Source organism: Adiantum capillus-veneris, chromosome 6 (assembly GCF_014529385.1).
Source record: "Adiantum capillus-veneris isolate H3 chromosome 6, ASM1452938v2, whole genome shotgun sequence".
Taxonomy (NCBI): Eukaryota; Viridiplantae; Streptophyta; class Polypodiopsida; order Polypodiales; family Pteridaceae; genus Adiantum; species Adiantum capillus-veneris.
Window position 1 is genome coordinate 70,679,832 of NC_140936.1, and position 144,179 is coordinate 70,824,010.

Consider the following 144,179-nt stretch of genomic DNA (forward strand, 5'->3'; position numbering starts at 1 on the left):
TATTGGTAATTAGGACATACAATAGGGATGTCTTAGTTGTTTTTGAGCTACTACACTTACTTCTAAGTGAGCATAGATGGTATCTTACTTAGAATTCACTAATTTTGTTTGAGCCAACGACTCTTACTTCTTAGAAATAAGAGCATTGATCAATTTAAGTGTAGCTTACAGGTTGTGTTTGAGCTTTGGTTCTAGAATATGGTGCAAATTTTTCTCTTAAAAGTGCAAACAAATATCCAAAATGGCTTGCACACTTGCCATTTTTGCTCGCCCTTGTCCTTATTGATGGTTTGAGTAAGCCATATGGAAAGGAAAAAACAAACGACAAGAGGAAAATCCATTTCTAAAGTTCATTTGTGTTTCCATTAAAAAAAACAAATAGTCTTTAAAAATAGCTTTCTCTCTTAATATTTTTGGTTATAGATTTGTATATGGCTACCGTTCTTTCCATTTATTGATTTTAGCAAGTCTTCAATGTTTTTGTTTAGCACAAATAGCAAGAGAGCAAGGTATTTTTGGGGTTTGCCTATGTTTTGTCTCCTAAAAATGCAAACAGACTTCACAAATGGCTTGCACACTTGCGATTCCTACTTCTTGCTTTGCACACATATTACTCTTGTCCCTATTAATAGTTTAGGAAAACTTTATGCAAATTGAAAAACACAAATCGCTAGAGGAAAAGATATTTTTGAGCTTTGATGGTGTCTTCATGCAAAAAAAATACAATCGAACCTTCATAAATGTCTTGTCCTTTTTCCATTTCCGCTTCACACATAGCTTTCCCACTTTCCTATTTATAGTTTGGGCATGCCATATGAGAAGAAACAAGCATAAATGACAAGAGGAAAAGCTATTTGTAGCCTTTTTTTATTTCCATGAGAAAAACGGTAAGAGGGTATTCCGTCAATGTTCTTGTTAGATTTGTGGAAGGATACCTACCTGATGGTCCAGACTCTCTAGTAGGGAATTCAAAACCCTTGTAGGATTATGCAATACAAGCTGTACCCAAAGATGTTTGACTAGAAGATAATAGAGGGAGGGATAAATCTATCAAATAGGGATGATACAGGCAAGACCATGCTTCCTCAAGGGTTACTAATGGTCTTGCAGCTAACATATGCTTTCAACAACAATATCCAAGTGGTTCAAGGGATAAATGACCACATAAGATATTGAGATAAATGGGTGGGCATTAAGGTTTCTAGGTCAAGTTATGAGAAATGTATCAATATCATGATTGAGTATTGAAAGAAAGTGTTCATTGAATCACAAAACCCTCTCTACCAAATGCACAAATGTATGAACTTATATTTTGGCATCTATGGGAAGAAACTCATTACATGGTGCTTCTGGAAATGGAAGAGGATTATAAGTTTGAGGTCTGTGAGGAGTACAATGACTAATACTGTGGTCCATAGCCAAGGGGACTTCATATTGGTGCGTCCTTTGGATGTAGTATAACCAATATGACTAGGTGGCATTGCCTAATCAAACATTGATGCCGATCCTAACTCTACTAACTTTAGGAAGGTCCTCACTCAATATTGGGTAAGAGTGTGCAAGAAGAAGGGTGTGAGTGATGCTAAGGTTTATTAATTTTTGTGGGATAAGAAATGGGGACATAATGCAAGAGATCCACAAGTATGTGAGGATTTTGATGCAATTGTCTTTTCATGGGTGAGAAGGGGGCAACCAAAGAATCCAAATAGGGTGAAGATCCCCAAACATGTTTCTTAAAAGGCTCAACAAATCATGAACATCCTCAAAGAAGCATAAGATGTTAAGTATGGTTGAGGAGTATTGACCCTTTAAATGCTCCATTACATTTGATTTAAGTTTATGTAAAGCTCTAATTTTGGATCTAACACTTTCCAATTTTCTTTCTTAAAGGTTATGTCTAGCATATGAGATTAAGACTCTTTATATGATGTTTGTGCTATTTAAGATATTTATCAACACCAAATACACTATCAAATGTGGGCTCCTTTTAACCAAAAAAATAATTTTACAAGTGATAGAAACACATATTAACCATGATAACCTTGTGCTTGAACAATATGTATGGTGTGTAATAGTCCCCAAATTTTAGCATAGCTAAGTTCTCCCAAAATAAGTGTGATTTCTCCCATTTTAAGTGGAATGGATCAAAGCTTAAGATTCCCATTTTAGTTGAGAAAATTCCCAATTGTATCTAACATGATGTAAGAAATTGAGTTATTTGCTTTCTATTTTACCTTGTGTCAAGTCTCTCTCTGTAGATGGCAGGAACAACTTCTTAGCTGTGGTGGTTGTACATTGTAATTTCGAGAGACAGTTAAGATAGTGCCTGGTACATGGCACAATTGGCCAAAGTCTAGTCTAGAGGCTATAAATAGGGGCCACTAGCTCATTTTGAGGGACACTTGAGTACCCTTGATCCCTTGTAGCCTAGCTAAAGATTTTTGTTTCACATTTCGGAGCTCTATACGCTCTTATAGGTCTAACCAAGCTTAATGCATATTTGACTCATTGAATATACTTTTTAACATTGATCTAATCTAAATAGATATTTCAAGCTCATTACTCATTTCCACTTTCAAGGTTTAGTGTCATTTCTCTTGCGTGCTGATCTGAAATAACTCTAATTACCAACCTGGAATAGTTTTTTGAGAGTGTACATCTCATTCCATTTTGGCAATCAAGGTGGCTTGAGCTAAGTTTCTCTTGATAGGCAAAACACCTCCCATTTGGTGTTAGAATCCTCACACATGAGTCATGCTGCCCAAAGGAATCACACGGGACATAACGTCAGCTACCACGTTCATGGATAATTTGGACCGTGTCAATCGAGCTCCAAAAGAGTCTGAGCGAGGCTCTGATACAGAAAGAGAACCTCGGAATGAGACAGATGCTTCTCTTGAGCCAAATGATGCTTTTTGTGTCCGAAGCCTAACTCGATGTTTTGGTCCACTTTTGGATGATATCCGAGAGGAGGTTACATGGGCTTGTAGACATACTTGAGACATAACTTCTCATGAAGTTTTGTGTCGTTTCAGCGATCCCTTCCCGATCAACTTCTATAGTGCCCGAAGAGGTTAGGTTTTTTCCGGTTGACCTAAACCCACATTAGAGGTCATAGACGTGTTTTACTAGGTTAGGTTTAAACCTGTGTCAAGTCTTGTAGCTATCGGGTCAGTGGTTGAAGCATTACGCCCCCGTTTCAGTTTCTTTCCAGTGATGCCACATTGTCGTTTTTGCAGTTTTTCACGACAAAGAGAGTATATAACAAGAAGCGCACGTGGTAGCAAGTCTACCTCTCAAGTCCGGTGCCAAATTGGTGTGTCGTATGCATCGTACAAAGCCATAGAATGTTCGTGCACTCTAGGTCTCTCAAGCTCTCTCTCTCATTGGTGAATAGTGGGCCCAAATTAACTTGTATCATGGTTTCTTGAACCACTTGTTACCAAAATTGACATGTGCTCCTATCTTGTCGTGAAATGCATTTTAGGCTCAGAAATTTCTTCATTTAAACTCCGTTTTCTCTGTTTTCAAAAAAATTGTCGTTTCGTCCAAAAATTGGCCAAAACGGGCTTTTTGTAACTTTTCTTATACTTGCACCTCGTCTTAACAATAAGTTTTCCTTCACTTATTGATCACTCCCATATTTTTCTTTTGTCACTATGTTGCTATTTCATCTACTTTTTCTATTTTTCTTTATTTTTCTCTAGAAAATTAACAAAAAATAAAGGAAAATAGCTAACTTGACTCAAAAATATCGATAAATCAAGATAATTAGATAATAACATAATAATCACTATATATATATATCTATCAGTACTATTTTTGTCCAGACTGTTATGAGCGCGTATAGAGCTAGAAGAGAACAAGAGGAGGTGCTCACAATGTACAAGAACTTGGATTTGATGATAAGCTTAATATTGATTACAAGGCTTAATACTTTATTAAGAGAGCTAGATACAAGACTTGGATTACATGAATTGAGTACAAGACAAGGCTTGATTGCAAGGACAAGACTTGAACATAAGAACTAGAAGAGGGATTTCCTCATAGGAGGCTCACAACTGGTGTTGGCAAGACTGAGGGGCTTGTGGCCCAAGACCCCTATTTATACTAGTGCTTGAGGAGGTTACTTGAGGAGGTTAGGAATTTCTAGGTTCTTCTTGAGGAGGTTAGAAACTTCTTGATCCTTCTAGTTCTTCTAGAACCTTCTGGATCCTTCTTCAACTTTCTAGAGCTTTTCAGAAACTTCTAGATTCTTTTGAAATCTTCTCCATTCTTCTAGAATCTTCTAGATCCTTCTAGATTATTCTAGAGCCTTCTAGTGATGATGTAGGTGATGACATAGGTGATGATGCAGGCAGCGATTGACTCTCAAGCATCCATGACATTACCCCCTCGTCTAGCGACGAGTTCCACAAGGAGCAATGGTGTTCCTTGAGTTGGGCTTCAATGGATGTTTTTGATGGAACTCTTGAACTTTGAGAGATGAATGATGTAGTGGTGTGCTGGTTCCCACGTTCGTTCACTAACATCATAGCCTTTCCAATGCACCAAGTACTGTAACCTGCCACGCGAAACTCGAGAATCTAGGACTTTCTCGACCTCATATTCGTCACGTCCTTGAATCTCAACCGGAGGAGGTGGTTGTAGGGCTCTTCCTGGGATCTTAGATGTGTGACAAGGTTCGAGGACTGAGACATGAAAGACCGGATGGATTTTCATGGATGAGGGCAATCAGAGTCGATAGGTGACTGGATTGACTTGACAAATAATTTTAAACGGGCCAAGCCTTCGATAATCAAGCTTTTGACAGGGACGAGATGAACACAGATCACGTTGGAGGGGCCACACTTTATCCCCTTCTTTGTATTTTGGATGCTGCATGCGATGGAGATCTGCACTTTCCTTATATTTGGATTGAGCTTCTTTGATATGAATTGTAAGTTCTTTGTGAATTGCAGATAATTGTTGTGTAAGATGAATAGCAGCTGGATTCTTGACTTGATAGTGTCTGTGGATATCATGTTTGGGATGTTGACCATAATTAGCAAAGAATGGAGTGTCACGGGTGGAGGCATGAAAACTGTTGTTATAGGAGAATTCTGCTAGCGGTAGGAGCTCGACCCAATTATCCTGGTGATAATTGATAGTACAACGGAGATACTGTTCCAAAACTTGATTTACTCTCTCTGTTTGTCCATCAATTTGTGGGTGATTGGCTCAGGAGAGGTTGATTTGTACTCCGAGTAGCTTGAATAAGCTTTTCCAAAAGCTAGAGATGAATTGTGGGCCTCGATCAGAAACTATGTCATCCGTTAATCTGTGATAAACGATAGATATGTTGTAGAAAGAGTTTGGCCGTACCTTCGCTGGTGATGGTTTTAGTGGTTGGAATGAAGTGTGCCATTTTTGTAAACCGATCCACAACTACTAAAATCGAGTCAAATCCTTGTGACAAGGGTAGCTCTACAATGAAATCCATGGATATGGATGCCCATGGTTTGGTTGGAATGGGCAAGGGATGGAGTAACCCATGAGGACAATGACGAGGGGCCTTTGATCGATTGCAAGTGTCACAAGTGCCTACATACTCCTTGACAAGATTCCACATTTGAGGCCACCAAAAGTCACGGGAGAGAAGCTCAATTGTCTTATTAACCCCAAAATGCCCTGCTGCCTGATGGAAGATCATGCCGTTGCTGAAGTATCTCCAAGCGTGTTGGTCCTGGCGGAATATAGAGCAGACCCTTATAGTAAATTAGTCCATCAATTTCTTGAAAGTTTTCATTAACCTCTTGTCCTTGTAGTTGTTGTCTAATATTCTGAGCAAGTTGGTCTTTGGCAATTTGCATCTTCACCTTAGAAAGAAAAGTAGAATCTTTAGGAGCTTGGCTCATGGTGGCATTTAGCTTAAGGGTGTAAGCATGTTAACTTGTTATGCTTTTTGTGCTAGTTATAATCATGTGGCAACAAGCATATCTTGTAAGCATAATGAGAGTGTTTCAAACGTGTGGGAATCCATCAAATATTTCAAAATAGGGGGACCACCCTGAATCCACTTTCCTGACCATTTATGCAGTGTTACTCTGAGGGGAGTGGGGCAGTCAAAATGCATGGAGGGAAGCGGAGAGGGGCAGTCAACATGCATGGAGAGAAGTGGGGCGCAGAGGCTAGAGGTAAGAGAGAACCAAAAACAAAGTCGAGGGTTGAACTTTCTGCTGCTTCTTCTCCGCCCCGAAAAAGGGTGAAGCTCTCTGATTCCCCAGCATCCCCAATGGCAAAGACCTTGCATACAAAGGGGAAGGATGACTCAGGTACTCTCTCTCTCTCTCTACCTCATTATGATTTGCTAGGATAGTTTCTGGTGCTGTCTTGGCTCGAGAGTTGTCCCTTGATGTTTAGCAGGACATCTTGTGAATAGTCACTTGAAATACGATCGCTCAAGTCGAAGTCTGGCTCAAGAAGCACAAACCAGTGTTTGATTTGAACCTTGAAATTGGAAGGAAGTGCTCAATACTGCACTTTCATACTGTTAACACACTCCTGGCTACATTATTTTTTACCTACCAACAAATAGAAAAATCTACTAATCTTGTGACATTGGGGGTGTGCAGGCCAATGGAAAGCTCCAAAGTTTACAGTCCCAGTACAGAGAAAGTTCTGTATTACAGCAGAAGAGTTCCATGATATCCATGGCCTCTCCCTGGCTAGTGCCAACCCCAAACTAGTGAGGTGGGATCAGATCAGTGATGTGGAGTGGTATCCTTGTTCTGGAAACACACTCCGGGGTACAATGCCCAAAACACACTTATAATCGATAATAGCTTCTACAAAGTGTTTCAGAACCCACCACAAACTTGGCTTATTACTCCAAGTCTAGAGCACCAGAGTGCTGAGCAGAGGGAAAAGTTCCTTATAGAAACTTTGAAGTCCTCGCTTTTTCTTTGGCTACAAACGGATGATCGGGAAGCATATGTTGTTGATAATGGGTTTGAGACAGGCTCAAATGAGTTTTCTGATGCAGTTGTCAAACGTTTGCTTGACATTCAAAAGATGGATATAGAGGCTAAAAGACTGGAAGAAATTCATCGCAAACAGCGGGAAGCTGACCTAGAAGCAGAAAGAGAGAAAGAAAATCTGGAGAGGGAAAGAAGAGAAAGTGAGCAGCATAGTGCCAACCTAGAAGTAGAGGAGGAAGCAGAGAGAAAGGAGGAATCAAAGAGAAAGGAGGAAGAAGACAAACAGCGAGAAGGACAGCCCGGTCACTACAAGCGCCCTCCGAGGAGGCCTTAAGGGTTTCGAGGGCAGTGAATGTCATTGTAAAATTGAACCCTATGTAAATAATTTGATGCTGGCAATTAATGTAAACATTTTGATAGTTAGCATGCTGAGCATGCTGACACAAAACCAACTTTATAATAAAACTGCATACCCTTACAACAAAGTGGTATATAGAAAATCCAGTGGATAAAACTTAAAAGCTGAAGGGCATGCTATTACAGATTGCTTCATAGCTTTTTGGAGTGATTGTGTACACATGCCTTCTCCTTGGGACGTGCTCCATGGGTATTTTGATACATCGCACCAGATGTGAAAGTAGGTGGACGATAGGCTGCTTGTGGTCTAGCTTGAAGGTCTATGCATCCAATTGCTTGTAATACAGTCCTTGCACAACATATGAGCCTCTGTCAATTACATTTCTCCATTCATCAATGTACCCCTTCTCCACCTTCTCCTTTTCTGCAACACAATTGACCAGATAGAAATACGCATCTTCGGTGTTGGTTAAAGCATTTGGATTTACAGCAAATGTGTCTCCAGAACATAGAGCACTACTCAACACATCATGATGACCTTCCATCATAGCCAACGACTTCCTCTGTCGAAACTTAATCTGTTTGCTCAAGTAATGGCTACAGAATCTGATAATCCCAAGCCTCCGCATGAGCTTTATTGATGCAGCAATTCCACCTTCCGTTCATGCATGCATCACAGAAGCATGCCAAATTCCGTTCATGCATGCATCACAGAAGCATGCCAACTTTCTTGTTGTAAGGGAAGTTGGATCCTGTTGGTTGTGACCACGAATAGCATGCAAAGAGCGAGTTTTTTCCATAGTGGCACAATTCCACTTAACTTCCTTGTTAACATCTCCCTCTTTAACCTCCCAGAACACACGAGCACATTCCCTTTCTTTTGAAGTATATGATGCAGGTGCTCCCTGCGATAGGTTGGCCTGGCAATAAGCAACCACATCTGCTACACACTGCAATATAGCTCCATTAGGTTTTAGTTGTTCACGGGTCAAGGTTCTTCTCACAACTGCTCCTGCACCATCATGCTCGCCCTTGCCATGCCCTAATCCAAAGAAGAACCACCTCATCCCAATCCCTGTGAGTCCACCATATCTTGCAACAAAATAGAAATGCGTGGCTCCCTTGAATTGTGAGGCCGCACCATCTGACCACACCCAATGTTGTTTACAAGTGACACCCTCTTGTTGTAACCAGTCACGGTGTAGCATGAAGCAATGTTGCACAAACAGTGTGTCATGCACCCTATCATTTGATATGAAGAAGTGGATTGTTTTGACTACCTCCCCTGCCTTGTGGTAGTACGTTATGTGTACAAAAATACTTACTTGACTAGAGTACCAATGCATTGACTGAATCTCATTTTTCTCCTTGAAGGCGTAATTTTCAGCAAAGTCAACAACTGAGACAATGACATCATCCAGAAAGAGAAGTATACAATCCTTAAATTGTTGTCCTTGCCATCGTGCCACATAGTTATGAGTGAAGAAGAGCTTCAACTTGGTCTGCAAAACAGTCAAAGAAACTCCTAGCACTGCATTTCTTTATGCAAAAGATATTTTCTTTTCTTACTGTTTCCATGCCTGTCTTTTGCTTCTACATACGCAAATACTTTCACATTAATACTCTTACTTGGCTTTGTTGTTTCTAAGCAACATAATTCTAACTTCTTTACTCCATATATCTTACAGTCTCCCATCAGGCATTCCCTTCTATGGAAAAATGCATCTGCTGGCTTTGGACAGAGAACGGACTCCCACATCTATGTGACACCTTTGAACGTGTGATGTGAAGCCAGGCAGCTGCTGCTAATGTTCTTGCCTGTAGCATAGATATTGCATACACAGTTGCAACATGTATCATGCAGCCCAAAAGCACGAGAGCGAATGTGGTTCAGTGCGTCTTTCAAAAAGGTCATCTACACATGGTATTCGCAACAGCATGTGTACCTATCCTTCAGTCTCCTGCAAACGAATGGCTTTAACATCTCAAACATCCTCATGCCAATCTTGCAATCTGGATGTTTTTGTTTGAATATTTGAAAGAGATCAACCTGCAATATCCATATTTGATTAGTATGTTTACTAGGAGAAATAATCCAAACAGGACTATACGCATTTCTACTTAATACATCCACCATAGAAACAAATTGGTGTGTTAAACAACACATTGTATGGTCCTAACATGCATGTAACTGGGTATAACATTGTATACTAAGCATGCTAGTTAGCATGCTTAGTATGCTAGCTAGAATACTAGCTGTGCTAACAAGCACAATTAGTGTGTAGTGTAGCATACGAGACATACTCATCAGCATGCTAGTTAGCATGTTGAGTATGCTAACTAGCATGCTGAGTTAGCATACTAGCTGTGCTAACTAGCATACTCATCAGCATACTAGTTAGCATACTCATCAACATGCTAGTTAGCATGCTGAGTATGCTAACTAGCATACTAGCTAGGCTAACAAGCACAATCAGTGTGTAGTTTAGCATATGAGGCATACTCATCAGCATGCTAGTTAGTATGCTGAGTATACTCATCAACATGCTAGTTAGCATACTCAACATGATAACTAGCATGCTGAGTTAGCATACTAGCTGTGCTAACCAGCATACTCATCAGCATACTAGTTAGCATACTAGCTGTGCTAACTAGCATACTCATCAGCATGCGGAGTATACTAACTAGAATACTTGCTATGCTAACAAGCACAATCAGTGTGTAGTTTAGCATATGAGGCATACTCATCAACATGCTAGTTAGCATGCCGAGTATGCTAACTAGCATGCTGAGTTAGTATACTACCTTTGCTAACTAGTATATTCCGATCACTCGTAGATTCCTACCCCTCCTTGGTTGATCATTACCTTAGTCACCTTCTTGTCAAACACCATAGTGGCGTTAGGAAGATCTATCCAAGGAGGTATTTTTGTTATTTCAGAAACCATCTTCGCTTTTGCAACATTGTCCTTGTATTTGTTATAGTTATCTAGGTCCTTAACAATGAGGTAATGTATTCCCTCATTATCACAGAATCTATCCCCATCATCATACACCAGAAGAGCTTCCACTCCTTTGGCTGGTTTTTCCTCAATACATATGCTTTTTATGTCTCCTTTTATCAGCGTATACCAGAGTCCCATGGGCATTTGGTCCTTCTAAGTAAAGCATTGTACACCTCATTATCCAAGTGGGGTTCTTAGAGGAGCTACCTCCTCCCACTTGGTTCGGTCAGTGAGCAGTGGTGTTTTGGTTAGCTGTGAGGTAAATAGATTGCTCTGAAGAGGTGTTGATCCCACTACCATCTTCTATAATTGGTGCTAGTGGATCTATTCTTGCTTGGGTCACACTCTCCTCAATGGACAGTAAGCTAGCATGGTCTCCTTGTGATCTCTGATCTCTTTGGAGATTTCTACCTGATCTTAAATACATCAATTCTATTAACACACAATTGTCAATCCAAACCTTTTACCTCAAAAGTTTGCTTTGTCATTCATTAAGGCTAGTCTTTCAGCTCTCCAATTTGTTGACTTATTGTACTTTAGATTGGTCTCGACTTGTTGGACCTTGGTGATGGCTATCTGTACAAAACTTTAGACTCTGTAAATCTTTGTCAAAAAGAGTGATTCTCACTTCAGTACTATTCAGTGTTGATTAGTATGATCTTGTGGGTAATTTCCATCCAAAATTTGTTTTATGGAGGGTTGGCTCCATGTATATGTTCTCTACACTGATTTGACTTGTAAAAGGGGTTGCTAGAATTCATTCAAAAACTCTGGTAGGCTCAATCCAACCAAATAAGCTCTAAATCTGTCCCTTAGACATTATATGTGTATAATGTCTACTCTACCAGATTCAGCTCATTTTCTACTCTTAGGTTCTCCCTGATATATTAAACCTTAATCCAACCTCCTTCTATGGTCCTAACACTTGGAATTTGGTTAAATACTCCTAAAACTGCTAGAAGATTCTCAACTCCTCAATAGGTTTTCTAGACCACCATATGACTCAACTTAGGTGAAACTAGGTTGTTAAGATTTCCTTGATGTGCTTGACCCCTAGGTTAATCCTAAAGTCATCTTTGGTCTCTAAATATGTCCTTGAGACATCATACGCATATGATGTCTATCTGGCCAAAATGAGAAGATTTATCCTCTAGATATTCTCTACCATGCAAGCAACTCTTAGAAGCTTTTCAAACTTAGTTCCAATACTTTTTGTGCTAGATATGAGCAATGTAGTCATACACTTGCTTCAAATCATATTTTGGCACTTTTTAGCTCCAATAGTGCTTTCTACTTGATGAGATTGGTTCTATGTGATCATTATTTGTGAGGCAAGCTTTTCCATGCATGGGAACCCCCCCATATATCTTTTCCCTTTTACCAAAATATTTCCTATTATATAAATTACTTTCGATTTTTCTTCCCTTTTTCACAAAAGCTTTAGCCTTTATTAAATAAATAATAATTATGCTAATCAATCACGATGTAGCATAAATAAGTAAGCTTTCGTTGTTGATATCTCTTTTGACCTTAAATATTAAATATATAAATTACATTATATAGTTTAGTATTTTCTAATATATTTTTCATGTATATATATTATTCCACCCTACCAAATATTTTATTCACTAGTTTTCATTTTCAAATCTCAACCCCACTTTCAAATTTCAATAATACCTCCATCTAGATGGTTGCCAATCTTTTCAAAACTCTAGGTCATGTTTTCATACACATGAAGGAGCTTACACTTGAAGGCAAGAGAGAAGTCCACTCAAAGGGGACCACCAAAAGACCTTTGCACCCACAAATAATACATTATTTGGCTGAATTTTTTAAGTAAAGGAGAACCTCGAATCTGAAGGAGCGTTCAACATGAAAGATGTAGCTCGTGATCTCAACTTTTAGCTCAATTTTTTTCATAATTTTTGGAGTTATGAACATGGAGATATGATTTTTGTAGTGGACCCCAGTTTTCTCATGTAATGGTGACACGGGCCATCCCCAATTTTCTTCCCTCTAGAATGGCTATGGTTATACAAGTCTTCAAGCATGATTACAAGGGACAAGGCTCTTTTAATGAGGTCTTGGCAAGTCTAGAGTGATTCTATCACCATTTTTGGAGGATCCATCCTCATCAACAACTATCCACCTTTGACAATCTCTCTTGTAAATTTCTTACCTCTCTCTTCTCTCCCTAATAATCTTATGTCTAGCCAAAGCTAGACTATTGTAAATATCTCCTATCCTCTACACCCTACCCACATTCTCTCATCTTCTCTCTCTATTAACTCTGGTATTTTAAATAATGAGGAGACAAGATGGGAGCCATAGTCACATGCACCCCATTTTCCTAGTCACCAAAGTGGGACACTCACCTCAAATAGAAATATTGCTAAAGTCTACCCTCTTTCCCTATATGAAGGCCATGAGATCTCACTAAGAGGGAGAGAACACACACACAAAAACACACACACACAAACACACACACACCTATCCATACACACTCTTGTCCTACATGCTTGTAGCATGAACCCTAATCACATAATCACAACACCATCATCATCACCATCACCATGCACAAAAGATGAGCACCACACCTCCACACCACTTGTAATTAAGGGTTGAAGGCACAATTTCAAGAAGAAGAAGGGTGGACACACTCATGATATTCACCATCACCATGCACAAAAGATGAGCACCACACCATCATCATCACCATCACCATCACCATGCACAAAAGATGAGCACCACACCTCCACACCACTTGTAATTAAGGGTTGAAGGCACAATTTCAAGAAGAAGAAGGGTGGACACACTCATGATATTCCTCGCCATCAACTCCCATCTCTCCATTATGCCTCCTACGATCTTGTCCCCTTCTCATTTTCCTGCCATACGCTACCTATTGTATTCATCTTTTGCAAGCAATCAACACACTCCATCTTGGTGCCATACTTTGTGTCGCTTTGGATACATCTCATTGCGAGTATGGTATATGCTTGTTCCTTGCCTTTTTTTTCTGCTTATGTAAAGGTGTGCGGATTCGCCACCATACACACACACACAGACTCTCTCTCCCTCTCATATTCCTATCATCTTGCTACTTCCATCTTGAGGTGTGCGGATTCGCCACCTCTTGTATGATAAGTGAGCATACTCGCAAGTTTCCCCTATCTCATTATCTTCCTTACTAACATGCACGAGTAGCAAGCCCATTCTCACTCATTCACCACTCCTCTCACCTTATTCTCCGACCACCCCATTCCACATTTGGGCGTGGATCTTGAAATTGTTTTCCATGGCCTGCTTCATTGTGTATATGTTTGCGTCCTAGCCGCATATCTTGCTAGGTGGTGCCCCTATTGTGTATCCCCCATGATGAGGCCATTGTGCATAGTCTTGGTGTAGAGGACACCGGGTCTATTTTTCACTTCCGCCTCTCATTTGGTGTCCCCACGGAGGATTGAACTCCAGACCTTCAATTTACAAGGCTGACATGTTTACTTCTCTTCATGGACGAGTGGCTTCTTGAATTCTCTAATTGGACCACTGAAGAGGAGGAGCTTCAAGCAGGTTTGACACAAGTCATGAAGACACTCTTGCCAGGGTGTTGTACTGTTAGCATAGAAGAAGTGGTAAGACCCTCTTTCCCTACTCAAATTGTTTACATTTCTCATCATCCCCGCAAGAGTAAAAGCAAGGCACAAGCTGCATCATGCTCACATTGTAGCCAAAAACTGCACCTTCAACATGAGTGCAACCCAAAGTGAAGAAAATGCCATCATTTTCTCCCTCGATATCCGCACAGGCGTTCTTACAAAGGTAGGCTTTCAAGTAGCACCAGGCTTCTCTACATCTACGTCCCCATCTTTGCCACATATTCCACCTACATCCACAACAAGCCTTCACAACTTGAGGAAGCTACTACGAACACATGGTCCCTCCCTATCCCTTGCACCAAAAGATTCAAGGGTTTTCCAGCGCCGACAATCACCCCGTCTCCAAAACAAAAGGGTAAATCCTCCAAAGTCTTTCTATACCTCACTCTCATCTCATGAGCCAGGAACTAGAAACAGTAGCCTGGATTCTACGTCGTCTACCGAGTGAAGTGGCGGAGCTTGTCATCGACAAGGTCTTTGACACTGGTTTTGCTTGGCGGAAAGACAAGACCCTCCACCTTCAAGGGGTGTTGCTTGTGAATCAAGGCTATGATGACGACTTTACAGCTTGCTATGTATCCATACAACTTGGATTAATACAAGTGGTAAGACTCACCACCTACCTCATCACACCTGTGCATACACTAGATGGCACTCTATCTTGCAGGAAAGTGAAGTAGCTCAAAGAGAGAGAGTTCAAGCTTTTCCAAGAGCTTGCTAGAGGGGCAGTCCTAGAGCTAGAAGACGAAGAGAACCTTGTCCTGTGGTACTATAAATTTGACCTCGACTACCAAGATCTCTACACCTCCGACTATAACCTTTCACCACAAAGGAGAGAGCCTTTCCGAATTATCATGTGATGGACCCAGCACATCAACCTTTTGCAAGGAACCAAACTTATGCACCACAACAAATTCAATCAATCAAAGTAATCTTGGACCGCAAGATGTTTTATCAGCAGATCATTACAACCATGTTTGGTAGAGAACGACTGCAAGAGATAAACACCTCTTCTCTACCCTTTATCCTCCCTATGATTAATCATGAAGTGTCTTTTGATGTAGTTATTTTCATCCTTGTATAGTATGTTTTCCATCCACCGAGCACCCATGTATTGAATCTCTATTAAAAAATATATATATATATAAGTCGAGTTAATTTTCTCACTCTCACAATGGCAAGTGTAGCATTTCCAAGATTTACTGGTAAGGTGGGTGAGGATGCTGCAGACTTTCTAGACAACTTGGAAATAGCATGTGTCATCTCTGTGAGCGATGATGATGCTTCACGGTTGCGCATCTTCCCACTTCTAATGAAGGTGGAGGCAAAATCATGGTACAATGCTTGGCACAAGGAACCAAGGAACGGTGGGACTTATTAAGAGAAGCCTTTGTCAAGCGTTTTGGAGAGGGCACAACATCAGAGAAGCTATGGCAATTGTTGACAGAGTTGAAGCAGGGGAGTATGTTGGAATACGCATCATATGAGTCAAAGTTTGTAGATTTATGGGGGCGATGGGTTGCATCGCTAAGAGAGGATGAGGGGGCACCTGATTTCCTAAAGAAGGATCGGTTTGTGGCTGGGTTATGTCCAACTCTTAAAGAGAAGGTGAAGGGAAGGTTTCCTGCTACGTATGAGCTAGCAGTTGAAGTGGCCCGCCTTAAAGACAAGAAGTTGTGCCTACAAGCCAGGAATATCGATGAAGAGGAAGCCGTTAGGACCCGACCACCTCTAGCACCACCTACAACAGCCGCCCAGAGGATTCAACCACAAGAACCAATTGAAGATCAGCAAGACCTGCTCAATCCAATCACCAATCAACTTGAGAATCTCTCAGTCCATTCGATACAACAAGGGCATGCACACAATCTCAACCAAGAGCAAGGGAGAGGACAACGAAGGCAAAACCAAGAATACCACTTCTACAATTGTGGGGAGGATGGTCATGGCATGTACTACTGTCCACACCCAAGGAGGCAGAATTTCAACAGAGGATCCAGGCAAAACCAGGTTTCACCACCGAGAGCAAGACCACCACCACCGAGGGCACCACAACAAACACCACCCATGCAAATCCTACAACCACCCATTCAACCACAACCACCACCACCACCACAACCTCTCATTCCACCCTTACCCCCACCACTAGTTGGCAATCAAACAGTAAGCGTCATCAGTCTTGAAGGTAAAGGAAATGAGAAAGTGGAGGAGGATATCAAGGGAGTAGAAAAAGGTAAGACCAAGTTGAAAGGAGTAGATTCCATAGGGGTAAAACGCGCTAGGCAAGGTGAATCTTCCCAAAAGGAAGAAAAGATGAAGACTAAAGGGGAATCTAGCAAAAAGCCGTCCAAGTCACGACGTAAAATTGACATTGTAGATTTCTCTTTGGGTGAATGTTCTAAACCATATGATTTGGTTCAAGATGTTTCTGTGTAGGGCCCAAAAATCACCTGGCCCCAATTACTCCACCTAGCACCTAGGGTGAGGAGACAATGGACAAAGATGGTTAGCACGAGACGACCAAAGCCAAAGATAGCTGGGGCTATCTCTGGGAGGAATCTAGATGGCATACTACCATTGATGGATGCTTACATCAAAGGGCAACACATCTCCAATATCTACATCGATGGTGGCGCACAAATATGCGTCATGAGTGAAAAAATGATGCACCGTTTGGGTTTAGAGGTGAGTCGGCCGGCACCATGCCGAGCCAAAATGAAAAATAATTTAAAATATCATAAATGCAGTTAGGATAAATGCATTCAACACCGAGGTAGATGTGGACATATTTGTCATGCACACAAAGGGGAGGGCTATCCTATCATTCTAGGGAGGCCTTGGCTTATGGCTATGAGAGCTAAGCAGGACTGGGACACCGGCATAATCCACATGAAGGATGCAAAAGGGAGGCCAATACTTTACGACATGAAGAAAGGTCGGCAATGCGACATGGATCTAGAAACCTCTATGGATGAGTTTTCTAGTGGTGACTCTTCAACCACTTCAGAGGAGGAGTCAATAGTGAGTGAAGAAAGTGACAGTAGCATTGAGGTGATGGGGATCATTCTCAAGGACCCTAAGAAGATGGAGCAACCTGATTTCTCATCATCAAACCAAGGGGAGACACCAGGTATACAACCTCTGGTAGAAGCACGTAAGCTACATCAAATGCTCTCTAGTGAGTTGTGTGGGAAGGAGCGTGAAGATTATATTTTGATGCTAAGTAATTTTACCACATTGTTCATTGATGAATATGATAAAATCACTGGCATCACAGTAGTTCAACATCACATTAAGCTCAAGGAGGGAAGTAAACCTGTAGTGCAGAAGCTAAGGCGGATAGGAGTAATTCAACAAGACTCCCTGCTCAAAGAGGTGAGGAAATTGCTAGAAGCCGGTTTTATCTATCCTGTTGAAGACTCAGAGTGGGTTTCTCCAGTGGTAGTCACACCAAAGAAGAATGGTAAGTGGAGGGTTTGTGTTGATTACAAGCCTCTTAATGCAGCCACAAAGAGAGACCATTTTCCTCTTCCTTTTCAAGAAGAAATACTCAATGAGGTAGCAGGACATGAGCGCTACACGGTATGTGATGGCTACTCAGGCTACTTCCAAATTAGCATCGCTGAAGAAGATCAAAAGAAGACAACCTTCATCACACCATGGGGATGTTTTGCTTACAGAGTTATGCCATTTGGTCTCACTAATGCTCCAGCCACTTTTCAACGATATGTAACATTTGTTTTTTAGCCATTCTTTGGAAAATCAATCCATGTTTTTATTGATGACTTTTGTATCTATAGCTCTCGCTCTCTTCATTTGGAGAAAGTTTATGAAGGTCTAGGTAGGCTACAAGCTTTGGGGGGCCAACTCAATGTGGAGAAATGCCACATTGGTGAAAGCAAGGTTACTCTTCTTGGCCATGTGATCTCGACCAATGGCATTGAAGCTGACCCAAGCAAGGTTCAAGCCTTGCTGGCTTTGACCTCTCCCACCACAACAAAGCAGTTGGTCTCTTTTCTTCAAAAGGTGAGGTATTTGAGTAGGTTCATTCACTTGCTCTCCCAAATGGTTCTTCCTTTACAACAAGTTACCCATCAAGAGATCTTCACTTGGAGTGAAGAAAATGAACAACAATTCAATGAGGTAAAACAAATTCTAGCTTCACTTCCCACCATAGCACCTCCAAAGTGGGACGAGCCATTTAATGTAAACCCTAGTGTGGGCAATGACACACTTGGGGCTGTATTGATGCAAAAGGATCCTCAAACTTCTTTCATGCGTCCTATCTACTTCTCTAGTCGAATGATGACTCCATCAGAAAAGGGATACACGGAAATGGAGCACATGGTGGTTGCATTAATGTTTGCTACCACCAAATTTCGCTCTTATTTATTGTCTAGACCATTCATAATCTTAACAATGGAAGAAGTATTTCCTTATGTAATGCAGCACATGGATGTTTCTTCTAGGATTTCCAAATGGCTCACAAGGCTGCAAGAGTTTGACTACACAATGCAAGTGGAGAACTCCACAAGGGCCAGTCTAGGAGGTATTCTCACTCATCGCCACTATGAAAAGAAGCTAAAGATAAAGCCAAATGATCAAGATATTACACCCGTACTGGAAGTCCCTAAGGTAGAGGAGGCTCACTCTCTTTTCTTTGATGGAGCCTACAAGAGGAAAGTGGACAAAGCTGCAGCAGGCATTGTCATCTTCAACGAGCAAGGGGATAAGGTTTTCTCCATTGGGAATTTCTTGGATTCTCACTCTAACAATGAGGCAGAATATGCAGCCTTAACTCTTGGGTTAGAGTGGTGTGTGACACAGGGCATTCAACGGTTAAATGTATTTGGTGATGCCATGCTTTTAATAAAACAAATACAAGGAACTTGGGCTTGTAAAAATCATAGCTTGCTGGGCCATTTGCGCAAAGTCAAGGAACTTTTAGGAAAATTTCAAGTTGTACAATTACATCATGTCCCTCGAGCAGAAAATCAAGAAGCAGATGCTCTAGCTAGAGAGAAGCTGCAAGATGTTTCAGTGGTGGGTGCTATCAAATTGAAGCTGCCTCTCTTCCAAGGTAGCGATGCTATGCCTGACATCATGAGTTTCTTGGACACAGGAGAGTGTCCTATGGATCTTACTAAGGGCCAAAAGCAGTGGCTTGTGCGCAAGGCAACAAAATACTGCCTTATCAATGACGACCTCTACTGCAAGGGTAAGGATCAAATTCTTATTCGGGTACCTCTCTCTAGAGAGATCACTGAAATCATTTCAAGTTTCCATGATGGTGTTTGCAGAGGACACTTTGCACTTGACATCACTAGTAGAAAGATTCTACAAGCCGGGTTTGTATGGCCTACTCTACATAGGGATGTGCATCATTGGTGTAAAACATGCAAGGAATGTCAAAAGGCAGGGGATAGGAGGCTCACATATGAGCCACAGACTCCTATAATCTCATATGGACCATTTGAGAAATGGGGAATTGATGCTATTGGGCCTTTGCCAAGGAGCCAATCAGGTAAATTTTATATCATCATGGGTGTGGACTACATGACCAGGTGGACTGAAGCAGTTTCCACCACCCGGATTACAACTAAGGAAGTGGCTAAGTTCGTATTTGAAAAAAATTGTTTCCATTTTGGCACTCCTCTTGAAATAATTTTTGACAGGGGACCAGGTTTTAGAGGAGACCTTGTAGGAGAGCTAATGGAGAAGTTAGGTATCTCACGATGACACTCAACTCCCTACTACCCACAATGCAATGGTTTGGTGGAAAAGGTAAATGGTATGATCTGCAAGATCATCACTAAACATGTAAACAATCACAAAAGTGATTGGGACAAGCATCTTATGGCTACACTTTGGGCTTATCGCACTTCATTTCGCACATCCCTTGGGTTCACACCATATCACTTGTTGTTTGGTAAGGAAGCCATTTTACCCATTGAAGTACAATTGGCTAGTCTCAGGGTGCTAGCTGGGCAGGTGGAACGTCCTAATGCTCATCTCCACAACCACATTCTTGATCTAGAGAGGCTTTGATGTGGGCTTTTCACAATCCAAGCTCCCATACCCCTCTTCTCTCGTCCCCACCCCATGAAAACCCCCTCTTAGGGAGGGAGTGATAAAAGACATTGGAAAAAGTAAGAAAAAAAATAAAGTATGATTATGTAAATATATGAGAAAGGTAAAATAGGCCACCTCATGCCTGCGGGGCAGCCCATCCCCACCTTGCCTCTTTTTTCTTCACTGTTGCCCCGCCGTGTGTCCCTTTTCCTCTCCTCCACTCAAAAGGTCAACCCCCTCTCTCTTCCCCTTGTCCTTTCTCCTTTCTCTCTCCCCTCAAGCTACCCCACCTCTCACCAATAATGCATTCTAACTCACCAATAATGCACCCTAACTCACATGCAACTTACCCTATCTTCCAAAATAGTATACCCCACCCCCCCTTTCTCTCTCCTATCATATCCCATGACCCAAATACCCCCCCTCTCTCTAAATGGCGCCATGTCTCTTGTCTTGTAGCTAAATAACCTCCTCCACACTCACACACACTCAGTTTCAAAAAAGGTGCCCACAGACCCATCCCCACCCGGTGGTTACCTGATTTTTCTTATGTTCACACACATCTGCACACAGATTCACCTCTGGACACACTCCTCTCTCTCCCCTCTTGTAATTACTTTATTCTCCATGTCACCTCTCACTTTTTTTCATCAACCCATCTCTCTCTCTCTTAGTCTCTCTCTCATGAGACTGCTGTTCTGGCACATATACACACAGCCAGACAAGTGGGGCCCACAGTCACATGGCCTATGTAGATAATGATTTCTTCATTTCTAAATTCTACAATTTCTCCCCCCCCTCCTCCCCTATATAAAGAGGGGTCACCATCACACAAAAACACACACCATCACCAAAGAGTACACTATGCACTGTGTGTGCCTAGTGCACACACACACACCCACACCATCACCATCACCGCAATCACCATGCTCGTCTTAAGCATGACCTCTACACCCTTGGGCTATGGAAGATGAAGGGAAACTAAATGAAGGATGATGGCCGTAACCCTCGTGCGAGTCTTTTCCATCAATTCCCACCTATCCTCCATGTGATCTACCCCGCTCTCCCTTCTCATTCCCCTACCCATGCTCCCCATTTCATCGCTTTATTCTCTAAATAAAGCTTGAGGTTTTGTGAGTATGTTTTCTTGCAATGTTTTGCCCATGTGAGGTGTGCGGAATCGCCACCTAGTCATGTGTTTGGAGTGAGCTTGTGTATGTGTGAAGGGTGTGCGGATTCGCCATCCTTTTGTGGTGCCTAAGTACTAAGCCGCTATACCCCCTCCCTCTCTCTCTCTCTCTCTCTCTCTCTCTCTCACTTGATCTCATTCCCTTTCCTCTTCATCATTGCTCCCAAGCATCCATCTCTCTTGGATGAAAACTTTGTTATGGTGGTGTGTTGTTTGCGTCCTAGCCGCTGAAGCTAGGTGGTGCCCCCTGTTTGCTTTACCATGACAAGCTCGAGGCGCGCCATTCGGTCCCTGGTGTTTTAGAGGCCGTCGGGGTTCGGGGTTCGCTTTGCTCCCATCATTTGGTGCCCCCACGGAGGATCTTTTCATGAAACCCTTCGGTAAACTATTGTGAATGGATGAATGGCTAGCAGGATTTGCTAATTGGACGACAGAAGAAGAAGAGCTCCAAGCACAACTAGACGAACTCCGCATCTCCATCGAAGCTCGAGTGCCAGGCGTAACGGTAATCGATTTGCAGTGGGAGAGTCAACCAACACGCCAAACCCAGTGGATATACATAGGCCAAGTGCCAAGAAGAAGAAGGAGAAGGTTGAAACCATGTCCGCAACCTACAACCAACCCACAACAACAAAATGGAAGGAGCTCTACACAATAGAGAATCAACACTATTCTACTTTGAGAATCGGGTAACTCAAGTCACCGAGGTAATTATCACAGTCAGTTTTCAAGTCGCACCTGATGCTGCAGCACAGATAACGGAAGCATTGGCTCACACTCTCACTAGAGAAACTAGGGATCTACTGAGTTTGTTTCAGGAAAGAACACCACCCTCTCCCACAAGCTTGGACAGTGACTAAGCACCTCTAAGCTTCACATGAATCAGTACAACCTACCTCAAGACAGATCACAAATACCAACACGTGTACGCTCAATCAAGGTAATATTGGATTTGAAGGCTCACTACCAGCACGTCATTGACACCATGCCGAGTGGGGAGCGGTTTTTGGAGGTTCTGGCATCAGATCAACCATTTGTCTTACCTTTGGTACAAGGCAATGTACCGTTTGAAGTTTTAATCTATGTCCTAGTATAAGAGGGTATACACGCCTCCTTGTAAAGAAGAAAAAACTTTTGCAAGTTAAGCAGTGTGTCTTTCTAGTTCTCTCTCAGTAATCATGGCAAGTGTAGCATTTCCAACATTTAAAGGAAAGAAGGGGGAGGATTTGGTAACAGACTTCCTAGATGACTTTGAAGTAGCATGTGTAGTGAGCAACAAAGATACGGATGAATCCCGGGTTAGAATCTTTAAGCATCTCATGAAGCTAGAATCTAGATCATGGTACAATGCACTTCCACAAGCAACCAAGGATGACTGGGAACCCTTAAAAACCGCTTTTAAGAGGCGCTTTGGGGGAGGTACCACTTCAGAAAAGTTGTGGGACAAGTTGAGAGACTTGAAGCAGGAGGGTCTTTTAGAATATGCCACCTATGAGTCCAAATTTGTGGATTTGTGGGAACGGTGGGTTGAGTCACTGGCTAGGGGGGAAGCTGCACCCGATTTCCTAAAAAAAGATCGGTTCACGCATGGCTTATGGCCGCTTCTCAAGGAGAAGGTGAAAGGTAGATTCCCGGCTACGTACGAGTTAGCCGTTGAGATTTCTCGCCTTAAAGACAAGAAGCTGCGAATGAAAGCCAAAGAAACTGAGTCAACAGAATCAGGAACATCGCATCGACCAGCAACTATGACAACCACCATTCCACCACCACCACCGGCTCTTGGGGTAAGAGATGACCAACAAGATATGTTGGCCCATATTACTGACCAACTGCAGAATTTCTATGTCCACTTAATACAACAAGGGAGGAGTCAAGAAAGAGATCAAGACCCTGGAAGAGCACGACAACAAAACAGGGAGTATCATTGCTACAACTGCGGAGAAGACAGTCACGGTATGTACTACTGTCCCAAACCACGACAAAACTATAATAGAGGAGGTAGGAGGAACCAATTGTCACCCCCTAGAGAAATAACACCCCCACCCCGAGCACCACCCCCACCAACACAAATTCTACATCCACCCCAGACACCACTACAAGCATCCATCCCACCTCTTCCACCAGCCCCACCACCTGATCGCCCTGTAAACATCATAAGGCTAGAAGAGAAAGGAAAATCCATAGTAGTAGATCCACCCAGACCAAAGGAGAGGGACAAGGGTAAGGAGAATGTAACCTTTTTAGAACCACTTGAAGCCATGACTGTGAAAAGAGCTAGGAGGGAGAAAGCTACACAATCAAATGATGAGAGAAGCATGAGAGGAGAAACTAGCAAGACGCCATCCAGGCCACGACGGAAATTGGGCATCACCGACTTCCAGCTAGGGGAAAGTTCTAAGCCCTATGACCTAACATTGGATGTGGCAGAGCAAGGACCGAAGATTACATGGCCACAGCTGCTACATCTTGCACCAAAAGTAAGGCGACAATGGTCTAAAATGGTAAGTACAAGACGCTCCAAAACAAAGGTAGCCGGAGCAATTTCGGGATGCAACATGGATGACATCCTTCCAATTGTCGACGTAAACATAAAAGGAAAGACGGTTGGAAACACCTACATTGATGGAGGTGCACAAATCTATGTAATGAGCGAAGCTATGATGCTTCGATTAGGGCTCGAGGTTGACAAGCCTTCTCCATGCAAGGCAAAGATGGCAAACAACGCAAAAGTAAAGTGTGTGGGTGTGGTAAGTGCCGTGAAAATCAACGCTTTCAACACTGAGGTAGAGGTAGATGTTTTTGTAATGCCTACTAAGGGGGAGGGCTATCCAGTAATTTTGGGAAGGCCACGGTTGATGGCCATGAAGGCAAAACAGGACTGGGGTATTGGCCTTCTACGCATTACCGGTAAGAAAGGGGAGACAATCTACTACCACATGAGGATTGGCAAGCAGAAGCAAATGAATCTGGAAACATCGGCAGATGAAACCACTAGAGAATCTTTCAGTTCTGAGGAGGAGACCACATCCACCGACAAAAGTGACAGTTCCATTGATGTGATGGGTATCATTATGAAGGATCCACAAAGGGTAAGCACAACTGGTGATCCATCACCAAAAGGGAAATCCAATGAAGAGGAGAGAAAATCACCTGGCCTAGGAGGAAGTAGGTTGAAGGGTATGTTGTCTACGGAATTAACACTTGAGGAGAAAGATAGTTTTTTGCAAATGTTGATGGGATTTCCTAACCTGTTCATTGACAACTATGAAAGAATCACAGGCATTACAGTGGTGGAACATCATATTAAGCTGAAGGAAGGGGTAAAACCAGTTGTGCAAAAGCTACAACGATTGGGGGTCATACAAGAAAAGGCACTCTTGGCCGAGGTAAGGAAGCTGCTGGAGGCGGGATTCATCTATCCTGTAGAAAACTCAGAATGGGTGTCACCCGTAGTGGTGACGCCTAAAAAGAATGGTAAGTGGAGGGTCTGTGTTGACTACAAACCACTAAATGCAGCTACAAAGAGAGACCACTTTCCTCTCCCTTTCTTGGATGAAATTCTGAATGAAGTAGCGGGTTTTGAATGCTATACCGTCTGTGATGGTTATTCTGGATACTTTCAAATACGCATAGCCTTGGAAGATCAGCTAAAAACCACTTTTATCACGCCATGGGGTTGTTTTGCATACAGGGTTATGCCATTTGGTCTCACAAATGCACCTGTCACATTCCAAAGATATGTCACATATGTTTTTCAACCGTTCTTTGGAATATCCATAAGAGTGTTCATTGATGATTTTTGTATATATAGCTCCCGTATTTCACATTTAGAAAAGGTAACTGAAGGTTTGGCCAGGTTGCAGAGCCTAGGTGGGCAATTAAATGTGTATAAATGCCACATTGGGGAGAGTAAAGTCATTCTACTAGGCCATGAAATTTCAGCAAAAGGTATCAACGCCGACCCAAGTAAGGTGTCCGCACTCATAGTCCTACCTTCACCAACGACCGCACGTCAACTGGTCTCTTTTCTACAGAAGGGAGGTACTTAAGTAGATTCATACATCTACTATCACAACTTGTTCTACCACTGCAACAACTCACTCAAAGATCAACTTTCACTTGGGACGAGGAAAGCGAACATCACTACAACAAGGTAAAGGGGGTCTTAGCCACTCTGCCAACTATCTCACCGCCTAAGTGGGATGGAAAATTCTATGTCACCTCAAGTGTTGGTGATGACTCATTGGGGGCTGTGCTACTCCAAAAGGATACGACGACATCTTTCATGAGGCCAATCTACTTCTCTAGTCGAATGATGACAGCAGGAGAGAAAGGTTTCACCCATGTGGAACACTTAGTCCTAGCTCTTAGATTTGCAACTACAAAGTTTAGGTCATATTTGCTGCCTAAGCAATTTGTGATTCTAACCACGGATGAAATATTTCCCTATGTTGTACAACACATGGATGTGTCTGCTAGAATTACTAAATGGCTAGTTCGTCTGCAAGAGTTTGACTACACGGTACAGGTAGAAAGCACGACAAGGGCAAGTTTGGGGGGACTCATGACCTACCAAGTCTTTGAAAGGAAGGAGAAGCAATCTAAGGAAGGAGAAGTCCGATTACCTCCAGTACCAGCGATGATAGAAGGAGCATACTCTCTCTACTTTGATGGAGCCTACAAGCGAGCGTCCGACAAAGCAGCTGCAGGCATAGTGGTCTTTGATGACAAAGGGACAAAGGTATTTTCGTTGGGCCAATTTTTAGATTCACATTCTAACAATGAAGCTGAGTATGCAGCACTAACCAAGGGTCTACAATGGTGCGTCTTGCAAGGTGTACAACGCCTTAATGTATCTGGGGATGCTCTACTTCTGGTAAGGCAAGTAAATGGAGCATGGACATGCAAGAATCCTAGTTTAAGGACTCACTTAAGTGGTGTAAAAACCTTGTTGGGTAAGTTTGAAGAAGTTCAAATACACCATATCCCAAGGGCTCAAAACCAAGAAGCAGATGCCCTAGCAAGTGAAAGGCTACAGGAAGTGGTGGTTGGAGCTCCCTCTATTTCAAGGAAGTGATGCCTTGCCTGACATCATGCATTTTTTGGAAACAGGGGAATGCCCATCAGATTTAAAAAAGGGACAGAAGCAATGGCTGACGCGGAAGGCCACAAGGTATCGACTCATCAATGACGGTTTGTACTATAAGAGTAAGGACCAAATACTCAGGAAGGTCCCTCTCTCTCACGAAATCACGGGAGTAATTGCTAGGTGTCACGACGGGGTTTGTGGTGGTCACTTTGCCCTAGACATAACAAGTAGGAAAATCTTGCAGGAAGGCTTCATATGGCCTAGCCTCAACTGTGATGTACACCACTGGTGCAAAACATGTAAGTTGTGCTAAAAGGCCGGCACTAGGTCACTTATGCCTGAACCACAAACACCTATTCTCTCATATGGCCCATTTGAAAAATGGGGTATCGATGCCATTGGGCCATTACCTAGGGCCAACTCAGGAAAATTCTACATTATCATGGGGGTCGACTACATGACTAGATGGGCAGAGGCTACAGCCACCACTAGAATCACAGCGGTAGAGGTAGCTAAATTTATCTATGAGCACATATGGTGTAGGTTTGGCACACCTTTAGAGATCATCTCTGATAGAGGGCCGGGTTTCAGAGCAGACTTGGTAGGAGAATTAATGCAAAAACTAGGCATTACAAAGAGGCACTTTTCACCATATTACCCTCAATGTAATGGCCTAGTTGAAAAGGTCAATGGAATGGTTTCTAAAATTATTACCAAGCAGGTAAACAATCATCCTGGAGACTGGGATAAGTATCTACTACTAGCTTTATGGGCCTACAGAACTTCATTTCGTACATCCTTGGGATTCACACCGTATCATCTAGTATTTGGTAAGGAATCAATCTTGCCCATTGAAGTACAACTACAAAGTCTCAAAGTAATGGCAAGCCAGCTTCAATAGCCCAACATGCATTTGAGAGATCACATCATCAAGATTGCAGTTGGACAGAGAAGAAACAATTTTATTATGCAGCACAAGCAGAGCATAGACGGCTTAGCTTTAACGAGCATCTCCGGAAAAAAGAATTGAAGAAAGGAATGTTGGTGCTCCGCTACGACAATCGCTTTGACACGCGCAAGGATAAGAAACTCCTACTCCAATGGGAAGGTCCTTTCATTGTCAGGAAAAAGTATGCCAATGGAAGCTACCAGCTTATGGAGGCTGATGGAAAACTTCATAAAACCAGGGTAAATGGTTGGCGACTTAAACCTTATTTTCTTCAATTTGACCAGGCTCCACCTATTGACATTCCAGATGAGGACACACCATCAGCCGCCACCTCCGACGATAATGATCAAACAGATCAGCTAGAGACATGAATGTCTCTAGCCAATAGGGGAGGGCTAATGATGGGGGCTTTTCACAAGCCAAGCTCCCATACCCCTCTTCTCTCGTCCCCACCCCATGAAAACCCCCTCTTAGGGAGGGAGTGATAAAAGACATTGGAAAAAGTAAGAAAAAAAATAAAGTATGATTATGTAAATATATGAGAAAGGTAAAATAGGCCACCTCATGCCTACGGGGCAGCCCATCCCCACCTTGCCTCCTTTTTCTTCAATGTTGTCCCGTCGTGTGTCCCTTTTCCTCTCCTCCACTCAAAAGGTCAACCCCCTCTCTCTTCCCCTTGTCCTTTCTCCTTTCTCTCTCCCCTCAAGCTACCCCACCTCTCACCAATAATGCATTCTAACTCACCAATAATGCACCCTAACTCACATGCAACTTACCCTATCTTCCAAAATAGTATACCCCACCCCCCCTTTCTCTCTCCTATCATAACCCATGACCCAAATACCCCCCCCTCTCTCTAAAGGGCGCCATGTCTCTTGTCTTGTAGCTAAATAACCTCCCCCACACTCACACACACACACACACACTCAGTTTCACTAAAAAAGGTGCCCACAGACCCATCCCCACCCGGTGGTTACCTGATTTTTCTTGTGTTCACACACATCTGCACACAGATTCACCTCTGGACACACTCCTCTCTCTCCCCTCTTGTAATTAATTTATTCTCCATGTCACCTCTCACTTTTTTTCATCAACCCATCTCTCTCTCTCTTAGTCTCTCTCTCATGAGACTGTTGTTCTGGCACATATACACACAACCAGACAAGTGGGGCCCACAGTCACATGGCCTATGTAGATAATGATTTCTTCATTTCTAAATTCTACAATTTCTCCCTCCCCTCCTCCCCTATATAAAGAGGGGTCACCATCACACAAAAACACACACCATCACCAAAGAGTACACTATGCACTGTGTGTGCCTATTGCACACACACACACCCACACCATCACCATTACCGCAATCACCATGCTCGTCTTAAGCATGACCTCTACACCCTTGGGCTATGGAAGATGAAGGGAAACTAAATGAAGGATGATGGCTGTAACCCTTGTGCGAGTCTTCGCCATCAACTCCCACCTATCCGCCATGTGCTCTACCCCGCTCTCCCTTCTCATTCCCCTACCCATGCTCCCCATTTCATCGCCTTATTCTCTAAATAAAGCTTGAGGTTTTGTGAGTATGTTTTCTTGCAATGTTTTGCCCATGTGAGGTGTGCGGAATCGCCACCTAGTCATGTGTTTGGAGTGAGCTTGTGTATGTGTGAAGGGTGTGAGGATTCGCCATCCTTTTGTGGTGCCTAAGTACTAAGCCGCTATACCCCTTCCCTCACTCTCTCTCTCTCTCTCTCTCTCTCTCTCTCTCTCACTTGATCTCATTCCCTTTCCTCTTCATCATTGCTCCCAAGCATCCATCTCTCTTGGATGAAAACTTTGTTATGGTGGTGTGTTGTTTGCGTCCTAGCCGTTGAAGCTAGGTGGTGCCCCCTGTTTGCTTTACCATGACAGGCTCGAGGCGTGCCATTCGGTCCCCAGTGTTTTAGAGGCCGTCGGGGTTCAGGGTTCTCTTTGCTCCCGTCAGCTTCAACTAGACAGAGAAGATGCTATCAACTATTATGCAGCACAGGCAGAGCAACGTCGACTTACCTTCAACAAGAGACTTAGGGAGAAAGGTCTCAAGTAAGGTATGTTGGTCCTACGGTATGGTAACAGATTTGACACTAGGAAGGATAAAAAGTTTTCACCCAGATGGGAGGGACCATTTGTCATTAGAAAGCGCTACGCCAATGACAGTTACCGATTGATGGATACAGATGGTAGGCTCCACAAAACATGTGTCAACGGATGGAGGTTGAAGCAATACTTCTTGAGATTTGATCATACACCTATGATGGAAATCCCCGAGGAGGGAGACTCCTCCACCTCAATTGAAGAAGAATCAAGTACAACGCTAGAGACATGAATACCTCTAGCCTTCGGGGGATGGCTAATGAGGCAAGCTTTTTCATGCATGGGAACCCCCCCATATATCTTTGCCCTTTTACCAAAATATTTCCTATTATATAAGTTACTTTTGATTTTTCTTTCTTTTTTCACAAAAGTTTTAGCCTTTATTAAATAAATAAGACTTATGCTAATCAATCACGATGTAGCATAAATAAGTAAGCTTTCTTTGTTGATATCTCTTTTGACCTTAAATATTAAATATATAAATTACATTATATAGTTCAGTATTTTCTAATATATTTTTCATGTATATATATTATTCCATCCTACCAAATATTTTATTCACTAGTTTTCATTTTCAAACCTCAACCCCACTTTCAAATTTCAATAATACCTCCATCTAGATGATTGTCAATCTTTTCAAAACTCTAGGTCATGTTTTCATACACATGAAGGAGCTTACACTTGAAGGCAAGAGAGAAGTCCACTCAAAGGGGACCACCAAAAGACCTTTGCAGCCACAAATAATACATTATTTGGCTGAATTTTTTAAGTAAAGAAGAACCTCGAATCTGAAGGAGCGTTCAACATGAAAGATGTAGCTCGTGATCTCAACTTTTAGCTAAATGTTTTTCATAATTTTTGGAGTTATGAACACGGAGATATGATTTTTGTAGTGGACCCCAGTTTTCTCGTGTAATGGTGACACAGGCCATCCCCAATTTTCTTCCCTCTAGAATGGCTATGGTTCTACAAGTCTTCAAGCATGATTACAAGAGACAAGGCTCTTTTAATGAGGTCTTGGCAAGTCTAGAGTGATTCTATCACCATTTTTGGAGGATCCATCCTCATCAACAACTATCCACCTTTGACAATCTCTCTTGTAAATTTCTTACCTCTCTCTTCTCTCCCTAATAAGCTTATGTCTAGCCAAAGCTAGACTATTGTAAATATCTCCTATCCTCTACACCCTACCCACATTCTCTCATCTTCTCTCTCTATTAACTCTGGTATTTTAAATAATGAGGAGACAAGATGGGAGCCACAGTCACATGCACCCAATTTTCCTAGTCACCAAAGTGGAACACTCACCTCAAATAGAAATATTGCTAAAGTCTACCCTCTTTCCCTATATAAGGAGGCCATGAGATCTCACTAAGAGGGAGAGAACACACACACAAAAACAAACACACACAAACACACAAACACACACACACCTATCCATTCACACTCTTGTCCTACATGCTTGTAGCATGAACCCTAATCACATAATCACAACACCATCATCATCACCATCACCATGCACAAAAGATGAGCACCACACCTCCACACCACTTGTAATTAAGGGTTGAAGGCACAATTTCAAGAAGAAGAAGGGTGGACACACTCATGATATTCCTCGCCATCAACTCCCATCTCTCCATTATGTCTCCTACGATCTTGTCCCCTTCTCATTTTCCTGCCATACGCTACCTATTGTATTCATCTTTTGCAAGCAATCAACACACTCCATCTTGGTGCCATACTTTGTGTCGCTTTGGATACATCTCATTGTGAGTATGGTATATGCTTGTTCCTTGCCTTTTTTTTCTGCTTATGTAAAGGTGTGCGGATTCGCCACCATACACACACACACAAACTCTCTCTCCCTCTCATATTCCTATCATCTTGAGGTGTGCGGATTCGCCACCTCTTGTATGATAAGTGAGCATACTCGCAAGTTTCCCCTATCTCATTATCTTCCTTACTAACATGCACGAGTAGCAAGCCCATTCTCACTCATTCACCACTCCTCTCACCTTATTCTCCGACCACCCCATTCCACATTTGGGCGTGGATCTTGAAATTGTTTTCCATGGCCTGCTTCATTGTGTATATGTATGCGTCCTAGCCGCATATCTTGCTAGGTGGTGCCCCTATTGTGTATCCCCCATGATGAGGCCATTGTGCATAGTCTTGGTGTAGAGGACACCGGGTCTATTTTTCACTTCCGCCTCTCATCTGCTATAGATCACAAGGGTACACTCATATGCACAATTTGACTCAATTCTGACCAAAGAGACATTATATGCGAATGATGTCTTTTTGGTCTGAATGGAATTCTGTTTCTACCACAGCTACCCTTTGATATGTGCAACATGTATATGTGCTCACAACTAATTTTGGATATCAAAGTTGTACAATTTCACTACTTTTTACCCAAAAACTTTTTGAAAAGAGTAATATGCACTCAATTCTTAACTTAGTTGCCCAATTGAGATGAGACTTGGTACTTGTGCCACACACAATATGCAGAATGTGAGTATGATGTCAAAGGTTCACTTTGACTACTAGATCACCCCTTGAGACATCAGGCTATTAGCCTTGCACGAGTCACACCGTCGGAAGGAAGAACTATTGCACCGCCAAAATCACCTGTGATAAGCATCTATAAAGATTTATGAAGAAATAGCATGAAGCACATTTGGACTTAGGAGAAACCAAGGATATCATGACGTAGCTCATCTTGAGTAGATGTCCATAGAGTATCCATAGACTAAAAACAGAGGAAAAATGAGAGAGATATGTCCATCCGAGACTTGGGGGTACTCTCTCTTGCTCAAAAATGAGCTCTCTCAAAAGTGTGTAGGTGTTCTAGCTATTAAAATGGGTATCCTTTTATCCTCTTTAATCAAATATTTCTTCTCTCTCTCCTAAATTGACATGGCCTTTTGGGGTTTTCATTTCATTGGTTCATAATGAGCCTTTTTTTGTAAAGCCTGGAGCCAAGTCCTTCTCTTTGTGCTCAAGGGAAGGGGTGGGCACTTGTCCAGAGGACCAAAAAGGGGAGGAAGCGCTTGGGCAGGTAGTGTGAACAACTGGAAAAAGGTGCCCCATCTCCTTTGAGTCCGGGAGCTCTCTCCCTTAAGCTCCTCACCAAATTATTCAAACAAAGGGAGCTCCTCACTTGACCTATATAAACCCCATCCTCTCCTTACCCCTTTTTATGTGGGATAATTTCCATGCCACATGGACTCTTACTTCACAATCCTCCCAACTCCCTCATTCCCAAGTTAATTTCTAGTTCTTCCTCCAAGTGAGAGAACTTCTCGGACAACTTTCTAGAAGCATAACTTGCTGCTCCAATCACCAATTGACACACTGTAAACTACAGCTTGGAGCCCATCACCTCGGCTACCTCTAGAAATTTGAAATCTCAAAATTTCTAATTCAAATCATCAAGTTGTCACAGCTACCTTTGTTGCATGCATCTGCACTCACTATCTATGTCGAGACCGCCAACTTCGGACGCACATAAATCATGATGTACAAGTCCGATTCACGAGCTATAAAGCATGGCTAAAAATATGTATTGGAAACCATGTCTTTGGGACTCAAACAAACCAGAACAATTGTACACAAGCCCAGAAAAACCAAACTTTTGTACATGAATTTTTACATGGTCACTCCCAAGACTTGTAGCACTATGTACACATATATACATGAGGCTAGTTAGCAAGATTTTTGGCACAATTTACTGGCTTTATGCTCATCCAAAAAATGCCTGACAACATGTATGATGTCTAATGATGTGTTTTTTCCCAGATTTTACTCACAGACTTTCACAAGTTCTTCGCAATGATTTTCAACACTCTTACGAATTTCTATGCAAACAAATGTGCTCAGAATCACCAATTTCCTATTTTTGCATTTTGAATTGTCTCTTAGCTTTTGAGTATCAAAGGTTGGTCGAAGCCTACGTCTCAATTTGCATTTAGGGTAAAATACCCCTCTACAACACTCTGGTGTAGTCTGTTTGCCAAATTTTGTCTCTTGTCATGTCCTAAGACATTATACGCGTATAATGTCTGTTGTTGAAAATTTGGAGTGTTCTCACACAAATCTCTTGCATATGTATTCTTTTATGGCCAACAACTTCCAACCATGTTCAATCAGCCACTAATTCTTGTGTATTGAAATTCTCCCCCTAAATTCACTTCTTAAGATTGCAAATGCAAACAAGGAACCAAGCAAATCTATTCTATGATAGTCAGCTCTAGATCTCAATCACAAGTTCTACTTACCCTACTCCTATACATCCTATGGAATTTTTATATTAATGAGTAGAAAAATGATTTACTGCCACACATGGACTAGTTTACACTTTTAACACCTCAAAAATCACTCACTCACTAACTACAACAAAACTGTCAAACGTCAATGACCTGGGAAATCCATATGCCCACTCACACCTCTCTACAATCTCGAAAGCCCCACCATTGGATTATACCTAAAGTGAAGTAATAAAATTTTGGCAAACCAAAGAACTTTTACCTCGTAGGATTGGTCTAAGCTCACCTACCTAGGGCTCTCGTCCCTGACAGCGGCACCAATGTTGGCGAATACTCCACAAGCGGATGCTAGCATAGCGAGAACAAAACCAACAACTCTATGTCCAAGGATGAAACTTATCCCGCAGGTGCATGGAAACAAGGAGATGGATATCAATCACCTTCTCGACCATCTAAGTCAATCTCTACTCAAGGAAACCAAATCTAGACGTTCTATGTACTAATGAATACAACTCAAACTACAATGCTCATGCTATTTGAAACTAGACCAAACACATCTGAAAAGTCACAAAACTCATAGAAAACACTCTCCTCATCAAGAGGTCATTACCCTAGGGAGTCTGACTTGATATCCTACCTAGATCCACCCCATGCGACAATCGCGTATAAAGACAGGCAAGAAAATGCAAGTCACCACTTTTCAATTTGTATAATCCTAATATGTAGCTCTACTCACCATGAACACACATGTATAAAGAAATCACCAAACAGACACACGGTTTGCAAGAAAACTCACCCAAAATCTTATAGAAGCTCGCTTCACAACGACGACGACAACAATATTGTGCAAGCTTGACATTGGATTGAAGCCCTAGCTCTTGCTAGCAGATTGGTGGTGTCTCTTTTGCAATGGAGGCTCCGTAGAGCACGTAGGAAAGAGAAAAATTCTCTCTCTCTCTCTCTCTCTCTCTCTCTCTCTCTCTCTCTCTCTCTCAGACACAATGCAGAGTAAACATGAGATTACATTAATTCAAAAGTTGTCTTAGGATTACAAAAATTGGCTTATATGCAATTCCTTCTTAGAGGATCGTTCCCACAAAGAATATAGGCCGCTTAAACCATTACAAAATGTCATTCCATTTCTTTAAAAAACTGATACAAAAAGTTGAGAAAATCTTCTTCTGTGTTCAGCCATTGCCAGGCATGTTTTGGATGAGCATAAAGCCAATAGATTGTGCCACAAATCTTGCTAACTAGCCTCATGTATATATGTGTACATAGTCCTCCAAGTCTTGGGAGAAACCATGTAAAAATTCATGTACAAAGGTTTGGTTTTTTTGGGCTTGTGTACTAATGTTTTGGGTTGTTTGAGTCCCCAAGACATGGTTTCCAATATATATTTTCTGCCGTGCTTTATAGCTCGTGAATCGGACTTGTACATCATGAGTTATGTGCATCCGAAGTGGGTGGTCTTGACTTAGAAAGTGATTAGAGATGCATGCGACAAAGGCAACTGGGCCAACTTGATGATTTGAATTAGAAATGCTGAGATTTGAAATTTTTAGAAGTAGCCGATGTGATGGGCTCTAAGCCGTACTTTACGGTGTGTCAATGGTGACCAGAGTAGCAAGTTATGCTTTTGGAAAGTTGTCCGGGAAGTTATCTCACTTGGAGGAGGAGTTGGAAATTAGCTTGGGCATGAGTCAGTTGGGAGGATTGCAGAGAAATTTGCCATGTGGCATGGGAATTATTCCACATGGGAAGGGGTAAGGAGAGGATGGGGGTGGGTATATAGGGAAAGTAAGTAGCTCTCTTTGTTTGAATCATTTGGTGAGGTGTTAGAGCAACGGCAAGGTCGGACTAGACAAGGGCAAGTCCGGGCTAGGAAGTGTGGAAAAGGAGTCCAACTAGGGCAAAGGGCTAGGAGCCATGCTATGTAGTGGGTGGTTGGACTCCTAGGTTCTAGTTTTCCTTGTCTAACATTGGTATCAAGAGCAGGGCTCCTTTTTTGGGAAAGGCACAGCCGTGGAGGAGGGGAGCCAGACAATGTTGCATGGTTTTTTTCATGTCAGGGTCAAGGGGGCATGGAGCTCACCCCCTGTGAGGAGGACGACAAGCTCGAAGGCGTGGGCATCATCCCTTGCAAGGAGAAGCCGCCTGTCGCCGACCTACATCAAACTACACCCTTGCGAGCTCTACGGCATCGCGCCGGCGTGGGGACCAACTCCTGTGCTTGTAGCAGGTGGGGACGAGCATCAGACGAGGCGGGGGGAGTTTTCCTCAACCCCTCGTGCTATCTACAGGCGGCCATAGCCGGTGACCAACTCCAAGTACACACCCGACAGGCGCCCAACCCCTTGGGGGTTAGTGGCCAAATTGTTTTTCAACAAACTAGGGATGGTCCCCACAGTGGGGTACCCCCGCCCTAACTCTTGTGAAGCTTCGGCGAGGCTCCGCATATCGACACGGCCGGCAAGTAATTCAACACACACATTCTCTACGTATTATCGGCAGAAAATAAAAAATTTAATAAAAGCATCTCAAGGGAAGTTCAAAGTGATGTTATTTTTCAAAATTGATTACGGTCGAATGCATAATCAATTCGGCTACAAGGGATTAAGGAATTCCCTACACGGCTGACATTTCGGATCAATTTTGACTTGGCTATTATCGACTTCGACGAGATTAGCAAGGCTAATTAAACTTTTATGGGATTAGCAAGGCTCATGAAACTTTGCAGTACTCTCAATATCAGGTATTTTTCTTTACATCCGCCGGCGGAGTTAGCATGACTAATCACCGACCTCTACTACGAGTTTCTGTGTTTGATACTGCTATGAGCCTTTCTACAATCCAAGGTATAGTTTTCTCTTTTGTTCGCACAACACGTCTTTGCCATGAAAGCAGAAATTGATGATCAACACATGTTTGACTTTGAATACTTGGAGTCTGCTTCACTTGTTGATGCCTCGGGGTCGGATACTCTCACGGAGGGTACCCACGTGGCAACCAGGATGGATGATGCATACCCAGGCAGTCTATCTTTCTCTCCACGAGTATGTACACCTCCTGCTCAGAGCGTGTTTGATATTCTGGAGGATGATAGTGACTTGCCAAATGCCAGGGAGTTTGTCACTCGACAAGAATGGAAAACTTTTGATGACCGATTTCGCAAGTTAGCTGTACGGGTCCAAATATTTGCTACGCAAGTGGAAAGTCTCACACGATTAATTTACAATATGCTACTAGGATCAACTTCTCACTTGCTGAAAACCCAAGAGGTTGTCGACCCATCAGTTATGACCAAAGAGGTCCAGCATGCACAAGATAATTCGGTGGTAGGAACAGATCTGGTTGTGACCAACGTGGTCAGGAAGCGTGGTCAGGAAGCGACTATCACAATCTAACTTTCAACGTGCAAAAAGTAAAAAATTATGCTTTATTTGCTTAGGAACTCATTAAAAAAAGCAGCCTCCACATGTCTGACAATATAAGCATGATGCATTAGTTTGTGATTCGACATAAACTCCAGTTAAGGTGCAGGGCATAGTAGTTATATGTCTTCATACGTGAATGTGGCTTTTTAGAGTATTGTTCGTTTTTTGAATTGGATAGCGTTATGCCCCGATTTCTTTTCTGATATCATAATTTTTGGTACGACCATTCCACACTCTCGGCTTATACACTCAGTCCAAAATATTATGAGGTGCATACAGGATCAATGACTTAGGGTGTATATGATACACGTGTCACACAATTTTTTCATTTCGCAACGTCAAATGCTTGGTCAATTTCACATAACAAGACTTCTAATTTTTTTCTACAATTGCTTTGACATCAAGAGCAGTGGCAACCAAGTTTAGGGCATCTACATTAATGAGGACATCATCTCACCGAACCCCTACCAGTCTAGTCGATGAAAGGCATTTTTGGTGTTAACTTTTACGTTTATAACTGTCACGGTAGCCACAGGCTTTCACTTTTGTATGCAAGGCATGCTACCCAGGTGGTATATAGTACGCTACCGTCCTTACACAATCATCACAAACCACCACTACAAGGAACCTAAATCTAAGACTTAATTCATCGGCAAAGTGCCATATTTAAGTCATTTTCGTATAGTTACGACCCCCTACACGGTAGGTGACGAGGCCAGATGTGGCTTGTGTTTTCTGTTACCTCTCTCGATGAGAGAGTTATACAGTCAGATTTTTGCTTGCTTAAAGGATAATATGCACACTACACATAAGATGCACACAAGCATGGGCGCGGTATATACAAGGTAGTAACTTAAGGAAAGTTCCTCAGCCCAGCATTCTCTCTCTCTCTCTTTCCTATCTCTCAAAAATAATAATGAAAACTTTTGAAGAATCTTTTGTGTTTGGGGGTTAGCATGAGCCAAGGTGCTCTAGCACTCAACTAGAAATTGGGCAACACGCCCTCTACATTAGTCTTCATCATTTTCACCATGATGAACACTAATTGCCATATACCGGCTACGAGCCACACACGCTGACTAAGAGTCATTGTCAGATCTCAGGTATGACCCACCTATTGGCATTCCTGGAGTGATTGTTCTTAAGCTCAAACAGATCTATCTAGTGGAGTACACATCGATGTCAATTGACAAGCCAGAGTCTTCTCATTATGGCTGTTTAGGGTGTCATTTTTGCACAACATGTTTTCAGTCCGACACTCAAGTTGAGTTTTTATAAACTCACATCAGCTGATCTTTACCATGGATTTTAGATACAACAAACCATTACGACAGCATGGCTGTCCATAAGAGCTAAGCATTTCACTTTTGCTGATTTCCTGCTTCTTCTATTGTACTACGGAGTGTCTATAGATATACTGTTTTGGGGTAATATCCCATAGGCATTGAGGATCATAGTTTTATTTATCCCAGTTCTACTTTCACAGAAAGAATCCCTCATCTACCATGGGGTAGCAGACATATTCAACTTTAAGTTACTTCCAATTATTATGTACACGGTGGTCTATGTTGGTTATCATTACCTGCTTGTTGAGCAGTTTCTACAAAGGGTCTTACCAAGGGGTTTGATTACGTAGATTCTAACCTACGGGGTTGAATTGCGAAGGCAACACCCAGGGTTTCCAGTGCAATGCTACTTGGTTTTTTCAAAGGTGGGCGACGTGCTCCTCTGCGTTTGAATACGGGTAAGTGACCATTAAGTTCAAATCTCCAGGTACGCATCTATTGATTTGGTGTTATTCCATTTTTTGGTATGATTTGCTTGGTTTCTTCAAGTCATATGAATCTGCTTAAATATTTCCGAGCCATGCCAAGGGCATGTTGGAACAAAGTATCTTTGGGCCGTAGTGTCCAATATACATTATGATGTTATGAACCCACTTGTCGGGTTCGATTTGGCACATGTTGTCACATGGGATACAACATGGTCTAGGAACTCAAGGAGTTCAGTTAGGCAACATGGAGCAATGACAATGAGGGTCCCTCTCACTCTTGTTGCAAAGTGTTTTGCAGTTACCTCCACACACAAGTACATCTTGTACTTGATGGATGTCGCTTTTTCGTCCATCCTTATTTGAGACATATTCCACATGTGGAGAATATGAGTCTCTGGGACTGACACTGGAGCCTAATTCCTAATGATGTGGCGTGACGACGTCCCTACGTACTGGTCACATTCGTTTATTAGACCATCTGCAGCGACATCCATCAAGTACATCTTGTACTTGATGGATGTCGCTTTTTCGTCCATCCTTATTTGAGACATATTCCACATGTGGAGAATATGAGTCTCTGGGACTGACACTGGAGCCTAATTCCTAATGATGTGTCGCGACGACGTCCCTACGTACTGGTCACATTCGTTTATTAGACCATCTGCAGCACACCATATCAGGAACAATTTCAGTGGCCAGAGATTGTTAGGTAGTGAGTACCGACTTGTTCGATTACAAGTGTTGTGAAACCACCTTAATGGAGGGTCGTTTCTACATATAGCCAAGTATGCTACGTTCATGAGAATGTCTCATGGTTGGTATCTAGGTGTGAGTGGGTTGTCACATTCCATTATGGTCCAACTTTTGTTGCCAAGATTTTTCGTATGCACCATGGAAAGTCTCGTCATGGAATTGCGGTTTGGATAAGTTTGTGTTAAATGCATGCACATTAGGTGTTATGGGCCCTAGTGTTTAACACTGATTTATTTGGAGCGGCATGCAAATTCATGGACTTTATTATTTTTTCACCTTTTTGCATTGCAAGTACAATCTCTACTGCAGATTTATTATGATTTTACACCCTGCCATACAAGGTGCTGGCTCAGGATGGGTGTCTGTGGTTGGATGGTCTAAACTCTATGAGCTTACCCTAATCCAACCCCCTTTCAACCTCCTTTCAACCTAGTTGGTTTTCTCCACTCCATATCAAAAATATGACTGGATATTCAATGGTTGAATCCTAGTTTCTCGACAGTCGTGGAAGATTGTTTGTAAGTGGTTGGGGAAAATTACCTCACTCTTACTGCTTCTATTCATTCCGTGTTGGATAGGAAGCTCACACGTATTTTTTGCTAAGAGCATACGTTAGCACAACGCATTTCTGAATGGGTGATTCTCTCCCTATTCTAGAATTTTCTTAAGTAAGGTTTTCAACTTTGAACACCTGTTGTGGTGGGGTTGGATACCGTTTCAATAGTTTCATACGTCAAGGACTTAGTAGGTGTCCTGACAAAGTATGTTGGCATGCAGCCTACATTAGGGGTGAACATGTAGTTCTCTGTGTTCCAAAATGGTCAGAAGTATGACACGAGGACTCTCCCTATTCCCTTCCATAGGAGCTATGAGCTTTTTAAGATACTCACGCGAGTTGGAAATCTGGCTCACAACTTCATGGACAGTTGCACCTAGGTTTTCTTGCACTATTCTAGTACCTTCAAAAGATCTGAAACTTGGTTATTCCTTTGAACAACTCTTAGTTGTAGTAACTCCTTTATAGTACTCAAGTGAGTCATACATGGAGTTACCAATTAAGACCCAAGTGCTTGCAAAAGGACAACAATGTTGAAAATCAAGAGGTTGCTCTTGGTTTCATTGAACCTCCTCACTACATTAAGAAAACATTAGTGTTCTTACAAAGGTACTACCACTTTTGTTTTCGAGGACGAAAAATCTTCTTTAAGGGGGGGGTAATGTCAGGACAAGGGCAAGGCCGAACTAGACAAGGGCAAGGCCATGCTAGGCAGTGTGGAAAGCGAGTCCAACTAGGGAAAATGGCTAGGAGCCATGGTATATAGTGGGTGGTTGGGAGGTGGACTCCTAAGTTCTAGTTCCCCTTGTTTAACATGCGGAGCTTGGGGGTCAGAGCTTGTGGAATCAAAGGAGATGGAGGCACCTTTTTCTAGCTGTTCACACTGCCTGCCCAAGGGCTTCCTCCCCTTTTTGGTCCTCTAGACAAGTACCCACCCCTTCTCTTGAGCACAAAGGCACCAACTTGGCTCTAGGCTTTACCAAAAAAGGCTCAAAATGAACCAATGAAATGAAAACCGCAAAAGGCCATGTTGGTTGAGGAGAGAGAGAAGAAATATTTGATTAAAGAGGATAAGAGGAGCCCCATTTTAATGGCTGCAACACCTACACACTTTCCACAGAGCTCATTTTTAGCAAGAGAGCATACCCCCAGCTTCGGATGGCCACATCTCTCTCATTTTTCCTTTGTTTTTAGTCTATGCATACTCTATGGACATCTACTCAAAATGAGCTACGTCATGATATCCTTGGTTTCTCCTAATTCCAACTATGTGTCATGTTAGAAGGATTCTTCATAAATAGTTACAGGTGCTTATCTCACGAGTGGTTTTGGCGGTGCAATAGTTCTTCCTTCCGATGGTGTGACTCGTGCAAGGCTTTAGAGGAACTTGTTTTCCTTGTTACTTGCATGCTCACATTGTTTCGGTACCCCCACTAAGGAGCAAGTGCTCATGTGCTGAAATATGTTGATCCGAGCCTATCACAAATTTTTGTTTATCATATTTTGTTGGTTTTCCTTGCTTCTAGAGGTTTACAATAAAAGAAAGAGTGAGAACAACCTCTTGGAAAAAATTAAAAAAAATGATTTTTTTCTTGACTAGTTCACCGGAGGTGAAAGGTAGAGGGAGAACCTAGTGGTAAAGGGAAGGGAAAATATGTAAATGTGAAAAGAAAAGATATGATGTGGTTGTGGAGCCATGCACCCATGATTCAAGGGTCATGAGTGGCTCATATCATCATGGCTTTTGAGCCATATGATGATTCAAACAAATGGGACCCAAGTGGAAGACTTGGTAAAGGAAGAAACCAGGCACATGATTTTGTTGAATTTTTAAAAAATACTTCCACTCCGATCCAAGAAAAGTTGTCTTCATCAAAGTTGTAACTGACAAGCTGAAGATTCTTGCCATATTTTTTTTGTAATTTTTGCATCTACAGTCTAGGAGATATGGCCAAAATGGTGGACGGCAGTTTTTTCAACTGTGGTGGAGACCACCCCCCTACCTTTACACACACACACCCTTCCTTTTCCACATTGAGACCTTCTTTTAAATCAGCCATTAGTCTTCTCACCCTCCTCTCCTTCCTCCTCTCTCTCAAGCTCAAAAACCCATCAAAGTTCCTCTTCTAATCACCTCTCAAGTCATGCTTAATCTTGTTGTAATTCATAAGTTCTCACTCAACCCCTTTCTATTATTACTAGATATGTATTGATTTTATGTAGATTCTTTACATTTTAAAATAAGGAAGCTCTTGGACTCAAGCTATGGAGGAAGGAGTGAAGACAACACAAGTGATGATGGAGCTAATTGGTCAACAAATCACTTGGAAGGAGCTTCTTCATTGGTTGAATATCCCTAATCAAGCTTCATTTGTACAAATTACACTTGTATCTTAACCTCACTCCTAATCACTCTCTTTCCTATATAAAGAGGCCTTCCCCTTTGTAATTTCAAGCCTCCCTCAGCCCATTGAGCCTTTGTATCACTCACCATGAGCCCATAAGCTCATTCATTCACTCTATTCTTGCACATCCTAGAGTGCAAATTGTTTCATGCTAGTAACCTCTCCTCCTCTTACTTATGTTAATTAAGAGAAATGTTTTATATGCGTGTGAGAGTGCTTGATGTGATCTTGGCTAATCCTTGAGTGATTGTTTGGTAATCTATATGCTATTTGTGTTGGGAGTGTTTGAAGTCATCCATTCCTTGTACACACACCACGGTTAATGCTTCATTCATAGTGATCTCTCTCTCTCTCTCTCTCTCTCTCTCTCTCTCTCTCTCTCTCTCTCTCTCTCTCTTTGTGTAGCGGTCCTAGTCCACGCTTCCAAGACTAAGTGGTGCCCTCATCTCATTTCCCTTGTGGCGCAATGGAGTTTGTTTTGGTGTAGAGGCCGCCATTCCAAATTTCCTTCGTCAATGTCTATTATGCAGGTAGAGAATGTAAAGGGGATGTGGGTCCTTATGGAAAACTACCTATGTATGTGTAAATTGTGTACAACACTTGAGGTGGTTCTGTAATTGGATTGCAGTCTTTGGAGGGTCATGAGGTTTTGTGAAGTCAAGAAATGGGGGCGGGGTTAACCAGTGTGAGGTGGATTAGGTACTGGAGCGATCCAACATCCCTTGAACTTTTGACGTCACATGGAAGTGTTTTTGTGGCAATCAAACATGGTGGATGAGTTTCCACAGTTTCACGGATTGCCTAATAAGAATGTACGTACTTTCATTGAGAAATTCAAAGTTAATTGCTTATTGCAAAATATACTAGATCAAGCTATATTGTTGCGGTTGCTACAAGACAATTTACAAGATGAGGCAAAAGTTTGGCTACAGAATTATGAAGAGCTAGTGCAGGCACAAACTTCAAGGGTGGTTTTGGCCTACAATTGTGTGAAGTAGGCTTTTTTGGCACAATACTGGAGTATCAATATACTTGATGAAGTTTGGCATGAAATTTTGGGGTACACCCAAAAGGTTAATCAAAGTGTTGATGATTTTTTCATGCAACTTACCCGTTTATGGGATAAATGGGCCCGAGCTTTGGGAAATGAAATCCCTCCAGCCATGCTAAAGAAGGACCTTTTTGTGGAAAACTTAAAGGAAAGTCTGAATTCAAAGTTCAACTACAAAGGTCTGTTACCTTTGAGAAAGCATTCACTATCGCTAGAGAGAAAGAATGGAAGGCTCAAAGACTTAATGACTAGAGCGGTCCATGTGCAAGGTAATGGTGGCCAAAATAAGGGAAATTAGGCAGAGGCTAGAGATCAGGCTGGAGATCAACCTACTCAAAGGGTTGCAAACACTGAACAATTATAGAGAAATATGCAGGACATGATGACCATGATGCAAACATTGCAGCTCAGTGTTCCGGAGTGACCATGTAAAAATTAATGTACAAAGGTTTGGTTTTTTCGGGCTTGTGTACTAGTGTTTTAGTCCCCAAGAAATGATTTCCAATAAATATTTTCAGCCGTGCTTTATAGCTTGTGAATTGGACTTGTACATTATGAGTTATGTGCGTCCGAAGTGGGTGGTCTCGACTTAAAAAGTAATTGTAGATGCATGCAACACAGGCAACTGGGACTGATGATTTGAATTAGAAATGCTAATATTTGAAATTTGTAGAGGTATCTGAGGTGATGGGCTCCAAGCTGCACTTTATGGTGTGTCGATTGGTGACCAGAACATCAAGTTATGCTTCTGAAAAGTTGTCCAGGAAGTTCTCTCACTTAGAAGAGGAGCTGGAAATTAACTTGGGCATGAGGGAGTTGGGAGAATTGTGGATGAAGTTGCCTGTGAGCATGCAAGTAAGGATAGGCTGGGGGGGTATAGGGCAAGTGAGGAGCTCCCTTTGTTTGAATCATTTAGTGAGGAGCTTGGGGGAGAGAGCTCGTCGACTCAAAGGAGATGGAGGCGCCTTTTTTGACCTATTCACACTGCTTGCCCAAGCGCTTCCTCTTCTTTTTGGTTCTCTAGACAAGTGGCCACCCCTTCCCTTGAGCACAAAGGAACTGACTTAGCTCCAGGCTTTACCAAAAAAGGCTCAAAATGAACCAATGAAATAAAAACCGCAAAAGGCCGTGTTAGTTGAGGAGAGAGAGACAAAAGATTTGATTAAAGAGGATAAGAGGAGCCCAGTTTTATTGGCTACAACACCTGTAAACTCTCCAAAGAGATCATTTTTTAGCAAGAGAGAGTACCCCCCAACTTCGGATGGCCATATCTCTCTCATTTTTCCTATGTTGTAGTATATGGATACTCTACGGACATCTACTCAAGACGAGCTATGTCATGATGTCCTTGGTTTCTCCTGATTCCTAGTGTGCTTCATGCTAGAAGGGTTCTTCATAAATATTTACAGGTGCTTATCTCACAAGTGGTTTTGGCGGTGCAATAGTTTTTCCTTCCAACGGTGTGACTCGTGCAGGGAAAAACCTGTCACCGAAGGGCTTTTGAATTACCAGTCAAAATCTCAAAAAAATTCCATTCAATCTCTGCTTCAAACCTTCCAGTTTTTTCTTTACTTTATCCAATTGCATATCCGCCACAAAAAACTTTCTCCAAAAGGTTGTTTCCAAGGCCACCCAATCTATTGTACCACTTCTTTGGTTTACCATGAACCAAGAGTGAAAAAACGTGAATTGTACCTTCTTCTCTCGCCAGTCCACTATCTAGCAAAATTACTCCATGATCCTATAGTCATGTTTCTGCATCTTCGACTCCAATGAAAAATGGAAACCCTAATTGTATCTCTTCAACAACATCAGATCTTCAAAAATTTCACATCTATCATTGCCAAAATCCTTCTTTCACCCTCAACCACGAGCAACTAGAATTCTTAAGTGGAGGCACAAGAAGATGGAAGGGGGAAAATGGAAAACACACCCAATATTCCATACACGCCTCTATATAGCTCAAGTGGAATCACAACACCCTGATCCTCTCCAAAAAACACACCAACAACAAAATGTTACTACAAACACTCGTTTGCACACACTCAAGCCCACAATCACACACAAAATCCCACAAACACACACAGAAGCACATCTTATTGCATTCCAATTGTTGTAGTCGCTTCTCGATTCTCAACCAGACACACAACACCTCTCTTCCTCTCTCTTTGCAAACACACCAATTGGCTCGGGGGGGCTCCCACACAACGCCTCTCTTTCTTTTTTGGTGCACAAACACCAATTGGCTTGGGGACCTCACATAAAGCCTACAAATGTCGACACCTTTGCACAAGAGAAGAGAAGAGAAGAAGGGATGAGAGTGACAACACCAGAGACAATGGAATTAAAGATTTCCTTTTTCCCAATTAATTGGATATGGTGGATCATACACAAGAAGGCTCTCTTAGAGCTTTATCTCCTTCTATGTCTTACCCACAACCTCCAAAAAAGGCAGGTTACAAAAACTAAAATATCTTCCAAACGGTGCAAAATTAGAGCTATTTTTACAAAGAGCGAGTTTAGCAAAAAAATTATAGAATATGAGTTTTTGGCCCTCCTCATGCAGTCAAGTTAAACCATTCACCCACTTTCCTTTTCCACCACTCACCACATGGCCTTCACTTCTCAATCAGTGCCTTGCGTGGCCTAAGAGGCTTTTCACATGAAGAACCTTTTTTAAAGTATCAAATCTCTACCTTGTTCCACATAGCCTCATAATTTATACACATCGTGAATTATTTTGGATAAATTTGATGCACCCACTCACTACAAAAAATACACAATTTAGGATTGAAAGATCATAGTTCAATAGCCGGTGAGGGAGCTCAAGTAACCAGGAATATCCTATGATGGACTTGAAAAAGGCAAGCGCATTGACTTAGCTAAACTAGAAGAAGAACCAAAGCCAACATATATTTCCATCAACCTCATTGAGGAGAAAAAGCAACCAATTATAGCTATTGTTAAACAATATATAGCTGTGTTTGCATGGTCATACAAGGACCGTAAGGGAGCGGATCTGAGCATTTTCTAGCATATAGTACCCCTTAAGAGTGATGCAAAATCTTGTTGACAACGTCCCTATATCTACAATGAAACATTTTTTAGAAAGATCAAAGAGATGGTAGACAAGCATAAGGAAGTGGAGTTTATCTACAATATTGAACATAGAGATTGGGTGTCACCAATTGTGGTAGTGCCCAAGAAGAATGAAATATTGCAAGTTTTTGCAAATCTCAAATAGGTAAATGCTACTACCATTTGAGACAACCACTCTCTCCTGATTATTGATCATGTGATTGAGAGAGTTGTAGGCAAGGAAGCTTATGGATTTCTTGATGGATCTTTAGGCTACAACTAGCTTGCTATAAAGCTAGAGGATCAACATAAGACAACCTTTGCAACAGAATGGGACATATTTGTATACAAAATGATGCTATTTGGCTTGACCAATGCACCTGTCACATTCTAGAGGGTGATGAGTCATGCTTTTAATACCTGAGACAATTCTTAGAAATATACATGGAAGACTTATGCATGACTTTTTTTGAGAAACAAGCACTTAGAGCATCTGAAGAAGATCCTTGAGAAATGCAGGACTTATGATATTTTCTTGAATCCTGAGAAATGTATCTTCGTGGCAAGATACATTTCGAGAAATGTATCTCCATGGAAAAATAAGGAAAAATTCTAGGACACTTGTATCCAAGAATGGCATTTCCACTAATCTTGAGAGGATACAAGTGATTTTTTCTCTACCAAGACCAACATAGGTTAGAGAGGTACACCCTTCATGGGCCATTGTGGTTACTACAGAAGATTCATCTATCTGTACGCAATCATTGCAAAACCTCTCTATGCTATCATCACAAAGTTTCAATGGACTGACAAATGTGAAGAGGGATTCCAAGAATTGAAGAAGATATACTGATTTCTACTCCAATTTTGAAATCTTTTGATTGGACTACGACATTTCATGTCCTTGTTGATGCATCAACATATGCTACCAAATGCATCCTAGCATAGTCTAGAGAGAACAAAATGGATTTTTGCATTTGTTACTCCAACAGACAGCTTAATAATGCAGAAAAGAATTACACAACCATGGAAAGAGAAGGGCTAGGAAATACAATGAAAAAGTTTAGACACTACCTTCTTGTGAACAAACAAATGTGTGTTCTTTGTGCATCATCAAACAGTATTATACATGGTGAGAAAACCCTACAATACAAGACATATTGTTTGATATTCTATCATATTGCTAGAGTTTGATTTCATTGTGGTGGTAAAAAATGAGACTACACATCAAAGGGTTGACCGTTTGTTTAGATTGACTCATGGAGAAGCTCCAAATGGAGTTGATGATGACTTGCAAGACTCTTATCTATTGAGTTTTGAGATCGTATTGAGTTGAAGCGAACATGTCATACCTTTGCTCACCATTGATTCACTCCAAATTGAAAGGTAGCCATCAATCATTGAGAAGACATACAACTAGTGCGTATAGCTGGAAGGCTATACAAGCAAGGGAATGACAGACTATTGAGGCTATGTATAAAGCACACAAAAATGAATGTCATGCACAGAATATGGGAATTCACAATGGGAAAGCACAAAGATTTCATATATTGATGAGACTTGGTGTATTTACTGGCCGAGAAGGCAACAAATTGTTCATGACTATATCAATTCATGTGACATTTGTGTAAATTAGGCACTTGTAAAACATTCAACACTGTTCAAAATGGTGGTTTCACCCAAGTGGAGTTTGTACATTGTGGATTACCAGACCAAAGGTGTCTTACCAAAGGGGCTGAGTAGTTTGAGAATAAAATATATTCAAGCCAAAGATGAAAGCTATGTGTTGATCAAAAACCACCTCTACAAGAGAGGAAATGATAATCAATTGAAAATGTGTGCCACAGAAGATGAATACATTCCAATTCTCAAGCAAGCTTATGTTGGACAGGCCAACAGACATTATTCTAAAGATAAATCTATAGAAGAAATACTGTTGGAGGATTTTGATGGCCAACCTTGTTCATGGATGAAAAATCATATGTGAAGAGATGTGATGAATGTCAGCATACCAAAGAACCTATACGGTGGGACAAAATGTTGTTATGACTTATAAATATGTGGGCAAGGGCTTTTACCTAATGGGGCATTGACTTTGTTGGACCAATTATACCTTTTGTAGATAGAATGCATTCTCAATATATCATTGTGGCTATGAACTATCTAACCAAGTGGATTGAATCCACAGAGACACAAATAAATGATGCAAAAACAACATTGCAATTCTTACATGAGAATGATTTTTCAAGATATAAGCTATCGATTTTTCAAGATATAGGCTATGGATCAAAATAGTGAGAAATATTGGGACTCACTTCATAAATGAAATGCTTGAATTCTTGTTGGAAGAGTTCATGATAATTCATCACAAACTAGCACCATACCACTCTCAAGCTAATGGACAAGCAAAGAGCACAAACAAGATCCTATGCATCATGCTTACAAACGTAGTGAGTGAGTTAAGAGAACATTGGGAACAAAAGTTACATTCAACTCTATGCGCATACCGAGTTGCTTACATAACAACAAAATTTATAACACCACCTTTCAAAATGGTGTTTGGACTTAACACTATACTTCCCATGGAATTCTTGATTTCGACACTTTGAATAGACACAAACCTAGAATGGATAGGTCATGAGCTATCAGAGAGAGTAATCAAGGTAGAAAAGCTAGATGAAGTATGCTTATGAGAAGTTGTTGGCATCTAGTATGTGAAAAAATGACACATGAAGGAATTATATGATCAACATGTGATAAAAAAGGAGTTTAAAAGGGTGACTATGTCTTAGTCTAAACCTTAAAACAAAACTCCAAAACAATAAAAAAGCAAGGTAATGGCCTATTTTTTATTACTGACACATCATCAAGTGGCACCATAAAATTTGCAACATTAGAGGGAGAAGAGATGTCCAACTAGATTAGTGGTTGCACGTTGAAGAAATATCATCTACACATAGCCACAAAAATGCTAAAAAAGATTCACCACATAGCAGAATGGAAGCGCAAAACCTAAGCTAAGCAAGCATAGGCTCACATTAGGAAGGGCATGGGGTCTAAGGGGGCCTCTTTATTTGCCATGGGATTAAAAAGGAGATTATGAAAGGGGAAAATGGGTGGATGCCATGTGGGCTGAAATGGTGTGTATGGCACGGCCTAAAAGTAAGTGGTCAAACATGTACTATTTTATAAAATATAAAGAGAAAATCTCTCATAAATTAAAAAAACTAAACTTTTCTCTAAATAGTTGAGTAAAAACCAATCCTTTCTCTCTCTAGTGGCTGCCAGTTTCTCCCCCCTCTCTTTTAAAAGGGGGTCCCTCCAAAAACATGCTCATCATTTCCTCTCTCTCTCTCTACTTTACCATCTCTCACTTCTCTTCACTTCACCTTGCAAGTTGGTTCTCTTTCCTTCTGTTGACCCTGCACCAGATAGTACTTGTACTTATGTTTAATCAATCAACTCTTAGTCAGTCGGATCTTAGTAAGTCGGAGTCTTGATAGTCGGATTTTTGTTAATCGGATGTAACTGTTATAATTGCAAGAAGTTACTATTTAAAGGTCATGCTGGTTCATGCAAGTATGTAATTTTGGTTGAAATGGAAGTTATCTTTGGACCAAGATGAAATGTAGTCTCTTGCTCTATGATTCATATTTGTTCTTCAATCTACTGTGTCAGACTTTGGTGAATGGTGAAATGCTGATGAGTTGGATATGTTTGCCTTTGTCTAACTCTGTCTGTAGTATGTGTGACATGTTGTCAACACCTAAGTTCTGTGTGTGTTGAAGAACCCCAACACTTTGGCGATCCTGCTATTATGAATCTGTGGAGAATCATGTATGTCACAACAAGAGAGGAGAGTAGGAAGATTTTATTATATGAGGGCACGGGCGCGAGCAGGAAACCTTGATATTGATCCTTTTCATTATGATGATGCCTCTAATGGAGAGGAGGAGTTCCGTGACAGTGAACAGGAGTTATTGAACCAAGGGGCTGAGGGTTCTGTGAGAGCATATGGGAGGCACGTGAGCCAATTTTTTGGAGCACTTGCCTTGACAAGAAGACCTGCAGGGACAAGAAGAAGGCTTCAGTTACCAGGCAAAGACCTAGGAGACCACCCAGAAATCCTCCCATGGCCCATCCAAACCCTACAGTGAAAGCAACCAAATTTAGAGGAAAGTTGAAAGAAGATGCAGACTGTCATGCTGCCTAGTTTGAAACAAAGTGGCAAGCTAGTGGTTATCATGCCTTGCATAATGACCAAACAAAGATGGAGCAATTTGCAGCTACATTAGAAGGCAAAGCCATGAGTTGGTTTAGCCAATATGGTATAGCCCATTTTGCTACCTATAATGCATAAAGCAACTCAGGAAGGGGAATTGGTGAGTAAATTAAAGAGAATTGGTTATTCAGTGTTGGCACCCAAAGCTAAGTTGTATTGTGAAATATGTGACAAAGAAGGACATGCCACCTCTAGGTGTTGGTTTAACCCCAGGAATAGGGAGCAACCAAATGCAGGAAGAGGTAGAGGTGAACCTGCAGCAAATCAGGTAGCTCCATTTAGAGAAAGACAACCATTTAATAGACCACCAAGACCTCCATGGAGAGAGAAAAACAACAATCAGAGGAGAGGAGACAAAGTGATTCCTTGTGTCTATTGTGGATCACCAGACCATTGGGTTGGTCTCAATTGTGAATTATGGGTTAGACACAGGGGAGAAAGAGGGATGCCCATTGTGAGGCCTGGTCAGGTAGACCAACAGGGAGTGCAGCAGCAACCACAGCATAATCAACAAACTCAGGCTAATGTTATTTTGGTGGAAATTCAGGAGCAGCAGCAACCAGAGCCAATCATAGTACATCAGGCTGAGTATAAGAAACATGAAGAAGGATGGTATTGTGATTGTTACCAATGTCCTCAGGTGGAAGAAGCTGAAGCATTGGAAGTCACAAGAGTAAAAGCTAAGGGACCAATTAATTGGAGAGAGCAGAAAGATGTGAGGGATAAGGTTCATGAAAAAGTGCAGAAGGAGCAGGTTCAGTATGCAGAGGAGAAGGATGGTATTGTGATTGTTACCAATGTCCTCAGGTGGAAGAAGCTGAAGCATTGGCAGTCACAAGAGTAAAAGCTAAGGGACCAATTAATTGGAGAGAGCAGAAAGATGTGAGGGATAAGGTTCATGAAAAAGTGCAGAAGGAGCAGGTTCAGTATGCAGAGGAGAAGAATGAAGAGTTGGAGGTATCTAAGAAGCGGCATAAGCTTGACAAGACAAGTTTGATGCCAACAAAAGAAGACAAATATTGGTTTGAGGTACTTGTGAACTCTCCCTTGCAATTGTCATTGGATCAATTATTATGTATAGTTCTAGCCTTTAAGGAGAAATTGTTGAAGAAGCTTCAGGGTCAGCAAGACCAAGTGTTGGCAAACCAGTATCCTGAAGTAATGCTGCAGCAAATTGATCCAGCAGATGTGGATTTTGTAGTACCTATTGTCGCATGCTATTTAAAGAGGTGCTGTTGGATGGAGGATCAGGGGTGAATATACTTCCTGAGGAGGTTTATAGAAGATTGAAGTTAGGAGGAACATTAGCTCCATCACCATTTCAAGTGAAGATGGCAGACCATAGGAGAGTCCAGCCTTTAGGCATTCTCAAGAAGCAAGCAATTGAAATTTCATGTATGGTTTTCTTTGTGAGCTTTGTGGTACTTAGAATGAAGGATTCAGATTCTTCCTACAAGATGCTGTTGGGAAGACCTTGGTTTAGACAAGCTAGAGTTAAGCAGGATTGGGGAGAAAATGTTGTCATGATGAGAAAGGGGAAGCAGTCAATAACCATATCAATGCAGGGAAGAAACAAAATCCCTCCAAAGACTAAACCATTATGTGCTCAGACCATAAACTTGGCAGCTACAGTAGAAGATGATGAAGAGGAGGAATTTTTGAGAGCTAATCCCACTATTGTGCCTCTCTTTGAGGTTCATGTAGAAGGGATAATACAGAAGGATGAAGATCAGGGTGAGGATGAAGCAGAAATAGTTCCAGGCCAAGAGATTGCTGGATCTAAAGTGTTGCAGATGCTGGATCGGAATTTAGAGGTGCCTCAGAAAGAGCAAATTGATCAAGAGGAGAAGGAAGCAAAAGCGATGGCAGAAAAGATCTATGATAAAAGGTTTGGCACCTCCACTAGGGTAAAAGAGGATGAAGTCAAAGATCTATGATAAAAGGTTTGGCACCTCCAGTAGGGTAAAAGAGGATGAAGTCAAAGAGTATAATTTGAGAACTGAAGAGGATCCCAGGATGGTCAGAATGAGCATCCATGCTAAAGGAGAATTTTTGAAAGGTTTGATTCAGCTGTTGCAGGAGTATAAAGATGTATTTGCTTGGGATTATTCACAGGTAAAGGGCATTGATCCTGGATTACATCAACATCACATTAATCTCAGAGAGGATGCTAAACCAATCATACAACAGAGATACAAAATGAACTCCAATTTTGCAAAGCAGGTAAAGCAGGAATAGATAAGTTATTGGCAGTAGGATTCATCAAGCTAGTTAATGAAGTGTCATGGTTGTCACCAATAATTGTTGTGCCAAAGAAGAATGGGAAGTTGAGGGTGTGGGTGGATTATAGGAAGTTAAATGCTGCAACTATTACTGATCCTTCCCTATGCCATTTTGTGATGCTGTGTTGGATGCAGTATCTGGACATGAGATGTATAGCTTTCTTGATGGTTTTTCAGGTTACAATCAGATCAAGGTAGCTCTAGAAGACCAACACAAAACAGCTTTCATCACTGAGTGGGGAGCATTTGTGTATACAGTGATGAGTTTTGGTTTGAAGAATGGTCCACCTTCCTTCAACTTTGTGGATCATAAGACATTTGAACCTTATCTTCAGGATTTTATGAGGGTTTTTGTAGATGACTTTTTAGTATTTGGAAAGAAGGATCAACATTTGGTTCACTTGAAGTTATGTTTAGAAAGATGCAGACTGTTTCAGATGGCCTTGAATCCATATAAAAGTGTACTTACAATTAGAAGTGGTATTTTATTGGGACATGTGGTATCTGCTGATGGGATGGCCATTGATGCCAAAAAGATTGAAGCAATTCAGACAGCCAAATCACCTCTGAATGTGAAGGAGCTTAGCAGGTTTGTGGGTCAAATGAAGTGGCACTCAAGGTATATTAGATATTTGGCTAATATATGTGCACCTTTGACTCATCTTACAAAGAAAGATGTTGCCTTTAAATGGGATGAACAACAAGAGACAGCCTTTCAGATGTTAAAGAAAATGCTATCAGTAGCACCAATATTACAGCCTCCTAATTGGACATTGCCTTTTCATGTTTTTGTTGATGCATCAGATATTGCAATTGGAGCTGTGTTGATGCAAGAAAAGGTTAGAGGATGGTATAGACCATTGTATTATGCAAGTAGGATGTTGACCCTAGCAGAAAAGAATCATACTGTGATTGAGAGAGAGGCTTTGGGCATGGTATATTCATTGAATAAGTTCAGGCATTGCTTACTCAATAACATGGTTATGTTTCATGTTGATCACCAAGCTTTGTTGTACTTGGTTAAGAAGCCCATGCTTATAGGGAGATTAGCAAGGTGGATGGTTCTTTTGCAGGAATTTGAGTTTGTGATTATTCATACTTCTGGGAAAGAGCATGCTATGGTAGATTATTTGAGCAGACTGGAAACAGGGGAATCTCCAACAAGTGTGGATGATCAGTTACCTGATGCAGATTTATTTTCAGTTCAGCAGGAAGTTCCAGATTCTCGGGATGATCAGATGTTGGTGTACCTAACTGATGGGGTTATGCCAGGAGGGTTTTCACCTAATCAAAGGAAGAAATTTTCATTGAAAAGAATACCATTTCTGGTGACTGCAGGAGCATTATACAAGAAGGGTATTGATCAAGTGATAAGAAGGTGTGTTCCAGAATTTGAACAGTCAGCAGTTCTACAGGAAGCCCATTATGGACAAGCTGGTGGACATTTTTCAGGAGACATTACAGGTAAGAAAATTTTGTAGGCAGGTTTGTGGTGGCCTACTTTGTTAAAAGATGCACATGAGTATGCCAAAAGATGTGTGGTGTGTCAGAAGCTTGGTCAGCCAGACAATAGGGATAGGATGTCAGATCATCCTATTCTACCCCTGGAACCTTTTCAAAAATGGGGTATGGACTTTGTAGGACCAGTGAAGTCCACTAGCTCTAGGGGGAACATGTACATTTTGGTTGCTACAGATTATTGTACTAAGTGGGTGGAAGATGTGGCACTAAAGGATAACAAAGCAGCCAGTGTTGCAAAGTTTTTGTATCAGAACATTATGACAAGATTTGGGTGTCCATTTGAGTTGGTGAGTGATAGGGGGACACATTTTTTGAATGAGGTCATACAGGAGCTGACTAAAACTCACATGATATTACACAAGAAGTCTACCCCATATCATCCCCATGACAATGGACAGGCAAAAAGTAGCAACAAAATTCTGAAAAATATTGTGCAGGATGATCATTAGGATTGGGACTTGAATTAGGATTCAGCTCTGTGGTCATTCAGGACTGCTTTCAAAGTCACCACAGGGATGACACCTTTCAGGTTGGTCTATGGGTTGGAGGTTGTAGTACCTATGGAATTTGTGGTACCTAGCTTGAGAGTATCTGCTGAGAAAATGTCTCTTGCATTGTCAGTAAAGCACAGATGTAAGTATTTGATGCAGCTAGAAGAGGATAGGCTGATGAGTTCTTACATCACTGAGATCATCCAGAGGAGAAGACAAGCCTGGGTAGCTATGAATGTCAAGTTCAAACTGTTCAAAGTGGGAGATTGGGTGATGCTGTATAATTCTAGGCTAGGTCCATTCCCCAGGGAAATTGACTTTGAGGTACAAGGGTCCTTACCAGATTGTTGAAGATTTAGGCCAAGGCACATTTATAGTTGCTGATGTATTTGGAACCAGAGTGGACAAACCAGTTAATGGATTTCCTCAGAGAAGTGGATTTATCATAGAGGGAGCTTACTAGAAACTCATAGGATAAAGAACACACTGAATATGGGAGACATCTCATGGAGATGGAAACTATACATGGTTTGTCCATACTTAATGGTCTAGAGAATTTCCCTTTATCTGGGGGATTCACATGCTTCCCGCACAGGCATGGGGCCAGTACAGTGGATTATGTCATGACTTCACCAAGCCTTATTTCTAGTATCAAGGACTTTAAGGTGGGACCCAGACCGGTTGGGATTGCAGTGAATCATGCTCTCTTGACCTTATCAATCTCCTTCCAATACAATGCCTCTCAAGTACAAAGGAAGAAGACACACACAAGATATACTTTCACGCCAGAGACTAATTCAGTCTATGTGGAAAAGATCTATACAAACCACCTCACCTTGACTGGTTAACACCAAAAGTGGTAGGTGCTGCTTTGTGTGAGGCAGTTGAATTACCAGTTTTTCAGAGTCAGCAAGCAATGCTATCAAGTGAGCATGGTATTAGAAGCAATGTTGATAAGGGTTTCAACAGAGAACAGGTGATGAAGGAAGGCAGGAGGAGTGCTTGGCAAGGTTCTGATGGGTGGAAATTCACTTCAGATAAACATGATCCAATATGCAGTCATCTAGTTTGGTGCATCGGATGTTGGTTGATCGGAATTTGGTGCATCGGAATTAACTGGATCGATTGCCATGGAAAGAATGGAAAGGAAATTTTTATGCCAAATCACAAGTAGAGTTACTGAGGAAGACCAGAGGAGCAATATCTGACAAGGTCATGTTGTGCCCACAGGTTATTGCTGCAGTGTTCAAGCTACCATTTACAATAGTTACTGTTCCACCAATGTGTTCAAATGATTGTTTGAAGAAGGAGTTTGGGTCCAGAGAAGGGACAAGATTGTATTACATGCTTAAAAATGTGGAGTATGGCCGCAGGGAACAGTTAAAGTGGTATCTTGAGAGGGTTTGCTTTATGGCTAAATTTGACTATATGTCAAAAGAAAACTATGCTCCATTGGTGTTTGCAAAGCAGGGAGGTTGTTTCAGTTGGGCCCATTGGGTCCATGACAAAATTCATGCAGAAGTTTTTACCCCAGATAAGAGGAAGCGTCAGTGAAGCAGTAGATTGGCTCCATTCCTAGCTGTATTATTCAAGTATGATGGGATGGTGAAATATGGAGAAACTGTGGTGCCAAATATCTCTACTACTGCTACTGAGTCGGAAGTTCAAAAGAACGACAGTAAAGAGCAGGTTGATGAACTAGAAAAGCTGTTTGATGGAGAACCAGAAAAGAGAAAGCAGTTTCAAGATCTGATGGAGGCAGGTTACATAGAGGAGGAGGCTAGAGAAGCTCTGGATAGCTCAGATTTCTTTCAAGACTTTGGTGAGTTATCTGTTTTCTCACAAAAAGTCTCTGCAGATGTTCAAACACCAGTAAGGTTGGGCAAAACATTTACTTTTTCCAAGAAGAGAAAGGTAAGTGCTGGTGAGCAGGGTGTTGCTAAAGCTTTAGATTTTGCATTTCCTACTCCAAGTACATATTTTAAAGCTGAAGGGAGATGTAAAGATGATGAAAGTACTATAAGGATGCTTAAGTTGGTGCAAGAATTTGTGCTTGGTCAGCAAGTACAAATGGAGGAGCAACTTAAACAGGTTGCAGATTCAACAGTAGGTAAAGTGCAAGTAAAGCAGAAGGACATGGAGTTGGAAGCTATGACTTTGCAACTGGGTCAGATTCAAGAAGTACATCAGAAAGAGTTGGAGGATATGATGAAAAAGCATCATGCAGAAGTTTCAAGAATAAAAATGTCTTTGGGACTGTTCAGAGATTGGACAATGAAGCTAGATGCCAGATTGAATGAGGAAATGGAGCATTTGTCAAAGACTAATGCTTATTTGCAGGTTCAGGTTCAAATGTTACATCAGAGGTTGATTCCTTTGCAAGAGTTGGAGAAGCAAGTAAAAGGTGAGGATGTGGACGTCAATGCAATGCTTATGTCAGAGGGAGAAATTTCTGTCTTGAAAGATCAGCTGTTGCAAGCAGTTCATGAAGTTTGGAAGTCTATGAAGAACCGACTTGCTGTAGCAATAAAGCATCCATATGAGATGATGAAGCAGGGATTTCTAAGTGAGCATGAGGGAGAATTACTACAGGAGTTAGAGGATGTGAAAAAGGACAGAGACATGTGGTTCAAAATAGCTCAGGATTTAAAGTTAAACGAATTGCAAGGGGATATGGCTAATGTTCAACTGGAGGAACATATTGAGGAAGGTCAAGATTTGAAGGATGATGCAGAGATGAAATAGCAGCTTGATCAACAGGTTGAAGTGCTTGAAGAAGTGGAAATTGTAGTACCTATTGGGATAGAGGCACCTGAGTCAGTAGTTGGAGCAGGGTATGGCTGAGCCAGATGTGGAGGCTCAGAATGAAGGTGAACCAATGTAGAGAGTGATGTTGATGGTGCAGAATATGCAGATCAAGGGATTGTGGATCCAAGTCGAATTTCAAGGAAATCCACCACCGGGTTGTGCCAGGTGTTGACCCTGCACCAGATCAGTGCTTGTACTTATGTTTAATCAATAAACTCTTATTCAATCGCATCTTAGTAAGTCGGAGTCTTGATAAGTCGGATTTTGGTCAGTCGGATGTAACTGTTATAACTACCAGAAGTTACTATTTAAAGGTCATGTTGGTTTACGCGAGTATGTAATTTTGTCTGAAATGGAAGTTATCTTTGGACCAAGATGAATCAAACTGTGTAGTCTCTTGCTCTATGATTCATATTTTTTCTTCAGTGTGCTGTGTTGGACTTTGGTGAATGGTGAAATGCTGACGAGCTGGATATGTTTGCCTTTGTCTAACTCTGTCTGTAGTATGTGTGACATGTTGTCAACACCTAAGTTCTGTGTGTGTTGAAGAACCCCAACACCTTCCTTTCAGTTCTCCCCCCCAAAAGCTATGCAACAAAAGTTTGAACCTCCTTTCTCTCCTCAAGCTTACTGCATTCTTGAGGACTGTATTATCCTCAAGCTGAACTTCTCCATTTCTCCATGGGCCTCATTGAACACCTCTACCTAAAGTTGAAAATCTGCAGCATATCCTTCTGATAGATCATCCCTCCTTTTTTCCTTAGTAGGTTCCCTACTCCTTATCCACTAATCTCTCTAGAGAGGGTCTACTTCCCTCTCAACCTTTGCAACATTATCTTCCCCATTAATCCAACAAGCACGTGGAGCAATATAGCAATAAGTGGCATCTTTGACCTTTGTGTACCATCAATAATCTTGCTCTTTATACAACTGAGAATGTAGATGTGCAATGTCTAATCATAAGTGTTTTTCTGTAGGTTGTGCCACTATTCCCCATGGCATCATCAGGTACTTGATGACCTAGGAGTGTCATTGACTCCATTTCATGTAGCAATGTACAAGACAACAGTAGATGTAGGGTGACGATGGAGCTCAAACGAATGATGTGGATGACAATGTACCCCAGCTCAAGAGGTGCCCACAAGGTCAAGAAGGAGACACATGGCTTCTCGAGCACCACTGGAAGGGAATAATCATGGTGCTCAAGAAAACACAAGATGGTAAGAGGCTTGCAAAGGTGACACATGTATATGTTGCTTCACAACTGAAGCTAGAGATAGTAGTGGCTCCATCGAGGTTTCCTGCAAACTATAATTTTACTCATTTTTCAAGTTTTTAGGTTGTCTATTTAGTATTTTTTCCTTGTATGTTGCTTTTGATGATTGTAAGATTTTCATTGCTTGTTCATGTTTGCAGATGTTTTTCCATCCAATTTTGTAGAGTGGGAGCCGATAGAGTCCTTCACTAGAACTTTTGAGGCCATCCACACTGAGCTTGGCAAGTTGCTCTATGCTACTTGTCCATCCTTTGAGCTTGCCTCACATGACATTTTTTTAAAAAATTCATACTTATGTCATACCTAGGAGAAATGGGTATGGTAATCTTGATTCTGTGACAACTCCTTCAAGGTTTTTTGATGGAGGTTTGCTTGTGTTGTTGATTAATTTGTTGCAAATTTTGTGACAACAAGCAATAGTGTAGAGATCTCTTTCATCCTCTGAGAAGCTTCTATGCAGCTTGTAAAAAAATTGCTTCATAGCTTCCCAATCTTCTCTCCCCAGTTCAGTGTATGAAGAATGACCCTGTTCTTCTTCAAATTTCAATACATTTAAGAGCAGACGTTTGTCTGAGTGACCCAGCCGACAATGCAGGGAAGGTTTAGTGAATGAGAAATATGACAAGTCTTTAGAGGATGGTATAATTAAATCAATATGCCATGAGGGAGAAGATGATGTAAGAATGCTTTGAAGTTATGTATGCAATTGAGTAAGGTTCTGGCTTCACTCAGAAAGAAGCCTATGTAAGTCCTGTAATTGTTTTTCAAGCATATGAAACTTCACAATCTAATAATTACTTTGAAGCACTTCAGAACGGGGTTTTGTGTGATCAGTCATTATAACATAAGGGGTAATGAAGACTATATCATTATCTGAGATAATAACATCTTTACCTTTGATCATACAAAACTATATTGAGAATGTAGAGGATGACGAGGCAATTAGTCTTAAGTAGTGTCTACAAAAGGATTTGTCTTCATCTTTGAAATTTTTGGAATGACAATCCTTTATTCTCATTGCTCTAGACTTGGTAGGGGCTTCATGCACAACAAGAGAAGATATAGGTTTTTGAGAGCTAATAACATCATTAGATGAGTCTATATTATCAATGTTCAATAATCTATTAACTATTTCCAACTTTAAGGAAGGTTGAATGTCTACCACCCAATTCTTAGGTAATTTTACTTCTATCCCTGCAATTTGATCACATCACAACATCTGAGAATAATCATCACAACGCATAATTATGTTATGTCCTTTATGATTTTTTTCTCTTTAACTGTCAATTTCCCTTCATAAATTTCAGGAAGTCCTGAGTTTACTGTTATTCCTAAAATAGAAAAATCAATTTCTACATTGGGGGTCATATTCTCTAGATCACAACCAACTATTTTAATTACAAGAGTTAAAGCTTCACCAAAATAGGGGTGATCAAGTGACACATTATAATTTGGGAAAACTTGCCAGATAAATTGGTCCATCTACTAAGTTGCTTTCAATTCCTCCGAGGAATTGGTCTTGCAAATTTTTATGTCGGGTATCTAGAATCATTACTAAACAAGATACTGCTAAACCTAGTCTAAACAAAGGGTTTACTCCCATAACTACACAACCAAGATGAACAAAGTGATGGCTCTTTTTAATGGCTTCACCTTTATCATGCTGTAGGATCTCAGTGAGCTTTATGAAATGCATTTGATTATCTGTAGGGATAGATGCAACTGATCTATTTTGTAAGTTAATTGTTGAGGCTTTAAGTTTAAATAAATTTTAATGTTTATATTAGGTTTCAAGTCTGGTATCTGCCATTAGACAGAAGGTTCTATTGTTTCTACAGCTATGGAGAGATGCGCAAGAGACTGGGTCACTTTTGACAATGATCTTTTCAAGAATGCCATTGAAATTTTACATGATATTGGATTAAGAGGTAGGAGTTTCTACGGGAATTTATTGAGGATTGTTGCCTATGGCTATATCCCAAAATACGGAGGGCGATCTTCAGACCACCCGACCACGTGACCTTGCCTTTCGACACAATACAGAAAAATGGCGATAGCTTCTTAGAGAAGACAATATTAAAAGAGAACAGTTTCTTCTAATCACTCTTATAGCAAGAGATGAAGATCTTATATACTTTCATAACTAAAATGAAACTCACAAGAGATACCTTCACATGTGATACATACAAGTGATACACACAGGATTTGATACCATAAGATGCACACACAATAATTACAAGCAAAAGGTGTGTATTATAAGGTAGAAGGATTACAAAGAAAATAAACTAAGTGTGCAAGGGATCAATATGGAGATTGTATACAAGGCTAGGCCCGACTTGAGATGATTTACAATAAAGGAATGCTCCCTTTATATACAAAGGTGAAGTGCCTTTCAAACACAGGTATCTTGTCTTGCGCACTAAGTTACTAGTGGAGAGGGAATCACTTCTCTAAAGTGGCTTTAGTCTTTAGATAGAATCTTCAGGGGCATGCCACTATAGATTTGATGCTCACACCTTTTTCTAGTCACTATGTGCTGGCACAGCCGTGGCATCTTTCATGACCTAAGTGTTGAAAGATGCCACGGCCGGATGGAATGACATAATCAGTTAGGTCATGAAAGATGCCATGGCTGTGCGAGCACATAGTGATCGGAAAAAGGCATGAGCATCAAATCTATAATGGCATGCCTCTGAAGATTCTACCTAAAATTTAAAGCCATTCCCTCTCCACTTGTAAATTCACTTTACAAAAGCGATTCCCTCTCCAATAGTAACTTAGTGCACACAAAAACATACTTGCCTTTGAAAGGGACTTCACCTCTGTATATAGAGGAATCACTCCTTCATTGTAAATCATCTCAAGTCAAGCCTAACCTTGATACAATCTCCATATTGATCCCATGCACACTTAGTGTATTTTCTTTGTAATCCTTCTACCTTATAATACACACTTTCCGCTCATAATTATTGTGTGTGTGTGTCTAATGGTATCAGAGCCTGTGTGTATCACTTGTGTGTATCACCTAAGAAAGTATGTCTTGTGAGTTTCATGTTAATTCTCAAAGTGTATAAGCTCTTCACCTCCTGCTATAAGATTGATTAGTAGAAATTGTTCTCTTTTAACATTGTCTACTTTAGAAGCTATTGCCATTTTTCTGTATTGTGTCTGAAGGAAAGGTTGCGTGTTCGTGTGGTCCGAAGGTCTTTGTCGGCATTTTGGGATATACCCATAGGCAACAAATCCTTGATAAATTCGTGCAAAAATTCATACCTCTCGATCCAATATTTTTAGGTAAACTTTTAATGGCATTCTTGAACAGATTATTGTCAAAAATGAGTCAGTCTCTTACACATCTCTCCATAACTGTAGAAGAAGCAGAACCTTCTGCCCAATGGTAGATACCGGACTTGAAACTTGATCATGTATATAAACATTAAAATTGATTTAAACTTAAAGATTCAACAATTTACTTAGACAATAGATCAATTGCATCTATCACTACAGATAATCAAATGCATTTCATAAAGCTCACTGAGATCCTACAACATGATAAAAGTAAAGCCATTTAAAAGGGCTATCATTTTGTTAATCTTGGTTGTGTACAGATAGGAGGAAACCCTCTTTTTAGAGTAGGTTTAGTAGTATCTTGTTTAGTAATGATTCTACATACTCGACATAAAAATTTGCAAGACCAATTCCTCTGAGGAATTGAAAGCAACTTAGCAGGACCAATTTATCTGCAAGTTCACCCAAATTATAATGTGTCACTTGATGACCCCTATTTTGTTAAAGCTTTGCTTAAGACTAATGAGTCAAACTGCCTCGTCATCCTCTACATTCTCTATATAGTTTTGTATGATAGAAGGTGAAGATTTTATTATCTCAAATATTGACAAAGTCTTTATTACCCCTATGTTATAATGACTGATCACACAAAACCCGTCTTGAAGTGATTCAAAGTAATTATTAGACTATGATGTTGCATATTCTTGAAAAACAATTACAAGACTTACATAGGCTTGTTTTTGAGTCCAAGCCAGAGCCTTACTCAATTGCATACACAACGCGTGCTTACATCATCTTCTCCCTCATGGAACACTGATTTAATCATATCATCCCATAACGACTTGCCATACATCTCATTCACTAAACCTTCCCTCCATCGTCATCCGAGTCACTTAGACAAGCGCGTCCTCTTAAATGTCTTGAAATTTGAAGAATAACAGGGTCATTCTTCTGACACTGAACCGGGGAGAGAAGATTGGGAAGCCACAAAGAGGCTTTATTACGAGCTACATTGCAACTTGTCGGAGGATGAAAGATATCCCTACACTGTTGCTTGTTGTCACAAAAATCGCAACAAAATAATCGACCACACATGCAGACCTCCATCAAAAAACTGTGAAGGAGTTGTCACTGAATCAATCATCTACAATTGGGAAGAAGCCGAGAAAAAACCAATTTGGGATATGTTAAATGCAGAACACAGGTCAGGAAGCAAAGATTATAGCAATGTATTCTTCCAAGGTAATTGGGACCAATTTGATTACTTTTATGAGGAAACTATCTACAATGGTCTTCAAGCAAAAACTATTCAAGATAGCCTCCCATCCCCTCACACTGCATATGAAAGTCCTTTCAACCTTGAATATGAACAAGAAATAGATGATTCTCAAATTGAAATTCCATTGGTTCCATTGCAAATGGAAAAAGATGAGCCAATGAAAGAAGCATCCACAAGTGCCACCTAGACTCAAAAAACTCCACAATTTGTGCAAGGTGTAAAAAAGGTAGGAGATACTACCTTCTACAACATTCATAATCTAGAGAATGATGATATCATCCTAGTTCTAGAATACATGTATAATTATTCTATCAACAAATGCTATTTGGGTACATGAGACAACAGACCGCAGTACACACATCTACGGAAGCGGAAGCTCTCTTGCAACGACGCACCGGAGGGAGCCTCTCTCCCTTAACCTCTCACCTTCAAGCCATCTCCATCTCCAATCTTCGATGTGCCGTCTCCCAGTTTGTGAACACACTCTCTCTCTCTCTCTCTCTCTCTCTCTCTCTCTCTCTCTCTCTCTCTCTCTCTCTCCAACAACACGCTTTTCTTTTCTCTATTCCGAAGCTATGGCTCCGAAGAGCGTAACACGAAGTTCTAAGGACTCCCATGCCGTTGCACCACGAAGGAAGGTGGGAAGAAAGGTTTTTACTCCAAACGTATCTCATGCGGAAGCATCAACCGAAGAAAAGTCGAAGCCGTCCAACCTCTAGCACAGGAGTTAGCCGCACGCGCTCCAAATCCGGTAAGACAAATTTATGATTCTGAATTGCTATTCATGTTTGACCTGGGAATCTAAGCATAGGGAACCCCTGAAACTGTCCGAGAAACATGATTCTATCACAAGAAACAAGCATATGTTTTCATAGATTAGTGAAAGAACTGTTTGATAAATTGTCACTGTTTGTTGAATTGTTATTGCTTAATAAATTGTTATTGTTTGATAAGTGGTTACTAATTGATATAAAGAATTGGTTGATCATGTTTGAAGAATCATTTAAAGAGAAGGATTGTTGAAAGAATATCTTTTGTTTCTCGCGGATAGCGAGGTGATTCCGGGGTTAGTGGCTGAGGTTATCGGCTCTCTTTTGTTCCTCGTGGGTAGTGGGATGCCTGGCGGTTAGCGGGATGCCTGGCGGTTATCAAGATGCCTTGCGATTAGCGGGATGCCTGGCGGTTAGCAAGATGCCTCGCGGGTAGAGGAATGCCTCACGGTTAGCGAGATGGGAAGGTTGCGCAATTCGCGATTAGCGAATAAATCATTTGCAAAGGCTTTGTTGGTTAGACAGAGAAAGTTCGCGTGTAGCGGCAACTCATGAGAAATTGGAAAAGTTTTTTTTGTTGAATAATAGGGCCGTCTTCATTAGGCCTTGTTTGAATTGTTTTGGTATTGTTTGAAGGGTTGTATAAAAGAACTTGTGTTTGGAATTAATTAAGGAACACTATTTGTATATGTGAAACAGTGTGGTAAAAAGTGTGCGTGTGGGGGCTGGCTCAAGTTGCCAATCAAGGATGGGTGGTCTCGATTAGTCGAGAAACTCTCCACTCCCTCTTATTAATAGAAGTGAAATTAGGGACTCATTGTGCCATGAGACGAGATGGCCCAAATTTACGTGACACAAAAATTACTATTTAGTTTAGATTAAGTCTCATATCATATTTATGGTTTATGGATGGCGGCCGTGCCTCTTAAACGTGGGGAAAAAGGCATTGTTTATGGATTCTAAATATGTCAATGAGATTTAATCTTTATGTGGTAAATGATGGATAGTGGACTTCATCTCTTCTATTGCTCGTATCTCTACTTTGTGAAAACGGAGTAGGGTGTCGTCAACATAAAAAGGAGAATAAAGGAAGGCCATCTATCAAATCGCCCCAATCTTCATGGGGTTGGGGACCTCACACAACTTCTCTACAAGCTTGTGGAAGGAGATGGAGCTATCACCTCAAGAACCTTAGTCAACAAGCACGACAATCACCTCAAGCACCTTAGTCAGCAAGCATGACAAGCACCTCAAGCATCTTAGTGAGCAAGCACAACAAGCACCTCAAGATTGGGCCGGGTTCCCACCTCAAGCACAGCCCTAGCTTGCCTAATGTCCAAGGAATTTTAACATAACCATTGGAGGTCTTTGATGAATCTAACCCTAAGGTATTTAAGCTCCATTATCTAGCCTTTCTCTTCGACAAATCATATCTCATTTGGACCCCTTTACCATTGGCTTTGTGTTGAGATAGACCAGTAAGCACATGTCTATATTCTAAATTTTGTTCTCGTCTATTCTCCCATATTAAATGATCAGTTTAATATGAGAAAATCATTTTGATTTGCTAGATATTAGATTTTATGACAAACACTTCAAGTCCATTTGGATCAAAAGTCCATAGAACACAAAATCAAAACTCCATTGAAACGAAGTTGTGAGTAGATCTAGGGTCAAACAAGATGAAGGCATCATGCTTTTTGGAAGCTTTAGGAGTCTCACTACGGGCATTTCTCTTGGGGCAAGAATGATAGCCATGTCCTTGCTCCCCACACTGTAAACATTTTTGGTCCTTGCAAAAAGCTTCAAGCTCTTCAGGAGAGATTTTATTTTTACCTTTGTAAACTCCCTTCTTTGGACCGATTGTTGTTGTTTTTGTTATTGGATTTGCCTTGGGAAGAATTTTGGGCATTGGTTTTCCCCTTCGCATCACTTTTTTCTTTGCTTTCCATGGGCTTGACATTCCTTCTAGCCCCTTGTTGGAAATTGATGCGCGAAGCAACCATGGTATGGTGGATTACTTTGGTGATAGAACCATTGGGAGTTGACATACTCGGACATCTCTTCAGGTAATCCCGCACAGAGTTGTTGCTTTTTATCATCGACAGTCTATCTTTTGAAAGGCAATAGCATTGAGAGTTAATCCAAAAACATGTCCACATATTTGTGGATAGACTCATGGGAGAGAAGCTTTAAGCTTTGCCATTTGGTAAGCACTTTTTCATTTGCATTGTTTGCAAGGAATTGCTTCATGATAGAGACTCGTAGAGTTTTCCATGTCTTTGGGGCTTTTCTGTTGCCGACGAAGCCTAGCCCACCATTGAAGAGCATATTTTTGGAAGTGCATAGCTACATGGCGTACCTTGGAGGACTCCATGAAGCCCTCGTCTCCAAAGGCTGCATAAAATTGTTGGATGAAGGCCAATACTTTGTCGGTAGCACCAAAGGTGACATCATAGGTGAGAAAAGAGATACTCTTTTCTCTCTCTTTGAACTTCTTGAGCATTTGTGACCTTTGCCATGCAGAGTAAGATTTGTGATGTCCTCCCCTCTTGTATTCTCTGGGAGAATAGTTGTAGCTCTTGTCGAAAGAGGAGGAAGGTGAAGAAGAAGGAGAATAAGAAGACCTCTTTCTTTCCCTTTTCTTCCTTTGTTTCCTCTCTTTCCTTTTGGAGTGATGAAGAGAATGATTGTGGGTTAACCGTTTCCTCTTGGGAGGAGTTGGCGATCATCTAGACTGCCATCTTCGTGGAGCCACATCTTTAGAGGAACTTAGGGACTTGCTTCTTTCTCGTTCTTTGGATTCCTCCTCTCTTATGGGAGAGAGTCTTATTTTGGGGGTCTCATCAAGAGACCTCCTAAGCTCTCTCTCTCCTCTTGGAGAGGAAGGAAAATACCATAATCTTGCAAAGCATGGTTGCCAATAGCCTGCTGCAACCTAGTAACAAGGTAATTAACAAACATGGAGGCATCATCATTAGCACCTTCATGTGCAAAATCAAAGTTATCAATGTTCATTCTACTCTCTTGGTTATTGTCATCCATGCTAATTATAATTATGTATCAACTTACTTGGAGCTTTGGTATCCTCAAAAACCTTAGTTTCTACTCTTCTTTACCTTTGAAAATAATTTCTCAAGCAGCCACACCTGTGGTTTAGACACTGTTGATTGCAAAGACTAGTGGAGAGGTTCTACGGTTGATTATGGTTCCTATTGAGCTTGCTCCTAGCTCAATAATGGTTAAGCCAAAGGCAAGCCCCGAGAGGCTCCATTATTTAGACTATAGTTCCCAATGGTGTACCTCAAACTAAGTCCTTCTCAACCAAGATAATAGATCTCTGTCCCACTTACCCTACTGCAATTAATAGGCCCAACATTTCATGGACAACTTAAGGACCTCTCTTCTTAAGAAAGAGAAGAGAAACCAATAGCTCTGATACCAATGTAATGGAAACGGTCTATGAACTTTGAGAATAGCGGAATTAAGAGAATTAGAGTGATCACTTTTGTCAGACTACCTTGATAACATAGAGAGTGAAATTAATTAGCAATAGCAACTTAACCATAGTACTTAATTAACCTGGCATGAACAATACTTTTGCAAGAGAGAGATTTCAGAGAACATGACAACAGTTTGGACCGGATTTTGGTCCCCCCTCCAATAGGCTTTTGTATTATAGATTCTCCTATCTGGAGAGACTTAGTACAATAAAATATTTGTGTTCATTTGGAAAGCTTCGTGCATCACAAGCATAACATAGACTTTGTAAAAAGCATTAACCATCGTCGGCCTCAGTCCCAAGGCCTCAAACGCCTTCAAAACTGTAGAGAGCTAGTGGGGAATGAGGATAGGGAAGATGAAGAAGAAACATACATAGGAGAAAGAAATAGTTCCTCACTTATCATAACTCTTCCCCATAGCATAGTAATGAAGATGGATAAGATGGAAAGCTTAAGCCTTGGACCATGGCTCTTGGTTGGATATGCATTCCATAGCCAAGAGTGTTGGTGTAGGCTCTCAACTTCTCAACAATCTTGGAGAAGGAGATGGAGCTCTTGCACTTTGCAACTCACACAATGAGTGTGTGTGTGTGTGTGTGTGTGTGGTGGGGGGTGGGGGGGGTGAGAGTATACCCCCCAAGCTAGCCCCCTCCTTGCTTTGGTCTACCCCCTCTTCTAGCACTATATTGCACATGATTGGACCTCCTCAAGCTTGACCAATCAAATGCTTAGTGCATATTGAGGCGGTCCGGGGCGGGCAACAAGAAGAGCAACCTCTAGACACCCTTCAAGGCTCCCGTGTTGCTCAATGGGGCTGGGACACAACACAACACAAACCAAAACAACAAACCCATAGCCAAATCCCAACTACACAAGGGGCACCACCTAGTTTAAGAGCGAACTAGGACGCAAAAGAGGAGAATCGTTAGAGCAACCCACAAACAAGCAAGGAATTTACACTAACCCTAACACCAATGGAACACTCTCATACACTAAACCACGAGAGAGAGAGAGAGAGAGAGAGAGAGAGAGATGGTGTACAAATTAGCTTCAACTTTATATTTTGTACAAAAAGGAACTTAGAGCTTGCGGAATCAAGTGACAAGATTTGGTTATAGCATCACTAGCACATTGTCTTAGGGTTATGGGAGCCCTCTCACCATCCACCCTCTTACAATGGTAGCCAAACAATAGCCAATGAATCACAAGCAACAAAACAACAACCTTCAATGAAACAAGTCACCTTATGAAGTTGAATGAGTTTGCTAAGCCAAATTGGAGGAGAAGCGTGAGCCTTTGGACATGAATTTCACCCAAAACTACCAATTCATTGATGTTGGGGTAGATACAACAATGGTAGGAAGAATATCTTCTACTCGCACTCACTCAAACTAGCTCAAGCTTTTCTATGCACCAAGGTGATGGTGTATAGAAAGCTTACTCTCTCTTTACAACCAAGATAGAGCTGGCGTGTGGTACGCTCAATCTAGTGTGCAATGGTATATTGATGTCTTTTACAAGGAGGAATGGGTTCTATTTATAGGTTTTAGAAGCCTTGATTAGGATTAAGCCTAATCAATTTTATTAGGAAAGATCAAGGATTATGAATTTTTATGAATTTCAAATGATAATGGGGTCTCTCTTTTCTCTTGAGTCACATGGATGTGGGCTCAAGTAAGAGAATTATTGATGTGGTGAAAGGAGAGAAACTTCCATGGGAGTGAGTGAATTTGGTTTACTTGTGCGGTTGCCTACTCCATATGTTGATAGTATGGGTGCATTTTTACAAGAGAAGTTAGTTGTTAGTGGTAATAATCACTAGAATTGTTAGTGATACATTTTCAATGGGTAGGATGAGTTGATTTGATGAAGTAAGAGGGGTGAATTAAAAGAGAATCATTGAGATGGTGAAGCTTTGAAGAAGCTTGAACTCACCCTTGTGTAGATTGTGGAAAAAATGATCGCTGGTCTTCTTCTTCTTCTTCGCTTCTTTACGCCGCCGCCACGGTTGACCACCACGATGAAAAGAGGATTTGTTGATGAAAAATCCTCAATTTAAAGAAGTTATCATGATTAAGATTCTGAATTTTATATATTTTTAGGAGAGGTAAATGAAATTGTAACATAGAAGCAATAGAGAGAGACATGGAGAGGGTGTATGTATGTAGAGGTTCATAACAGAACTATAGGGATGAGAGAGAAGGGTAATGGTGAAGAGGGTGGGAGAAGCCATGGAAATTGCAGGTTTGAGTGAGGGAAGGAGAGGGAGGGATGTGTAAGAGTGAGTAGGTGTGTGGAAGGGTGAGAGAAGACTAAGGGCTACTTGTGAGAAAAGTGGGCAGACTGGGGTCCACTCAAAAAATTATAGCTCACCGCTGGTAGCTCCAAAAATCATGAAACAATTTGACGTGATTATTAAGAGCGTGGGCTACATTTTCTCTTTTGACCACTGCTCCAAATTCGGAGTGGAGATAGGTGCCAAAATTCTCACCAAAAAGCCTGTTTTTTATGCCTGCAAAAGTCTTTTAGTGGCCCCCTCCTTTGTTGAATTTGTACAATGCATCCAAGAGTGAGCCCCTCCTTTGTCATATTATAATACAAAGCATCCAAGTTTCCCTTGACCCATGCATGGAGGAGGATTATTGGTGAATAAAGAAATATATACATGGTGGGACTAGTGTATGGAATATTCATGGACTTTAGCTCAATGAGTACATGGTGTTAGAATAATGAGTAAAAATAATAATAAAAATATGGAGGAGTTATGGATGTGGAAAGATATTGGAATCATATGATATTGTCCCTCCTTGAATTATTTTGGGTGAAAGAGGAAAAGGTATGCAAGTAAATAATATAATAAAAGTAACCAATGAGTAGAAATCAATTTTTTGTTTTCACGAGGGTGAGGGTGAAAATGTGGGAGTGATTTGTATAAAAGAAAAATATGAAGTTAGAGTATGTACATATTGGCAAAAAATATAATTATGGTGTAAGAGAATGAAAGAAGGTGTACATAGGTTTAATAAAACACACACCTAAGTAGAAATATTTACATAAAATACCAAAATAATTATAAAAAATTCCTATATTTAGGCCATATATACAATGAAATATTTACACACAAAGAGGCCATAATATACTTTTATTTTTTTTGGCTCAACTAGCCGAGTGACTAGCTAGCTAAGGGTTTTTAAGAAGATATGGGAAAAGCCCCCTAACTCACACACGCCTATGTACAGTGAAATGGTAGGGATAGCCATAGCGTTTGGGTGAATTTGGTAGGGTGGAGTAACTTACTATGGCAATTATGGAGAGCCGAAAAATGGCTATCAATATCAAGCAACAAGGGTAGACTTGGGACAAGTGTCCCCTTTTCCTCTTTGAGAGAGAGGACTTGATAAATGAAACAATAATTAATTAAATTATCATTGGACCCTTTGGGAGGCCAACCAATAGGCTTTAGGCACACTATGAGAGCAACATGAAGAGGAGCTTGTCAAGTGTCCTATTTGCTTTCTTTTCACTAAGATTTCCTTGTGTGAGGACATGTGTGTTCTCTTTCTAGCTCCTACAAAGAGGGCTTGTCCCTCATGAGTAGGGATATGATTTGACTTTTTGAACACCTTAACTCCGTAAGCACCTTAGTCATGGAGCACCTTAGCACCTTAGTCATTAAGCAACTCAAGCAGCTTAGTTAGGAAGCACGGCAAGAACCTTAAGCGTCTTAGTCAGCCAACACGAGAAGCACCTCAAGCACTTTAGTTAGCAAGCACGACAAGCACCTCAAGCTTGGACCGAGTTCCCACCTCAAGCACAACCCTAGCTTGCCTAAGGTCAAAGTACTTTTAACACTAACCATTGGAGGTCTTTGATGAAGCTAACCCTAAGGTCTATAAGCTCCAATGATTAGCCTTGCTCTTTGACAGATCATCTCTCGTTTGGACCCCTTCACCACTGGCCCTGTGTTGAGATAGACCCGTAAGCACATGTCTATATTCTAAACCTTGTTTTGATCTATTCTCCCACATTAAATGATCAGTTTAATATGAGAAATTCATTTGGGTTGGTTAGATATTAGATTTTATAAACTCTTCATGTCCATTTGGATCAAAAGTCCATACAACACAAAATCAAAACTTCCAAAGATGATATCAACCATAACCAAGCTCTCAATATGAAATCATGAACGATAGGTTTCATATACCCTTTTTTCAAGCATAATCTGTTATCCACATATGTTAGTGCAACCAAAAAGTGTCAATGTAAGAAAGCATGAAAAGCAATGTGAAGGGTGCTTACAGATGTGTGCCATAATGTCAAAGCATGTGTGAAGACCAAGTGCGGCCGTTCTCCATTCCTCTTCACTCTTCATTTTTGTTGTCCAACCCTCTTCCAAGGTTTTCTTCAGTTTGTGGTATTCACGTTTTTGCTCAATTTTTGTCATCCTTGACGATGTCTCCACCTTGTCCTTCGCTTTTCATTCTCCTTGTTTCTTTGGATTAGTCTTTTTTTAGGTTGGTTTTGCACGTTTATGTGTAATTTTGTCCTTAACACAGTCATTCACTCCTATGAGCATGAAATATTGTGTTTTACTCTTCAAAAGAGTCATAGGTTTTCCTTGCCTATGTTCCTATCTCCTCACTTTTTTTTCTTGATACCTCTCTTGTATTCTAGACTTTTAGTTTGAGAAATCATAGAAGATCGCCATCTCTGGTGTGGTCTAGTTTCATTTTTTGGTTCAAGATACTCAATCGCTCATCCTCGGCATCAATCTCTAGTGCATTGACACATGTGAACCTTGGAATTCTTTGTTACTCTTGTTTCTCATATCTCTAATGGAAGCCTCATCAATTACGCAGTTGCAGTCAACCATTTCCTAAGTTTTGAGGTCCTCAAGTTTTAGCCTTGATTCCAAGATAATACTTACCATTTGGAAGGGTGCTATGTCAAAAGCCCTCTTTGTCATAGAATGTTGTCAGGGTTGTTTTTTACACACCATACATCTAGAGTAGCCAATATCTAGTCCAAGCCAAAAGGTTCAAATGATTCCTGTGGAAATGGTTTTCAAAAATCCTCTTTATTCTTAAATGACCTCTCTAGGATGCAATCTTCCTTTATCTTTCTTTATTTGAATTCTCCACACATCCAAACATACACTTTGTTGTGCAACCATGAAGGTGTTTCCTTTTCATTGATCGTAGTTGAGTCAAATTCCTCTATCAAAGTTTGACTAACATATCTATAAATATGGTCCTTGACACAAACTCTACTTGTGTCATTCTTATGCCACAAGTAGATATGGTCATAGCCCCATTCTTGCACCATCTTAAGTTCATGCATTAATGGTCACTCCAAAATGACGTCAAACTTGTTGCTCTTTTCAAAATCCATTATGGCAAAGGTATGGAGTACTCAACTCCACACATGAGGATACTATGGTCTGCTCTAGCATACCCACATGCCTTTCTATGTACCATCTACGAGTTGTAATTTCATTTGTGTTTTTTTGGAGCTGGTCTCCCCCATTTCTCCCATATTAATTTTGTAGCAATGGCCACCCATGTACCGCTATTTAATATAGTAATGGTGTTCAATCCTTTGTGTTCTAAGGGTAAGGTGGTGTTTCCTTCTTCGCATTTGCAGTAATCCTCCACCTTATTTTTAGGCACTAGTTTCACCTTTCGTTTATCTTGTAGAGTTTTACACATTCTTTCATCAAAGGGGATGTTTTGATAAAGGATCTTCAACCCTATATTCTACGATTTTTTCCCACTTCACCTTATACATGCTGTCTAATCTGCAAAATCTCTAAGAGAGTCATCGTTCACTATGTAGGAGTCAACATTAGTATGTGGAGGCTCTTGGTGTTCATCATCTTTGGAATTGACTTCCAATGAGAGAGCAAAACCTTGACATCCAACTTTGTTTCATGATCTTCTATAAATGATGGTAGAGTCTTCAACGTTCCAAATTTTCTCTTTGCAGATACTTTTATTCATGCATCATCATACAGAGACTGTATATCTCCTGGATAAAACTCATATCCATATTGATCTCTATGATAGGTGCATGCTTAAAAGTCACACTACCATCTTTGTGGTTCTCAATTGTCTCTCATAAGGCTTGTGGCCATGGCTCTTTCATTTTGGAATGGGCATCATCCCTTGTGACTTGGCATTGGAGAGAGGGAATGGGGGAACACACCCAACACACAACACAAGTCCTCTCTATAGCTCAAGACATTCATAGCACTCCTATCTTCTCAACAAACACCTTCAAAAATTCACTCTTTCATAAGCAAACCACTATTTGCACACACATGAACGCACCAACACGCTCGCCACAAGAAAATCACCAGTCCGTTACACAACACACATTCACACTTATCGAGATCATCTATCCACACGTAGTACACAAATCACTTCACACCACACACCACCGCCGCACACAACACCTCTTTCTCACTTCCACTCAGCACAAAAAATGGCATGGGGAACATGTGCTCACAAACGCCAGAACCATGATACCAAGGATTTCATTAACGTGAACATGTTAATAATGTTGAGTGATTACTTTTTAAAACACGTGATCACATAAAGTGCTCACATGACCTTCCTATTAACCTGCAAAAACCACCCAAATTGGTAGTCCTCTTGGGCTTTTCCATACCTTGGTAGGCTCACTAGAGGTTTTTTCCATATCCCAGTGCGCTTGCCACAAAAAAGACAATAGACACTTTTGGTGGGTTATCAAGTCACCCGGTTCATTGGATTAATGTGTCACATAAAGTGTAATTATGTGAATATGATAATAACACACGGTAATCACAACATTTATGTAATCACATGATTATTAAAAACCTACACGACACAAAAGCAAAGAAGTAGATAAGGGGATAGGGGGAAATGGCTATGGATTCTTGATCATGCTTCAAAAACACCATATAAAAACTCACTTACGACAAATGATGCATCCACTTGGTCGTCATGCAAAACACACACTAGAACTTACACTTTTTTGGCTCTGCAAGAAAACACCTCTACACAAAGAATCCCAACACAAAATACACTCTTACTCCCTTGGCTCTCTACAACCGGCTCCCCAAGTCCTTGTAAAAAAACATTTAAAATGATTAAGAAAGGTCTTTTATAGGGGTACTCCACTCATCTTTGGAATGGGCCCTCTGATTGGTGCATCTGGAATCTCAATTTGGAAACTCTCCCTCAACTCAAATTGCTACCTTCTCCTTGCTTTGCTTGAATGGTGGGGGGGGTGAACTAGCAATGTCACTAGTGCCCCATCTCACTTTAGCAACTTCACTTTATTTATCTCGACCACTTGAACTCCCTCTTTGGATTTTACCCCTTGGGATTTTCATCCTTTGATTGCCTTGTCTTTGACCGGCCTTGACTCCACATTCACCCTCTCTCTCGTGCACTTCCAAACTTATCTCCCCTCCCCTTTTCACTAGCAACCTTTCTAGTCACGGGGGCAGGGAGGAGGAGGGGAGGTCTCCCTTTTACTTCCAAAAGATCCGGGGGCCCTTTTAGGGTGTAGGATTGGCCTCTAAGTAACTTTCCATGTCATCTCTTACAGCACCACCATCCCACACCGTTGCCTCTGCAAAATCACTCTGCATCGCGAGTTGCATGTATGCAGGGTTGGTAGGCGCATTGGCCATGGCTACGAGCTCCAAGAGAGATCTCTCTCTTACATGATACCACCCAATGGACACAATTTATCATATATACTCCATACCTAGTTCCCACTCCCGTTTATGCGGGATATTAAAATTTCTACATGATAGCCCCACAATGTTCCAAGCTTACAAGCTTTAAAAAAACCCCACAAAGTCTCTAAAAAACTCCTTTTTTCCCCCAACTTGAGAGCCCGGCCATTTGGTGCTCATGGATTGGATGTCCAAGCCACAAAGAATCCGTGCCAAAACTTCATCTTGCCAAATTCAATTCTAAAAAATCCCATTTTATTCCACCTCATCCATGGCCTCGAACAAAGTGCTTGAGCTCTGCAAAAAATCATATGCACCCACTTCCTTGGCACTAGCTCCCAACTTGTACTTGTCGTATCTTGCTACAGTGAAGTACTATGCAGCCCAGGCAGAGAAGAAACGAAAGAAGTTCAATCGCAACCTTGTCAAGAAAGGTATCAAGTAAGGTTCTTTAGTGCTCAGATACGACAATCTAGCTAAGGACCTACTAGAAGAAGAGAGAGAACCCTATTTGTAGGTACTAAAGAAGCATGATGGCCTCTTTATAACTGATTACGAACACATTAAAGGAGTGACGGTAACCCAACACCATATCCAATTAAAGGAAGGTACCAAACCAGTGGTGCAAAGGCTAAAGAGATTAGGGCTAGTGCAACAAGATGCACTCTTAAAAGAAGTAAAAAGATTACTCAAGGCAGGATTTATCTACCCAATGGAAGATTCTGAGTGGGTGTCTCTAGTTGTGGTAGCACCAAAGAAAAATGGGAAGTGGAGGGTATGTGTGGATTACAAGCCTCTAAACGCAGCCACAAAAAGGGACCATTTTCCTTTTCCTTTTCAAGATGAAATACTAAATGAAGTGGTTGGTCATGAAAGGTACACAGTGTGTGATGGGTACTCAGGCTACTTCCAAATCAGAATTGCAGATGAAGACCAAAGAAAGACTACCTTCATAACACCTTGGGGGTGTTTTGCTTATAGAGTTATGCCTTTTGGTTTAACTAATGCCCCAGCTACTTTCCAGAGGTTTATGAACTTGGTGTTTCAACCTTACTTTGGTAAGTCCATACGAGTCTTCATTGATGATTTTTGCATTTACAGCTCTAGGGAAGTACATCTGTCCAAGGTTGATGAAGGTTTCACCCATCTGGCCCAATTGGGTGGGCAATTGAATAAAGACAAGTGCCACATAGGTGAGAGCAAGGTCACTCTACTAGGCCATGTTGTGTCTCAAGATGGTATTGAGGCTGACCCTGAAAAGGTAAAGACATTGTTAGCTTTACCTACTCCTTCAAACGTGAAGCAACTAGTCTCCTTCATTCAAAAGGTTCGCTACATGGGACGATTCATACATCTCCTTTCTCAGGCAATCTATCCTTTGCAGCAGCTCACTAAACACACTACATTGACATGGAGTGAGGAGGGTGAAAGGTGCTTTCAATAAGTTAAAACCATTTTGAGCTCATTGACTGTTGTCCTACAACCCACATGGGGTGAATTATTCTATGTAAATCCTAGTGTAGGTCCAGAAGCTCTAGGAGCTGTCTTGATGCAAAAAGACCCAAAGACATCTCTCATGAGACCAGTCTACTTCTCTAGTAGAGTGATGACAGTTGCTGAAAAGGGTTTAATCGCAACTGAGCAATTGGTGCTAGCTCTTAAGTTTGCAGTGGAGAAGTTTCGGGCTTACTTACTTCTGAGACAATTTGTGGTGATCACAACTGAGGAGGTTTTTCCATATGCCCTACAACACATGGAATGGTCTCAAAGAATAGCAAAGTGGGTGGTGCAGCTTCAAGAGTTTGACTACACACTACAAGTAGAGGATTCCACCCGTGCTTGTTTGGCAGATGTCCTCACACAAAGGTGTTATGAGAAGGCCAAGAAAGAGGCACCTAGTAAGGTACCGCCTATCCCGGAGCCTGAAGTTCTACTGGGAGCACACAGTCTGTATTTTGATGGGGCTTACAAGAGGACCAAAGACAAGGCATCAGCAGGCATAGTAATATTAGGTCCAGAGAAGGAGAAGATCTTTGCAAAAGGGTTTCATCTAAAAGAGGTTCATTCTAACAATGAAGCAGAGTACCATGCCCTTGTTTTAGGGTTGCAATGTTGTCTTTCTCAGGGCATCACAAAGCTAAATGTTTTTGGTGACTCCATGTTGATTGTTAAGAAAATGGTTGGTGTATGGGCCTGTAAAAATGACAAATTGTCTGTTAAGATGAGGGAAGCAAAGGCCTTGTTGAAGGGTTTTAAAGAAGTTCGAGTGCACTTTGTACCTAGAGATCAAAATCGAGAAGCAAATGCCTTAGCAGGTGAAGAACTACAAACTCTCATAGTAGGTGCTATCCTTGTGAAAAGTCCTTTATACCAGGGAAAGGAGGAGCTGCATGATTTACTTTACTTTCTTGAGCATTGTGAAGCACCCTCTGGTATGAGTAAAAGTGAACGTAGGTGGTTGGCAAAAAAGGCTACCAGCTATAGCTTAGTGAATGAGGACTTGTATTGTAGAGGGAAAGATGTTGTCTTAAGGAGAGTTCCTGCATCCCAAGAGATAAAGGATATTTTGTTTAGTTGTCATGAAGGTGTGTGTGGTGGCCACTTTGCACAAGAGATTACTAGCAGAAAGATTTTACAAGCAGGATCACGTGGCCAAGCCTCCATCGAGATGTACAACATTGGTGCCGCACATGTGAGGTTTGCCAAAAAGCTGGACCAAGGCGTCTTACCCATGAAAATCAGCATCCAATCAAAACCTATGGGCCATTTGAAAAATGGGGGATAGATGCAATAGGGCCACTACCTTGCACTCAATCAGGGAAGGAATACATCATTATGGGGGTGGAGTACATGACCAGATGGGCAGAAGCTTGTCCCACAAAGCGCATCACAGCCAAGGACGTGAGTCATTTCATTTTTGAATGCCTTTGTTGCCGTTTTGGCGCACCTTTGGAGATTCTCTCGGATAGGGGACCAGGATTTCGAGCTGATTTAGTCGGGCAATTGATGAGCAAGTTAAAAATCAAGCACAGGCACTCTACACCATACTACCCTCAGTGCAATGGTCTTGTGGAAAAGGTAAATGGTCTTATATGTAAAATCATCACTAAGCAAGTGCATTTACATCCTAAGGCATGGGACAAACACCTAGATGCAGCACTTTGGGCCTACAGAACATCCTTTAAAACATCCTTGGGGTATACACCTTTTCACTTGGTTTACGGGCAAGAGGCACTATTGCCTATAGAAGTGGAGCTAGCGAGCCTCCGAGTTCTAAAAGCACATCAAGAGGATAGTCAAGAGAAGCAGGTGGAAGGAAGAATCATCGATTTGGAGAGGTTAGGGCTAGATCGAGAGTCAGCAGTGAAGTATTATGCAGCCCAGGCAGAGAAGAAACGAAAGAAGTTCAATCGCAACCTTGTCAAGAAAGGTATCAAGGAAGGTTCTTTAGTGCTCAGATACGACAATCGCTTTGATCGCAGGAAGGATGGTAAGTTCTTGCTTAAGTGGGAAGGCCCTTTTGTAGTGATACAGAGGTTCTCAAATGGTAGTTACCAACTAGGTGACCTAGATGGTAAGGTACATCAGACCCCAGTAAATGGTTGGCGATTGAAGGCCTACCAATGTCGTCTTTCACAGCCATATGCTGGTGAAATCAATGCTAAGGATGGTTCAGAGGAGAGCTCATCATATTCGAGCTCCAACTAAGGTAACAATCATGTACATAGTCGTTTTATTATATAAAAAAAAAGACAAAAAAAAGGAAAAAAAGAGAAGAAAAAAAGAAAAAAAGAGAATGCTACCAGTGAAAGCGGATATTGACAATGGATGGGGTATGGCTTTCAAGGGTCTAGGAGACCAGTTGTTAGTCATGGATGCATACAATTATTCATCAGAAAGGACTAAACAGGGTGCATCAGCCAAGAAAGCAGTAACATGGCAAATTCAATTGGTACCAGGTGGGTAAGTATTCAAGAGAACCCTATTGTAGCACAACCTACAGCTAGAGGCATCAAATACCTCTAGCTTAAGGGGGAGGGCTATATGATGCATGGTTTTTAGGACCCCTTCTAAAGATGCAATAAAGGCACAGTCAGTTGTTGGGGAGATGAGGATACTCTAGTCCAAGGGATCTCGAAAGAGAAGAAAAATCTACTTCACAAGCACCAAAGAGTAAAAAAGTGCCATGGACAGAAGATACGTGGGAACGAGCTCTTATGCATGCCTACAACCTATATCTTACAGAATAGCCCATTCTAGGTGTGAATTTCTAGTAAAATTTACACGAGGATGTTCGTGTGGACTCACAGCACAGCATACTCCGTTTTCACTTTTTTACCGACAGTAAATATTTTTTACCTACAGTAAATATTTTTCACCTACATGGTAAATACAAATCACTTTTTACCTACAGTAACTTTTTTTACCCATGGTAAATATTTTTTATTGCACCATAAGTATTTGGTAGGTAACAGTTCACTGTTACTAGAAGCAGTGATTGGGCATCAACAATGCAGTTACAGGAGGAGAAAAGGGGAAAATCTTATGGTAAAGGTGAGTCAACAGGGATAAAGACTTTTGAGTTGAAAAGAGACATGCTGATTTTTTCAAAGAACACATGTCAAAAGAAGCCATGGTTGAGGATTTTTTGAGAATTTGATATTCAGGAGGACCCAGCAGGTCCCCCCATGACATGTGCAGAACCTTCAGTTTCAACAGCCACGTTACCTGCTCTTAAATGCTGATCAAGGCCTTATCCCCATGTGTCACAATTAGAAAAAATCAGCATTTACCCTCCCCTCTCACATCACTCTAGAGAATATCTTGATGGTGACATATCATGTGACCTCAATCTCTCTCTCTCTGTTCACATTGTAAACTACCTCACATCCTCTAGTCATGTTCGATCCCCGCACACCTCGGTATAGAGGTGCATGGAGATACACCACCGCATTATAATCTCGTCTTTATTGTTCAATGCCTATATTTGTGGGTATAAGAAATCTACACACCCATGTCTACATGACAGTGTATGTAGTGGACAAAACCCCTTTGACTCTTCTCTAGCTGTAGCAATTCACAGCATCTTAACATCTCTTGACAGTAGATCCTTGTTTGAGGGATTACTTAGCACATTACATGTTGGCCTCCAATCTGAGTATCATGCCATTGAAAGCTTTCCAACTTAAGGTCGCATATGTAGAGAAGAAGAGAGGGATCACCGTTCGCCTAACTCTAATTTTTTTATGTATCCCAAAGGTAGAGTTTAATATAAAAACTAAATCCAAAATCTAATCTTAAATATAACCTAATTGAACATATGGTGATTCGGAGATAATTAAGCATGGTTAGTGGGTGAGTTAAATAGGTATCAGATTCTGATGGGAATATATATATTGTTGTGTACCTAGTGTTTGCTCTTTGGGCAAATCCTTCATTGACATGCCCTAAAATCTAACCTAAATCTAATCTAATTGAAGCTTAAATCTAACATAAATTTAGATCTAATCTTAATCTGAATGGCATAAACCTAAATCTAATCTAATCTTAAATCAAACATAAACCTAAATGTAATTTAACTTAAATCTAAATCTAATCTAATCTTAAATCTAACTTAGCTAATCTTAAATCTTGCCTTAATCTTAAATCTAACATAAATGTAAATGTAAGCTAATCTTAAACTCAACATAAACCTAAATCTAATCTAAGCTTAAATCCTAAACCTAAATCTATTCTAACTTTAATCCAAATCCAATCTAATCTTAAATCTAACGTAGCTAACCTTAAATCTTGCCCTAATTTTAAATCTAACATAAATTTAAATCTAATCTAATCTTAAACTCAATAGAAACCTAAATCTAACCTAAACCTAAATGCAATCTAACCTAATCCTAAATCTAATTTATATCTTAACCTAATCTTAATAACTTAATTTTAAATTTAGCATAAATTTTAAATATAAGTTAAATGTAATCTAACTTAATCTCAGATCTTAATCAAATTTATCCTAATCTTAAATGTAACTTTAAAACTAACCTAACCCTAAATCTTTATATAACATTTCATTTTATATTTTTTCTACTTTTTTTGTCTATCTCTCTCTCTCTCTCTCTCTCTCTCTTTGTTTTCTCCCCTTACCTCTCTCTTTTTGTCTTCTCCCTCGATCTCTCTGTTTGGTTTCTCTCTCTCTCTCTCTCTCTCTCTCTCTCTCTCCGTCTTTCTATTTCTCTTTGTTTTGTCCTCTCTCTCTCTCTCTCTCTCTCTCTCTCTCTCTCTCTTTCAAAGACACAATGTGTGTGTGTGTGTGTGTGTGTGTGAGGGAGAGAGAGAAAGAGGTGAAGGGAACATGAGAGAGAGGAGAGGGGGGGGGGGGGGGGGGGGGGGAGAGAGAGAGAGAGAGAGAGAGAGAGAGAGAGAGAGAGGGAGAGCGCCGGTTTACCTGTTTTGCTAGAGCTCTCAATTTATTTTTTACCCCTGTCTTGGCGTCGCTATGGGCGTCTCTACGAGTGTCGCTATAGGTTGTTAAGTATGGAGCCTGATTTACCCTTGTAATTTTCTGTGGTAAAAGCGCACATTTGTAAGGCCCCCATTATGAGGAGAAGCCATCGTGCGTGAAGGAAAATCACTCACCGGAAACCAAAATTTTCACGGACAAGAATCAGGGGCAACTTTTTTTTCGCCGGAATATTATGGCCGGACGGCGGCCGAAAAGTGGTCGGAAAACAACCGGTCGGTTGGCCGGTGGCCGGTAGTCAATGGCTGATGGCCGGTGGTCGGAAGTCAATGGCCGGTGGCCGGTGGTCGGAAGTCAATGGCCGGTGGCCGATGGCCGAATTCAATGGCCGGTGGCCGAATTCAAAAGCGGACTTGTCTTCTCAAGGGCGGCCACACATGGGCGGATTGGAGGGTCCGATTTGGACTTATTCGCACAAGGGCGGCTACACATGGCTGTCTCTCATAAGAGAGGGCAGCCCTTTTGGCCTATAAAAGGAGGCCATTTCTACACACATTTCATAGTGTGTGAAGTTGATGCAACAAGGTGAGTGTGAGGTGGTGAGAGTGAAGCAAGGCGGGAGCTCCATTAAGGGTATAATCCCTTTGTAAATTACTTCTTGTTTTGAAGTACTAAAGCCATTGAGTGGCTGCTTTCCCGTGGACGTAGCCCACATTGGGTGAACCACGTATATCGTGTGTACTGTAAATCTATCTCTCTCCATTAAGTAATCTACTCAATTATCTATTTAGCTACGTCTTATTTCCTAACATAGGTGTCTCTATGCAACAAAGAAAATAGGGACGCTCATAGAGATGCCCATAGCGATACCGTGGATTTTAACTTTTGAGCATCGCACTACGAGCGTCACTAATGTGAAGTACCTCTTGTAGTGATAGCGCCTAACTACCAGAAAAATATTTTATTGAAAGCGGCCCCTGTGGAGTCTATATAATATTTACTACCACCATCCATCTTAATTTTGGCCATTGCTTGCTCATTTCTTGTTGAGGGGGGGAACCAATCAAACTTGAGCATTAGAGTATGGTTGGCTTGTGGTTTATCAAAATGTCTACTCTTGGTTCATCACCATGATTTCCACTCAAAATTAGATTTGCTGATCAATATCAAAAAATTTTCCAGCCCTTCTATAGGTGTGTTAATCAATATTTTTTCAATTCCATTGAGGTGAGACTAGGTAGCTAGTTGATCTATTTACTTCCAGCTCTTGTAGTTCCTATCCAAGAAATGGGCCGATCGTGTGAATCCTTTGTTATTCTCATTTCTCACAATTTCTCTCCAAAATGGGTTCACTAGTTTTCTTCCTACTTGAGGAAGCATAGAGGAATAGTGTGTTAAAAAGTTTTGAAAATATATAGTAATCTCTCCCTGCTAAAAATTGAATTGGTTTCTGCCTTCTCATTGTCCTGCAAACTTGTTAAAAATTTGAGCTAGATCTTGACACCACCTGAAGGCTCTTACCCCTATTCTAATTCCTTGATGCATATATCACCATGTTCTACTGTGTAGCCAAATCTTGAGAGCCAAAAGTGCCTTGTAATTGAGATTGATATTGATGCTGACCATGACCAAATTGCGTTTGATGTTGTGCTTGAGTCTAGTGATCATGTTGGTTAGTGTGACTAATGGAACTAGTGCCCTAAGTAGTCTGGTTTCCCCCAGTTTCTTAGTCAGGAGTGGGTTGATCATCATCATCATTATCATCATCAGATTCAGTATCCTCCCCTTAGTCTTGTTCCTCATGTCTATCTTCTTTTTCATCATCAACATCATAATTTCTAATATACTCGACCATACATGATTAACCAAAGCTCCTATGTATTGCTTGAATTTTTCCTCAAGATGAGACTTCATAAACTCAAGTAGGTTTCCATGTTGAGTGTCAAAATCGCCTTTGGATCAACAATATCTACCAAGGACTGGTAGATATATTATTTCTATGAATTCTTTCTTAAGTGTATGGTGGTTGGTCATGAGAGACTTCAAGGTGGTCTTTTCCTCCTCTTATCTTCCTTGTATCTCAATTTTTTCTTCCTTAGCAAAGAGCCTTTTATGAACTAACTTTTTGTTTTCATTGTTCAATGTGTCTTTTTCCTTTTGTTGATCCACCATGATTTTGGCCTTGTTGTTGTGCTCAACAGAAAGTGCCAACAATCTAGATCTGATCTTAACCATCTCATGCTTAGCCTTGTCTAGCTCAGTCTTGGTCTCTTGAGGCTCGGTCTGAAGAGTGGCTACTACTGAGATAGGGGTCTTTTGTTGGGCTTGAATTGATTTCCCCATGTTGTTGACCATTGTGTTCCGCATATTCATCATTGTGGCAACGCATCTGTTGGAAGATTCCAAGAGAAGTTCCATTCTATTCTATTTTCCATGTAGTTGTAGTTGTAATCCCAATTAAAAGCAATATCTCTCCCACAACTTGCATCTTCTACCCAAATGTACCATGAAACCCAGAGCTAGGGTATAAAAGGCAACTTTGTAAGATTTTTTGTACTATCATTATTATGAATGAATGAGAAGATAAGTTTTTCCTCTATTCATCGTGTGTCTTCTCTTCTACCGTGTTTTTGAATTTCTCATGTGTTTTTGAATTTCTCACTCTGCTCCACACAATTGTCGCATTGAAATTCCAAGGGCACTATTGTGTTTGTCTTGCCAAGCTCTACGTGAAAATATCTACATTGCAAGCATCACAAAAAAATTAAGCAACTACATCTATGATCTTCTAGGTGACATTTCTCTCTATGCGAGTGTTGTTTTGAGATTTGGTCAATTGCGCACGATTCTCGGTACTTAGGAAAATCGACTAGGCACATATAAGTTCCAAAACGTTGACCTCCATTAGGGTCCCAAAATTGCATTCTTTTTCAGAGTTGAATTGTAAGTCTAGTGATCAAGATATATTATATATAGTCCCAGTATGCTGCCTATGAAGTTTGGAGTCAGTTGTAGTTGACTTGCTCAAGGATTTGCATGTGGAGAGGTGAGAGATCCAAAAACAAGTATCAGAGATCTTGGTAGATTGAGTGCACATCGAGTGTCATAATGGAGTGTGTTGTGTTCAAACAAGAGCCTGCAAACTCTTGGCATACCTTTGTGCCCTAATCAAGCCACTTCTTTCCCAGGATTGACATTTCATCTTGGTTCCGTCTCTTTCATAGATCTGACAGATGTTTCCGTGTGTGGATCCCTAGACATTGGTGTAGTTGTCAGGGGGACAAGTCCCTAGACTAGAGTGAACACAGCTGAGTCCAATAGTCTGGAGCCAAGACTTGATCATTAAGGTCAGAAAAAGTGTTGAGATAGAGCTTCAGATTACTCCACTTACCCAATTGGGGTGAAAATTGGCACAAGTACTCTTGAATAAGGGTAGAACCCTTGGGAGTGGACCAAAACTTGAAAAAATGGCCAAAAGCTAGAGTCAAGGAAAAAATCATGATTTTCTCCTCAGCTTCTACTAGGAAGGTATTTTTTGGATAATTTTGATAACAGGGGTTGTTCTTAAGGTGTGCATGACACACTCATAAGGTTAAAATTAAAAATTAGTATTTTTCCACTTGGGGAGGGGAAAAATCACAATTTTCTCCCTTGACCCTAGCCACGCTAAGTTTGAGGAGCCCATATCCACATCAGAGGAATTTCCTACGGTAAGTATCATATTTACATAGCCACATCTAGAATTTTCCTTTTGTGCATGTGAATAAGCCAAACTCCACTCCAAGCAGGCCAAAAGAAGGTCAAAGAACTCTTACGACCATCGAAAGGGACAAAACTTTAAAATTCTTGCAAGGATAAGTTTTTTGGACTAGGTAGTAAGCCCCTAAGATAGATGGAAGAAAAAAAACACCTCAGAAGACCATAGGGAAGACAAAATCATGATTCTCTCCCACATACTGATACGATCAACATTTTTCAACAAAAGTTGGACCCACCTTTTGAAACAAGACTTGTAGGGAGTTAGTAGGTCTGGAGATCATTGAAATTGTGTATGAAGACCTATAATCGACCAATTTTGGGTGAACATCAATTTCCAACTTGTGTTAACTCCATGCGTACTCAAGTTTTATTTAAGCCTTGTACAAGAGGGGAGATTGTTGCAAAAGAGGATTTGGAGTATGGAAGAAATCACAAAGGACCTGAACACTTCCATGTAACAAGTCAAGTTTCAAATCAAAATATTATTCATGTTTTTAAGAGTAGGAGCTTGGTACCGGTCAGGTGTCAGAATACCCAGACACTCGGTAAGTAAGGGATCTACCAAAGAGAGTGTCAATGAAGTGAGCCTAGAAACCTTATCAAATGTGCGGAAGAAGTGGACTCAGACACTGCTTTTGAATTAGCCTATACTATGCTTATGCTAGAGAAATCTCCTTAAATGAGCTACCATAGTGAGAGGAATGGAGAGGGAAGCTCACAAAACCAAAAAATCCCCCTACTAAACAATTGCAAATCTAGAATCTATGTGGAAATCCAACATAAGTGCTATGTTCAAGAGGACTTGGGGAATCCTGAGTTTAAGGAGAAAGTAGAGGCTGTTGACTATGAAGATGGATGTGTCAATGAGAGATGTGTAAGAACTAGGGATGCTAGACCATAGGATCCTCCTCCCAACCCCCCTTTATATAGGTGGGCTCCTAGCGCCTTGCCCTAGATGGATCCCCTATCCACACTGTCTAGCCCGGCCCCTGGCCGTAGTCCGTTTTTGGAGACCAACAATTTTATAAATTCCCTTTGTAATGCCAATGATGTCTACCATCTTTATCCAATTGTCTGGATTATGTATAGATTTATTAGCTGGCCGGGATGCAATGCGTTTCCATTTGTAATTATGACGAGTAGAACTCAATGAAAACCCCATGTACATTTTGAGCTAAGGTGACTAAAGTATAAAGATCACCTTAGAACCATTTTTGAACAACATTTGAATCATTAATTTTGTGTCATACGAGTCTGAGAGAGGAGAGAGAGAGAGTGTGATCTTATCCTCTTCGCTACGCGCATTTCCCTCACTGGATTCACAAAGCGACCACACCATCGCGGTAGCTTCTCCGAGAGCTACGCGCCCACGCCACGCATTCACATCTTTGAGCTACTCGCGAGCAATCTCTCCACGAGCTTTTTTTGCTTGTAAGTAGCACAAATGGTGTCTGTTTTCAACAATCAAGTACTTTATGGAACGAGGGTGAGATTAGCTACACATAGATGTTCATAGACTTAATTTTTTCATACTTTTAGGTTATGACCTGTGAGTCTATCGTGATTGTATTCAAGGTAGTTAGGGTTATAATGTGGTGAGATTGGACTAAAAGGTAAGTGTATCCTAGCGAGGGGATGATGCCTAGCAAGTTTGAAGTGATTTTGAGTTCATTTTATGTGTAAACGGTGTTATGAGCGTGTAGGGATAGAGTGGGTTGGAGTAACAAGGATTAGTGATTGATGCATCATAGAAGTGCGTATGTGTAGGTTGGTCTCAGCCTGACAAGCCGACAAGATTGCCTCCGTGCACCAACGGGTTAGTCATGTCACCGGATGACAAGTATGTTGTCTGTGTCGTGCTTGTGAGCATGAACATGGGAGTAGTTTTCCCCAAAACATTGGGGCCGCTGCCGGGGACACAAGACCTTAAGTAGGGAGATTTACGTCACTTGTGTGATGGTTAGCTTACTTTAGTTTCGACTAGAGAGAGCTTAAATTTTAAGAGAAGATCCAGGAGAGGATATCCTGAGGTCTAGTGGATAGCCAGGAAGCCTGTAACTTGCCGAGGGTCTACGACTAGTTAGAGTTAGTTAGGTAGGATGAGGTGGAGTGAGTATTTATGGTTTTGAGTTCTAAGTAATGTTTGTGTGCGAATAGTGTAGAAAAACGCTGTAAAGACACAAAACAAACAAAGAGAAGAAACAACGAGGCTGTTTGCTTGCCTTGAAAGCAAAAACCCACACCATACACTCTTCAAGGATGTGAATAGTGTAGGCATTTGGATTTATGATCCAGCGCTTGAGAAAACGTTAAAATTGCGACAAAAACCAACAAGAGAAAACAAGGGCAATATTGCCATAAGAAAACACTAAGTGAAGCTAAAGAGGCCAAAAAGAGATATAACCACTAGCCTTGAGTAGATTGATTGTGTCATGATGTACAACTAATATTCACAAGATTAAGTTTGAATTTCATCAAATTTGCATCACTTCAAGTGCATCTGAGCTGTGAATTTGACATAGAAAAGTAAAAGTGCTTGAGTCCAAGGTCAAAAGGAGTACAAATTGAATGGACTTTGAGGGATAGACTTCTAAGGGCACAGGAAACCAAACTGTCCAAAAACAATAAAAAAATCACATCCCAGTTGGCCTCTGCTGAGTCTATCGCGATAGACTACTACTTGGGGATAGACTCACATTCAGGTAAAACCCCTAGAATCACTGACTCAACACATCAAAATAAGAGTGCTCACAAAATTTGAGGACATTTGAACACCTGCTTGACCACCAAACCCCAAGTTTGGTGTTAGAATCCGAGTTGAGAGATATATTGGCAAAAAAGCCCTGACCTATTGTCCAAACACTACACACATTTGTGGATACACCATACAAAGGGTGGGGATTCCAGCTGTGGAGAGGACTTTGGAAAAAGACCCATTTTGGAGAAGATTATGAGTTAGGAAGTTGGGTTGTAGACCTTATTTTGCAAAACCCTCCTAGGGTTAGCTTAAATAGGACCTAAAGAGCTCACATACCAAGTTTCAAGGTGTTTGGATCACTAGAAGTGAGTCTAAGGTCCAGATAGAGATTCAGAGTCTGACAAAATCACTAGATTTGGCCTAAAACACAAACCAAGAGTCCAAATTGTATGAAATTCAAGGGATAGACTCTAGAGAGTAAGGGGAACCCAAATTTGAAGTCACAATTTTAAATTGACTTATACTGAGGAAACTGTCAGTCTGTCGCGATAGACTTAGAAAGGGGTGATTCAGACATTTTTTTGTAAATTGTGACTATACAGCTAGGGCATACTCTTCATCATTTCACATTTGAAATTGGACCACCAGAAGACCCTCAACACCCATTGGGGAGAAAAAACACAAATTTGCTAAGACTGGCCAGTTGTCATAAAAAAGTGATTGTTGTACATAATTGAAAGATTTTTCCTGGTTCAAGGAAAACCCTTGTGAACAGACTAACCATACTTGTGTAGATCCCAGAAGGAGATCATCACAGATCCGCATAGGAAGAAGGAGTCCAGGTAAGCTTTAAGTTTGCAATACAGCTTTGAGTCTTATGTATTTAAGGTCAGGAGCCTTTTTTAAGTCAGGAGCTAAAAGTGTCAAAAGTCAAGTAAGCACCACGTCCACTGAGGAGAGTGTAACTTAGACAAGGCTAGATCCATTAGCACCGATCATTGAGGAGGGTAGTGATACTGACACTTCATCAGATAAGTCCTTCTTCATGATGGGGAGTCAACAGCCAGGAGGTTTCTCCGGTGAAGGACCAATGCTAGGAGGAAGTACATCCCAAAACCCTTTGAACGATGCCAAGTTCACTATAATCCTCTTAGAAGCAGAAAACTCTAGGGGAGCCCTAGTTTATTCTGACTACCGGGGATGCAAGTGTATTTGTATAGAAGAAAGACCGTCTCAGAGACTAGAGATAATTCAAGTCTATGATGATGGAGACAGATTCCGAGATGAAAAGGGGAATCACTACCTGATAGTTAGCAACCTTGACGATTACAACAGATATGGAGATAATTTGGCAAAAGGAAAAATGGTCTAAGAAACTCAAGAACCGCCTCCAAAAATTGATCGACCTCGAGCTCTTTTTATGTATGAAAAAAAAACAACCAGGGTCTCTACCTATAGTGAGAATGTGGGAATTTACAAGCATGAGAGCTAGGGAGTAGTCTCTTATTTTTGATGCAAAGAACCATACCCAAATGAATTAAGCAAAGACAAGGTTCTTTACTTGTTCTCTTATGAAAGTGCTATGGGGAAGGATATCATTTTTTTTGACAGGTACGTATTCTGTTAGAGGAGGTAGAAAAGGCAACAGTTCCAGAAACGCCAACATATGCCCCCGAGGAAGTACCAAGGTCCACCTATACCCCTAGCAAGTCAACAAATCCATTTTCAGAAGGGTACAACACAACATCACATTCTAACCGGCAACAAACATTCAACTACCAGAACCAACAAGCAACCTAACCATCATTGCAGGCATGGCTTCAACAAAGTGCGACATTAGAACAAAACCAAAATAGAGATGGTTATCTAGTTGCAAGAGGTCTAAGAGATTTACAAGAACCACCACTCTATTCACAACATCAAGGCGAGAGTAAGGCAAAAACTCAAGAGTTGGCACAGCCTAGAAGACAACCCATAGAAAGAGCTCGAAGAGATGAACCACCCCTTGCAAGAATCTTCAGAAATTATGGCTTAGGAGCACCTCTGGGAGAGTAACCCTCGCACTACCGAAGGCCAGAGGAGGTATATCGAGTAGGACGAGGAGAACCAATGATGAGATTTGTAGACCATCGTAGAATTAGACCTTCTCAGGTGCAAAAATGGGTAAACAAGAAATACACGGGAAACAGAGACCCTAGAGATCATGTAGCAGCCTTTGTGCGCGTAATTAGAGCTGAAGAACAGTTGGAATTCTCTACTCAATTTGCAGGGTTTGGGCTTACTCTAGAGGAGGATGCCAAGTCTACTTGGTTTGACTCTGTGGAGCGTAGAGATTTCAAGTCTATGGAGGAGGTTTTTGACAAATTTATAGAGGAATTTTCACAAAGGGGGATAGCTCATAATACAGTCTCACAAATCCATAAGTTCAAACAGAAAAAAGGAAAATCTGTGCGAAAGGCAGCCCTACGACTAAACAGATATGTAAAGTTCTGCCATGTGGAAGAACTGCCAACTCAGTTCAGAATTATACTTATATTTATTCAAGGACTAAGGAACGCAGATCTCCAGAAGGACTTACATATGAAGAGGAGCACGATGTTAAATGAATTAACTATGGAAGCTCTTTACCTTGTAGACAATTGTGCGGTCTACAAGGAGGGTGAATTTAAGGATCTTGATGACGATTCATCCTCACAACAAAGTGGAAGAAAGTCCGCTAAGACAACACCGAAAGGAGAAGTAGCTGTAAGCCGGGAGCAGTTTGTAGAGGAAGTGCTAAAATTTTAATATGTATGCCAAGCCTCAGGCTAAGCAGCCAAAATGGTGTGCTATTGAACAAAAATGGACAAACCATGCGACGGAGGAATGTTATTATAACAAGGGATATGTGAGAGAGCGACCATATGCTCCCCAAGATCAGACAGCATCTCCTCAACTTCCACTGATGCCTAGGTATCCAACAGGCAACCTACCCGAACCTGTAGGTGTTGAAAGACCACAACCAGTATTGAGGCAACAACCACCCCTACCAGGAGTAAGACCGATAGGCATAAGATACACACCAACGATAAACGAACCAGAAGAGAAGGATTTGGTACCTATGCATGCATATTACGAGGATTCCAATCGATATGCAACAAATCCTGTCTATTATACACCGGAAGAACCACCAATGCCAGAACCTTGGAGCATGATTGGAAGTATAGGACCACCAACAGCTGCACATGCAGCAGGAGAAGGAAGATATAGCTTGGATGAACAAACACTGTTGTTCATAGCCAACGGAGGCATGGGCAGGCAGAGGCATGCATACCAACAAAGAGGAGCTCAAGGAGCACCTCAACAGCCTAAGGGACCCTGCTACCAGTGTGCAGGAGACCATTGGCTAAGAGACTGTCCTCATGATGAAATCATTAGAGTCAACGCATATTGCACCGAGTTTGAAATTACTCACTTGATTCCTGATTGCCCTAAGAACCTGAGCAAAGGAGCAAAGACTACTTTGAACATGCTGGGAGTAGTGCCTTCCAGCGGAGGGTCGGAAAACGAAACTACGATTCATGTTAAGGTCTTGACGAGAGCCCAAACAAGGAAAGATGACAATCAACCCAAGAGTAACGATGGAAATCAAGACTGACAAGTCTAGCGTCAGTCATGATAATCCTTGGAAAGAACAAAGAGCGAGAATGAAAGCTAGACGTGAACGAAAACAGGAGGTTGTAGAAGCTGAGCTAACAATGGCTTGAGAGCAACTTAAACAACAGAGAAAATCTGACTCTCTAAAATCAACAGAGGGACCTAGGAGTGCAAGATCAGGAGGGTCTGTATTGGTAGATAAGGTCAATGAACTCTTGGATGAAATCTTGCAAGCTTATGAAGTAAGATTGAAAAACAGACAGACTCTAGAGCAAAGGTGGATGACATATCCATATCCAGAGATAGAAAAACAGAGACTAGAGATGTGCAAGCAGTTGATTGAAACTGCACAAGCCTTACTAGAACCTCCACCTGTGGAAGTGAGGGATATAATAATCAAACCACCAAACAATGAAACACCTATCCAAACTGAACAAAGGGTCATTGACAAGATAGAAAACGTTAAATCCTTGCCTGATGTAGAGGATGCAAGAATCATGCCTAATAGCACTGATGAATCACTGAAATATTTTCCACCATATACACCCATTGTGGAAGAAAATTGGCCTGAAGAGCTATGGGAAATGGTGAGAAAAGCTCAAGAAAAATATGAGACAAAAACAGTCGAGTCAGCGCCTTTCTAGGAGTTGAACTTGAATAAATCACCATGGGATTTAGATGCTAAATCATTTCGAGGGGATGATGGTTCCGTTGCATCAGAAGATAACAGACCAGCATCACTCAGAACTTTGCCGCCATACATGGGAGACTACGAGGCAAGGTTGGAAATTTGAAGGGTACCTTCTCAAAGAATAGGAGGGTCAAATCAATTGGACACTAAAATTTTGACAGACTTGTTGTCTACTCCGGTCAAGTGTACAATCACATTGGTAGAATTGTTAAAAATTAGGCCAAGCATGTGGACGGAAGTGGGCAAATGTCTTGGAAAATTTGGTATAAGGACGCCTCTTAAGTTCTTTGAAACTGAGCTTAATGACAGAGAACCGAAGAGAGTCAACATTAGACCAGTGCCTCTCAACAAGGTTGGAGAGTATTGTGAGGGTGAAGACGGCTATACTACTCTACCAGTCGAGTATAACGGCATAGAGACTAAGGCCATACTTGATAGTGGACATGGCATTGCCATTGCTACCAAATTGCTATGGGAAAAATGGGGAAAACCGGCAATACGAACAACTAGAATGAAATTACAACTAGCGGATGGCACGTAGAAAGACCTATAGGATTGCTTGAGGAAATTGTGGTATCTTCATGTGGCATAGAGTATGAACATACATTTTCCATAGTAGATTTTGTCAAGAAAAACAATTATGAGATTATCCTTGGTAGGCCGTTCATGAGTCAACTCAAGATGGTGCAGGACTGGGGGGTATGATTATTTGTATCTAAGACATGCTGAAACCACTACACATGTAAATATGAGGAATCATAGCTACCATGATGTCACGAGAACACCTCTGGAAGAGTTCCACTCAGCCACCATTATTGGATCAGAAGTCCCAGTGTGGTTCTGTAAGAAAAAGGAGATATGGATGTGTGGAGCATCTCAATGTAGTGAATTCAACCACAATGAAAGGATACTAGAGAGGGTATTGGAAGACGATGCCTATATACGAGAGCCCTTCCCTGAAAAGAAGCTTGAACCCCTAGAATGGTCTCAAATTTTGGCTACTTTGGATGCGTCAATGAAGTCACTCCCACAAAATTTTGTGACGAGAATGGCTACAATATCGTACCATATTACATGTTGAGCAAACTTGTGGAGGAAGACGAGAATGAAGGAGACACCAAGAATAGGAGGGTCCTTCAAACGGAAATGAAACTTGATATTAAGATAGTGGGTTATGTGGACATCCCCACGAAAAACATCAAGCAGGATGGAGAAGAATTTTATGATTCTTCTGATCAATGTGAAAACGAAGATTATGCGGATGACGAGAAGTCGGAAAATATGGAAGAAGACAACCATTGGGATCAAGAAAATGACGTCTTTTAAGACTTCCCAAACCAGAGTGCGAGTCACGAAAAAAGATACAAGAGTAGACAACACCATAAAAGTCTACCAACTAGGTTTAGACCTATGCCTGAGTTCAGGAGTAAGACACATTTCCTTATGAACATTCATGCTGTTGATTGTGATAAGGATAAAGTGTTAGGAAGATTTCTTAAGATTGCTGAAGACCTAGGTTTTAAAGCAAGACTGTTGAAACTTAAGAAAACCAGCAAGACAAAAAATAGAGTTGCAAGGAAAATATTGGATGTGTTTGGAGATCCAATTATAACGAAAGTTGAGCGAAAGAAGAAATACAATGATTTGAAACAAAAGCTGAAAAATGAGATGGAAAGTAGCGATGGATCAAGCGTTAGTGAGGGGAGTAAAGAGATAGATGTACCTCCTCACTATTGTAAGTACACCGTTCAGGAGAGAAAATTGGTGGTCCAGCAACCGATGAGAGAGCCTAAACCCAACGAGTCCTATGATGGACCAGAGAACGCCAAGAAAATAGACCTAGCAGAGCCAGGAGAAAGTCCTCGACCTGCTTACATTGCCACGGATCTAAGCCAGGAAGAAGAGGACTTATTGATCAGAACGCTTAAAGAATTTTGTGATGTATTTGCCTGGTCATACAAAGATCTGAAGGGGGTGGATCTTAACATTTGTGAACATTCGATCCCTCTAAAGCCGGATGCAAATCCAAGAAAACAACGTTCGTACAAGTACAATGAGACATTCGCCAAAATGATCAAGGACGAGATAGAAAAACTTATGGATGCTGAATTTATTTATGAGATAGAGCACACTCACTGGGTGTCGCCAATCGTGGTGGTACCTAAGAAAAATGGGAAATTACGGGTGTGTGTGAATCTCAAGAAGGTAAATGCAGCAGCAATAAGGGACAACCATCCTCTTCCTATCATGGAAAACGTCGTAGAACGAGTAGCAGGCAAGCATGCCTATAGCTTTATGGACGGATTCTCTGGTTATAACCAATTGGGGGTTAAACTAGAAGATTAGTACAAAATAGCATTTGCAACTGAATGGGGCATATATGCCTTTAGGGTAATGCCATTTGGCTTGACCAATGCTCCAGCCACATTTCAGAGATTAATGACACATGATTTCAAAGAATACTTGCGAATATTTTTCGATATTTACATGGATGACTTGTGTGTCTATTCTCTATTGAGACAAGACCATATAGATCATCTTAGAAAGGTATTCGAAAAATGTAGAACATATAGGATTTGCCTCAACCCAAAAAAATGTATATTCATGGTACGGCAAGGCAAGATCCTAGGCCACATAGTATCGGCTAATAGAATTACCACTGATGAAGACAAGATAAAGGTGATCATAGAATTGCCAAGACCAAACACCATACGAGAGGTACAATCATTTATGGGACATTGTGGATACTACTGACGTTTTATCTACATGTATGTTGTAATAGCAAAACCCTTGTATAGTCTGATCACGATCTTCATATGGACCGACGAATGTGAGGAATCATTCCAGAAATTAAAAGATGCACTGGTATCTGCACCAATTCTAAAAGACCGGATTGGTCAAATATCTTCCATGTACATGTAGATGCTTCAGCATTTGCAATAGGCTGTATATTAGCACAACCAGGAGAGGGTAATACAGATTTTCCCATCAGTTATGCTAGTAGACAACTCAACAGTGCATAGAAGAATTATACCACCACTGAAAGAGAAGGATTAGGTATGATATACGCGGTAAAGAAATTTAGGAATTATTTGCTTGCAAACAAATTCACATTTTTTGTGGATCATCACTCACTTTTGTACTTAGTAAACAAACCATGTAACACGGAACGAATTGTAAGATGGTTCATTATACTGCTGGCGTTTGATTTTACGGTAGTATTAAAGAAAGGAAAACCTCATCAAAGAGCAGACCACCTTTCTCGATTACTAAATGGCGAAAAGGCTACTGGTGTAGATGATGATCTCCCAGATGCATACCTATTTAATATAGAGATGGTACCAAAGTGGTCAGAGAAGATTATTTCGTTGTTGACATATGGAATGAATCTTGACGAAAGACACACGGTGGAAGACGCTAGACAAGCACAAAATTACACGATGCTTGCAGGAAGAATGTGTCATGATGGTAACGATGGATTTATAAGGTTATGTATAGGCCTAGAGGAGTACGACGCGTATCTAGAGGAGGCACATACACAAACAGGTGGTTTCCATCGAGGAAATCAAATAACCTATGAATGATTATGAAGACTTGGAGTGTATTGTCCTGGAATGGCAGGCGATGTAGCTAATTAAATCAAGAAATGAAAATTTTGCACAACCAATACCACTGTGGATTATGCCACATTATACCAAGTGACGATAGCACCCGTATAGAGTCATGTTATTATGGAATATTTGACTAATAGGGAGTTGCTAGGAGATTGGTCTAAAGCTAGACAAAAGGCTTTACAAATCGAAGCGAATAGGTATACCATCATTAGTGACCAATTGTATAAAAGAGGAACCGATGACTGGTTGAGGATAGTTCCTCTAGAAATTGACTACTTTCCATTATTGGAGAAAGCCCATGCAGGCATAGAAGGAGGTCATTTTTTAGTGGAGAGAACCGTAAAAATCATTATGATTGCAGGCATATGGTGACCGACCATGATTCAAGATGCATCAGAATTCATGAAAAGGTGTGATGAATGTCAACGCACTAAGGTGCTAGTTAAGAGAGACGACATGCCTTTAAGACCAATGATGAGTGCTTGAGCATTCGCTAAATGGGGACTGGACTTTGTTGGTCCTATTACTCCACCAGCTTATTGTTCACAAGCACAATACATCATAGTGGCCACTGATTATATGACCAAATGGGTGGAAGCAAAAGCCACAAAAAAGGCAGATGCAAGAACCATGGCACAATTCTTATATGAATATGTGTTTACACGATATCGCCTACCAATCGAGCTGGTGAGTGATAGAGGGACGCACTTTGTAAATGAAGTTATCGAACATCTCTTGAATGAGTTTATGGTGATTCATCGCAAATCTGCAACCTACCATCCACAAGCCAATGGCCAAGCAGAAGCGACCAACAAAATATTGTGCACAGTTCTTACAAAACTGGTTAGTGAAACAAGGACGGACTAGGATTAAATTCTATATTCAACATTATGGGCTTGTCGAGTTGCATATAAAACAACACTCAATGCTACACTGTTTAATATGGTTTATGGATTAAATACAATACTGCCTATTGAATTTTTGATTCCAATGCTAAGAGTAGCTAAACGGTTGGACTGGACGGGCCATGAGCTTTTAGAAAGGTTAGATGACCTAGAAAAACTAGACGAGTTACGACTCAATGCGGTACCAACCATTTTTGTCAAGAAAAGACAATAGAAAGAGTTTTTTGACAAACATGTCAAAAACAAGGAATTTAAAATGGGGGACTATGTCTTGGTATACACCCTTAAATAGCATGCCAAGAAACTAAAGAAAAGAGGAATGGGGTCTTATTTGATCCAAGATATCTTGTCTAGCGGAGCAGTAAAACTCTCAACACTAGATGGAAAAGAAATGCCGAATTGGATTAGTGGGTGTTGTTTGAAAAGGTATCATTTACCTCTAACTCCTGGGATGTTGTTTCAATTGCATTATGGAAAAGCCTATAGACAGGAGCATCAACGAGTTCATGACCAGGCACAACAAGAAGCCAAGGAACGCATTGCTAAGCGTAAGCAGTTTTTGAGAACAATAAACATGGTCACACTGTTGCTGAGTGAAGAATATCCTCTTCCAACCATCCAAACAATAGAACCGGATATACAAAGTGAAGAACTAGCAAGGACAATCACAGACCTTATGGCTCGGGACGAGAACACGTGGTGTAGTCCTTACATAAAAGCATATGCAGGCACAGAACAAGTAGAAACCTATGCATTACTGGACACTGGGGCGAAATTGAGTGTCATTAGCTTTGAGATATTTCAAAAACTTGGACCAATGATGCAATTCACAGAAACACACAAGTTGAAAGTCGCATCGGGTGATGAGGTGACCACTTTGTGGTCTATTATGTTACCAATCACAGTGCAGGGGCACACAAACACTCATAAGTTCCATGTGTTGCCACCAAATAGATCAGCAACGCCGTGTATCTTATCCTATGTCGTGGATGAAAATTAATAGAGTATTCATTGATTTGGATACAAATGAAGCACTGTTCAGAAATGAAAACTTTTCAGAACCCTTCTTATCCTATGATAAATATGTGTCAATGTGGAGACAGGAATCTGTACATCCGCAACGCACTTATCAACAACAATCAAATTTTGGATGGCAAGAAATGTATTATCAAAAGCCAGCAATCATGCAGGGAACCAGTCAAGTGTGGGTGCGACGTACAGATCTATCCAAGTCGCGATTTCATCAAGGGAGGAAATATCTATCCAAGTCGCGATTTCATCAAGGGAGGAAATATCAAGTTTGGCTCAAGCAAGACAGCTTATTTCTTGTAAGGGAGTTGACAGAAGAAAAGACAAAACACCCTACGACAAAAAAGCTTCGAAGAACAATTATTAACAAGAAGAATCCGCCACAGACTACATTTGTATGGCATCCAAAAGTACCAATTCAGAACAAGCCAACAACACAGGTATGGATGCCAATGCAGACCACCGAACAGTTGTCTACAACTACCAATGACAAACTAGACCATACAACCATCACGTTGATTGTCACTGACAACAAACACGAATATCTGTGCAAACAAAGTCAACAAAAAGATATAAAAATGAAAGGATGTTCAACCAGAACATGCAACAAAGAAGACAACCATATCGACTTCAGCGGAGGCACAAACAAAAGTTCAAAAACCTTGGAAGACCATCAAACAACGAGCGGCTTCTTATCGCCAAGAAAATATGCTAGCCATCTAATAATATCAGAGGAAACCTCATTGACAAATGCCGATAAGCGTATCGCTTATACCTTCCTCTTACACCGCATAATTTTTTTCTAAATGATTGACTGTGCATGCATATAGGGCTACTTTACAAGGCCTGCATTAGCACGAGTTAACGCCCATGCACAACACATACCCTTGACGATACCCTGTCGTCTGGGAGGACTCCGACCAGGAGGGGGGGAGGCATTCCAAATGCACGGACTCACGTTTTATATTAGAGGGCAATAATTGTGATTGATTTTTCAACCAATTTTGCGTTTTATTGTGTGATTTTTGGGAAAAGAATATGCCCTCATAATTAATTAGAATTGGGGACCAAATGATTATATATGAGCCCCTAGGTATGTGTATATACTGTAAAGCGAGTCAAATCTAGCCAAAAACCGTCGAAAAACAACAAAAAATAGGCCAAGGTTGACGATTGAGAGCAAGAATGTACATAAACGAGAGAAAAGTGAGCTACAAAGTGTTTTGCTATTCATTGATATTTTGTAGGTTAGAATTGCTATTTTCGGGTTATTTTGGGATTTATTTGCTTTATTTTATCCATTTTCTAGCAAAAAAAATAGAAAAAATCCATAATCTAGATGGAAACACAACAGAAGAGACGCCCGATCAGAGCAAGGTAAAGAAGACAAAGAAAAAATATGGAGTGCGAAGGTGACAGGGCAAAAATGGCCACCGTCATGATGGGACTTCGAAAGGAGAAATCTGCAAAAATTGTAGAACTGGAGCAAACGAGGTCCAAATCAGAAAATTTACGAGCCTAAACCGCACCTTGCGAAAAGTTATGGCCACAGGTAAAGATGGGAAAATTTCATATCGGAGCCCTGATCACATATAGGGAGGCTAGGCAAGAAATCTCTCATTTGAGTCATTTTCCATTGTGTGTGTGTGTGTGTGTGTGTGTGTGTGTGAGAGAGAGAGAGAGAGAGAGAGAGAGAGAGAGAGAGAGAGAGAGAGAGAGAGAGCTCCCTACAGCATTTGAGACTTCCAAGAGCTCATCCATCATGCACGGTCACCAGATCGACATCAAATATGAGAGGTATTCTCGTCAACAATGACTCTAAGTGTTTTTTTACTTCAGTTAGTCGCAAAACCTCGCCAGCACCACCATCACAACCTGTGCACACATACTGTAGACCGGTTGTTAGGAAGACCTAAAGGCCACCAAATGGAACCAAAATTGAAAGGCACAATGCCTATAGCTTAGGGAACAAACCTATGATCCCGGATAGTGCAAAAGAAGCATCCTAGAAAACCCTAATTTCACAGGGCTTGCAAAAGGGCAGCTGACCCAAAGTTATTGGAAATGAGCCAAAACTCATAGGCAGCAAGCCAATAACCTCGACAAACCAACTGAATGGTTAGACCATGAAAAAGTGAGTCAAAGTTGAGCCTAAAGTCCCTATCTGACGATAACTGTGCAAAGTGTCACGAAACTCTAACGGGATGACCAAGTGACCAAATGACACCAAATTTGATAGGGTACATCCTAAGGATGTCAACTACAAGTTGGAATGTTTCCACTCAAGAAGAAGCACTTCTATGAGGACAAACGCCAGCAACAGGCCAGAAAAGCGTCCAAATGGTCATTCTTGGTGACGTAAGCACCAAAAGAACAACTGACTGCTCCGACGGAAGGTCAAAAGGAAAGGAAAGTCAGCCCGAGTCATACAATAACCAGAAAGTACGGCGACCATCACCTAAGTGGTCTACTGAGACTCCAAACACAGCTAAGTGCTGCCACGGGGAGTACACTTTTCGAAATTGCTTGAAACTTAATGAGTGTGTCTAGGAGAGCCCACTAACACCAGGGGAACTAACAAACTACAAAAAAGAGGGGAAAATGACAACTTAGTGAGTCTATCGCGATAGACTCACCAATACACATGGAAACAGGGAAAATTGATTTTGACCTCACCAATGGGACTAACTAGGCCTATTAACCCGAGATATCAAGTAAAATTGCAAATATTGCTCCACCTTGACAAACTTATTAGTCTATCGTGATAGACTCATTAATCTATCTTGGGGAGGCCCTTTTCAAAATTCCTCGTAGAGGCAGGCTTATGACAACATATGAAGGCACTACACCAAATTTGGAACAAGATGGACTCTTAAAGTAAGAGGAGATAGACTTATTAGACATCTCAGAGTTAGAACATGACAATATCAAGGACAAATAAAGTCTAGATGCACATGTGAGAGGCCAAGGGACCTTATATCAACTAGAAGAAGGTAGACAATGGGCCACCATATCAAAAAGAGGGTAATTTGAGCATAACTCCCAGTCTATCGTGATAGACTCAACAGAATACAGCTGGGGCTTGTGATTAAAAACTGGAGTCTACGGTTGCCTTGAGCATGGCATAAGGAGACTACCCACAAGGTTTGGACCCAAAAGAACAAATGATGAGGGAGATAGATCAACATCTCCTTGGAGTATTTCTGGAAAAATGAACGTCGAGCCAAAGAGAGTTCACTTGACATCCATTTGAGATGAAAATGAAGTCAGATCATGTACAAGCCATGGGAAACCTGAGTGTGGAGTCACATGTGAAAAATACCTCCCCTATGAGAAGATAGCAAGTCTATCGCGATAGACTCAGAAGACTTTGAAATTGGCATGATTTTGAAATTGTGACCATATGGAGAGCTTAGATACCCTATGCACATGTACCACACAAAGTTTTAAAGAATTTGGACACCTTCTCCTTCATCAAGAGCATTAATTTGAAGCCGTTAGAGTCAGACACTGAAAGAACTTGTCTATCTGCTAATACTTTTCACTAACTCATCTTGGGACTAAGAGGGCTCAACTAGATGCATGCTTAAGTGATAATCTATTAAGAAAATAGGTACTATGTTTATACATTAACCATTACTTGTGGATACAGGATCCATGGACACTTCTCTAGGAAAAAGAAAAGGCAAGAACTTGGAAACGGAGGATGCAACACCCTATACAATTCTACAAAATTCATTAAAGCCAGCAGCCACATGGATACCTGCAGAAGTGCAACACGCAATAGCTTTCCAAATCTACCAAGGTTCCTATATGGATGGCAAAGGAAATTTAGTGGATACAGGAATGATCCCCAAGGAGGCAGAAAAATACCTGAAAAGATCGCGGCAAGATCATGGCTGAAGTAAGTTGGCTTATGGGACTTTGTTTCACTACCACCAGTGGGGATAGATGTCAAGAGAGTACAACAACTAATTGAGACTATCCAAGAAGACGGAACTTGCAGGGTTGCAGGCATGGATAATGAGATGATGGAGATTCAGATCACCAAGGAAATCATCAAAGAAGCTTTAAAAGTGTCTAGTCAGGGAGCCAACATGAGAGAAAGAAGGAAGAATCTCACAGTCTACCTGCAAAGATCCAAACTGCCGTCTTTTGAAATCATAGCAAACCTAGAAGTGAGGGTACTGACACAGGTATACAATCAATATTTGTTGAGCTACAACAAGAGACCACCTAGATACACTACACCACACGGGGTCATCTCAACAACAATGACCTGGGCTATGCGAATGGCACATGATTGCTATATAGATCATGCATCATATCTATTTGAGGAAGTGACAAAGCTACAGCAGGACAAGCCAAATTATATTGCAGGAGGAGAAGTACTCAGCAGAATGATATACCATGCCATAGGAGCGACAGATCAGCTACAACCTGCTCCTCAATAGAACAACTGGCTGGTACTACGAGAGGATATTGAAGACATACCACAAAGGTGAGTACCTCCCTCTACTAACACCATTGGAGGACGTAGGCTCGAAAGGGTCACCAAAAGTACAGAGGAAAAGAAGGAAGACAAAGAAGAAGAACCTCCTATGGCTCCTAGGGTAGACACAAGGTTGAAGCGCCGTTTAGAGACAGTGCTGGAAGAGTGGCCCGAGCCAAAGAAGGGAAAGAAAGAAACTCTACAAATGCCAATCAAGGAAACAAAGTCACAGAAAGTGGCAAGGCTAGAAAGACTAATGGAAAGTTTCAGAGCTGAGAGAGCACTAAAAGGGGATATGAGCGAGTTATGGAAGCCATCACTGGAGGCTATGTCTGGATCATCTCGAAGGATTCAAAGGGATCGGTTTGAAGATTATATCAAGAATTTCGAGATCTTAGATGCTACAACGAAGAATATCCCAAATATATCGTTTATAGAAGAAGAGGTTGACGAAGTGAGACGGCACCTGCTAGAAGAGCAGGAAGGCCAACAAAGAGAGAGGAAAACAAAGGTGGATCGGGATCTAAAAAAGAATCAACAAACTCCACCATCAAGCCCAGAATCCAGCCCACCACCATCACCACCTCCTCTTAGTCCTCCCCAAACCCAACAAAAAGAGGAGTTGAACAAACCTGATGGGCAACAAGACTTCAAAGAAGAGAAGAATAAAGAGGAAGAGCAGAAGGCAGAAGTCGAGCCAAAAGATGAGAAGCCAGATCCAGAAGAAAGAAACTATAGAACATTTCTTGATCTCCTAGCTGCTGGGTACTCTCAAGAAGAGGCAGCTAGTGCAGCTTTTGGGTTGTCGAGCACTAGACCCAAGGAATATATGCACAGCCCTCGGTTAGTGGACTTGAAGGAGATGGCCACAGATACAGTGGATTTACAGCCACAAACCAATGATTGGGATGAAGTCATGGAAAAACTCACTGGGCTCAGAGCAAGGTCGATGGCCACTGAGGTTGAAATTGATAATCTCAAAACAAATGAAATTCATATCAAAGCCGAAGTGGACTCGTTGCAAAAGCAGGACCAAGAGAACGCAGAGAAATAAACCAAGCTGAAAGCCAATCTGGATGCGGCTCTACAAAGATGCCAAGAGATGGAAAGACAGAATCAGGCAATAGAACAAAAGATTCAAAGAGCAGAGGAGGAGTATAAGAAAATCAGCAAATCACTGACATATGCGGAGAAAGAGAGGGACAATTTGACACTACAGCTTACTGATGAATCCAAAGAGGTTGAAACTTTGAGGAATGCTAAGGAAAAGGCTGAGCGAGAACATGAGGCAACCCAGGATGAATTGATAGAGCTAAAAGAGAAAATGAAATTGAAAGATCTGACCATCTAGAGGCTAAGGGCATCTCTGGCCAGAGTTAGAGCTGCTACCTCGACTAGCACTGCTTCAGAGAATGATCTATATGAAGAACAGATGAAATAACTCCAAAAGGAGTTGACACTAGAAAAGAGACAAAGACTGATGTTGGCCAAGGGCTCCGTAGTAATGCAAAACCGTCTAGAAGATGAAAACAAGGCCATGAAAGATGAGTTAGAAGCCTTGAAAAAGAAGATGGATGAGGACCTAAAGAGATTGCAAACAGAAAATGAAGACACCAAGAAGAAGCTAGAAGAGGCTGAAAAGACCAATGCAGAATTGAACGACCTCTTAGTGAACATGGGAGATCAAGCTGAGCAGCAAAAGAAAACATATCAGAAACAGATAGATGAGCTGAAAGGCCAACAACATACTAAAGAGAAACACTTGAGCAATGGAAGGCATTGACATAGAAAATGTGTCAGATCTAGTGGACACCACTATGCAAGAGGACATCCTTGTGGGGCCATCCCAAGAACCCCAGGATCTGACACAAGAAGAAGAAGAAAATCTACAAAAGGCAATAGAAGCGGCAATAAAAGACACGGCCAAAGAAGCAATGGAGTGGGAGCAGAGAGTATTTAAGTCTATGACCATTCAGAAGTTAGATGCCAACATCATTTGGCATGAATGGCTACAACCTTCTCTCCCATATCCTCTTCTAAAGTATGAAGCTGCTACAATGAACAAACGGATTAAAGAGGAGCCATTAGTGCCACTATACAAAGCGGATATCTCAAAACCAGAGGGAGTTAAGCTGATTGTGGATTCTCAGCCAAAGTGGAGAAAGGAATGGCTAACCAAATACCCGCAGTATTTAATTCATCTTATAGAGGCGCCTAAAAGAGTCAGAGACAACCTTAGCTTTTGCTCTCTACCAAGGATGCAGACCTGGAAAGCACAAGAGCTGCTAGAGAAAAGACAACCCACATGGCTCAACTACCCAAAGCTGCTAGGCTTGAAGGCAGGCGAGAGAATGAGTGAGAAATACACGGTGAAAACCCTAACGGGCGCCATAAAATTGTTCACTGGCTCGCCTGACCTCTCTTGCATCATGCTCAGAAAAATCTGTAAAACCCTTCTAGCGGTTTTTGAAATCTTTAAACCTGGACAGGCAGCAACAGACAACATCTTCTTCTTCCAAGATACATATAGATGTGCATATGATCTGTCTGCTCAGCCTTCTCATGAGGTGATACATGCCCTTTATCAGCGAATCATGTTTTTGCCCTCGTATCATCTCCAGGACTTTGAAGAAGCCTTCTACGCCGGTTTCTTCACCATTAATGAGAGATATTTGGCCCTACATTACTGCCCCAGCATGCACGGTATGAGTCTCTTCTAAAGATGCACGAAAGCCTCCACTAAAGAAGCAGCTCTACTGCCATGTCACGGATGACATGAACTAGGAGGGGGGAAGTGTTGGAGCCCAGCGGTTGTATAAATTCCCTTTTTAATGACTATAAGATTCCCTTTGTAATGCCAATGATGTCTACCGTCTTTATCCAATTCTCTAGATTATGTATAGATTTATTAGTTGGCTGGGATGCAATGCGTTTCCATTTGTAATTATGACGAGTAGAATTCAATGAAAACCCCATGTACATTTTGAGCTAAGGTGACTAAAGTATAAAGGTCACCTTAGAACCTCTTTGAACAACATTTGAATCATTAATTGTGTGTCGTACGAGTCTGAGAGAGAGAGAGAGAGAGAGAGAGAGAGAGAGAGAGAGAGAGAGAGAGAGAGAGAGATCTTATCCTCTTTGCTACGCGCATCTCCCTCACCGGATTCACGAAGTGACCACACCATCACGGTAGCTTCTCCGAGAGCTACGCGCGCACGCCACGCATTCGCATCTTCGAGCTACTCGCAAGTGATCTTTCCACGAGCTTGTTTTGCTTGTAAGTAGCACAAACGATGTCTGTTTTCAACAATCAAGTACTTTATGGAACGAGGGTGAGATTAGCTATGCATAGATGTTCATAGACTTAGGTTTCACATACTTTTAGGTTATGACCTGTGAGTCTATCGCAACTGTATTCGAGGTAGTTAGGGTTATAATCTGGTGAGATTGGACTTATAGGTAAGTGTATCCTAGTGAGGGGATGATGCCTAGCAAGTTTGAAGCGATTCCGAGTTCATTTGATGTGTAAACGGTGTTATGAGCGTTTAGGGATAGAGTGGGTTGGAGTAACAAGGATTAGTAATTGATGCATCATAGAAGTGCGTATGTGTAGGTTGGTCTCATTCTGACAAGCTAACAAGATTGCCTCCATGCACCTACAGGTTAGTCCTATCACCGGATGACAAGTATGTTGTCCGTGTCGTGCTTGTGAGCATGAATAGGGGAGTAGTTTTCCCTAAAACATCCGTGACATCCTAGTCCTTAGGTTTGGGCCTTGCCCCTATGGAAACCTTGTCTTGACATTACGCCCCCCCTTAAGGAAGAGTTTTTGTCCTCGAAAAAATGTGGTAATATATGCATAAGAACACTAATGTTTTCTTTATTGACGTCCCATATGTGGGCCAGTTGTCCATATGACTGATACTTGGTGCAGTGAGAGGAGGTTCAATGAAACTAAGAGCAACATCTTTATTTTCAACATTGTTGTCCTATTGCAACCACTTGTATCTAAATGGGAACTCACTTGAGTACTTTAAAGAAGTAATCGGAAAAATGAAAGAAAACCTTGGCGTAACTTTCCATGTAGTTGTGAGCTAGATTTCCAGCTCGCGTGAGTATTTGGAAAAGCTCATAGCTACTAGGGGATAGAATAGGGAGTGTCCTCATCTCAGACTTCTGAATAGTTTGGAACACACAGAACTACATATTCATCCCTAATGAAGGTTACTTGCCAACAAACTTTGTCAGCACACCTATTAAGTCCTTGACTTTTGAAACTATTGAAACGGTATCCACCCCCACCACAACAGGTGTTCAAAGTTGAAAACCTCACTTAAGCAAATTCTAGAATAGGGAGAGCATTGCCCATTCCGAATTCGTTGTGCTAATGTATGCTCTTAGCAGATTCGTTAGCAAAAAATACTTGTTAGCTGCCCATCCAACACGGAATGAATAACTATGACTCAACCATTGAGTATCCAACCATATATTTGATATCGAGTGGAGACAACCAACTAGGTTGAAAGCGGGTTGGATTGGAGAAGCTCATAGAGTTTAGACCATCGAACCACAGACACCCATCCTGAGCCAGTACCTTGTATGACAAGGTGTAGACTCATAATAAAGATGTAGTAGAGATTGCATTTGTAGTACAAAAAGGTTCAAAAAGAATAAAGTCCATGAATTTGCATGCCGCTCCAAATAAATCAGTGTTAAACACTACGGCCCGTAACACCTGATGTGCATGCATTATACACAAACTTATCCAAGCCATAATTCCATGACGAGACTTTCCATGGTACATACGGGAAAGCCTCGCAAAAAAAGTTGGACCATAACAGAATGTAACAACCCACTCACACCTAGGTACCAACTATGAGACATTCTCATGAACGTAGCATTTTTGGCTATATGGAGAAACGAACCTCCATTAAGGTGGCTTCACAACATTTGTAATCGAAACAAGTCTGTACTTAGTACCCAAGAATTTCTGGCCACTGAAATTGTTCCTGATATGATGATCTCCAAATCATCAAATAAACAAATGCGACCAGCATGTAGGGACTTTGTCATGACACATCATTAGGAATTAGGTGCCAGTGTCAGTCCCAGAGACTCATATTCACCACATGTGGAATATGACTCAAATAAGGATGGAAGAGAAAGCGACATCCATCAAGCACAAATTGTTCTTCTGTGTGGAGGAAACTATGAACACTTCGTGATGCGAGTGAGAGGGACCCTCATTATCATTGCTCCACACTAGCTAAACCAAACTTCTTGAGTTCCTAGACCACGTTGTGTCCCATGTGACAACATGTACCAAACAAAACCGTAGTATGTAGGTGTGTAATTGTTGCAACAAGACTCAAACCCATGAAGGTATCTTGATGAACAAGGAAGGGAGAAAATAACAATATTTTTTCAAAATGCTATGCTCTTCCATGAACTTGTCACTTGGCTAAAGAGCAAGTTGGATGAAAGCTTTTTAGCACAAACATCCCGATTACATAACGCAAACAAGCTTAATTGGAAAGAAAAATAAATCCAAAAAACATTTACTTACGAGGAGGTGGAAAGTACCTGATACTTACCCGGAAGTCAAGTACAACCCGCAACCTGTAAGCGTACTATATCAAAATTTCTTTGACTTGTTAATCACTAACATTAGAGATTAATGACTCACGAGTGATTGGCAAGGAAAGGGGACCCCAAGTTCCACAAGTCATTCGCTTGCATCCAAACAAAACCCCCATGATACATTGGGATCCAGCAACAATCACCACTCTTACTCATGAGCATCGCACCAACCATGCAATTATTACCTTCTAGACCAAAGCAGATAAATTCAATCTCCTTGAGAAATCGAAGCTTCTCAAGGACACAAAAATTTGGTTTGCTGAAGATCTCACACCCACCCAACTTAGACAGAAGAAGGCCGAACTCCAAAAGATGTGAGAAGCGTGCATAACAAGAAAATGGGTAGTTTACGAAGGAGGTAAAACCATCATCCAAGAGTTCCAAACTCCCTAATCAGCTCCCCCCTCCTCACCTACCGCATCTTAGGTTTTTTTTCATCCCACCTTATCTTTTTTTCACCCCTCGATGGACCCTCAACCCTGAACTGATATGTATCAAAACAAATCCTTTGTACTATTTTGTTTCAGGTCTCATAGGTCATATATGACCTCCGTGGACAATAATTAAATATATCTCCCTCTCTCTCTCTCTCAAGCGGCACCAAAGTAGTGGTGATAGTAGACATGAATAGACTTTAAAATTAAAGAGACCATGAAAATACATGGACCAAAAGAGAGTGTTTAAGTTCCTATCAAATATTGTTCTCACTTCTTTTCAAAGCCAACCAATGCCTATGTGCAAATCAAAGTTTTGATGTCCATTGTTTACTTGTGCCTCATCTCCAATTTTAAGCTTGTTATGGAGGATGACACCTGCACTTGATGTGTATTATTGGTGGGAGGGAGGGTGCGTGTGTTCAATGGCAAGTTATGGATACATTGGGCCTTATGATAGAGGGGGACTTTTTTTTGCTATGGTTGGAACATATTTTAAATAAGTTCAATCAAAAGGGTAGCAACTTTTAATTAATGAGGATTCATGACCATGTGAATAATCCACCCCCATGTCCAAGAGGGTCTTTTAATTTATTAATTTCCTTAAAATTCTTAAAGCCTATGGCTTGGTCTTCCTCTTTGGATTTGGATCTTAAGCTAATTTTCATGCTAGCCCACCCATATCTTACTTTATTCATTAATAAGGGAAATTTTCCTAGTTTCCCATTTCTAATTGACCTAAACTATCTCAATGAAGTTAGAGTTGGATTTAGCAGCCTTTTTGGGACATAATTTTCTCTTTGTACCAAAACAATTTCACGACTAAATCACAAAAAAAAACACTAACGTTTGAGTAAGAAGAAAGAGAAAAAAAATGACAATATAGCAAACTAAATATGACCATCAAGTCCAAAGGGTTTGATCAACACCCCTAACCACAAGATGTTCCAAGGTCTTCATCTCGGTCTACATTAGGTTGATATTTGTAGATTGACAAGGTTCAAATCTTGAGGGAGTTTTGTACACACAAAAGAAAGGGGGAATAGATTCAATCATTGGCGGAGTGTAGTGCTCTGAATATAAGAGGTTAGAGATAAGTAAAGCTCTTCTCTTCAACCCAACCCTTTAATTGTTCTTTTTTATAGCTCAAGCCTCTATGGGTATGAAAGAAGAAAGGGCATAAAAAAATCATCCTTTTACAAAATTGCATGCATACAAAGCCCTAGATAAGAAGATAATGCCAACTTATTGAGATCACAACCAATGTAATATTGAGATTTTTGGACACAATGCCCTCTACTTTTTGTGATGCAAGTGCGTGAGGTAGATGCTCACAAGCTCTGGTGTACTCTTACCACTTTGACTGGGGAGTCTCTACATGCACTTCTCTTGCTTTGTATGGATGTGTAAGTATAGCACTCTAGCAAGGGCAAGCATCAACCCTCCATTTCTAACACAAATTCCTAAGCTCTGTGTGTGTGTGATGGAAATGGCCTATGAACTGTGAAAATAGCGGAATTAAGAATTAGAGTGAGCGTTTTTGTAAGATTACTTTGAGAACATAGAGGGTGAACTTAATTGATGGTAGCAACATAAACATAGTACTTAATTAACTTAGCATGAACAATACTTTTGCAAGAGAGAACATGACAATAGTTGAGGACCGGATTTACTTGGAGCCCGTCCCCCCTCCAAAAGGGGTTTATATTATAGATTCTCCCATCAAGAGAGATTTGGTACAATACAATCTTTCTGTTCCTTGTAACCTAGGTGATGCAATGAAGATGGAAAGATTCATGCATCACAAGCATAACATAAAATTTACGAAAAGCATTAACTATCCCAAGCCTCAGTCCCAAGGCCTCAAACACCTTTGAAGGTGGAGAGAACTAGCAGGGAATGAGGGTAGGGAGGAGGAAGAAGAATCATTCATAGGGAAAAGAAGAAGTTCCTCACTTATCATCACTATTCTTGAGTATAGCATAATAGCATAGTAATGAAAATGAAGAACATGGCAAGCTTAAGCATTGAAGCATGACTTTTCGTTGGATTTGCATTCCAAAGCCAAGACTGCTGGTATAGGCTCTCAACTTCTCAACAAGCTTGGAGAAGGAGATGGAGCTTCTTCACTTTGCACTTCACACAACGAGAGGTGTGTGTGTGTGTGTGTGTGTGTGGGAGAGTATACCCCTTCTCATGCTTGGTCCACCCCTCCTCTCTCTCTCTCTCTCTCATATTATTTAATTATATCATATGGACATGTGTCATCTTTTTCCTCTTTGAGATAAAGAACTTAATTATTTATGTTTATGCATCTAAACTCTCATTGGACCCCTTTAAAGCCTATATAGGATCCAAGCACATCATGAGGGCCACATGGGGAGGATCTTGACATGTGTCTTTTATGCTTTTTAAGATATCTTAGTTAGCAAGCACAACAAGCACCTAATGCTTGGGTAGGATTCCAACCTCAAGGTCAGCCCTAGCTTTGCCTAAGGTCAAAGGACTTTTTAACACTAACTTTTGGAGGTCTTTAATGAAGCTAACCCTAAGGTCTTTAAGCTCCATTAGGTAGCATTCCTCTTTAACAGACCATCCCTCATTTGGACCCCTTTAACACTAGACTTGTAATGAGCCACAAAAGTGGCTGAAGCCATAAAAATGGCTCACATCAAGATTCTAGTAAATAAAACATAACTTTTGTATATGACATCAAAATTTCATGAAACTTCTTAAACATGGGTTCAAGATATGAAAAAGGTTTCTAAATACACAATTTACATGAAATCCTCAAAATAAAAAAAATTTACTTGTCTAAAATTAATAAATTTTACATAAAAGTGCACTTCAACATTTAACTTGGAGAAGTAAAAAATGTCGGCAGTCTTTGTATATGAGTTAAAAAAGCTTGGTGCATCTATCACATACTTGTTAAGGGATTTTTCAAAGAAGTTTGGGCCTGCTTAACAATGATTTGATTTACTTTCAAAAGAAAATAGAAAATTTTTGTCCATCCGCACAAATTAGTTGTAGAACATGGCAATGAAAAGACACTTTTAGACCTTCATTTAGCTCTGTACTATTTTTTTATCAACTCATATTGAGTGTTTGTCATAATTCCTTGTAACCATTTTCTATGTAGATAACTAACATAGTGTTGAGAATTTTTTTACAAAAGTCTCAAAAAGCCACAAAAGTGGTTGATTTTTTACAGGACTAGTGTTAACCTTGGCCCCATGCTGAGATAGATCCATAAGGTCTTCAAGCTCCATTAGGTAGCATTGCTCTTTAATAGACCATCTCTCATTTGGACCCCTTTAACCTTGGCCCCATGTTGAGACAGATCCATAAGCACATGTCTATATTCTAATGCTTGTTCCCATTTATTCTCCCACATTAAATGATCTATCTAATATGAGAAAATCATTTGGGTTGGTTAGATATTAGATTTTATGAAATTACCTCTCTCTTGACATCATAGTCTTTCTTGACTATGAGGTAGAAGAGATAAAGTCGTAGTCATTAGTCTATATTTCTTAGCAAGTAGAGGATTCCTTTTCACCCTATAACATTATTCCAGAATGGATGACTAGTCCATTTGGTGCTTGGGAGATGTAGCTGCTGCAAGCATGTCTGCTCTTTTTTTTTTTTTCGAGAAAAAGATCCTTCTATTAGTTAATGAAAGCTGCCCATAGGGCTACATCCACCTCTGCAAGAGAGGGCTAAAACAAACACGATGGGGAGACACTCCCAATGAAAAAACAACATATATACAATGAGGCTAAATCAAGAGATGGGAGGAGGGAAAAGCCACACAGGTGGACAGTAGTGCCATCTGAGCACCCCCTGGACCATGGAGTAAAACGGCCCAGGGCGCCAGAGACGAAGGAAAGCCTCGCGGCGCTCCCGCATGCGGTCGGAGCTGCCCTGTAGTCCCTCAAGCTGTCCTCTGAGTGTATGGATCAGCTCTAGCCAAAAGTCACGAACAGTCTCTGCTGGTGGTACAAGGCGAGCCTCAAAGATGCGGAAACAACGGGCCCGCCAGATGAACCAGAGAGCTAGGCCGCTGATGAGCTCCCAACACTCCGCTCTCTCACTGCTCCACTCCTGTGGAGTGTAGGTTGACCCCCCGTTATCACTATCATCCTGCTGGTGGAAGATAGCTCAAACTGAAGTGCCGGGCTCGTGAGGGTGGACCAAGCCGCCGCCCCCCAAGTGTATTGTCGAGCCGTGGAAAGGGCAGGCATCAGCCGAAGAACTCGTAGCCACACCTATTGGGCCGAGGGACAGTCCCAAAGACAGTGTCACTGACTCTCCACCAACTGGTCACAGGCTGTACATGCGGCCGAGAGACCACAATGTACAAGCCATCTCCCTACTGCTGTGGCTCTGTGTGCAACCAACCACTGGAACAAGGTGCCGCGCCTCGGCTGTCTGGAGTCCCACAGCCTCTGCCGAAAAGCTGCCAAGAACTCAACTGTGAGACCCTCCTCCTGCCAATGACGTGTTGCAGCGGGGCGGGCCTCTCTCTGTGCTGCAAGTATATGACGTCCAAGCCGAACAGTGTACTGAAAGAAAGGGACTCCTGGGCGGTCTGCAGAAGAGAATGGGTCCCTCCATAGCCACTCACCAGGATCCCACTGTACTCGTGCCAGTGGACAGCACTCCCAAGCCCATAGCCTCCAGTGTCCTGTCTCAAGAGCTGCTGGGTCAGGGTCTATGACGCAAGTCCTCCCATAGATGCCCACAACTCGGATCCTCTGGAAAAAACACTCTGCTACCTACGGGGCCTCTACTGCAACTCTCTGTAATCGTCCCCCACCCTGAAGCTCGAAGAACAGGGCTGGGACAGTCTCTGAGCAAGCCCTGACTGAAATGAGAACCTCCAGTTGTGTGAAGGCTCCCATCCACCGGGGTGCTACTGGCTCGAGAGGCGTGAGCCAATCAGCTGGAACTGACTCTGAGATGTCCTGACACATGCTCTGAACCCCTCTCATGCCCTGTAGCTGGACAACCTGCACCTCCTCTGACAAACCTGTGAACTCTAGCCAGTCACCTAGAGAGCGCGCTAGACCTGCTGCCATGGGACCCCAAGAAACATGAGGCCTACTCCCAACCAAGTGGCCTCTCTGAGTGCTAACCATGGGGTTCTAGACGAGGGGCTGCGTAGGTGCTCCTCCGTGCACGTCGGCTGCCGCTGCTCTAGGCCATGCCGCAATAGCTCCCAAGACCGAAGCAAGCTCACAGTGAATCGGTCCTCCAGTCTCCTGCTCAAACCAACTCGGTGCAACTCTGTAAAGATCCATCTGGTCGAAGGTTACCAAGGGCCTCCTGGCTGAGGCACCCTGGCACGAAGCCTCTGCAACAAGAACTCCTTCCAGGGCTCCTCGCCTGGAAGAAGTCCTCTGACGAAGAACTTCCCAAGAAGGGCTCTACTCTGCTGTGCTGGATCAATGATCCCAAGCCCTCCCTGAGAACAAGGAAGTGTGATGACCGACCAAGCCACCTTGGCTCGGGCAATCTGAGTGTCGCGACCAGACCAAAGGAAGTTCCTGATCAGCCTCTCTACCTGGCTGATGCAAGAACTCGAGAAGATCCAACAAGAAGTGATGTACCACATAGTCGCCAACAACACCTGGTTGACAACTACTACTCTACCAGCCAGCGAAAGTCGTGCTGAGCTCCAATGTAACAGCTTTCTCCTGATGGACAGGAGAAGAGGAGAAATCTGCTGCTCGGGGGACAAATCCAAACCAACCTTACAACCCAAGTACCGAACTGCAGTCCCTGGAGGAATCCACCTGAAACCCTCTCCTGGCATCCAATCTGGCACAGGAGCACTACCAACTGAGAAAGCCACTATCTTTCTCCAGTTGATCATTGCGCCCGATGCACAGTAGAAGGTCTCCAAAGCCTGCCCACATCTGTGTAAATTGGCCTCCTGGCCCTCTAAGTACAAGGCTGAGTCGTCGGCAAACTCAGCGTCCAGAAGCTCATCTCCCCGTATAGGGAGTGCTAAGCCCCTCAAACCAACCTGCTGTGACACCAAAAATCTGCTCATCGCCTCCGCATAGAACAGAAAGAGAAAGGGGGCAAGAGGACAACCCTGTCTAACCGATCGTGTGAGCATGAAGCGCTCACCTCTACCTCCTGCCAAAAGCACTTGACTGTGGGCCTGTCTGTACAAAGCTGACACCCCTCTGATCCAAGCCTCTAAGAAGCCCATCCTACGTAGCGTGCCCTCTAGAAAGTCCCAGTCAACTCTGTCGTATGCCTTCTAAAAATCGAGAAGAAGAATCACAAGGTCCTCCCCACGGAGCCGTGCAAGGGAAAAAGCCTCCCAAAAAGTGAAGATGTTGTCAAGGATACTGTGTTCCTTGACAAAACCTGTCTCAGTCCCATGTATAAGGCTCTCCAAAAGTGGCTGAATCGTCAAACTTAGAGCCTTGGCAAGAATTTTGTAGGCTGAGTTGAGAATGGTGATGGGACGCCACTGTTGAATCTCATCCAAGGAGCCACCCTCCTTTGGAATGAGGTAAATCAGGCCCTCACTCATGCTATCCGGCATCACTCCTATGTGCAGAATGTACTGAAAGGCACTACAAAGATCTGGGCCAAGCAGGTCCCAGTACTCCAAGAAGAAGCTGAAAGTCAGCCCATCCTCACCTGGACAGCTACCACGAGGAAGGTCCCTAAGAGCCGTGTGCAGCTCCTCAAGCTGAAGAGGTAACTCAAGCCTCTGTCGCATCTCCTCAGTCACAAGACAAGGCATCTGTGCCCAAACCTGCTCCCTGCATGCATCCCGTCTCTCTGACTCGGGCTCAGCCGACAGTAGCTCACGGTACAAGTCAGTAGCAACTGCACGCATATCCTCTGGCTCGCAAACAACTGACCCATCGGGTCTCCTCAACTGATTGACCTTGGCATGCGAGTGCCGAGGTCCCACTGTCTCAAAAAAAACACCTGTCACTCTGTCACCCACCTGAGTCCACTGAGATGCCTGTCAGTGGAAGGCAAACTCATGGCGCCTCTCTTCTGTGCAAGCAAGCTCCTGTCTAGCCTGCTGTAGCTGCTCCTCCAACCATGGAATGTCTGGATGCTGCTCCTGCATCCTCTGTAGCGAAGCAATGCCTCGTCTGAGACGCTGCTCCTCCTCTCTCGCTGCAGCTCGTCGAGCCAAAGACTCCAGGAGAAAGAAGTGGCTGAGCTGAGCTAGGCCTGAGGCCACTCTGTCTGCAGGTGGATCCTGGCTGTCCATGCCCTCTGTCCATAGAGCCTCGACCCTCTCTCTGAGTGCTGAGTCCAACAAGACCCGCTCTGGGATGCGAAGCATCGTGCTCCCACTCCTCTGCCTGTCTGCCACTGTGGGGGGATCACTGGTGCATGGTCCGAGAAGGATGTCCCTGCCACGATGGCCACTGATCCCCCCAAGTCACTGAAGTGGTCACTAGTGTAGAAGCGATCTATGCGCGATAGATTCACTCCTCCCACTCTGCGGTCCGATCTAGAGAAGGCAAGACTCTCTGGAGGCCTCACAAAGCCAGAATGCTGCCATGTATCCGAGACCCTCAATGTCATACAAAACCTCTCCCAAGCTGCTAACTCGACTCCATGCAAAGTAGCATGGCTGCCTCCGATTCTGTCAGAAGGGTCCTCCAACATGTTGAAGTCCCCTCCTACACACCACTGGTCAACCTATGGCAAAGACTCAACAAGCTGTGACCAAAACTCTGCACGAGCACTCGCCACATTGGGCGCATAGATGTTCAGGAAACCCACAAGGCTACCCTGAACCTGCATAGTAATCCACTAAGCCTTGCCTGGTACAATAATCCCTCTGCCCACAATGGCCTGCTGTAATGAGTCCGCAATAGTCATACATACCCCACCCTGGATGCCTCCAGGTCCAAAAGCAGCTGACCAAAAGGTATCATAGCGTCCACGCAAAATCTGACCACATCGCCGAATGCGGCTCTCAGATAAATGGTGCTCCTGAAGCATAAGGAGATCAATCTCTCCTCCCACACGGCATCGCTGAAGCTCCTGACGCAATTGACCCCGCTGTCGCTGAAACTGGGGCCCACCGAGTCCCTGCACGTTCCACGAGACGATCCTCATGGGGAGCGAGAGAGAACAGATGCTGCCGCAGCAGCAAGACGAGCTATCTTCGAAGCAGGCTTGGATGGGGAGTAATCCGCATCTGAGCGTCCTCTAGATAGGCGAGACTGCAGTGAGTGCCTGGTCCAAGCCCAAGTCCAAGCCCAAGTAGAGCGAGCCGTGCGTAAAGCAACCTCCTCTGTCCAGAAGCCCTCATGAATGAATACATAGCAAGGCAAACACTGTGTATCAGCAAAAAAGTACACCACAATGTGTGTACATCCTGCTGAATCTAGGGGTGTCACCGCAAACTTGGCCAGTGGCCACAAAGTTTGCATTAAATCTGTAACGCCAAGTTCTCCCATGTGGTAAGAGAACTCAAGAACCTGTGTATGCAACCATCCCACCACTGAGTCGAGGGACCACTCTGTCTCAGTCCTGCCACAGAGGGGGAAGGAGAAACCAACTGTTGAGTCCAAGGCCTCTGTCCCCCTAGCGGCGAGGAACAAAGCGTGGACTCTGAAGCAGGCTGCCTCGTGGTCTGCTACGGAATCGCCAAGAAAACAAGTAAACCCGTAATCGAAGAAATCCCAGCGGCGTCGGAGGTCAAAGCTCGTCAAACCACGAGGGATAGCTGCAAGAGGAGATGTCTGAATCTGCAGTGGGGGCCGCATGAAGGGCTGACCCTCTCTTGCTAGGAGACTCGTGGCGAAGGCGCTGTCAAGAGATCTCCTGGCCGCCGGCAAGGGTTCAGTCTCCTGAGCCGACTGTGGTACTGAAGCAGGAGGAGGGGGCGAAGGGGCTGGGGGGGGTGGGGGAGAGGAGAAGCGGGGTGGGGCGGAAGAGACATGGGGGGGGTGAGGTGGGGAGTGAGCGGTAGCAGAGGGCGGGGGAGGGCATGAGGAGGAGGAGGGGAGATCGGAAGGCGGAGCGGCTGGCGAGGGTGAAGCAGAGGTGGAGGCTGGCGTAGGGGGCTCCTCTTGCTCAAGAGGACCAAAGCGGTTCCCCGTGGGAATCCACTGCTGCTGAGTAGGCACCTGGGGGCCACTCTGAGTGCCAGGCTGTCGCTGTGGCCCTTGGCGTCGACGGCCACGGGCCTGCTGCCACCCCTCCTCCGCTGGAGCCCCAAGCTCGGAGGGTGGCGCTGAATCTGTGCTCTGTGTTGCTGGCTGTGGCTGCGGCCCAGCCTTGGCAGGCTGGGGCTGAGGCTAGGGTGCGGGTCGTGGTCTCCTCCGTGGACAGGCCTTCGCTAGGTGGCCCATCTGTCTGCAAATGAAACACTGGTTCGGGAGACCCGAGTACTCCACACTCTGTCTAAACCAACCCCCACTCACCCAAGGCAGAAGGATGACCTTCGGGAGCGTGTGGGTATCTCTTACCAAAACTCGAACTGAAGGGATGCCAGCCGCCTTGGCAGCTACTGATGCTACCGTACGAGGTGTCTCCAGGACAGTTCCGATGGCGGAGCCAATCCTGGAGAGAAGTGGAAGGTACTCCCTCCGTAAACCCGGAAAGCAGACTGAGATGGGGATGTCAGCCTCCTCTACTAGCACATCCGAAGATGGGTCAAAACCATGTCGCCACTGTCGAAAGTGGGCGCGTGCTGCTCGGATGGCCGATGGACTCATAGCTATGACCTTGGAGGCCATCTCGGAAGTCTCGAACTCAATCTGGTAGTACCCCCGTCCGAGAATCTGGACATCCAAGATCTTGCCCACCTCTGCGAGGAGGCGGGCCTGGAGAAGGTCTCGCAGCTCTCCTCTGCTGGGACAAGTGCCGAGAACCTTGCAGATGACAGAAGTCGCCTGCAAGCGTTCTACCTCTGTGGCAAGGCTCGCTTGCTCTGCCGGCGTAAGAGCAAGTCGAATGGTGGGCTCAGCGGGGTCGGGCGAGGGGGCTTCAGGCGAGTCCCTCTGAGGTGGAGCTGGAGCCTCCATCTATGTCTACTGCTGTGTCGAAGAAGCGGGCGGTGAAGAAAATCTGCGAACGAGTACGCCAAGCACTTGTCCGAAGAGAAAGCGTTGCCGAGCCAGGTGGAGAAGACCTTCGGGAGCAAAGAGGACGGGGGGGGGGGGGGGGGATGGGGGGACGGCGAGGCCGAAGAGGGCAGCCGGGTACTGTGCGGGTGCACAAGCAGCAGCGAGCGGGGGGATGGGGTGGGGATGGAAACGCGAGAGGAGGGCAGCGGGCAGCCTTTGGGGCAGCGCGAAAACAGGGGGGGGCAGCGGGCGGGCGGCAGCGGGCAGGCGGCGGGTGGGGGGGGGGGGGGGGGGGAGAGGTTAGCGCGTAGGGGTAGTGCAGGGGCAGCGTGAGGGGGGGGGGGGGGGGGGGGGGGGGAGAGGGTAGTGATGGCGCCGCAAGTGGGGGGCGAGCAGTAGTAGCGAGCTTTCACTTACAAAGTCATGTCTGCTCTTTAGTCCATATCATACTCCCAAAGCAGAGTGAAAAACTCTACTTGGTGTTTGAGTGACGTCATCATCACAAATATGATTCTAAGTATGCATAATAATTAAATTTGTGCACAAAAGACGATTGGTCTTATAAGATAAGAATATTGTTCATTTAGAAAGCATTTACATTTTCTTACTCTAATGTAGCATTGTAGGCATTGACAAGGTTCATACTATCCTTAATTCTACAAAGACCTTTCATCGAGGAATACACTACAAAAAAAACATGGAAAAAATAGCATTATCAGGACACCAAGTATCCTTCATACAAGCAGCTAGCAATTACCCTAAACAGTTAGCATACAAAGTGTGCGTGTTAGAGGTACTACCCATCATTTATAATGCTTCATGCATGGTTGCATTGTTTAATGATTTACAATGCCTAAGCTTTATGTTTACTTCTAACGGATTCAATAAAATCCACATCAAAACATTAATCACACAGTTTCTCTCAAAAGGTAATTTCCCAGGTATCATATTTGAGGTCAGAACTTTGACAAATGTACTGAAAGAACAAGAAATAGAACATGATACACATAATAATCCAGGTAATATTGCGACATATATCACAGAAACAATTGGTTTGATTGAAGGATAATAATCAACAAAGCGAGGACACATAATGAAAAGAAAGAATGGCGGACATACATACCGTTTCAACACACAACATGATGGTTTTTTAATCTCATCTTATATGTAACTCATAATTTAAGATTTGTATATAACCCCTACATCTCCTTGGGAAAATGGAACAGGTACCAAGACGTATGTACAAAGGTTTTTTCCTAAGTAATACACATCGCAAGGCAGATTGTCACCATGTTTAATACAATACTAATCATTGTTATTATGGTTTGCATGGCCATGGATACTTTGTACTATTGGATGAAGTGTATTCTACCAAAAACTGCATCCTCATAAACATAGGAAAGATAGATACAGTCTCAAATAAACAGATCACTTGTGAATGACGAGATAAAAATTCAAAATTAACGTAGTAAGACAACTCAAGTTTCAGTTTTTAAATCATTGGCGGGGGATATGTCCACTTGGTGGTCTATATCCCACCAAGTGGGCATACTCCCACGGTTGGGGGTGGGTCTCTCTCTCTCTCTCTCTCTCTCTCTCTCTCTCTCTCTCTCTCTCTCTCTCTCTCTCTCTCTCAATCTCGATTTTTAGCATTGAAACCAGAACCTCCGTTTTTACCTCCCTACAAAAAAACCTCTTTCTCTCTCTCTCTCTCTCTCTCTCTCTCTCTCTCTCTCTCTCTACACTGGATGATGTTGAGCGACAATACAACTTTTAGCATTGAAACCAGAACCTCCGTTTTTACCTCCCTACAAAAAAACCTCTCTCTCTCTCTCTCTCTCTCTCTCTCTCTCTCTACACTGGATGATGTTGAGCGACAATACAACTTTTAACACTGCAAGAGGAACTAAAGAATTGGAAGGTTGTTCTCATTCTCGCTCTCTATCTGTCTCTATTCATCTCTTTCTCTCTATTAGGGGGAGTCCTTGTCAAGATATTGGAAAATTTATTCTAGGTCAATACTATTTAAAAAGCATTCTGGCGTGGCAAGATGTGGCTACCTCCCTCTTGTTATCTTTATATCTCTCTCTCTCTCTTTCTCTCTCTCTCTGTCACACACACACACACACACACATAATAAAAGTCCAAAATATGTAAATGAACCTCACTCAAATAAACTCACTTAACGTGGGTATGGACAAACAAAAACGTTGAAAATAATCAAAGTGCTCCGATTTGGGCATGCAAAGATAGGTGAACAATTAGCGCCTTACCCTGATTCTCTTGAGTGAATGGGAGTAAGGAAAGCACCGCATATGGATTTGGTGAGTTGCACTTACAAAAACGGAGACACAGTACACTGTAATCCCACCTAAACTCCCTATGCACATGCATAACGCTCCTCCATACGGACACCTATTGCTCCTTGAGCCCCCATCATACATGCGCACATAGCTGAGTCTTCTCATATACATAACACACACACACACACACACACACACACACACACGTGGCTATTGTTGCTTGGTTCCTCTCATACACAAGCTACACACACACACACACACACACAATCACACACCTCTTGCGGAAATCAACTCCATCACACAACGACCATGAATCACCTAGAATCGCAAAATGTAGCATCTTTTGGTGGCGTCAAAATGGCACATAAGAAAGATTGGAGCTACTACCCATCTCAAAGAAACAGTAATTAGACATTTTTTTGACATTTGTTTATGTTTTTTTTTTAATGGATTTGAGACTTTGATATGCATACCCAATAGCTTATGCTCAATTAGACGTAAGACTCTGTTCTTCACAACATTACATACAAGTGTTATACTTGTTGGGTATTTGTACAGGCATAAGGAAGGAGGAAAATGCTAATCTTGAAAACCTAGAGTATAAAAATTGATGCATAGTGTAGAACATTGTACGACATGAAGTAATAATTCAATGAACTAGCATAGCATGTACCATGTGAGTCTTTGGGTTAAAAAAACAAGCTGAATTTTATGAAAATTTTGGTATATTGGGATATCTTTTGAAATAAATGATTTGCATGGTATTAGACACAGATTGAGTATACATAACTGATAAGTGAACAAGCAAGGAACATGCCAAGCTAGCTTTTGGGTTTCCCAATAAGATTTTGAAAAAGAAAAAAACTTGAATTTATGTAAAAATGATTGGCAAGGTGTGACAAAACTATGGTATAGGTTGTTAGCTCCATGAACATGCATTGGTTTTCACTTTGTTTTTTTCTAAAGATTAGTACGGATAATCTTGAGAAGGATTGGACAAATAGATATATACATCACATATGTTACTTTAATGGATTTTTAAACATAAAAATGAACCCTGTTTGATTGAAAGTCAGATAATGGTGAGCATGCGCTCAGGAATGGGCATCTTGAATGGTCTTTTTTTGCAACCTTACATTGGACCTTCTGTCTACTGAGAGGATGTCCAACCAAAATTTGGCATATTTTCTTTTTAGCTTTTCTAGGCAATATAATAAAACAGGTTTCTCTTGAGTATTAAGAGAAATTGCTCTTGAAACAGTGGAAATGTTGTTTTACACTATGAGGATTTGTCGACGAATTTGTAAAGAAAGTTTTTTGGAAATGATATGCTAATTGGTATACTTATTGAAGAAGAGGTTTCCAAGATTGGTTTTTATATATATATATATAAGAAAATCCTCGTGTGAGGCTCCTCAGTGAGGAGGACATGTTTATTTTGAAAAACGAATCTAATTACAAACAAGCATCTACCAAAATTTTGGCAAAATAAGAAATCTATTTCTAAATGAAAATATGCTCATGTTCAGGGAAAATTAGAACTACAAACCTAGGGGATACCCACAAGCTTCCCCACCACCCGTAGGACCATGATATGAATGTGGAGGTGATCATTGGGCAATAAGTTTTCCACACAAAGGAGAGCATATCAAACTCTTTGGGTACTGTGAGGCATGTACAAGCGACAATCTAATTCCACAATGTCCAAAATCCCCTGATAAAAAAAGGAAAGCCACCATAAACAAAATCAAAGTTGTATCAAGGTCAAGTGGATAAAAAATGGAACCAACGATTACAATGAATGCGATGACGAGAACACAAGCCTAGAAAGAAGCAACAAGGAATATACCAAGGCGAGACAAAAACATCCCACCTAGTCAAACACCATAAATTGATATACATACTAAGATAAATTTTGTCAAGTATTTTTGGGTTTATTGTTTAAAATAAAATCCTCATGTGAGGATACTAAAAAAGGAGGGCCTCTTTACTTTTGAAAAATGGGTCTACTTACAAACAAAACTCTACCAAAATTTTGGTAAAAAACATTACTTCTAGATTCAAATTAGTATACATCTTATCCTTTGAAAAGATCATCTACAGATTTTATGTCCCCAAACTTTATCTCTTTCTCTCTCTCTCTCTCTCTCTCTCTCTCTATTCTCTCGTGCTCTCACTCTATCCACCTTTGGTGTAGGTTTTCCAGCTTCACGTATAATCTCTATACAATTTTTTTTTTCTTCCGTATCTTTCTCTAGCTGTTCTTAGAAGAGATCACCTCTAGCATAGAACACTAATAATAGACAATATTTGGTTTATGAAATTGTACTACTAGGTATGGTGCTTTCTATCGGAAGCCCACCTACAGCGGATATACCATCCTTTGAGAATGCGAGCCCTAAAACTCTCAAGAGATGTTACCTATCCAATGGAAATACCCATCCCCCATATGCAAATTTCCGAAGGGATGCAAACCAATCTTCCTCATCAAACCGGAAACAGTAGTTGTACCAATTGCAACTATGGTAGAGAATAATCTACCAAAAAAGCCTATTGTAGAGAATACTGTAAGAAAATGGATCATGCCCAATAGATAAGCAAGGAAAAAACTCCCTCAAAATGCATATAAGGAGAGGGAAGGGGTTTAGGGCTATGGGACATCAATAACAAGCTAAATGGACTATTTGGATACCTGTCTTCCCATCAAGGTTGCCCATGTTCTAACTCGCTGCTTGTGTTGGATAGTGATAGGTATAGGTCTATTCTTTCATGGGTTTTGATGCTCAATTGTTCTCCTACCAGGACCGGATGTATCAGTATTAAAGAATTTTGTCTTTTTTCCATTTGGTCTTTGTCTATTGTCTATTGTCTTTTATCTCTTGTCAATTTTGGTCAAGTGTCAATATATGGTTCTCTAAGAGGGAATATCAAATTTAATCTCTCTCTATCTCTCTGTGATTGGTGTGTGTATTTGTAGCATTATATTAGTGATAGTGTATCCTTTCTTTTTGTTTTATTGCTCAGGGATTCTCCTTTTTTGCATCCTAGTTTGCTTTATAACTAGGTGGTGCCCCTTCACTTGTTGTTGGATGTGGGTTTGCTATTGTTTGCTTGCTTGTGGTATCCCTAGCCCCAATTGAGTAGCATGGGAGCCTTGAGGGGTGTTTAGAGGTGGCCTCTCTTGTTGCTCGCCCCGGATCGCCTCAATTTTGGTGCCCCCATGGAGGACGGCTTGTGTATGTTTTTGTGTAGGTTCAACCTTTAGCATAGTCAAGTAGTTTGCATGAATCACAAGAATTTGTATTATCCTTTCATTCCCATTGCAAAGCAAAAGGTACACATAATTGTTAGTACTAATTTGCCATTTCAAAGTATAATTCATAGAATTCTAGGTCCTCTTAGATTGGCCGAGATAAACGCTTCGGTAAATTAGTTTATTTTGCCTCTCATTAGGTCCGACCTTGGTTTGTTGGATGTCTATATTTTTGTTTTGTTTTAAGCATTAGGTCATGCATAAACCATGGATATTGGCCCATCAATATAGTTTTTTCCTTTCATTTCACTCCCCACATTAGAGAAAAAATTGCAATTAGTAGAAAGATCATTTTCAACAAAATATAGTGTTCATGTTTGGTGCCCAAAGAGTAGGATAAATTCTTGTGTCACCACCAAACCCTATCATCTTGCCTTTGTTGACTATCATGCATCCTTTGATGTGCATGTTTTCATCTTGTTTTAGTGCAACTTACAAAAATAACCTTGAGTGCATAGTTTGATTTCAATACCACAAAAATTGAGATAGAATATGGTATGGATTGGCATAACATAATAAAGAAAAAATATTTTCATACAAGAATCTAGAATCTATGTTGGAATTCCTTGCAAGACTCTACACAAGAAAAAATAATTGGTTGGTACTAACCTTTATGTGGTTCTAGCATTTAGAGACTATGACACTCTATACCTTTGAGGAAATCCCAATCTTCTTTGAAACTTTAGATGAGGATGTTGATGATTTCCTTGCTGATTTTGAAATGGTTTTCCATGTCCTTGCCAAAAAGGATGACATTAAAAAAGGGGATTTTTTGTTGCTATGCCTTATATGTAACATTGAGCAATGGTTTTGGGGTTAGCACCTTCTCAAATTGAAGACGGATATACCCATATTAGCAAAGCTTTGGAGAACAAATTCTCTAAAGTTCCAACAACAGAAAAATCATGGGCTTCATTGAGGAGACTTCAACAACATTGTGAAGACTAGTATGCTTATAAGGAGATTTTTTCTCATCAATGGATAGGATGCGAATTTCGTTCTACATTTCCAGATTATGTAAAAATGGATCAATTTATTATGGGTTTGTCTCCTTTCTTAAAGACTAAGGTTACTTGTAGTGGACCATCTACCTTTGAAGAAGCGGTCAGTGTTGCCTGAAGGAAGTTTCACAAGTACTTCTACATCAAAAATGGTTTCTGTCATGCTGGAAGAAGCGACCAGCAAGGAAGTGTTTCAATAAAGGAATTGGCTCCTTTACCATATTTCTTTCCTTCTACTCCAAAAAATATTGAAGATGATGTTTACATGGTAATCGATGATTCAATTGCTGAAGTGTGTGATAGAGATTCACATGTGGAATCTCTTTCTCCTACCTTCATTACAATCCTACAACAATTGGAACAAGATATCTCAAATGGTGTTGGGGATGATTTAATAATGGATACACCCAACCTTTTGGAGGGCTAGTTTCTAGTCAGAGCAGAGGAAGCTTTTGTGCAACATGACTCTATGGAGAATGAAGACATTAAAGGTAACCTTGATCCTATGGAAGTTTTTGAGAGGGTGTCTTGTCGAAATGAAGAGAGTGAAGAAGAAGATGAAATCATAAGTGGGGAGATCATAGACCACATTGATCATAAAGAGATGACTATGTACATGGAATGCCAACTCCAAAACAAAGAAGAGTGTGAGTTGAATCCATGTGATGATAATCTTCAAGAAGTGTTTGAGGATTTTGAAAAGTATTTGTATGACCCATGTATGTTAAGCATGGAGGAACCTCTCATGCAAGAAGCCAAAGCTTTCACAAAATCAAAAAATAATCCATCAACCTTTGAGGTGGTATAATGTGAGGAGTTTCAACCTTGCCAAGGGGGGGTCTTAGAAGGGGATGAACATGGGATAGTAGCATTTTTATACCCCAGTCTACCCACCTTCTCTCACAAGTCACCCTAGTCCTCTCTCACTTCTTTTCACACTTCCACACACACACACACACATTCCTCTCCATCCCTCACTCAAACCTGCACCTTCCATGGTTTCTCTCACCCTCTGCACCATTACCCTCTCCTCTCACATCCATATCTTTTTTTTGAAGCTCTACCTACATACATTATTTCCATATCCCTCTCTATTACTCCCAAATTATAATTTTATTTCATCTTTTAAAAAGTGCATACAAATTTAGCAACCTAACCATGCTTACAACTCTGCAAATTGGGGGGGTTTTATCAACAAAAAACACTCATATTATTGAAGGTGCTCAACTATGGCGGTGGCATGAAGAAAAGAAGATGAAGAAGACTGATGATCACTTTTGACAATCAACACACGAGTGAGTCCAAGATTCCTTAAGGATTCACCATCTCAAGTGTACTCCCATCTCATTCACTCCTCTTTTCTCATCCTTCAAGTCATTCTAACCATTGTAATTATATTACTAACTTTTTCTAGTGATTTCTAACACTAACTGCTAACCCTTTCTTATAAATTGCACCCACTCCACTCTACCTTGGAGCCAACAAGGTGTAGGCAACCTCACTCACCTCTCTAGAATCTTATCTATTATACCTCAATAATTCTCTCCTCTTGATCCCATGTCCATGTGACTCAAGAGACAAGAAAGTCCCACACTCCTAGGAATATGTTAAAAATTTCATAAACATGGTTTTCTATGTAGATGTTGATCAAGAGATAATCCTAATAAAGGCTTGCCTCACCTATAAATAGAGCCCTTTTCCCTTTGCAAATGGCATGATCTGTTCACTACTTTGAGCATACCATTCCCCATCTTAGTTGTAGGGAGAGAGACTGAGCTCTCTATATACCATACTTGTGGTGTATAGGAAAGCTTCTTTGAGTTGTAGCATTGCAAGGGAGTGAGTGATTCATAACCTCCAATAAAATTTGTACCTACTCTTGGACATCATTTTAATCAATAAGGTGGGTGCAATCACGGTTCAAAAATCTCTTGAGTCTCTCCAATTCATGCTTGGAAACCTCATCTCATTTGGTTTAAGGTGGCACGTTTTCATTTTGAGATTCTTTTTTAGTATTTGCTTGTATGTGACTCAAGAGATTCTGTGTTTGTTTTTGTTGCTTTGAAAAACATTATAAGAGGGTTGTATGGTGAGAGTATTCCCATAAACCTAAGATAATGTGTAGATTGTAACATCAACAAACTTAATTGTATCTCTTTACTCTCCTCCAAGCTGGTTATACACCTGCGTCAATTATACATTGAAGATAAACTCTTGCACAAAACTCTGTGTGTGTGTGTGTGTGTGTGTGGGGGGGGGGGGGGGGGGGGGGGGTAGGTGTGTGTATTTGTAGCATTGATATTAGTAATAGTGTACCCTTGCTCTTGCTTTATTTCTCAAGGATTCTCCTTTGTTGCATACTAGTTTGCTCTATAACTAGGTGGTGCCCCTTCACTTATTGTTGGCTGTGGGTTTGCTGTTATTTTGCTTGTTTGTGGTAGGCCCGGTCCCAATTGAGCATCACCGGGGCCTTGCGGGGTGTTTAGAGGTTGCCTCTCTTGTCGTTCGCCCCGGACCGCCTCACCACCAAGAGAACCAATTATTGAAGACCCTCTAGAAACTGAGGACCTAAGAAGAGGTGCTACAGTCCGAAGCTATCCTTCGGCATGAAGACAAGGTACTACAACGTGGTAAGATTATCTGATGGTATCTTATTAAGTTCATAAATTATCATTTTGAAGATACTAGATGGATGCAAGGAATACAACATTTTTGTGTTCAAGTATGTAGAACCAAACTCCATATGAGTTTGGTTTAACTAAAATGTTATCCAATGGATATATTGTAAAGGGGTCCTCAAGGGACAAAGGTTTGTTGTGATTCATGCATTGTGTAATATATGGGTTGTTACTGAATAGAAGATCATCCAAATCCATATACCGATTAGAGTGTATGAAAGTCAAAAGAATATTAGTTGTTTTGAGTTTGGATAGTTTTCTAACATATTCTAGCTCAAACTAAGCTAGGTATAGATTGCACCATAATGGAGAACATGAAGATTTTACATCATATGTATGGATATAATAAATCTGTTTAGGAAGGTTTATTAAAGCTTTGTACTAGTTGTTAATGATCTAGTATGCATTTGTGTTAACCGTTGAGAAGGTTTGAAGGTTTTTTTGAAAGTACTCAGTATATTCAATAAGCCCGTTCAAAAAACGTTGCAAAAAAATAGTGATCCTACTAGTCACAGGGGAGAAAGACAATCATGGGCGTTTGTTATCCAACAAAACTCTGATTTGTGAATTTTATAATTTCCCATAATGTAGGGAAGTCCTCTATCAGGAGAAGGTATAACATTAAACTCCTTGCAACATGAATTAATGAGTGAAATGATGGTGTTATTGCATTCTTGTATAAGCATGAATTCCAAAGAATTCAATCTATTTCTAGCATGTATTCTAGTGATTTGTATAAAATAAAGACAGGAGTTTGGGCCGATTTGTCCAAACCGCATATAAAAATGTGTTTTTGGATAAAATCCATTTTGTCTAAGATATCTTTTTCCAGGAACCAGGGAATTTGATTATGCCTATAGTCTGGGAAGGTGGACTGGAAGGTTTTCTCTAATATTTCTTCAATTAACTGAAAGTGAGACGGTGTACAATTCAGATTCAGTAATTGGCATAATTTTGCCCAACCCTTCTTGAACTTGACCTTAACTAAATTTGGCTATACTAGGACAAGGGGGATATGGTTGAGGCCTTTGGATGTATTATCCCTTAATGTGTGGTTGCAAATAAAAGATGGCTAAGTAATAACAACATGCTCACTAGGATGGCTAAAAGTTTCCAAAAAGTTTTTAAAACCTTTTTGGGTATGGTAAACACAAGGTTCACTAAGATCAAAAGGTTCAACAAATGTGTCAAAGGGTTTATATAAACATTACCCAATATTGTTCATGTATTTCCATCCAAATTTTATGTGAAAGTGTGAAAGATTGTTTTTGATTCCATTATTCTTTAGCATTTCCTCAAAAAAAGTGTGAGGGTGTACAAATTCCACAAATTTATTACTAAAGGTTAGGTGAATAAACTATTGTCGACTTTTTTTTAACCTTGTTTAAACCATTGTAAACCATTAGTTCTAATAGCTAAATGCCGTACCTTGTCATCGGTACTGTATTCTAGCATTCTTGGAGTTTTGCCAAATTTCTCAGATCCGCGAAATTGTCAAGGTTGTTATGAGGATGATGCCGTATTGCTTGGTGTGCTAGAAATATGCTTTAGTTGCTCCCTAATTCTTGAGGGTTTGGGATTGTGTCAATGGTCAGACTAATTGGGTGATGTTGAACTAGAGAGAGGAATGGAGTCCTTGGTGTATACATCACAAAACCTTTTGTTGCATCAATCAGATGCTCATGAAGAGTATACAAGACCACTACAACATGTCGAACTTCATTGAGAAACGATGTTACCCATCCAATAAAAGCATATACTTGTATGGGTCTAGAGGAGTATGGAAAGAACCTTCGGAGATTTTGAAACACAAACCATAGAAGGTAATCAAACCATATGATTGTTGCTAGGCAACTTGAACCGGGATTCTTCTTACAAGTACACTTAATGCAAGGTTTGTATGTGTTCTAGCAATTCTTCGTGAACTTTCAAATGTCATTTTCTTTTTTATTGAGTGATAGTCCCTTTGTACAGGATACCATGGAAGTATTATAGCACTTTTATTGTCAATGTCTAATAGTTTTATCTGCTTCAATGTAGAAGGTTTATCCTGTGATAATAGATGTTTTGATTGAAGTTAGATGTTTTGCATTGTTCTACCACATCAAACGGCAAATTACAAAGAAGAGCTAAAAACTCAGTCATGAAGGGATTACATTGATTCAGTATCTTAAAGTCCCAGAGTTTGTTTTCAAGACAAATAGTGTCAAGCTCAATTTGTCTGAAATGGAGTAGTGGGATGACTTCAAAAAAATGCGTGGGCATAGACCTTGCAATTTTTTGAAAAGAAGGGTCATTAGTTAGGCCTAGGGCATCCTTTTCTTCTTGATCTAAGACCTCTAGATCCAAAATAGGTCTCACAATCTATTGAGACTACCTAATTGCAAGAGGAAGGATAGGGAGATTATTAATAAAATAGAGCTTATTAACTATGGTAGGTAGGGATGAGAAATAGAAGTCTAGATCAGAGGAGTCTTGAGCATCAGTAAAGCATAGTGATGATAAAAAAGATCTTAGTGCATTAATCAGTTGTGCAAGATCTTTTTTGGTAATGGCTAAGAGTTCTAACCAATCATTAACAAAAGCTTTTTTCGATGTTGAAAGTTCTTGTTTCTGTATTGCCTTTTTCTCATAGTGAAGACTTTTATGAAAATCAGTCCCCTTAAAGCATGAAAGTAGGCATTGTGTACCAAATAATATACCCAAATAAGAGCACACACACTCTTTTCAAACATCACGATATATGTCATGCAACAAGACTAGCCAGCTTGAAGGATGTTTAGAGACAAAATTATAAACAATTTAGAATGAATGAAAGTTCAATATATGGTAGTTGTCCGACCAAGGACAACTCAAGAAATAAAGAGAGAGAGATTAAATTTGATATCCCCTCTTAGAGAAGCATTATATATTGACACTTGACCAAAATAGACAAGAGATAAAAGACAGTAGACAATAGACAAAGATCAAACGGACAAAAGACAAAATTCTTTATTTAATTTTGGTACATCCAATTTTGGTAGGAGAATGATTGAGCCTTAGAACCCATGAAACAATAGACCTATACATGTCACCATCTAGCACAAGCAGCCAAATAGAACATGGGCAACCTTGATGGGAAGACAACTATCCAAACAATTTATTTTATAGATTATTGTTGTACCATAGCCCTAAACCCCTTCCCTCTCCTTATATGCATTTTGCGGGAGGTTTTTCTTTGCTTCTCTATTGGGCATGATCCATTTTGTAACGGTATTCTCTACAATAGTCTTGTTTTGTAGATTATTCTCTCCCATAGTTGTAATTGGTACAACGGTAGTTTCTGGTTTGATGAAGAAGATTGGTTTACATCCTTCCGGAAAATTGCATATGGGGGATGGGGCTTTCCATTGGATAGGTAACATCTCTTGAGAGTTTTAGGGCTCGCATTCTCAAAGGATGGTATATCCCCTACAGGGGGATTCTGATAGAAAGCACCATACCGTGTAGTATAATTTCATAAACCAAATATTGTCTATTAGTGTTCTCTGCTAGAGATGATCTCTTCTAAGAATAGCTGGAGAAAGATACGGAAGAAAGAATTTTTTTTTTGTATAGAGATTATATGCGAAGGTGGAAAACCTACACCAAAGGTGGATAGAGTGAGAGTATGATAGAATCGCGGGGGATTCACCATGGAAAACTTACCGCACCACGTAAGTGCAGGGGAGGGGGGTTTTTTACAAGTTACATAAGCGTATAAGTTAGGGGTAGGCCCCCAATAATTTATCTCCCAAGCTTAAAAATAAGGGAGGGGGTATCATATTTATTGGGGAGGAGGGGGACCTGATCCAGGTTGATTACTTGTAATGATTGGTCACCAATGTGCACTAGAACTCGGATGAAGTTTGCGGACTTTTTTTATCAGGTCACACATCAGATTTTGCATCAAGCTGACCATAGATAAGGGTTAATTTACACTAACTTTGGATAGGTAAGAATTGGACGAGTAGCCATAGTGCAGGCTGATCAAGCACGTAGTTTGAAAGTCAAACTAAGACACATTGAGGGTACATCTAATAATAAACATAAGTGGTTCCTTATTATGTTGGTGCATCCAAATACTATTGAGGCAGTCCGGGGCGGGCAACAAGAAGAGTGGCCTCTAGACACCCTTCAAGGCTCCCGTGCTGCTCAATGGGGCTGGGGCACAATACAACACAAACCAAAACAACAAACCCACAGCCAAATCCCAACTACACAAGGGGCACCACCTAGTTTAAGAGCGAACTAGGACGCAAAAGAGGAGAATCGTTATAGCAACCCACAAACAAGCAAGGAATTTACACTAACCCTAACACCAATGGAATACTCTCACACCCTAAAACACGAGAGAGAGAGAGAGAGAGAGAGAGAGAGAGAGAGAGAGAGAGAGAGAGAGAGAGAGAGAGAGAGAGAGAGATAGTGCTCGGGCTGCTTTGGAACATATCGGCAATGATCAAGCAAACACAACTATATATTTAAGAAAGAGAGAGAAAGGGGGAGGGGGTGCTTGTTGCATTAATACCTTCTTACAAATCTGTCATGACAAATGAAAGTGAAATTAGTATCTGTTCAACATAGCTTGCGTAAATTTCACCACAACACATCACAAGAAAAGCCACCCCAATCACTGTCTTAAAGCCAGGGGAGTCCTCTCCACCCTGTCGCCCTCTTACAGTATGTGGGATTTATGGCTAGGTTGATGACAACACCAGAGAACAAGCTATCAAGAACTTAACAAAAAACACCAAGACACTTACGCATCATTGTTGTCCATTACTTCACGTTGGAAGGGAGACAAAATATCCAAGCTTAGTCCAAATCCACCCTCCTTGATTCAGCAAATGTTGGGCTTACACTAGTAGGAGAAATGATAGATTTCCTACTCTCAATTGAATGATCACTCTCTCTCTTACAATGGCATAGAGTTCCCTTGCTAATCCCCTATTACAACACATGCACATGCATAAGACAATGAGCTTCCACTCAAGAGCTCCTTCTAGAGAGGTTGAGCTTGGCTTCTCAAGCTATAGCATAGTGCTCTTGCTTATGGCTCCCCCCTTTTGTGCTAGCTACACCCTCCTTTTATAGCCATTTTGAAGGCTAGGGTTACTCCTCTAACCATGGTTGGGTTAGATTTTCAGCAATTTATCTAATTTCTTTTGCTTGGAATTATCAAGAAGTTGGTGGGGCAAAGAGAGAGGAGAGAAATGGAGGTGATAGGACTTTTCATAGTGGGTTAGTGTTAGTAGAGTTAGTATTAATTTACAAATGGAATTGGATATTTACAATGGGAGTATCCATGTAGGATACAAATAAGGAAGAAAAAAACTCTTAAGAGGTAAGAAAAGGTGGCTTTCTTACAAGGTTGATGCTCCAAGTGTCTTGAGTAGGGCCGATTTTGACGCCTGTTGACGGTCCACTAGCTTTGACGGTACATTTTTTCTCCACTCTTGACCTTCCTTGAGAGACAAGATAATTGAAGCTGAGTAATCAACCACCATGATGCTGTCTTTTAAGAGAAGAGGCTGAATTTTGTGATTTTTTTGATAGATATGGGTAAATTGGAGGAGGAAAAATGAGACTAGGTGGTCAATTTTGGAATGGAATCGTGTGTGGGAGGTATGAGTTCACCATGGTTTCTCTTATTCTTCAAGGTTGAGGAGAAGGTGAGTACTGTGCAGAGAGGAGTGGTGAGAAAGATGGGGATGATGAGTGGAGAAGTGTTTGTGAAAGAGGAAAATGATAAAGTGGAAGAGAGAGTGTGGCTGCATAGCATGGGAAAATTGGGGTCCACTAAAAAAATCATAGCTCACAGCTCGTAGCTCAAAAAAATATGAAACAATTTGAGGCAAAAGTTCAGCCCACGAGCTACAACTTTTGTTTGTATCACCTTTTCAAATTCAGAGAGCAAGTGAACTTTAAAAATTCAGCAAAACCGACCGTTTTTTTCCACTGCACAAGGTCTTTGTGGGGTCCTTCTTTGGATGATTCTTTTGAATACCTCCAAGAGTGAGCCCTCTATAGTGCATGTATGCATGCCACCTACCCTTGAACTTATTTGGTAGGTCTATAATTGAAGATATTGTTCAGATTAGGATATAAGTGAATAGTACAACTAAGAAAATCAAATATTGAGGGGTCTAAAAAATATGTACATGTCAAATATAAATAATATAGGTGGAAAAATATAAAGGGGTCAAAATAAATCTCTCTCATTATAAGTATACCATAAAAAGATGAATATTTTTGGTGGTCTAATTTATGAGAGTAATAGAGAATATATGTAGGAAGGAAAAAATCACAATAGTGAAAAAAATATACACATAAATAGAACTAGTTTTTTTGGATTTTTGTTGGGATGGAGTTACACCAAAAATAAGAGAAGCTTCCATGAAAATATTTCTATATGGAATAAAGAGTATGAAAAATGGTAAGAAAAATTGTGGTAATGGTGAGGCAATGTACAGAGCATAAACAACACACACCTCGGTAGAAATATTTAAATAAATATCAAAATAATTATGAAAAAAATCTTTTATTTAGGCCCTATATATAAAGAAATATTTACATACGCATGGGCCATAATATACTTATATTTTTTATATTTTTTATTTATTTTTATTTTTTTGGCTCAACTAGCCCAATGACTAGCTAATTGAGGGTTTTTGAAGAAGATATGGGAAAAGTCCCGTGACTCACGCACGCCTATGTACAGTGAAATGGTAGGGATAGCCACAGTGTTTGGGTGATTTTGGTAGGGTGAGGTAACTCACTATGGCAATCACAGAGAGCCGAAAAACGGCTATCATTAGCCCTCCCCCAGGATGATGGTATATTCATGTACCATCATAAAGAATCTTTTCCAAAGAGAGTGCTTCAGAGTCCTTGACAAGATCTTCATTGTTTGGCCCCTTGGAATTTTGGTTTGTGTTACACTCATGCTTCATGGAACAATACTTACATGGGATAGTTGCCTTTTGTTTTGGTAGATCCTTTGGTAGAAAGCGACTCAAGTAAGGCTTCAAGCGATACCCGTTTACTTTCCTGGAGTGCTCTTTACCATTCAAGTCCATAAGCTGATAGTAACTTGAATTGAAAGCCTTCTTGACTATGTATGGCCCTTGCCATCTTGTTTCAAATTTGGCATCAAAACGATTATCGAGTCGATTGTCATACCTTAGCACAAGATCTCCTTCATTGATGCCTTTGTCCTTCAGTTTCTTGTCAAGCTTCTCCTTTGTCTGTGTGGCTTTCCTCTTATAGCACTCGTATGCTGCTTCTCTTTTCCACTCAAGCTCAGCTAAGGTAAGAAGTCGATCCATCCATGCTTCTTGATCATCTTGTGCTGATTTGCCATGAAGTCGCATTGTTGGAATGTTTAGCTCAATTGGCTGTAAAGCCTCTTGACCATAGACCAAGTGAAATGGTGTGAAGTCCGTGGCTTCCCTATATGTGGTTCGATACGCCCACAAGGCACCATCCAAGAAGTCATCCCACAACTTTGTCTTGTTTTTCACCATCTTTCTAATGATGCCTGCAATGACACCATTAGCTTTTTCTACCAAACCATTTGATTGGGGATAGTAGGGTGTATTGTGACGATGTAGAATGTGAAGTTCTTCACAGACTTCTGTGAGCAATCCCTTTCTAAACCCTGGACCATTATCAGAAACAATCTCCAAAGGTGTGCCAAATCTACAACAAATGTGAGTGTAGACGAATTTGCTCACTGTCTTCTCATTTACCTTTGCCACACTTTGTGCTTCCACCCACCTAGTCATATAGTCTACAGCCACTAGAATGTAGAGTTTACCATTTTTTGTCCTAGGCAAAGGACCCATAGCATCAATGCCCCACTTTTCAAAGGGTCCATTTGCAATCACTATTTGCCTCGGGCCATGCACCAACCTTCTATTTCCATTTATCTGACAATTGTGACATCTTTTACACCAATGTTGAACATCCACATGCAAGCTTGGCCAAACATACCCCGCAAGCAAAATCTTCTTCACAGTTAATTCTTGGGCAAAATGACCACCACATGCTTCTTCGTGCAAACCTTTTAGAATGGCTGGAATTTCCTTAATAGTTGGTACTCTTCTGCACACTTGATCCTTCCCTCTTTGATAGAGGGAGCCTTCTAGGAAGAGATACATGCTTGCCTTCTTCATGAGTCTCCTCTTCTGAGCTTTTGTGAAGTCTGGTGGAAACTCACCCTCCAAAATGTAGCCAATGATGGGAGCCAATGACTCCAATCCCTGGTACCTCGGTTGCTTGACAGTTGCTGCCACCATGATGACCTGCACTTCTTTCTCAACACATGTAACTACTTGCTGTGCAAGTAAATCGGCTTCTTCATTCTGTTTCCTAGGAATATGATATAGTTGCACTTCTTGAAACTGATTAAACATCTTACGAATGGCATGAACTTTTGTCCTTAAGCTTTCATTCTTGCATGCCCAAATGCCTAAAATCTGTTTAACAATGAGAAGTGCATCTCCCTTTACCATGAGACGTTTTATCCCTTGGCCAATGCACATCTTCAAACCATGAAGTAGTGTGTCATATTCTGCTTCATTGTTGCTAGTTGAACTTGGTAGATTGAACTTCTCTTTCATGACCACCTCTCCACTTGGGTTGAGCAACACTAGCCCTCCCCCTGCTTTTCCTGTGGCTCGACGAAAAGCTCCATCAAAGAACAAGGTAAAAGCATTAGGAATACTTTTTGGTGGTGGTAATGGTAGGGTCTTTACTTCAGGCACCTTAATCTCCTTTTCATGCACCCTATAAGTGAGAATCCCTGCCAATTGTGCACGCACACTATCTTCTACCTTGAAAGAGTATTGAAACTCTTGCAACTCCATAATCCACTTTGAGATCCTAGTACTAAGATTCATTTGAGATGACACCCAAGGGAACAAATTCTCTGCAGTGAGAATTACAAAAGGTTTTGGTAGCAGGTAGGATCTAAACGTTCTCACCGCAAACATGAGAAAAGCATCATGAGTTCTGCTTCTGTGTAGTCTCTCTCCAAAGCATTCATGACCCTACTAGCAAAGTAGATGGGTCGCATCCTTGTACTGTGGGGATCTTGTTGTAGCAACACAGCACCAATTGTTTCCCTTCCAACACTAGAGCTAACAAAGAATGTGTACTCCCAACAAGGAGGCATGAGTGTTGGTAGCTCTGACAAAATGACTTTAATGTTACAAAAATACTCTTCAAGCTCATCAGACCATGCAAATTCTACTTGTTGTGTCAACTTTTGCAAAGGATGAAGCAACTCCGAGGCTAAGTGAATGAAGCGTGACATATACTTCACCTTCTGAATGAAAGAGATGACCTCCTTAAGACTCTTGGGTGATGGTAGCTCAATAAGAGCCTTTGCCTTTGAAGGATCCACTTCAATGCCTTTGTAAGAAACTTTATGACCAAGCAAGATTACTTCATCCTCACCTATATGGCACTTATCGGGGTTGAGTTGACCTCCCATGTTGTAGAGCTTCTTTAAACCTTCTTCTACCCTTTGTAGATGCAATGATTTTGAGCTATAAATACAGAAATCATCAATGAACACCCTAATTGACTTTCCAAAGAATGCTTGAAACACCATATTCATGAAACGTTGGAATGTTGCAGGAGCATTTGTCAGACCAAATGGCATGACTCTAAAAGCATAACAGCCCCAAGGAGTGATAAAGGTTGTTTTCAATTGATCCTCCAATGCAATCCCTATTTGAAAGTAACCTGAGTAACCATCGCACACAGTGTACTTCTCATGACCAGCTACCTCATTTAGTATCTCATCTTGGAATGGGAGGGGAAAGTGATTTCTTTTTGTTGCCTCATTGAGGGGACGGTAATCCACACACACCCTCCACTTGCCATTTTTCTTAGGAGTGACAACAACAGGAGAGACCCACTCTGAATTCTCCACTGGATAAATGAAACCTGCTGCTAGAAGCTTTTTTACCTCCTTGAGTAGAGCCTGCTCCTTAATGACTCCTAGCCTTCGTAGCTTTTGAGCCTTAGGTGTGGCCTCTGGCTTCAACTCAATCTTGTGTTGAACAACATCTACTCCACGCACATCGGTGTAGTCTTTAGCAAAAAGCCTCAGAAATTTCCTTAGCACACATTTGAACTCCTCTCTTTCATCCTTTGTAAGTGTTGTAGACAACATACCTTCTAACATTCCTTCATCTTCCACCTTTTGGTTCTCTTGAGGACCTACCTCTTCCAAGCCTTGACAAGAGGTCTCTTGGTTGCTTGGCTTAAACCTTACCCCCATGACTTCGATGGAAGACTCCTCTTCAGTAATGTTGCTGCTACTTTCTTCTTCTGAAGTGCTATCGGTCCAACCTTCTTCCGTCTCACTTTGAGATGATTCTTCATGGAGTTCCTCTTGGCGTTGCTCCTTCATGTCAAAGACAACCTTCTTATGATTGTCATTCCTGCAAATTAATTTCCCACTCTCCCAATCCTGCAAAGCTCGCATTTTCATTAGCCATGGTCTTCCTAGGATAAATGGATAACCACTTCCCTTGGTCGACATAACATAAAAATCCACTGCCTTCTTAATGCCAAAGGCCTCCACAAAAACATTTTTACAAATGCCTACGCACCTAGCCTTGCTATTGTTTGCCATTTTCACTTTGATTTCAGGTGTCTCATGGATGTGCATGCCTAGTCTTTGCATGAGCCCTTCTGTCATGATGCAAATTTGTGCACCCCCATCCACTAGACCTTTCCTAACCAATCTTCCTTTTATGTAACAATCTAGCACAGGTGTAATATCCTCGTTCATTTCAGCATGTGCAATTTTTACAACAGGAAAAACTCTTTTTTACCTTTCTCCTAGTGCTAACTGCCTTTGTTAAATCCCTCCTAACTTGTGGGCATAATGCAAGAAACTGAGGCCATGAGATATCAGGACCCTTACCTCGCATGTCTTCCAACAGGTTGTATGGAGCCATACCATGTCCAAGAGGGAAGTCTTGGAGATTGATACGACGTCGAGTCCTCTTAGCTTCCTTGGTCTCCTTTGCCTTCTTGCCTTGTCCATGGTCACTCTGTGATGGGACCCTCTTTCTCTTTACCTTTTCCTCGGCCACGCTTAATGCCATTTGCTTCCATGTCAACCTCATTTGAATTTGTCACCTCTACCACATGCACATTTGGATCTGGCAAAGGTGGAACTCCTTCTACCCCTTGTGGAGGTGGTCTTGGTGCATTTGGCCTTTGTAGAAGCCTTGGTTGTTGACCAGCTCCTTCTCCTGCATTCATCACTGGGTAATTCAAGTTAGGTCTCCCTGGCTCTCCACGGGGCCAAGGACAATTATACATCCCATGTCCAGACTCTCCGCAATTCCAACATTGCAAGACTCTCCTAGTTCGTGGCTCTCTCTCTTCTGACTTCTTTGCTTGTCCCTTTGGACCTACAGCTTGTGCAAGGTGAATTGACAGGCTGCTTAAAGATTCATTTAACTTCTCAATCACTTCAGCCGTTACCTCAGGAAGCTCCCTAGATGTTGATGCTTGTGACTTACCTTTGGGTCTAAGACCTTCTATTGGAACCTCTCCCCTTAAGCACTTGAGTTTCCTATACTTCTCAGCAGCCCTGGATTCAGCTGCATCAAAAGTAGTAGGTGCACCCGCCTCAACTTTTACCTTAAGGTCAGGAAAGAGTCCGGCTATGAACTTCTCCTTCTTTAAAAATTCTGCACCATCACCAGGGTTAGCAACATTTCGTATCCATAGAGCCCAAAGACGTAGAAACTCTTGCTTGTACAAGTAGTAGTCATCTAAGTCTTTTTGCTTATGAGAAACAATGTCTTGCCATAGTTTTTGAGTGTTTTGGGGATCAAAGAAGTATCTCTTAAAACGATTCAACACTTCTGTGTAATTCCCCTTAACTTCCTCAGGCAAAGAGTCAAACCAAGTACTAGCATCTTTCCTAAGGACCACCTCAAACATTTCTACACGTTCTTGATCAGTTACTATCCTCTTGATACGGCAAGACATCTTGAAATTTGCTAAAAATAATTCTGCATCCTCTCCAGGCTCTCCAAAGAAAAGAGGATATCCAGACATTTGGCGTTGGCTCTCCATTATTATGAAAGATTACAACACGAGTTACAATAAGGGATACAATAGAGATTTAGAACCACTCGCCTGCAAATGAAGAAGTGAGAAAATACCACTCTAGGTTTTCTTCTTCAGCTATCCAAGCTTCAATAAGGTCTCGATTTGTTTGATCAAAACAAAAAGGTAGACTATTGATGAGCTCTAAGAAGGGTTGAAATTCTTCAAAGCTAAGGCGATAAACAGAAATCTCTAGAACTTCATTTTCTGGATCCAAAAGAGCAACCACGTCCCAAGTGATAAATTGCACTTGCTCTACAATTCCCAACGCACAAGCGGTTTGTATAAAAACTAGATCTTCATGCTCGTCGAAGGCCGTGAGAAAGTAGCAATTGACTAGGAGCTCCTTTCCTTCGAGTTCCACACAGTCGGAGTGAGGCAACCTTCTCACAATTTCATAAAGAACATCCTCATCAAGTCCAATCAAGTTTGCAAGATTTAAAGACTCCACTTGTGCTACAAAATTCCTGGACAAAAACTCCTTAGGATTATGGTTAAATCATTCAAAAGCATAAAGAGATTTACAATGTCTCTATGAACAAAGTGTCATAGAAAGTAGAGAAGGATGAGAATTTATACAAATTTGCAATCTTCTCTATGCTCTCTTTATTAAGACAAGCTCTAAATAGCTCCCTATCTCCTTTGTTGAAAGCGAAAGGAAGACTATTAATAAGACGCAAATGAGGGAAAAATTCACCAAATGTGAGTCTATGAAGCATGAACTCTGGCCGCAAGTTTCTGAAGAGTCTTCCTCAATGGTGAAATGCACTCGCCAAACGCCAAATTTCACTCTATTTACCAATCTTAGGGCACACACTAGTTGGATGAATGCGCGGTCTTCCTTAGTGCCCAACAACAAAGGAAAATGGAATCCACGCGTAGGACCTTCCGTCTTAACTTCACCACCCTCTTGTTATGAGGGAGACGCCTTACTACTTGCTCCTGCAACTCAATTGGTAATAGAGCTAGATCTCTAAGGATTGAACTTTCACTGCACACACATTCCCAGTTAGAACAAATGATCGTTTTTTTTGTTTCTTGTAACAACTTGGACAAAGAAAAAACAAACATACACACTATTTTGCCGGGCTGCACTTCATTTTAAAATAAAATGAACACATGTACATCAAAAGAAGTGTGGTAGTTGATGAGAGGTAGAATGACAGGGTTTGGTGATGCAAGAATTTCTCCTGCTCTTTGGGCACCAAACATGAACACCATTCGTTGTTGAAAATGGATCTTTCTACTAATTGCAACGTTTATTCTAATGTGTGGAGTAAAATGAAAGGGAAAAACCTCTATTCCTGGGCCATTATCCATGGCCTATGCATGTCCTAATGCTTAAAACAAAACAAAAATATAGACGTCCAAACTAAGGTCGTACCTAATGAGAGGCAAAATAAAAGGATTTACCTAAGAGGACCTAAAATTCTACGAATGACACGTTGAAATTGCAACTTAGTACTAACAATTATGTGTACCTTTTGCCTTGCAATGGGAATGAAGGGATCATACAAATTCTCGTGATTCACGCAAGCTACTTGATTATGCTAAAGGTTGAGCCTTCACAAAACATACACAAGCCTGTCCTCAGTGGGGGCACCAATTTGAGGCGGTCCGGGGCGGGCAACAAGAAGAGTGGCCTCTAGACACCCTTCAAGGCTCGCGTGCTGCTCAATGGGGCTGGGGCACAATACAACACAAACCAAAACAACAAACCCACAGCCAAATCCCAACTACACAAGGGGCACCACCTAGTTTAAGAGCGAACTAAGACGCAAAAGAGGAGAATCGTTAGAGCAACCCACAAACAAGCAAGGAATTTACACTAACCCTAACACCAATGGAATACTCTCACACCCTAAAACACGAGAGAGAGAGAGAGAGAGAGAGAGAGAGAGAGAGAGAGAGAGAGAGAGAGAGAGAGAGAGAGAGAGAGAGAGAGAGAGAGAGATAGTGCTCGGGCTGCTTTGGAACGTATCGGCAATGATCAAACAAACACAACTATATATTTAAGAAAGAGAGAGAAAGGGAGAGGGGGTGCTTGTTGCATTAATACCTTCTTACAAATCTGTCATGACAAATGAAAGTGAAATTAGTATCTGTTCAACATAGCTTGCGTAAATTTCACCACAACACATCACAAGAAAAGCCACCCCAATCACTGTCTTAAAGCCAGGGGAGTCCTCTCCACCCTGTCGCCCTCTTACAGTATGTGGGATTTATGGCTAGGTTGATGACAACACCAGAGAACAAGCTATCAAGAACTTAACAAAAAACACCAAGACACTTACGCATCATTGTTGTCCATTACTTCACGTTGGAAGGGAGACAAAATATCCAAGCTTAGTCCAAATCCACCCTCCTTGATTCAGCAAATGTTGGGCTTACACTAGTAGGAGAAATGATAGATTTCCTACTCTCAATTGAATGATCACTCTCTCTCTTACAATGGCATAGAGTTCCCTTGCTAATCCCCTATTACAACACATGCACATGCATAAGACAATGAGCTTCCACTCAAGAGCTCCTTCTAGAGAGGTTGAGCTTGGCTTCTCAAGCTATAGCATAGTGCTCTTGCTTATGGCTCCCCCTTTTGTGCTAGCTACACCCTCCTTTTATAGCAATTTTGAAGGCTAGGGTTACTCCTCTAACCATGGTTGGGTTAGATTTTCAGCAATTTATCTAATTTCTTTTGCTTGGAATTATCAAGAAGTTGGTGGGGAAAGAGAGAGGAGAGAAATGGAGGTGATAGGACTTTTCATAGTGGGTTAGTGTTAGTAGAGTTAGTATTAATTTACAAATGGAATTGGATATTTACAATGGGAGTATCCATGTAGGATACAAATAAGGAAGAAAAAAACTCTTAAGAGGTAAGAAAAGGTGGCTTTCTTACAAGGTTGATGCTCCAAGTGTCTTGAGTAGGGCCGATTTTGACGCTTGTTGACGTTCCACTAGCTTTGACGGTACATTTTTTCTCCACTCTTGACCTTCCTTGAGAGACAAGGTAATTGAAGCTGAGTAATCAACCACCATGATGCTGTCTTTTAAGAGAAGAGGCTGAATTTTGTGATTTTTTTGATAGATATGGGTAAATTGGAGGAGGAAAAATGAGACTAGGTGGTCAATTTTGGAATGGAATCGTGTGTGGGAGGTATGAGTTCACCATGGTTTCTCTTATTCTTCAAGGTTGAGGAGAAGGTGAGTACTGTGCAGAGAGGAGTGGTGAGAAAGATGGGGATGATGAGTGGAGAAGTGTGTGTGAAAGAGGAAAATGATAAAGTGGAAGAGAGAGTGTGGTTGCATAGCATGGGAAAATTGGGGTCCACTAAAA